The sequence below is a fragment of the Cupressus sempervirens genome, chromosome 10 (genome assembly GCF_028749045.1).
Source record: "Cupressus sempervirens isolate cs-2001-9-10 chromosome 10, ASM2874904v1, whole genome shotgun sequence".
Taxonomy (NCBI): Eukaryota; Viridiplantae; Streptophyta; class Pinopsida; order Cupressales; family Cupressaceae; genus Cupressus; species Cupressus sempervirens.
Genome location: NC_143127.1, coordinates 269,538,239 through 269,682,417, shown reverse-complemented (window position 1 = coordinate 269,682,417; position 144,179 = coordinate 269,538,239). Strand labels below are relative to the sequence as shown.

The following is a 144,179-nucleotide window of genomic DNA, read 5'->3' as shown; positions in this document are numbered from 1 at the left end:
ATCATAACTTTAATAATCATAATAATAATAATCATAGTAATAGATTTAACTCTAGGCCTTCTGTTAACAACAATAATATTCCCAATATAATTTGTAATAATAACCATCCTAATCAACATAACAATCCTAATGGAAAACCCCATTGTACTTATTGTGGGAAAGATGGTCATGTAACTAATAATTATTTTAAAAAAGAAATGGTAAGCAACAAATTAATAACAATAATCAGTATAATAAAAAACCTCATAGTTATCAATCTCATCGTGCTTTTATTGTTAGTTACAATATTTTTAAACGATTAGAATAGATCGTTGATAGTGGTGCTTCTCAACATGTTACGTCTCGTAGAGATTTTTTTTTGCTTCTTTGCAACTTGATCCTTTAAAATTACCAACTCAATTATCTTTTAGTCATAGCTGCAAAGTTGAAGGATTTGGTGATGTCAATGTTCCAAATGGAAAGTTACATGATGTTCTTTATGTTCCTGATTTGAAATCCAATCTGCTTTCATTTGCTAAGTTATGTCAAGATTATACGATTGAATTTCATAAGGACATGTGCTATGTTATTGGTCCTAACACTAATCAAGTTGTTTCTAATGCTAAGTTGGATCACGATAACTTTTTTAAATTGTATGAGTTTACCTCTTCAAGGTACTCTTTGCAAGAATATGTTGATTTTAATGTGTGGCATGAAAGACTTGGCCATTTGAATTCTAATTATATATCATTAATTCAAAAATTTAATATGGTTGAAGGATTGCCTCATATCATTCCATCTAAGATTGTATGCAGTGGGTGCATGAATGGAAAAATGCATAGGGAGCCATTTCCCCATGGTAGAAAGAGAAGGTCCAGGGGTCATGAATGAGTTACATATTTTTTTTAAAAACAATACACTAATAAATAAGCCTTAGATAGGGTGAAGAAAACTTAGTATAATGACTAATTATCTAGTCATTTATATAGTGGTTCATTTAATCACTTATGTTTAGGTAACTAATTATTAGTGAATAACTTTCTAGTCACATAACTGGTCATTTATTTGGTAGTTTATTTAGTCATTTATATTTGGTTGATCCTATGATATTACCCGCCGACCTGGTGACCAAATTAGTCACTTATTTAGTCACCTATACCTGTAAGTTGTAAAGAAATAGTGAGACATGATCAGTTTTGGCCACGTGACTAAAAATTTAAGTGGTGTGACTAAAAGTGTTAGTCACATAGTTACATATTTGCCAAAATGTACTAGTGACATCCCCCTCCTTGTATAGTGACATTGGCTTCTTCCATAATGAGGAATGAATATGTTTCAAATCCTATATGTCATCTCTAAATGCTCCTAATGCAAAGTTATCTCCTCTTTCACCTTCTTCCATGAAGCCACAATCTCTCTTTTATATTGGGTTTTATGTATCTTCCTCCACCAACATAGAAATAACACCAACCAAAATCTCATGACATCATCCTCATCCTCAAAAAACTCTCTTATATATGAGCCCCAATCTAGAACAACCCATTCCAAAACGGAATCTAAACCCACAACAACTCCTTGTTGAAAAATGCCTTGACAATCCTTCAAATTTTAGTTGAGATTTCCCCTATACTCTCATTTGAAATGTTATAAATATATTTTTAACATGCATAATATGTAAATAGACAATAAAACCTTTCATCTTATTTTATGTCCTTTATAACTAAAATATCTTTGAAAGCATATTTTTTATATCTTCTAATATGTATCTGATTTTATTCCAAATATAATTTAAAAAGGAAAATCATATACTAACCTTTAATTTTTTTGTTTCAAGATATCAAGTTGATCAAATATATTTTATGTTTTTGTAATAACATGCATTTTCTCATTGCTTACTATCCTTTATGCAATATTTGTTTAGTTTCAAAAAATTTATTCCTTATCATGCTTCCTAATGATATAAAAGCTATCAATAATTTTCAAGCAGCTTAGCAAGATGTCAAGAAAATTTCATTTATCATGGGTTTCCACTTGGTTGTGGAACTTTCATCCTTATCTTCCATGTAATATCCTCCTTTGTAAAGTGGAATTGAGTGTTCATTATTGGCTAAGGGATAGACTAGTCAATCGAATTAAAGACGATGGACCAAACAACAATCAAATTTACTTTTATAATTATGAGGTATACTTCAAACTCCATTACAAAACATGAGTGTAGATGAGCTTAAATGTGATGTTTCACCACCTACATATTGAGATTGTGAATTTATGTGGATGGTCATCTATCTTATACTACGAGATTCATGATCTTTATCTTGGAAGATGCATTTTTAAAACCACCATCAAGCCAATCATAAATATTAGGAAGCACACTCACTCTCATGAATTCATTCTAAAGTCTACAAAATTTCTTAAAGGAGAATCTAGAATTAGCTATCACAAGGGTCCACTCAAGGAATGGTTTTTTGCCAATTTTCTACTCTTGAGTTTGATCACACCATCATATTCACAATACATCAAGTAATTTCATTTTTCAGGTTGTTGCATGCATATTATAAGGTACCTACGTTATTTTTTGTGAAGTCTACTCTCTCAATTAAAGTTCAAAAAGTTATTCCTAGAAATGTAGAGTTATTACCATTGCTTCTATGGCTGAAAAAATGAATGTATCCTAGATAATATTTGATAATGTGTTTGGAAAATTATAATTGAATTTTTTTACTGTGCAAAATTTTGGAGTAACTATTAAGTAATACATTGTTAATCTATGTGACACATTATGTCAAAATTTATTTCAATTATTATTAAGTATTAAATTATTAGATGATATTCATCTTCACTGTTATTTCAATGTGTAGAAATTGTAACATTATAATAGATAAATTTTCTTTAATTATGTCAAGAGATATCCTTTTGATGAAGGATATTTTTTCTTTAATTTTTTAAATAATTTCTTTAATTTAGCATCACAACTATTACTAACTTATATATATATATATACCCTGGCACTCTCAATGCAATCCCAATGCTTTGATTTTTATGTGCAACAAATTTTAAACCCTCATGGCCACTATCGAGGAGGACCCATCCTCCCCTTTATTCCACTCAAGTCTGACCCCCTGGCTCTACTTCTCTGAGCATGATCACTCCTAATGGTGGGTCGAGCTCTACTTCTAAAATTTTCTCTTCAACACCCTCCCCCCCCCGCCCCCCACCAAGGCTAGCTGGAAAGATGCATTAGTGGGGGCCTCTCAAATTTAAATGGAATCCATCCTTGTAGATATTATATTTATAGAGGAAACAAAAGTAGCTATCCTAGACTTTGTTGTTGAGATAACCATGGTTGAATTACAACTTACTCTGATGGGAAGGTTTTTCAACTTTCTGTTGTTCACATTGCTTACTATCCTCTATGCAATATTTCTTTAGTTTCAAAAACTTTATTCCTTATCATGTTTCCTGATGGTATAAAAGCTATCAATAGTTTTCATTTAGCTTAGAAGTATGTTAAATACATTTTATTTATCATGGGTCTCCACTTGGTTGCGGTACTTTCACCCTTATCTTTTATGCAATATCCTCTTTTGTATAGAGGAATTGAGTGTCTATTATTTGCTAAGGGATAGAATGGTCAAACGAATTAAAGATAGTGGACCAATCAAAAATCAAATTTACTTTTGTTTATGTGGTATAATTCAACCTCCATTACGAAACACAAGTAATGCAAATGAGCTTAGATGTGATGCTTCACCGCCTACGTATTGAGATTGTAAATTTATGTAGATGGTCGTATGTTGTGTACTACGAGATTCATGATCTTTATCTTGAAAGATGCATTTTTATAACCACCATCAAGCCAATTGTAAATATTGTGAAACACACTCACTTTCATGAATTCATTCTAAATTTTATGAGTTTTTTTAAGGAGAATCTAAACTTAACTTTCACAAGGGTCCACTCAAGGAATAGTTGTTTGTAAATTTGATGCTCTTAAGTTTGATTACACCATCAAATTTACAATACATCAAATCATTTCATCTTTCAGGTTATTGCAGCATATTATAAGGTACCTACATTATTTTTTTATGAATCCTACTCTCTCAATTAAATTTCAAAATGTTATTTCTAGAAATATAGAGTTATTACCATTGCTTCTATGGTTGAAAAATTAAAGTATCCTACATATTATTTGATAATGTGTTTGCAAAATTATAATTGTGTCCAATTTTGGAGTGACCATTAAGTAACACATTGTTAAGTGATGTGACACATTATGTCAAAATTTATTTCAATTATTGTTAAGTGTTAAATTATTAGATGATATTCATATTCGCTATTATTCCAATGTGTAGAAATTGTTTGACATGATAATAAATATAATTTCTTTAATTAAGTGAAACTGATATCTTTCTTATAATTTTGATATTTTTTCTTTAATTTAGCATCGCAACTATCACTAACTTATATATATACCCTGATGCTCTCAATTACAACCCTGGAACTTTGGCTTTTATGCATACCAAATTTTAAACCCTCATGGCCATTGTTAGGGAGGACCCATCCTCCCCCCATTCCACTCGGGTCTAACCCCCTATCTCTCCTTCTTTGACCATGATCACTCTTGATGGTGAGTCAGGCTCTACCTCCAAAATGCTTTCTTCACCCCCCACAAGATTGTCCCTGTTAGTGGGCCTAATGTTGGCACTGAACTATCTTCACCCCCCAAGACTAGCTGGAAAGATGCATTAGTGGGGGCCTGTCAAAATTTAATGGAATCCATCCTTGTAGATATTGTATTTACAAAGAAGGGAACAAAAATGACTCTCCTAGACTCTATTGTTGACATAACCATGGCCGACTTACAACTTTCTCTGGTAGGAAGGTTTTTCAACTTTCTTTTGTTCTCATTTCTTACTATCCTTTATGCAATATTCTTTAGTTTCAAAAACATTATTCCTTATCATGTTCCTCGATGATATAAAAGCTATCAATAAATTTCATGTAGCTTGGCAAGATGTCAAATAAATTGTGTTTATTATGGGTTTCCCCTTGGTTGTGAGACTTTCACCCTTATCTTCCATGCAATATCCTCCCTTGTATAGAGGAATTGAGTGTTCGTTATTTGCTATGGGATAGAATGGTCAATCGAGTTAAAGACAATGGACCAAGCAACAATAAAAATTACTTTTGCTTATGTGGTATACTTCAACCTCCATTAAGAAACACAAGTGCGGATGAGCTTAGATGTGATGTTTCACCACATAAATATTGAGATTGTAAATTTATGTAGATGGTCATATGTTTTGCACTACACAATCATGATCTTTATCTTGAAAGATGAATTTTTTAAGCCACCATCAAGTCAAAACTAAATATCAAAAAGCACAGTTTCTCTCATGAATTCAGTTTAAAGTTTATGAAATTTCTTAAAGGAGAGTCTAAAATTAGCTATCACAAGGGTAAACTCAAGGAATTTTTGATTGCCAATTTGTTACTCTTAAGTTTGATTACACCATTACATTCACAATATAACAAATCATTTCATCTTTGAGGTTATTGCATGCATATTATGATGTACCTACATTGTTTTTCATGAAGTCCACTCTCCCAGTTGAAGTTTGAAAAGTTATTCCTTGAAATGTGGAGTTATTACAATTGCTTCTATGGCTGAAAAAATGAAAGTATCCTACATATTATTTGATAATGTGTTTGCAAAATTATAATTGTATTTTTTTATTATATCCAAATTTGGAGAGACTATTAAGTAATACATTGTTAATTGATGGGACACATTATGTCAAAGTTTGTTTCAATTATTATTAAGTATTAAATTATTAGATGATATTCAGAAATTATCTTCACTATTATTTCAATGTGTAGAACTTACTTGACAATATAATATAGATAAATTTTCTTTAATTAAGGTGAGAGATATCATTCATGATAATGTATCTCTTTTCTTTAATTTTTCTAATAATGTCTTTAATTTTGCATCATGATTATATATATATATATATATATATATATACTGGTGCTCTCAATTGCACTCTGCAACCCTGGTGCTTTGACTTTCCTGCACAACAAATTTTAAACCCTCATGGCCACTGTCAAGGAGGACCCATCCTCTCCCTTGTTCCACCTAGGTTTGACCTCCCTGGCTCTGCTTCTCTCAACATGATCACTCCTAATGGTGAGTTAGGCTCTATCTTTGAAATGATCTTTTCAACCCCACCAATACTGTTCATGTTGGAGGGCCTAGTGTTGGTGTTGAACTGTCTTCACCCCCCTAGGCTAACTGGAAAGAGGCATTAGTGAGGGTCTCTCAAAATTTGATGGAATCCGTCCTTGTAGATATTATATCTATAGAAGAGGGAACAAGTATATTTCTCCAATAATTGGTTGTTAACATAACCATCGCTAACTTACAACTTGCTTTGATGGGAAGGTTTTTTAACTTTAGGCCTTCTATCAACATGAAAAGGAAATGGGTCTTTATAAAGTGGAAGCTAAAAGATAGTGTTGCTACTTCAATAATGTCTAGTGGTCTTTTCCTCTTTCAATTGACTACATTAGAGGAACCTTATGTTGTTCTCTCAAGCTCGTGGATACATGGCAAGAACTTTCTCATGTTGGCTAAATGGAAACTAGGGTTTGACCCCTCTATGAAACTTAGTCAAATGACCCATGTTTAGGTCATGATACCATGCTTTCCCCTGGAGTTTTGGGATGAACAAACTATTTGATAGACAAGTGACTCATTTAAAACCTATTAAAAAGTGTACTTGGTTGCTATCTCTAAGTCTTGATTGGTTTTTGCTAGATTCTATGTATATGTTATCATCAACAAAACTCTACCCAACTTTGTGATTCTTATGTTTGAATTTAGAAAGTACACTCAATCCCTCACCTATGATTATGCTATAAACTACTGTTAAAGCTACAAGACTACATGGTACACCATTACAAAATTCGAAAAGAACCCCCTTTGGTGACAAAAAATAAAGAGAACTCCTCCCCTAGGATTGTCCAACCCACCACATAAGCATGCTCTAGTGGTATTATTATTCCAACGATGGCTACTAGTGCAACTGGTTCAAGGTCCCCCAAACCTATAATGCGCCTTGTTTGGAAGAGGGTGAAATCCCCCAACCCCTAATAATTCCCTTTATGTCTAACCCCTTGACCAAGCTTGGAACATCAACAAATGCCTCAACCAAAGAGGAGAACAAGGGGTCACTACTCAACATGGATAGGCTTAAGGAAGACAAATTGAGCATTGAAGACATTTTAAATAATTGACCCTTAATCCTTTGGAGGAGGGATCTCAAGCTTGGACCAATATGTGTTACAATGACTTTAGTTCGACCAAACTCAATAGGTCTTGTTGTCAATACACAAGACCCTGATGTTGGCGAAGGGGAATGAAAAATTGAGGAAAAAATTAAGAAACAAGAAGCATGATGTTGGTGTGAATGCACCAAGAGGTGACCTTCTAAAAGAATCTAGAGACAAGAGGACGTGGTAAGGGATATTGTTTTTGGATTGCAACTCACCTTGGACATCAACCAAAAAGGTAAGTAATGAATTTCCTCTCTTGAACATTAGGGGCCTTAACAACCCAAAGAAACAATATGTTATCGAACAATATATTTTTTAACACAAAGTTGATATCCTTTTACTTCAGGAAGTTAAAATGTCATATTCCATTTTTTCTTCTACTGTGAACAAATTATGATTAGGTTCCCACTTCTTATACTTAGAGGCTTCTGGGGTGGATTGGCACCTTTGGAACCCTCAGCACATGGTGGGAAGTGTTGTGTCCTCCCAAAATTCCATCATGGTCTCCTTCTCTAAAGAGCAAAATCATTGGCTCGTGTTTGACCTTTATGCCCGTAATACTAGAGATGGCAGAAAAGTTGGTGATTTTGACACCCATCTTTACCCCTCAAAGAAGTCAGGGGTTCCTATTGCTTATAGTGACATGGGCAATCCAGCTTCCTTTGTTAATGGTTATAATCTGGTTGATATTGACCTAGTTGGCAAACCTTTTCATCTAGGCCAACAATAGAAAGGGGTCACACTTAATTTAAGTCCATTTTGACAAATTTCTACTTCCCAAGTTTGGGGTACTGCAAGTTCCACCTCCTTAATTGCCTTACCAAGGATGACCTCTGACCATAATCCCCTACTTCTTAAATGGTTGGATTCCCCTAGCCATGGACCACCTCCCTTCAAATATGATATCATGTGGACCTATCATCCAACTTTCAGAGAGATGATCCAAAGGTGGTCTACTTAGAATTGGCTCAACCATGTATTTCCATGAAGTTGAACATCATCAAAGAAAAATTCAAGGGATGGAGAAAAATTAATTTTTGGGGACACTTTCACTGAGAAGAAAGATCTATTTTCTACCTTTGACAAGCTCCAAAAAAAGATGGCTAAGAGCAACTTATCTATTGATACTTAATGCAAAGAGGAAAACTATAGAAAGAAGTGGAAGCGATTCCTTGAGAATGAATAACTCTATTGGAACCAAATATATCATGTGCAATGGCTTAAGGAGGGGGACCATGACTCCTATATCTTCCATAGATGGGCTACTAATCATAGAAGAAGAAACATCATTGGTTCCCTAGTCAATATGGCAGGGGGGGTGACAATATAATAGATAAAAACCTCCTAAACCCCATTTCCACTAAGTTTTACAAGAACATTTACTCTATCAGTGGGGATGACAACTTGACCCTACAGGAGTCCTTGATCAACCACCTCCTTAATGTGATCATAAATGTAAATAATGCCAACCTCCTAGATTAGGTAACTGATGAGGAGGTGAGTAAGGTTGCATTCTCCATGGGAGCCTACAAGGTCTTAGGTTTAGACAAGTCCCCCCCCCCCCCCTTTTTCCATGAATTCTGGGACATTATCAGGACTGGTGTTACTAGGCTTCAAAAGATTTCATAAGAATGGGTAAGATTCTTGGACAACACAAAAAAACTTTCATTGTCCTCATCCCTAAGCATAATGACCCCACCACCATGGATGACTATAGGCTATCATCCTTTTGCAACACTTTTTACAAGATCATGTCCAAAGTCATGGTGAATAGGGTAAATCATTCCTAGAGAAAATCATAAGACATACCCAAAAAGGCTTTGTTTTGAGAAGACAAATCTCAACTTATGAAATCATACACTCCATGGATAGAAGCAAAAATGAAGGTATGGCTCTAAAAATTAATATTTCAAAGAATATGATAAAGTAAATTGGACCTTCTTGTATAAAGCCTTGACCAAATTGGGCTTTATTGGTAATTTCATCAAAATCATAAAAAAGTGCATTGAAATTGTCAAGTTTTTTTGTCATTATTAATGACTCTCCAAATGTTTTGATCCCCACAAGAAAAGGGACGAGGCAAGGAGACCCTTTATCACCCTATTTCTTCATTATTGTGGTTGAAGTGTTAGGTAGGAATATGAAAAGCCTCATTCACTAATGGATAATTAAAGGAATCAAACCTGCCTCAACCCTTTCGCCCTTGATCCTTCAATAATTTGTGGATGACACCTTCTTCTTTGATGAATCTTCAATGGTTGAAGCTAGATAGTAGAAACATCTTCTAGATGGATACATAGAAAGGTGACCAAAATCCTAGGTCGTCAATATACTACTCTTCCCTCCATGTACCTGTGCTTGTTGCTTACGGTAAAAGATGTGAAGATGGAATTCTGGAATACTATTTTAGAACACACCCAAAAGAGACTTATGGAGTAGAAGGGTAAAATCCTTAGTAATGTTGGAAAACTCCAAATCCTTAGTTCCTCCCTACAAGCATTCTTTAGTACTTCATCTCCCTATTTAAAATCTCTCGAGCCATGGCAAAGAGGTTGGAAAAGATACAATGCAATTTTCTATGAGTGGGCATAGAGGAAAAGAGGAAACTATCACTTGTAAATTGGGATATTGTATGCTCCCTAAAAAAAATTGGAGATCTTGACCTAAAAAACAAAAATCTATTGAATAAAGCTCTCATATACAAAATGGCTTGGAAACTCATCACGAGAAAGGAGGATTCATGCAATTAATTATGTGTGCCAAATACCTTAACTAGGAGCTTTTCAGTGAACTATTTATGGAAGAAAATCACCCTTGGGGCTTTAAAATTTGGAACAAAATCCTTAAATTCAAGACCATCCTTAGTAAAGGCGTGAAGTGGCAACTTGGTAATGGGGAAGGATTCAGATTTTGGAAGGACAATTGGCCTAACTTGTTGACTACTAAAGCACACAGATACCAACCCCTCCAAATTTGCTTCCCCCCACCCTTGGACATAAAGTGTCTGATTACATTAGTTAGGGGAGGTGGAGGAATCTCACCCCCTCCTACCTGATAACCCAATAGTCCACCTTTATTTGGAACTCGTAGAGAAATTCAAGCACACTAGAATCCCACTTTTTTCTTGAGAAGACATGATTCCATGGTCCCCCGCCCAAATTGGCAACTTTATAGTCAAGTCATCTTTTGATATGACCACCACTACTAATAGGGACACCACTTACTAGTCTACAATTTGGAACCCACGTCTCATCTATTGTTTAGTGTGGAGCTTGATCAGTCCCCAAGTGGGAGATTGTTAGATTATGGTGACTGATCATGAAAGTACTATACATACTTCATAAATAGTGGCCGACATATTATGGCTGACATATGGCCGACATGTTGTAACCCTAAAATGAATAAAATACTTGTATAAAAGGGTTTAGGGTTAGGTATTTTCATTATGTTGTGATGTGAAATTGGTTCTTGTGGCGGTATTGAGTTGTAAGGGATTACGGATTGTAATCAAGTTGTAATCACTGGATTGTAATAAGATCGGACTTGTTGTTTGGTGGATGTAGACCAGGGATTGGGTGAACCACGTTAAATCTTGGTGCCTTGTGTTCATTTCTGTGTGATCTATTATTTTCTGTTATTGGTTATATTTGCATGTAGTTTTTATTTATGTCCGTGGTTTATCCTAACATCATCCACAAAATCAATTTCTTTTGGTGGATGTTGATGCATGAATAAATCCTTATACACAACAACCTTTGCATGTGGGGTTTTAACCTTGCTAACAGGTTATTTTGTACAAGAAGGTAGAGGAAAACATCAACCACCTTTTTATTCATTGTGATTTTGCATCCTTCATTTGGTAATGCATCCTCAACAAATGCAACATCAATTGGGATCTTAATGATATGTCAAGAAATGTTTTTACTAGACATGCACCTCCAGCCACACCCTATTGCAAATTTTGTGGAATCTGGTCCCCACCCATATACGTAGGTGTATCTAGAAAGAAAGGAACAATATGATTTTTAGAGACACTAAAAATTCCCACATGTACTCTCCACATTGATTTGAAGCTAATCAAGGATAACATCACCACTTGCAATCGGAAACACCCTTATACCCCCAAGCTTTGTGGACATGTGCATTGCCAAAAATTGGAAGCTAAGCCTTAGGTTTAACAAGTATGTCAACTCTAGAATGGTGGCTAGAGCTATGACCATTTAGACCCCCCCAGTTGGTCTAAATTGAACTTCGATGGTGTTGTTACTGTTAAATCTCAGATTGGGGGTGGTATCCTAAGGAACAACCAAGGAATGCTAAAAGCTTCCTAGGTTGGTCCCCTTAAAGATCATAGACTCAACTAGGTTGAAGGCGTGACTCTTCTTTGGGGTCTTAATTTCCCCATCCTCTATGGGCATCACTCATTTGGAGATCGAAGGCAACTCTAGGATCAATGTGGAACCTATTAAGAATAAGACTAGTGTAGGTTGGTGGGTTTGCCCTATTCTTTTTAACATTTATAGTCTGCTCCTTCGCTTCCAAGCATTTAATATTGTCCACGTGTACTATGAAGTCAATGATATGGCTAACTCCTTGGCTACAATGGGTTTACAACATGATAGTTTGGTGAGTTGGTGTGATGGTGAATAACTACTAGATAATACTATGAACCTCCTTAGGTGCAAGGAACACATCTATGTGCTTGTTATTCATGCACGACATCACCTCTATATGCACCAATAGTACATGTTCCATGCTCCTAAAAGTTTGGTTGTATGATCATCACATCACTTTCAAGGATATGAGCCACATTGGGAGATCTTTGCTTACCATTTAGATTTTGGAGGTTATGTAGACCACATGGAGCCTAACAATGACGACATGGATTAAATCTCAAATTTTATATTAAGCTCATGTTTTTCCACAACCCCTTTGGTTTTCATATTAATAATAATCCTTTTAGCAACATTCCCAAGAAAAAATATTTAATTTTTTTGGGTGAGATTAACAAAAAAAGCTCAACTTTTTCATATGAGGCCTCACACATGTACGAACATACAAAGAGGGGTCTAGGATGGATTCATAATTATGCTTCTAATTATGAAGATTCAAGACATCACAATATAAATTTTATTAAGACTAGACACAATCAACTTCATAAACTTAATTGTTTCCTTGCTATTCTCTAGTTTACCATTGTTTTCCTTCTGTATAATTCCACCATGGGAGGGGCCAAAATCATAATCAAACCCAACAAAATTGAAGAAGGGTTCTTGAAAAATGATATGATTATGCATATCTGTGAGGAGGGGGGCATTTTGCCCTTCATGGAGAGAATGTCCAGAGGCCACAATGAAGCTATGTCATGCTAGTTTGTCTCTACCTGGAATGAGCAAAGAGTGATCATTAATGACATCAACTTTGAAATCAATGAGGACATCATTACCAAAGCCACTATTCTCTCCATAGAGGGTAAAAAATGGAAACAAATGAGCAAGACCTTTGACCATGATGGCCTCAACCAATTTTTTGGAGGACCCAAAGAGTAATTGGTGAAAAAATAGGGAGAATATAGTCGTAAGGATCTCCTAGGAGATTGGAAGCACCTATACTACATTATTATGAAGAATTTCACATTGGAGCATAAGTTTATGATCTTTTATTTCTACCCACTACCTGTTCTTGAACCACTTATGGAACAATGATCTCATTTCCTTTCTTTTCTTTCTCTTGCATTCTCTTGAGAAAAATATTGAGTTTGATAGGCAATCTAAGGAAGCTGATAAAGACTATGTATGTCCTTTTAGACCAAGGTTTAATTTACAAACTACAATTTCTACTATGTTTTGTGCCTCACATCAAGATTTCCATCCAACTTGTGCTCCAGATTGAGGCAGCCTCAACTGAGTCTACCTAGGATACCAACATTCCCCAGGTTGAGACCATCAAGAAAAAAAACCCTATAAACCCCTACATATGTGAGACCTTCCTTCTTGAATCCAAGGATAAGAAGAAAAAATGTACTAATAGCTCCCCAACTCTATCTATCACCCGGCCCTGCTTGCCAAAAAAAAAAAGGCAAATGATTCGTCTTTAATGTCAACTCTGACGATTACATAGAAACTCCTGGTGCACATATCTAACATGTTGGCCAAGAAAAGATGTAACTAGACCCTTAAAACTAGCAAATTTTATGGCTCTAAAGATTTTGAGGGTTACTCCATTAATGATTCCTCCTAGCGCTCTTCTTGGCCGGAAGAATGATCCCCCCTGTAGGTGGTTAAAGTGACTCCTCCCCCTCCTTACCTACCCCTGGCTCATGCGGTTATGCCTTCCCAAACCCTGACCCTAAGCCCTACTCCCATCCCCTCCACAAGTTACTAGCAAGGAGGCACCCATGATAGACACTATCGAGCTAAAGAATAGTGGGTTGGTGGGAAGTTTCAACAAACAACTGATGGAGCTAGACAATAATGTCCATGATATGAAAAATGGTGTTGTTGGGATACAACAATGTCAACGACAACATGAAGGATACTAGCAAGTTTGCCATCAAGGTGATGCACATGTGTTCAATGACCCATTGTTTTATGCATGAACTAATAATTGGTGGAAAGCCGAATAAGGATGATGGTTATAAGGAGCTCCTCTAGTTCCTAAAGGAAGAATGGACCACTACTCTCCTCTCTAAGAGGCTATGTGGGAATGAAAAAGTCTAGTTGCTATGGATTTTTCCTTGTTGTTTAAAGTCCCGTGTTGGCCCTTGGAGTCCTAAAAACTGCTTATTTTTTTATATTGGTTATGGTCTTGTCAGGCATGGTTATTATATGAAGAATTATATTAAGTATTCAAACTTTGTTATTTTTATGTTTTAAAATACTCTTGCTCTTATTATGTTTTTATAAGTGGAAATGAGTGGTTGCTTTACATTTCTTGACAATGTGCTACTTGCTATTAACACATATTTCTTACATTGTTAATACTCTATCTCCTTATGTTCCACGGACCATACCTTGTTGGTACTTTATATTTTCAAAAACTTATATATATTCTATTATAGAAAATAAATCTAAACACTCAAAATGATCTCTGTCCACTGATTATATATCTATAAAATTTATATATGCTCGATAAATACTACTCATATTGACAACATATAATTACGCCGAGAGGCGTTCTATACAATGGCAGCACAAATGCCCAGCACAGGAATATGCCAAGATTCCTTGTCAATAAAAAAGAATTGGGAGCGGTTACAAACTTTTATTTTAAATAAAAAACATTCTAGAAATAATAGGTGGCCAACATAAAAGACAATAAAAAATATTTCCGAAATAATAGCTGGCAAAGAGGAAGCCAAATGGAACCCGAAATAATAGGGTCCGAAAAAATAGGCTCCTATAAATTTTAATAAATTACATATATTCTTTTTTAAAATATGAAAAAAAAATATGAAATTAATTTTTTTTAAAGTGAAAAAAATTTAAAAATAAAAATAAAAAATAAAAAAAATTTAAATTTAAATTTAAAAAAAAAAAAATTTAAAAATTAAATTTTTTTTTTTTAATAAAAAATTAAAAAAAAAAAAAAACAAAAGGAACAAAACATTATATAAAAGGTGGCCGCAGCCTGCGACAGTAACAGTCGCAGCAGTTACTGTCACAGGCTGCGTAAGAATGGGGTGGCGGGGGTGGTGGCCCGTCACCTCATTTAAATTTTTTAAAATTTTATTTTTAAATGAAACGCATCGCATTATACATTTTTTTAAAAATTATTATCAACGACGATGTGTAGCGACGTGTACACATTTGATATGTGTATTTTTAAAAAATTTAATTTTTTAATGTTAATTTGAATTCTGAATTTGAGTGGAGTAGTGGAAATTGAAAGGTTTTTTTAGTGGAAATTGAAGAGTTTCTTAATGGGAGATGAAGAGCTTTTTCCGTGGGAGATGAAGAGTTCTCTGTCTCATTATAAAACACTCATCTCCTCTCATTTTTGCTCTTCATTTGTAGAAGAATACATTTGCAGAAGACAAGTTTTCAGTAAAGCTTCATTGTTTTTGTTGAGAGAAGAAAAGAGGGAGATAAATCATTTGGAAAAGCATTCTACATTTGAAGATCAACAAGTAGATCAAAAAGCTAAGTAAGTTATTTATTTATTTTTTTGTTTATATTAAGTTTTATTTTGCATTTTGATTATTATCCGCATTAAGAATTGTAGTTACACTATTTACATTTAGTTGTAATTTATTTTTAAAATTAAATTTCTTAGCTTTTACGTTGTTGTATTCAAATTTACATTTGCATGTTTCCTGCATTATTTATATATAGTTGCATGTTATATATTTAGATATGATTTGTGTAGATTATTATTTTTTTCATATTTTTCAATGTTTTTTATAGATTAATGTTGTATTTTGTTTTCTATAATATTTCATATGGATGGCAATGCTTCCATATCAATATTTTTTAAAAATAGTGATATATAAATTTAATGATTACTATTCTCATTTACAAAAGTAGTTTGATTTATAATAGTTTTTTAATTAAGATTAATATATTGATTTATATTAATATTTTGAGTTAGATTACTATTTCGATCAAAATAATTTTGTAATCAACATTTAGATTATAATTAATTCTTAGCTGTGTTTTATGGGTAGATTGTGTTAATTGTTACATATTATAATTAATATATTTACATTGTTGATTATAATTAATTGTTACATATTAATATTTGAAAAATGGATGGCAATGCCGCCACATTTCCAATATTTTATGAAAGTACCCATTTATTTATTTTTAAATATGAAAAATCAAATTTATACTTTTAATTTTGTTATTTGAAAATTAGAGTAACCATATGCTTATTTTAATTAATGATTATTTTTATATGCAATTTTAAAATAATAAATATTAACTTTTAGGCATCAATCTTTTAAAAGTGGAAGGCAATGCCACCATTTTTTAAAATATTATAATACTAAGCAATTTATTATAATATTAATTATATTTGAAAAAATATTTGTAATGTTTTCATTAAGATTAGTATATTGATTTAGAGTACTTGAATTAGATTACTATTTCAATTATAATAGTTTTGTAATTTACATTTAGATTAAATTTAATCTTTGTATATTAATATTTGAAAACTGGATGGCAATGCCGCCATTTTCCAAATATTTTATTAAAGTGCCAATTTATTCATTTTTAAATTAAAAAATCAAATTTACACTTTTAATTTAGTTGATTGAAAATTACAGTAGCCATATATTTATTTTAAGCTATGCTTATTTTTTATATGCAATTTTAAAAGAATAAATAGTAACTTTTACCCATCAATCTTTGAAAAGTGGAAGGCAATGCCGCCATTCTTTAAATATTATAATACTAAGCAATCTATTATAATGTTACCTATATCTAAAAATATTTGTAATGTTTCAAAAGTGGATGATAATGCTGCCATATATTTTCATTAAAATATCAATTTATTTGTTTGTAAATAAGAAAAAATAAATTTATACTTTCAATTTTGTTATTTGAAAATTAGAGTAACCATATATTCATTTAATTTATGCTTATTATTTATGTGCAATTTTAAAAGTATCAAAATTCATTTTTAGGCATCAATCTTTGAAAAGTGGAAGGCAATGCCGCCATTTTTTAAATATTATAATAGTAAGCAATTTATTATACTGTTAGTTGTAATTAAAAATATATGTAATTTTACAAAAGTGGATGGCAATGTCACCATATTTGAAACATTAGATTGCAAATATTTCGTAGAATAATAAATATTACTTTGTTTACATTTATGTGATCATATGCATTTTATTATGAATATTTTAGAAATATTTAACTTTGTGTTGAGGATTGATTTATATATTTATAATGAAATAATCAAATATTTTTTATTTATTGTGTTAATGCTAAAGGTATACATAAAACATGAACTTCAATTATGGGACAAAAGTTGAAGTTCGTTTTCCTCAGCATGTTGAACAATTATCAAAAGTCTTGCCACACACAATTGATCATTTACCAATCATCATTGTTTGAAGAAGGGATCAACGTGGTACATGATATAACTTTACTGTGAATAGGGATCATATTTATAGAGCATTGAAATACAAAGTTGAAAATGATAAATTTTATGCAGATGTTAGGATAGATGAAAGTGCTCTTAATGACTTGCCTTCAAATAGGGATGAGAATATTTTTCATAGATTAAAGACAGTGCACATGGAGTTTGATTCTGATGCAAATGAAGTTGTATTCCTAGGTCCTCTCATGGAGACAGATGGAGGTAATATAATTGAGCACACAAACTCTATGGCTTCAAGGCCACCTAATGCTTAAAGGGAAATGGAATTAATTCATGCTTGGGTTAATAATCCTAATGCAATTCCATCTGCTTTAATTGAGTGGCCATCTATAGGTGCATCACCTATCAATGAGTATGTCACATCTGGGTTGTTGGATATGGCTTTCCTAACATTGTTTCCAGATGGAAGTTGTGATTGGTTAGAGCCTAGAATGAAGCGGGTATACTTGCATGAATTTGTAAAGCATTTGATCAAATATAGGGATCATCGCTTTGGAAAACATCCAAGGTTTAGGTATTTTGTGCAGAACATGGTAATGAGACATCACGCACAAAGTTCAACATTTGTTTTTGCAAAAAGGAGCTTTCAGGAAATGCCAATAACTATTCATGAATTGCGTGAACATATGGAAAATATGCCTCGCAATAATCTCGCAGATAGGCTGATGCAATTTGGAACAAGTCTAAGAGGAACAAGATCATATTGGGCAAAATGTAAAGCAGAATTAACTGACTTGCTTGACCAGCTTGGCACACCTACAATTTTCTTCACATTAAGTGCAGCAGATATGCAATGGCCTGATTTACATGCACTAATGCCTGGTACAACACCTACTAATCCACAAGAGGCTCAAAGATGGAGAAGGCAGAATATCATCGACTATCCGCATATTGTCACTTATTACATGCACTTAAGGAATACAATGTTTAGTAAGGCAATACTTGAAAAAGGTATGAAAGTAAAGGACTTCTAGTGTAGATATGAGTGGCAACATCGTGGTTCACCTCATGTTCACGGCTTCTTATGGCTCGAAGGGGCACCAAATATGGACACTGTTATGAGAAAATGAAAAGTGGATAACAACTTTCAAAGAGAAAAGTAGAAGAATGTAGACTGAGAAGTCTTGAAAATCATTGATGTTTTGAAACATATTATTTAATAATAAAGATTTATTTGTTCTACTACATTATGTGATCATCATCATCAACTATTATGTTGTTATTCTTATTATGCACATTGATATTTCATATTCCACAGTTAATGAAAAGTATAATTTGATATGCTCAATCTCACATGATAACCTTTTTATTTGCACATTTTAATGCTTGTAAGTACCATTACGCTAAAATTTTATTATACTAATTCTCTAATTTCTAAATTTAACTATGATCATCAATTGGGTCCACAAATTAAGTTTATAATATTATTTCAAATTATAAAGGCATTCATCAATTCAAATAAATCATAATGTTTTTGCTTCATTACTTTCAACCAATACATTGCTACTCAATATTTGAAATCTATGTTTGTCTATTCTTCACTATGCATGAATGGTCATAATATTGCCATGTTTCAATACCCAAAGTTTCATTACAAATTTTAATACAATTTGGTTTTATATTCATTTTCTCCATAATTGATTGTACTAAGTGACCTGTTCTATTTTTTCAAGACCATTATTGATATAAAATATTTATCCCTCTCATTAAGTATACATTTGTTCTATTTTTTTAAATTGGTGATAATGCTTTCTAAATTGTTTTCCATGTTTTTTTTTAGGCATGGAAGCCTCTGATAGACAATCAAGCATTGTTGACATGAGCCCAACTTCTTCAGTAGACTCAAATCATTTTTATGAGACAGAGTTTCAGAAGTGTGCATGAATAATTAAACAGTGTTGTACAACTATGGTAAAAGCTCTTGATAATGCAGCTTTATCTATTGATCATGTACAAGAGATAGAGATAATGGAGATGGAAGATGTTGCAAAATATGTACACAACACATCTACAAAAGTAGATGCATTTCCATCCATGATGAAAGAGGTCTATGATGATCATATTACGAACAAAGGCCGTAATACAATTTTAATCTCTGAAGAATATGTGATATACTTACATCATTATGGAGAACTATATACATGGTCCATATGATGATTTCACAATTTTTAGTATTTCACTTATTACTTTATCTAGAGAATTGTACTAGGAGATGTTGTTCTGCTTTCATCTATGTATTGAAAAAATAAATAAACAATTTAACTTCTTAGCTCAAATTCTTCTCAACTATACTTGCAAATATTTCAAATCTTTTTCCTTGACCTTTGTGTTTGTATTATTAAATCTTTAACATGGGATATATCATTTATATGTTGATCATTAAATTATGTATAAAATTGATGTTTTATTTCTAACTATTAATCCACTCTAAAGTAGAATATTCATTTTATACTCATTTTAAGTGCAATCATTACCTCAATAACATTTAGTAGTCCTTCATTGTACACTATTCATGCTAAACATAATTAACATTAATCAATTGTCTATTTATAAATGCAACTATTAAAGTTATAAAACTACATAAGGAACATTGTAATCCTAAATTGCTCTATTATGGTAAGAGGGCATGTGTAAGGAGAACAAGCTACTCTCCTAAATGTAACTTTAAACATAACAGCAATCGTAATTCTAACCGTCGTCCTACTTTTCCCCTAACCCTAATTCTAATGCTTTTTCTACCCCTAACTCAAACTATAAGCCTAATTTCAACTTAGCATTTAACCCTAACTCATATTTTAACCCTAACCCTAACCCTTACCCTAACCCTAACGCTTTCTCTACCCATATGTTTAATTCTAACCCTAACCCTACCCCTACCTCTAACACTAATATTAATTGTACCTTTAACCATTGTCCTACTTTTTGCCTAGCCTAATCCTAACTCTAATTTTCACTCTAATGCTAACTCATACTCTAACCATAAACTGAAACCTAACCTTAACCTTAACCTTATCTATAACTCTAACCCTAACCCTAACCCTAACCCTAACCCTAACTCTAATACTAACACTAACCCTAACCCTACCCCTACCCCTAACTCTAACTCTAAATATAACTCTATCATAATTATAATATAGCCCTAACCCTAACCCTAACTTTATGCTGACTGAAATTGTAACCCTAACTCAAACCCATACCTTAACCTTAACCCTGATGTAACTCTATATATATCGCTAACTCAATATATAAACCTAACCCATAATCTAACCCTTTCTCTACCCCTTTGTCTAACTCCACCCATAATCATAACCGTAACCCTATTGCACCCCTAACTCTAACTATGAATCTAACTCTACCATAATTTTACTTTAATATTAACCCTACCTCTAACCCTAAATCTATCCTTAAACTTGACTTAAAACTCTAACCTTAACCCTAACTCTAACATTAATCCTAATTCAAACCCTACTTGTAATATTAAATCTATTTGTAACTCTAACCCTAACCCTGATTGTAATTCTAACCCAAACTATAACCCTAACTCAAACTATAACCCTAACTCTAACCCTAAGTCAAACTCATGCTCTAACCCTTAACGTGACCCTATCCTCGACCACAACCCTAACCCTAATACTAACCCTTTCTCTACCCCTATCTATAACCCTAACCCTAACCCTAACTCTAATCCTAACCTTAACCGTAACTCTAATCCTATCACTAACCTTAACCTTACTCCTACCCCTACCTCTAACTGTAAATCTAACTCTACCATATCTAGACTTTAACCCTAATCCTAACCCTAACTCTAACCTTGACCCTAACTCAAACCCTTACGCTAACTTTGACCCTAATGCTACCTCTATATATAACACTATCTCTATATAAACATAACCCTAACAATAACCTTATGCCTAACCCTTTCTCTATCTCTAACCCTAACCCTAACCCTGATTGTAACCCTACCCCTACCTCTAATTGCAACCTTGAATCTAACTCTACCATAATTGGACTTTAACCCTAACAATTATTTTAACTCCAACCCTAACCCTAACCATGACTGTAACCCTACCCCTACCTCTAATTGTAGGCCTAAATCTAACTCTAACATAAATGGACTTTAACTCTAACCCTAACAATTATTTTAACCCTAAAGCTAACCCTAACTCTAACCTTGTCTATACACCTATCTCTAACCCTGACCCTAACTCTAATTCTAACCCTAAACCTTACCCCAACCATACCCATAACTCTAACCCAAACTCTAACTCTAACTATAAATCTAACTCTACCATAATTAGACTCTAATCCTAACTGTATCCCTTAGTTTAATCTTGACTAAAACCCTAACAATAACTCTATCCTTAACCCCAACTCAGAACTCTAACCCTAACCTTAACCCTTACTTTAATCTTCACTAAAATCCTAACCCTAACTCTAATTCTAACCCTAACACTAACCCTAAACCTTACCCCAACCATACTCATAACTCTAACCCTAACTCTAACTCTAACTATAAATCTAATTTTACCATAATTAGACTCTAATCCTAACTGTATCCCTTAGTTTACTCTTGACTAAAACACTAACCCTAACTCTATCCTTAACCCCGACTCAAAACTCTAACCCTAACCTTAACCCTTACTTTAATCTTCACTAAAATCCTAACCCTAACTCTAACCTCAACCCCGATTCAAAACTCTAACCCAAACCTTAACCCTTACTTAAATCTTCACTAAAAACCTAACCCTTATTTTAACTCTAATTCTAACTCTACCTCAACCCTAACTCTAATTCTAACCCTAACCCTAACAATAATAGTAACCTAAACCCTAATTCTTACCATTGTCCTTACCCTAACCCTAACACTAACACACTCTAATTCTAAACCTAACCCTAACTCTAACCCTAAGAATAGTCGTAATCCTAAAATAGCCCTTGCCCTAGCCCTAACCCTAACCCTAACTCTAATTGTAACTCTAATCCTAATCTAACTCTACCTCTAATTGTAACCCTAACCCTAACTCTATTTAAAATCCTAACCCTAACCCTAACCCTATTTCTAACCCTAACCCTAACCCTAACTCTACTCTTCATTATAACAATTTACCTAACAATATCCTTAAAATAAAACTCGATTAAACTGATAAGAATTTAAAAAAAAATGTTCAATAATTTTATACTACTACTATTTTATAGTAAGTTTATACAACTATATTTAAAAAGAAATAAAAAAATCAATACTAACCTTATCAAAAATAGAAAAATTAAAAATTACTTTTTTGGTTGCGCCGCGACTGCCACTAGCTTATATATACCTCTGTATATATTACGTCGAGAGTAATCGTTCTTGAGGCGCCTATTTTTATTTTCATTAATTCCAACTTCAATTAAAATAACTTTGGGATTAAATAAAAATAGGCGCCTTAAAAACGATTACTCTTGGCGTAATATATATAGAAGTATATATAAGCTAGTTAAATACAAATGATATTGAGAACAAATAGTTTAATACTACTATATTCTAGAACTATTTTTAAAAATGATTTGAAAGGGCGGCAAACTTTTTAAAATATTACGAGAAAGGAGCGAATGGCGGTAAAATTGGGCCAGTTACAATGTTAATTTTTCGTCAGAAAATCCCATTAGAAATTTTGCTGTAACATGAGCAGAGCCCCGGTCAGTATATTTAATTGCAGCTTTCATCCCGCAAGTTGTATAAGAGTTCCTCATCTCCGCCGGAAAATATATTCGTTTAAAAGGTGCGAAAATTGTGTCTCGAGCTCGATAATCCAGTAGCTCTACATCCCCGATACTTTCACTTCTACTTTTAATTATCGTAAACAGATTGAATCGGCAGCTATAGGGAGGTTGACTTGGGTTCATCTCAGTTTAGAAAAATTCCGCTTTTGTAGGGTTTCGTACTCTGTTCCCGCAATCTCTGCGGCTGGTCCAGTTTTTCTCATCGGCATTGTTGACAGCACGGCGATCTGTGCAGAGCCTCGAGGGATGCGGTCGGTTTATGGTTTATTTCCTGTCATTCTGAAATTATTTTGTTGTTATCTGTTAAATGATAATTTTGTTTCCGTGGTTAATTAATGGCTGCTTTATCTATGGTATTACTATAATACTTAATGTTAGATCCCATTTGTTTCTTCATGCATAGACATTTTGAACTGTAAAATGAATTAACATTTGTATTTTGGTTTTAAATTCTATTTGCTTTGACTTCCTTGTTATTGAGGCAATTTTTGTGACAATTTCTTGACAGAATTATTCACAATTGAATTGATAGTAGCTACTAGTGATGTTGTAAACGCAATGGTTGCCATAATTATGATCACAGAGTTAATAGTAGAGATCGGATCACCTTCGTATGCAATACTTATTACATTCTTCTTACAAAACCTGTACATTGTACCGCATATTTCTTCATACTTCAGAGTCATTATGCTGGCTCCTGTACTTTGAACACCAGTCAGAAGACAAGGGATTGATGTGACAAAATCACTAATTTTATTAAAGATTGTTACAATAACTGACATTTGGTCTTCCAGTTGGGTACATACTCTAACTTGGTTACTTAGTTAGGATTTGGTGATAAATTTGGCCACCAACATTTATTACACTCTTTTTCTAAAACCATGTCTCCCAGCTACTGCAACAAAATCAAGCGTGCTACATTTGAGAGATCAGATTCATCTTCCCACAGACAAATAGAACTAGCATCTCTGCTTCTGCATCGTTTGCAACTATTCAACATCATTTTAAAAAGAAATTCTAGAAAGACTTGGGTTTGACAGGTCCATTCTTAAGTTATTTGGTTCGTGTAATTGCAATGACTTTTTTTCTATAAAATTGGTTCTAAGTCTTTTATATTCAAAAAAAATTGCCCATTCTGGTGTTCGTCTCTTGTGTCCACTAATTTTCCAGACTTCTTCTTTTACTGTTGGTTTTTTGCCATTGAAAGGCACACAAAGAGTCTCCTATGATTTTCTTTTAATGCACTCTTGGAATGTTTTAGCCACATTTCATTGCACTAGGTGGACTACATTGTTTTTTATCAATGTCATTGACCACAAGTAATGTGTGAGAGCCTTAGCCTCCTCAATCTTGTCTTGATTTATGAGATCCAATGGAGAAGTAATCAACTCAAAACTTTCCTCTTTAAGCATATGTTACTTTTTAGCATTTTATACTTTGGTACTTGTACAACTATTAAATGTCAAGTCTTAGGCCTCTATTCATTATGTAGTTGCTATTAATTATAAAACTTGTGTTTATACTTCTTGCGGAAAACATTAGTTGCATTATGAAAGAAATATTCCTATTAGACCATCTTCAATCCTTCCAAATAGGCTCCAAAACCTCTATTTGCAATTTAGAATGCTTTGGAGGAGTAACCTTGTAAACACTACAATAAATTAGTTTATATAGTCATATATGTTTGGATGTAATGGACCATTCTAAAATTTGAAAGCATTTTTATTTTCAACTCAACATTTTGGAAAAGAACCATAGTCTTAACAAATGTTTCCACTTTAGTTTGGTATGCTTACCCATTTGAACTCTAGATGTGGAAATTTGCCAAGACTAATGAGAACAATTAAAATTTGTAGTTGATGAACTTAGGAAGACAATATAATATCTTGAGTAGAAGTTTTATTTTCAAGTGTCAAATATCATTGGTTGCCTACATTGACTGCCAACCATAACATCTAAGTGGTGGGCAAGAGTTGGTTATACTAACCAACCTTTGGTAAACATCATAGATTGTAAGTTAGAGGGTGTTGGTTATGTGATGGTTCCTAGGCTTATATTCTAGAAATAATGATAAACCACAACATAATGCTCAAGTAGGTGGTGTTTTTGTAATACAACTAGTTAACCAATTTCACTTGTTTATAATAAGATTTAATTCACTTTTTTTAACCATATACTGATATGAAGGTTGGATAGAATATTATTCTACAATTGCTTTACTTTATTCTATATTTTTTAAGACTTATGCTTGCGATTCATGTTATCCTTGAAAGTGAATAAATGTTGGCATGCACAAGAATCTAGGAAAAATAAGGAACCATAATAGATTATTAGATTACAATTTAGAAAATCTTTTAAGCTGTTGATATCGATTTCAATTTTTCAATTAATTGTAAGTGTTATTTGGGTATTTTAAAGTTATTATGGTTTCCACCACTTACCAAAGCTAATATAACTTTGGTGGGATGCTTAAGGAGATTTTGATGTAGGAGCATCTAGGGTGTAACGAGAATCTCAAATCACCCAAAAATATAATTTAGCTGTTAATAAGGATTTTTTTTGGCAGGGTTATTATTCCTAGTAAGTAATCCTACATAGACCTCCTAACCACTAAAATTTAGCTAATGATGAAGGAATTATCCCAATATCTTGTGGCTTAATTTCTCCAATAAAAAATTGAAATGCATTTTTGAGGGCCTTAGAAGTCCTAGATTAGGACAAAAAATGTGTATCCAATAGATGTGACAAAAACATGATGTAGATCTCTTAGTGAGCTTTTGATGATGTATGACAATTGAAAATCCAACAATTGGATTAAAAGATATGACCTCCAAAAGTTGTACTAAAAATGAAAATTCTTGAAATACTCTAATGAGTGCGAAAACCCATTTCAGGCATATTCTCCACAAATTCTAATAGGGAAAATGTATATAAAAGTGGTAGGCCTGAAAAGAGGTAGTTACATGTTTTAGAACGTTCTAGGGTAGTTAAACTTTTCAATATAAAGATGACAAATGAGTGTTGCAAGGGAAAATTTAAGTGGTGTAGATTATAGCTCTTGCTTGTAGATTATTATAGTAAGAAGGCCTATGTGGTTGTAGCAAGTCATTTCCAAAATATTACAATGTGTTTCATTAAAATATAGATAGAAAGTGTTATTATTCTTTATTTTTTTGTTTATTTCCCTATTTAATTATACTATTAGGGCAAGTAAGGGATTACCCGATATCTCATGTGGGTAGAGCCGGTGATTGGTTTTATCATGATAAGGAAGAAGAAGAAAAGAATGATTTTATCTCATGACGGAAGAGATGATTGATGAAAAAGGAGGGGTGAAGAAGATAGAAGGAAATGGAGATGATGAGAATTCTTGTGTTTTCAAGTGCTTATATCATCATTGAGTTCATATGGTGAATTGATGACCTCATTTGATATGCATTGGATCCAAATGAATCAACATACCAATTGCGTGTATGAAAACACATTAGACAATCAAGGGATGCCCCAGTTCACGTGACCCATACGTCTTCTATGTTTTTAAATAATCATGTCTTAAGATGAGTAATCATATTACTAAGGAACAAATCCATAAGCAACAAACAAGTGGACATGCCCCATCCTTGCCTTTCTACTTAAAGACATCTTTACATAGAGACATTTTGAACAAGCTAAAAAGGCACATCACTAAAGATAAAATTAAAACAATCAAAGACCGAACAAATAAACAAACATTATGCTTCTTGACCAGAACAATCTTCTCACAATTGATATGTTTAATGTGATAGTTTGATAAGATGTTATGTCTACTTGATCTCAGTCTCATCACCTTACGATCTTGTTGAAGTCCAAAGTTGCATAGTTTGTCTAAAGTGTAATCCATCCATAAACTAAATGTCTTTATTGCAAGCAAAGGCAAAGTGATGCAGACGATGGTGCAAGTAAAACTTTATTATGGTTTGTGAGCAAAAAGATGGAGAAAGAGAAAATTCCTCCAACTATAAGATGCAAAATATCCAAACCCATAGCTAAGATTGAGGAGATGCTTCATAATAGATAGATTAACTTATTATGCATGGAGAAAGCGTGCGCTCGAGTATGCAAAAAAATCCACAAGCTATTATGGGGGTGGAGAGGTTATTATGGTATAATGGAAAGGAGGCAAATGAGATGATCTATTGAGTGTTAAAGGAGAGAGGAGCAAAGTCCCTACACACGGTGCCAATTGCCCAGTTTTCACCATAGCACTTGCATAAGCCGGTGCTACCGAAGTGGTTTTCACACATCATTTTTAAATTTTTTTTAGTGCTTTATTTTTGAGTTTTTTGTATTTTTTGATACTTTTTAAGACTTTTTGTATTTTTTAGGCCTTTTCTTGTATCTTTCAAGATTTGTAAAGAAATCCTTAGAAATGCTTAGCTATAAAATGTTCAAAGGTGAATGCTATTGATTGGATCTTCAAGCAATTTAATCTTTGAAGTAGCCAGTTGATATTATCTTGATCCATATACAACATCGGTAATATATGGACCTAGCTAGTTAGTTTCAAATTTACCCTTTCTTCTTTGTCTTGTTGATTCTTGAGGTTCTCTTTTAGAAGAAGATCATGGATGTCAAATACACACGGCTTAACTCTATAAATTGTAACTTTTGTACATAAACTATTGGTATCCTCTAAGGTGATCTAGTACAACACAGAAGGAGGGACCTCCAAAAGATCTATCCAATTGTGCAACAAGAGTCACCCAATGGAAGAAACAAAAAACAATTGAGAGAAAAGAAAGATCAACCCTGGCTTTATCAAAAAATAATTTAGAATTGATCTGCAACATACATTCTTATATTCCAGGCATACAAGCTTGATTACAGATAGAAATCCTTACAATCTCCTTTGCCTCAAGTTTGTGGAAGCTTATATTCTAAGCGCTACCTAAACAAAGAAAAATTGCCTCAATATATGTAGTTGCACAAGCATCAAGTCGTCTTGAAAAGATTACATTTTCCAATGAGAAGAAAACATATTACAATTAATGGTTACTACTCAAATCACAAGTATCTCCCTCAAGTAGATGAAACATGAATTCCGATCCCTCAAGTAGGTTGGCCACGAGTGTAGAAACATAGAGAAATGAGCTACAAAGCTTTGTTTATTAGGAATTTCCTTTGTGAAATCAAAAAACACAAATTGGCCATGTAACATGAAGAACATGTAGGACTCGCCAAGAATCCACAAGATCTTAAATATGAAGCAACCGATCGAGGTGTGAATGTATGTCTAAGATCAATATGATGTGAGGAACATGCCACAAGGTATACAATAGATAATGATCCGATGAAGGTGTGCTCAAAGAAACTTAGAGATTGTATAAATAGGAAAATAGAAAACAAATATACATATTTATTGGTTAATGCAAGATTGCTAAGACCCCATGATGCTCTTACAATAGACACCTAGGGCTATTGAGTAGTGAGTCTCTCACTTTGATGGGGCTAGAGGAAAACCAAGATGATCTTGTTTAGCTTGAGAAATCCATGAAGAATCTTCCACTGGTTTGTCCTTCTATTTGATAAGATATTCTATATACTATCTACCTTTTGTAATTCTACCAATTTTGCTATCTTAGATCTCTTCTATCTATTTGATTTGCTTGTTAGGATACTCCTTTGCACTCCTCTTGACTTCACGATTGATATCCCTTAATTTTGGTACTCCTCTAGGATTCATCTTTATGGATGTCGCGAAATACGTCTTCCTTGTACTCCTATTCATTGAATTGTTATATATGCAAACTCTGCTTAAGCCAAGATTGTATGCGAATATATATCATTAATTTAATTCAATAAGCAACAACCTCATATCATTGATTCTTGTCGCATCTTGCAATCAAGTGAGATCAAGTTCTCATATAGAAATCAATGATATTTGTTTTCCATATATTTGGTCATTGAATCCTTATCTCTTCCATGTAGGCTAATCTTTCTTGAAACTGATCGCAACCCACCAAAAGATGATTTCTTTATTTAGGTTTCAGAAATCATATCAAGAGCAATGCTAATCAAAGTATACAGTAAGTCCAAAAGTCATGACACGAAAATGAATTGAGAATTTTCGACAAAATTTCCATAATCCATCAAAAGCATACGATCTTTTAACTTTTCATAAAAGGAAGCCATAGTGTCTATCAAACATTACATATGCCTCATGCTTGGCATAAGTAGGCCAACTAATCTATATGATTGAATGGTTAGCACGACATGCAAATAGAGATAGCCTAAAAGACATTAACATAAGCACTAAAATAGACAATTGGACACAAATATTGCTACCGCTGCTAGAATAAATGCCTTGCTCATCATGTAGAGAAGCCCTGTCTCTGTGACATTCCAGAGCAAAACACAAGATGAAGGAGACAATAAGATTATTGTCATCAATGACTTGGGAAAAAATTGAGCTGTCGATAAAAGAGTCAAAGAGAGTGACCTTGAACAAGGACAATCCAAACCCACCTCCTATTACTAGAATTTAAAAGCTGACATATGGCTCTACACAGTGCACCACAACTAACTGGGAAGAACAAAACAAGTACAATAAACACCATAAATTACCCTAGGAAAACCCATCCAAAATGAAGGTAAAAATATAGCTACACAACAAATGATCACTTTATTGATAATAATATATTCAAGTGTACAATGCCCTTTGTTGGATGCGATATATATAACAAGAGGAGAGATTCCTCACATTACAATAGAAGGTCTCCCGAGTTTTCCAAAATATGACTCATTGTTTTCAATTACAACTTCTTGTATTTCCATGCCTCAAACGCATGTTGTATGACACAAATGTCTTTGTATTCAATATTACAATTTATCATAAATTTCTTTTTTCAATTGAAAATGACCATGGCAGTATTAACACCTAGAGATAAAGATCTCCATCACAGCTACAAACTCCAACACTATTTGTGGCTCTTGAATCAATACACATTCCCCACTCTTTATTGTTTTTTGATGCTCATATTGCAGGTATTGCACAAGGACTGAAAATTTCGTTGATCAAATCCTTCTTCAACAATTCTTGCACTTGCCTATCAATTCTTCATTCTTTGTAGGAGTCATTCGGTGTGTTGTCATTCAGTGCAAATTTCACCTTCTTATCTTCACTTGTATCCTCAAATTCAAAGTATTTTTCCATCTTCGTGATCTAATTAATTGACTAATATGGATCTAACATACCATCATAAGCAGGTGGATTGAAATGGGGTTTTATGTTCACTCTAGTTAGGGCTCTTAGGAGTCTTTCATCTTCTTGTTTAAGCACTGGTTCTTCTTCCTCTTCAACTTCCTCTTTGTCCTTACCCACACCATGAATGCGTCTACCTCTTCTATGAGCCATTTCAATCTAGTTGTTGTCTATCTCCAACATGTCCATTATGGCTGGATCTGCATCTCTCCTGCTATGAACCATCTTGCGCAAGTCCTTTGCAATTGTAGGAACAATCATCACTTTGTAATCCCATAACAAACCAATCTAGGACTTTCAAATTTTTGGAATAGAAATCAACTTCCTCAAGGAATGAAAACTTGCTCTGATACCTCTTGGTCTAGTCATGGAAGGAGGAACCTCCAAGAGATTTGTCCAACCATGAATTTAGAGTCACACAATGAAAACAACAAAGAATAAACGAGGTAAATACAAGAGTAGCCTTCACCATATTAGAAAATCATTTACAATTGACTTGCAACATGTTGTATTACATTTTAGGCATACAAGCCTGATTACAGATAGGCTTAGCTCTAGATAAGAGAAGAAGTTAGTGGTTGTGCATAGTGCTCTACAACTTAGTGATCATTAAACTGCATATTATCAATAGGCTCCACCTTTAAGGTGGGATATTAATCTTGAAGACAACACTTAGGTTGATCAGGACGACACAATGGAGTGATCAATTGACATTCCATTGGATGATGCAACCTTTGGGGCTCACACTAACAATGGTGATGACATTGATATGGATTAAGATAAGGACAGCAGCAGGCTATCTTTGTTTCACTTTGAGTTTTGACTTTGAGACTTTTAGTCTTGAGACTTTTGACATTATACAATACATTGATGCAATGATAATTGATACATGATATGATACTTTTCATTTTGTTGAAACTTGCAGCCTTTGGGCATTTTGATCATAAGGGTTCTATTAAATCATATACACGCATCAATAACTTTGTTATCTGAACACTATATAGAATGACTATACTTGAAAAATATAAATGTTATTGCAGTGCTTGATTGACATAACCATAAATATGTGTGCCTTTCAACAATTCAATAGCGTCTTTAGGTGCTGTTACTAGTCCATACCATTATTAGCTTTGATATTTCTCTATGACTTTTTTGGGCTTGTTCTTTGCTAAACTTCTTATACATTAGACAACTTAAAACTCTCTGTCTTCTTAATCTTGGAAGCCATTTCTAAGCATATATGGGCTCAGGTTTGCATTGGTTTGTGTGCTTATAAAGGACACAGTTATATGATATGTTTCAGGTTTTGCCAGATAGCCCACCAACAAGAATTTTTTTTTTACATTACTCTTCAAATAATTTTAGTAGGGTTTCACTTTTCTGAAGGTATGCAAAGACTATCCTTAGCTTGGGTTACGTATGTAGCCTCTTGAAAACGTTGCTATTATTAATTTTTGATTTATTAAGATGAAGGTTTAACTGATCTTTTCTGAACTGTGCATATGGAAATCTATTATAAAAGAAGATGATTTTCTCCCTTTCAAGAAATAAGAGGATTTGAATCTAATTCTTATGGTAAGTATATGCCATTATTGTTGTTTTTCCCTTGAAGATGTACGGCATTTGGTTTAAAAAAAAGTAACACCAAAAGAAAATTAGTTGCTGCCATCATATGGGTTGTGGGACTTCAAATTAGAAAGATTTTTTGTTTTTATTTCGGCATTTATTCTTTTTAATGACATCCCTTTTAATTTGGACTGCATGTTGTTCATAACATACAAAAGAGGAATAAACTAGAATTTTCTAGTGGGTTTCTTTTGGTTAAATTTTTTTAATAGTGTGGAAGACAAGAAGAAGTTTGCATTTGTGTTTGAAACCCTTGAAAATTGTTCAGTGTATATAGCTCTTATGTGATGCTTGTATCCCTTGAATTAATTTTGAAGAAGAGCTAGAATTAATTTTGACGGTTTCTATATGTTAGAATCCAGCAAGTGATTTTAGGTGGATTTTATTGTATCAGCTTAGTACTGTGAATGTCAGACAACATTGAACAATCTGATGTAATTTGAGTCTATGGTGATGGAAGCAGCAATATTCAATATTAAGCAGCCATAAATATGCTAAAATTAGACATAAAATATGACCAAATGGCGAGTTTACAAATCTAATGTTTGTCAAAGACTTAGGGCCCGTTTGATGACAAGCATAGGAATAGAAAATTAGAATAGGAAATAGGAATGGGAGTCAGAGTAGGGAATGGGAATGGAAAATGACAATCCCATTCCTGTTTGGTTGACTAAAATCTATTTGAGAATTTGTTTGGAAAAACAGAGGGGCTCTCTGTGGGTAAATCTGATTTTTTTGGTTGGAAACCCTAAATTTTTGTAGTTATAGCTGCTATAGAATGTTGTTTTGAGGTCCTTTAATGGCGTCGGTGAGAAACTTCACTAACACGGTGCTTCTGGGTGCTTTCATTACATCCGCGAGTGGAGTCAGCCATTTGCCATGAGATTATGCAGATCCTTTCCGATAGAAAAGTAGAAGCAAAAGCATTAAAAGGGATTGCTTTCACGTACGAGGAATTGAGGGACATGCAATACCTTCATGCTGTTGTATTCGAGTCCTTGCGCTTGTATCCTCCAGTGCCATTTGATTCCAAAGCAGTGGTGGAAGATGATGTTTTATCGGACGGTAGTTATGTGGGGAAAGGGAAATTCCTGGAAGATCAGGAAATCCTGTAGACTGCGGTGGTGCAATTGGTTGAGCTCTCAGGTGGAGCACCGACCTTTCATTCCTGAAGAAGATGCCGCCATTATCAGAGCTCACGCGTTGCACAGCAACAAATCAGAGCCATATCCTATTCTCCATTCCAATAACTGATATTTTTGGGAATGGACTTATGCTCATTTTGGGCTAAAATGGGAATACGTATTCCTATTCCCCATTCCCATTCCGCGCACCAAACAAAGAATTCAAAAATATATTCTAATTCTCACTGACTATTCCCATCATATTCCAGCAACCAAACGGGCCCTTACCGTGTTTGATATAAATTCTATGAACTTTATTAATATTGAGAAAGCCATTGTATATTTATTTGCTGACTAGAATGTGAGTGCGGGGAGGAGCTTGAGGCAGTTATCAAATATAGATTAACACTCAAACCCTTCAAAATCTTATTGAGCATCAAATTAGTGCGACCAATTTGATACAAATGTATTTAGAAACACACTTTTACAATGCTAAAAGGTTTTGACTTGCTAAATTGACAAAACTAGATCATGAATGGTCTGATAATTAAGCCAGACCATAGTGTTGTTAGAAACGATAGTCCACCAAGATAACTGAGAGGGGTGGGGGGTGAATCAGTTATCCAATAATTAAAACATTTATCAACCTTAAACAATCTTATCCATTCAACCAAAGTAAACAACAACCATAACAAGATGCACATAGACAATTACAACAGATATGTTAACTAGGGAAACCCTTGATCAGAGGGAAAACCGTGGTGGGAATGATGCCCACAAGATGATTTACTAATATAAATATTCCTTGTTAGAGGATGGACCTTGTTAGGAGTCTATTACAACATTTAGTACATAGAGTCCCTGTTAGGAGACTTTGAATCCTTGTTAGAAGATTCCAACCCTGTTAGCAGTTGTAGAAGACAGAAGGACCCATTGTCCAAACAACTTTTGGGGCAAGACCACTAAACTCACTGTCTAAATGATCTCTCAACTATTCCTTGCAGAATAATTGTGTATACTGAACTTTATCTTCTTTCCTCTGTCCTGTCAACCGGACCAATCATCGTCAGACCTTGTAGACCAGGTCAGAACCTCGGATCCAAATATCAAACCTCGAATCACACAATAAAACCTCGGCAATGAAGTTTCCTTCACTTCCACTTTGCTCTGCTTCGCATTCCACTCGTTGTGCTGCTTACAATCACTTCTCTCTTCTCATTCATGATAAGGAAAATGCCCTTCCTTTATATCAAATCCATAAAACAAATCTTTGAGTCAGCTATTACACCTTCTCAATTAATTATTAGGACCACATTAAGAACAGGTTACACTTAGCGATAATATTAATCTTTTGCCTTGCAATTTGAATAACTTTCCGTACGTGCAATATTATGATGGGTGAGCTTAGCCATGTCATCACCAACATGTCTTCTTCACATCCTAAACCTCAATTCTCAGAATAACAATTCTGCTGAGAGATATAACAAGTTTACCAAAACATGCCTCTGTAAACTCTATCTCAGAACAGACATCACCAAAACTTACACAACTTCTTCCAACTTAATATCCCTTCACTCACGTTAATTGCATCTACTAGATACTCAAAAGTATCTCCCATAACCTCGTTTAATGAAAATGCTCAACTATCCATCCGTACCAACTTGATCTTTTTGTTGTTCTTCTATCAGATACCATAGAAGACTGCTATGTTGACATCAATGAAAAACACAGTCATAAATGTAACATATCATCATCTACAATATTCCCCCATAGGGATACCATCAACATTCATGCTTCCAACAAGTGTCCCTAGAAAGTGGCTGCTTTGAAGCTAAATTTTGCATATAATGTCAGTCAGAGGCAACATAGAAGATGAATACAACCCTGAGGTCACTAGCAAGATGATGAGATAGTAATGATGCACTAAGAAGGCTTATAATTGGCAATACAACTGCAAAACAGTGTTGTTTAAATGTACTACCAGCAGAGAACTGACTACAGACAATTTTTTTTGATTCCTAATGACCTCTAGCACACATAGAAATAGACCCAGGAGAAATGACAGGATTAGCTACAAAACTCATGAATATACATGTGTCTAAAAGCCATGCATGTGCAGATATGTATGTTCTAGAGATGTCAGTGGCCCTTCATTCCAGTTCCCTTGAGTATTCACCTCTATTTCCAGAAGGTGGAACAGAACTACAACTTTATAGAAGGGATTGCCTGGATTGTTTACATCTAAAAAGGGATTATATTAAAATTGCACCCATGTATTTATCCTTAAAATTCCTTTCCAAGGCTTTGGTAATGGTAATGACTCAGTTATGACTTTCAGAAGAAAGATTGCTCTATTGACTGCCAGATGGATTGGACCTGATTGGGTACTGAGGGGAAATGACAAAATGGGCAAATACATCGAGTTAGCTGATGTTTAGACAAGGTGAAAATGCCATTGGTGGGCATGCATTAACAATTAAGACTAATATATCAACCGAAGATTGAGAGAAATTTAAATTTGATTGTGTGCCTGATGGAGCTCCAAGATCATCAATAAACATGAATATGGCACCATAGAGTGCAGTCTTTTGGATACATACACTACCTTCCAAAAATTTCCAAAATCTTCATCAATTTTAGCTACATCTGAAGATTATATTCCTTTTGATGTATTTGGAGTTTGTTATAATTTTTTGTTTTTTTCATTTGCCACATGCTACGGCTCTGCATGTTGAATGTGGCTGGACAAGTACCAGCACTCTTTCAATTACATCTGTTATGTTGAGCCTGGTCTAAATATTTTTTCATTGTCAGGTAGAATTTGGAGTTTGAAAGAAAATTTAAATATATCTAAAACAAAAGAAACACATAAAATGAAGACAAGCATCCAATGCTAGACAAAATATTGGGGAAAGCAAGTTGAAGAGGGATAGACTGCAGTTTTTCTTGGAGTTAAATAAAGTCTGAAGTCACCACTGGGAGGGGCATTGTAGCTGCCACATCATGCTGCTTTTTTAATGGTGTAGTGAGTGCTACCATTCTATCCACCTCGGCATTCCTTTCAAATGTTTGCCTTATAATTTAGGGTTTGAAACAATTTCATACTAATTCATATGAATATACCATGGAATTTGAATTCATGTGGATGCAAATGAAAGGACAGTCAATAATAATAATGAGTATAATCTTTCTTCTCCCTTTTAGAATGTCTTAAGATTAGCTAGTGTAAGTGTTTGGTATAGGTGTTGGGTCAAACAATATTAAAGGTAAAAAATAGTTTGGTTTATAAACTTTTGAATTCTTTTATTTAATTCATTTTACTAACTTGTGGTTCTATCCTATGAGGAGGTGCTCTAGATTAGCCGGCATAAGTTACAAAAAATATGGATTGGTTTTGGTTGACTGCTCAGTCTTTTATGCCCAAACTCAATGCTAAATAAAATGGAATCACCAAGGAGTATCAAATGGCATGTCCTAGAATTGACTAAGACACATTTTGATTGGTGAGACCTAGTTTAAGGCTATGTGAATAGGTCAACACACTAATGCCTCAATTTACTTTAAAATCTGCTGATGGCACTGTGACCTTGTGACACCCCGCTCTTTAATGATGCTCTCCAACTGATCAGGGATAATGTACCTTCCAAAACTGCTCAATAAATGAACGAATTGGACACATCATATAATTGATTATTGTGACTGCCCATAAACTATCATCTGTACAAAGGGCCATCAATATATTAAATTATAACACATATAGTCCAAGCATTCAATCAAAACATCCATTTATCCTAATTATTCATATGTTTTAAAGGATACTAATTGCATGTTTGGCTGTATAATTTGGAAGCATTTGAAGACTGTTCAATGTTCATCTTGGGAATCAATACGACTGTAGAATGATCCTAATGTATTCAAGTAACTGGTAATGTTCTGTGCTTGTTTCTTGCAATTCTTCAGTGGATGTGTAGCTATGTTGGTCTCCAAATTGAGGCAAATGCACTGTACGTGAAGTTTATAGTTTATACAAGGAATGCATTATGTGCTTTTTCAGTGTAGGGATTCCAATCTTAAAAATGCATATTTTTAATCAAGCTTTGATTTGTCTCCATTAATTTATATTTTCCTAATTTGAACTTCATTTTGACAGGAAAAATCAAAATTTGAATGCCAAAAGTAAAGAGCATTCTTAATTTAAGAGCAAAACTTCTAAATTTCTCAAAGTGCCACTGCTTGAGCAATTTCTACAATTATGGCAGATTATTTTGACATTGACCATATTCTTATGGAGGAGGAGGTGAGGATGGGTTGTCTGCGTCAATATCATTTGGTGTACTTAAGTGCATAATTTTAATATGAACATTGGGTTTGCTTTAAAATATGTAGGCAGTATCTGTAGTGTTTCGAGTGGGAGCAAATGGAGTTGGTCTCTTGGATCCTGGATCTGAAAACAATAATGTGAGTATGTTTTTGTACTAGTCATCCATACCTCATCTTGTATCTTGAGTGGAATAACAAACACAATGGAAATGATTACAGGTAGAAGCAGGTGCAAAAGTAGAGTTGCCATTTTGGTTGGCTCAAGATCTATGCCTCAGACGTGCAGTTACTATCAACATCCCAACCTTCTTCAACCAAAGGTGTTGTGTCGTTTCAATAATTGTGATTCAAAAATAATATTCATAAAATTCACACTGCTATTTTGCAAACTCATTATTGTTAACTTGAACTACTAGATTCAAACTAGACAGTTGATTTTCTTGTCGTTTTCCACTTTATCATCAGTTTTTTTATAATTGATGTTCCGCATTAATGATTTTAGGTTCTACAAAATTATTTCCTTGCAATACACTTGGAGATATAGGGCGTGTCTAAAATGAACATTACCAATACCCGTTGGTAATCCGTGAAACCTGTTAAGTCAGACCAAATTCAAATTTACCAAAATCCAATTTTATTGTTTTCCTTCAGGCATTGAAAATCTGTTTTACTTATTTCATGGTTTGCATCTTAATTTACTTTATTTAGAATATAAAAGAGTATAAATTGTGAATATTTATACCTCACAAATTTCAGGATTTTCCTAATGATTTTCTAAAGGATTCTGAAATCTGAAGATTAGGTCTATAATATTTAAGATGCTAGCAAATTCTATTTAGTTATCTCCAACCCATGCCATTGGCTGAGAAATAATGCTCACATGCAAACTGTAAGTACTGAAACATGATGGCCACCTCTTTATAACAAACAATTTATGATATGATTGATCACTGGACCAATAATAAAAAATATTTGCAGTCGTCAATTAAGCACAAAGAATGTCACCATGAATGACAAAAGTTGAGCAGCTTAGGGGCTTCTCATGATGCAAGTCAAAGATGTATGCTTGGGTTACTTGAAGCATATGCCTTAGAAATCATATAAATTATGATTGTGTGCCACATGGACAAAACTTGAGTAGTTACTTTTGTAGGAAGCTGGTTGCAGTAAACATGCGTGTTAGTTATATTGTTTCTAGGATAAGAATAGTGCAGATGAAATATGGTTTCTACTCTTCAATACTGTTTGCTGCAACAAGGTCTCTCATTATATCAATAACAAACAATTAATAGATACCCTTCTGGGCCAGCATGATAAGATTAACTGAATCAGGGAAAAGATATTGTGTCATGTAAATGGGTGTCCAAGTGTCACAACAGCCGGTTTTTGGTTGGGGGAAAGCAGTGAATTAGATGAAGGAATTAATTACATTATGCTAATTAAGTTTTCAAGGGGAAAAAAAAAAAGTCTTTTTCATACAACATAATGCATGTAATCATCTTCCTTTTTGAAAAGGGAGAGATTTGGCAAATGTAAGCATGGAGCAGGTTTGATTGAAATTGGGAAACTATTGAAAGAACTTGGGTTTGGAAAAGCTTCGCAATTTTTCTTTTTCTTTTTTGGCATTCTCATCTCTCTTCGTTGTAACTTTTAGTGAATATTTTTAGTGTTTAATATGATTCAAGGTGCATGACATACAAACCATGATTACGTGAGGGTAATGAATTTTATCAACCACACATTACCTCTCATTTTCAATCCATATGCAGGTATGTCAGTTCTGATTTTGAAGTCATATGAATGAAAACTGTAAGAGCCTTGCTGGCTTCTCAAGAACTGTGCTGTATGGATGTTTTGTTTTTTTGAATGTATACCTTTTTTTGTATTTTCAGAGTGAATAGAAATGCTTATACAATGATATGAAATTCAACTATGAATGCCAGCATAATGTTTCAATTACAATATTGATGTATGCAATTATTGCAATCATAAATATATTGACAAAGCAACTAATTAAAAGAACTTGTAATGTATTTGGTGTTGGAAATTGCAGCATAGTAGATGAGTCTCCATGCCAACTAGTATACTCAATGCCCACCAAAAAACTCTGTGTTTGCAGCTGTAGGATGAAACGCTGCTAGCAAGGAGATGAAATGCAGCTTATAGACAAACCAGGCCTCCCAAATTCAGTAACCCTTAATGCTGCTGTGGCAGAAAGAATTGCAGCCAAGATGGATGCCTCCCAGTGGCATTAATAACAAATATTTTTGCTGAAGTCTGTGAATGCCCAGCAGTTTAATTTCCTCAATACAAATGACAGTAATCAGATGGAAATGTTCAATATACCACAGCACCAAACTAGACATTTAAAATTTCAGACCAGAGACTCAGAATAAGGCACAATTCACTGGTAAAGAGACCAGCTCAAGTGCAATGGAGGAATTTCAGTTTTTCCTCAAATCTACACCCAAACCCTTGGACAGCAATTCAATTAATAATAAAATGCATACATGGAATGAATCGATTTGTCTCATGAAGTCCTTTTTATAATATTTGCAACGCTAAATCTTCCTCAAGACACTAGATGCCATTTGGCTTCTTCGTTATAGTTTCCACTCATGAGTCTTCAACTTCATACCATCAAATTAGAATGAAGACTTATAAGTTATTCATTAAACATAACATAATAAAATAACTTACAATATGCTATTCAACAATGAAGCCCAATCAAAAACTGAAGAAGCCAAGTCCCAAGGTGCCACAACTGCACTGCTAAATATGGAAACTCTGCATAATCGACTTTTATAAACAACAAGCTGCTCCATTGAGACCCTCGAAACATACTGTCAGCTTGCGAGGGTTGTGATGATGAACTGACATTGCCAAGTTATTGGAACTTGCTAAATTGGGACTGTTGATGTCAGTTTTGTACCACTACATAACATATAGCCATTGAATAATTGATATGGAATATCAAACACTCAATCCCTCTCTTGAAAAGTAAATACTCATGAAGAATATGAGAAAAACTCCAAGGTTCCTTACATGTGTGGATACTAACTCATTTATATTAATGTGATTTGCTGGTTAATCATGTAGGCGGGCTTATGTTATTCATTCAAGGATGTTGGACTTTTGCTGTGATGATGATGATCTAACTTTGCAATGTATCCTAGTGCCAAGTGATGTTAATGGTGATGATGGAGGGAATATCTACCAATAATGCTTTGATTTCTAACTTTCTTCTTGATTGAACTCCAACTACTAAACTACTTGCTGCTTTACCTCTATTCCTATGAATGGAAAGATTAACGAATGGACAGGGATCAAATTTGATGAAAGCTTACTAGGGGGCTCTACCTCCATAGATGCAATGATTCAAGGGAAAAAGATTAGATTACCACGTAAGGCTTCGTAACTAGCTGCTAGGATGTTAGTGGCCTAGTTTATAGATCCCTATAAAACATTCACTAATATCACCATCCAACTATCCATCTACTCTTACTCTTACTTAACAACTTCTTGAAATAAAATTTACTTTAACAACTTCAATAAAATTTAACTCTAACTATTGGAAGTAGAAACCATGCAATAACACCAAGTGTCCCTAATCACCATGCAAGTCACAACAATGATAAGAGAAATAATTTTGGTATTATCTTAAGCAACAATTTTCTTCAACCCTTTAACTTTAACTATTGGAAGTAGAAACCATGCAATAACACCAAGTGTTCTTAATTACCATGGAAGTCACAACAATGATAGAGAAGCAATTTGGTATTATCTTAAGCAACAATTTTCTTCAACCCTTTACAAATGAGAGCAAATGGCCTTATATAGGGGCCAAAATTACAACCAACGGTAGAGGTTAAGAGGAAAAATCAACGATCCATATTAGATCCCAAAAACCCTAATTAGGGTTGCCACCTCATCAATGGACCAATGAATAAAAAGGAAAAGTGGCGACCAATGAGAAGGCACCAAAATGGTAGCCAATCAAAATCAGACACCTATCCTACCCAAGAAGAAGGAGAAATTGCCACTTGGGCTTACATCAAATGATCTTCTAATATAATTCTACCCTTTTCTTTCATCTTTTTAGCCAAGACAATGAAATTGGCTATCCTGTCATTGACTTCCTTCATGGGAGGGCAAAGCGTATGCTTCATCTTGAGCTCAGCTGAATTCATCATGTTGCTTGCTGCTTGCATTGTCTTCTCATGATCCTTCTCATACTCTTTCGCATATCCAATAAAGGCATTGAGGGAGGCAAGGGTGCCCAAATGTTTCTTCTTGATGGCAACCTTCCTCAACTCATCCAATCTTGATCCAAATTCTATCTCATTGACATTCTCCTCTTTGATATCTTCAAAATCAAGTGCAACCCCAACATCGCTCATCATGGTTGAAATGGAAGTGTCACCGCCTGGGTTGTGTTGTGTAATCTCATTCTGTATCTCTTCAAGTATCCTCAATCTAATGGTCAAGGCAACATATCAATACTCCACCATACTCATTCCTCCTTCATCCACCAACTTGGTTCTTTACATATATCTGTCTGGTAGCCCAATAAATGCTCGTAGCTTGGGAATGGCTAAGTCCTTGATTGGAAGGAAATCCTTCCATTCCCCTTCAAATGTTCTGAATTTATCTCTAATAGCCACCAATGACCTTAATGTCGAGATGAAAGAAGGCAAGAAATTTCACCTATCTTGAATTATATCATTGATCAAATCTTTGATTTCGTGCAAATAAGCCGATATCTCTTCTATGTTGCTCCCGTTGTCTTGCGGAAGGGTTGCTTGATGCAATTGTTAGATAGGCTGGCAATCTTTCCAATACTTGTTTTCAGCCTCCAACTTTATAATCCTCTTGTTTGTCTTCCTCAATCTTTCTCTAATTGAAACCATGCCTTTCTGGATCTCCTCACATTCTATGTCATTCGTGATTCTTCCCAAGTTATGCTACTATCTCATACTCCTGGGCTACAATCTCATTCATTGCCTTGCTAACCTTTGGTATAACAATTTGAACTTTTTGGTGACCCTCATCATCGCTCCTAATTACCTTTGCCACTGGTTTTGCAATTTGTTTCTATTTCTCACTATCTTCCTTTTCCACTAACCCTTGAATATCTTCAACTGTTCGGACAGTCACCACCTCACCTCTTGGCATAAGCATTTGCCTTAACCATAGTGGTGCAATGCATCTCCCCAAATTTGGATTCGGTTGGACTAGTAAAACATCACCAATGGCCTCAGGCGCCTAACTTACTTCCTCAATATCAATTGGCCTATCATTTTCTTCACTAGTGACCGCCATATCATCTCCATGTTGGTTCTTTGAGAGAGGAGAGTATTCGGTACTGTCACTCTAACCACTTGTTTTCGAATTAGAGCTCATTTCTACTGTGACCCCTTGTCCACTCGTATTAACCTCTTGGCTCCTAGCCTCAATTATGCACTCCCTTGACGGTGTTGCATTCTGTCTCTTTGTTGGAGGCTCCTGATGTTCTTTACTTTTCTCAACCTCCAAATTTCTTTTCTTGCTCTTAATTGCTCTTTGTTGTCGGCTATTGCCTTCACCTTTCTGTCTGACTGACTTCGTTGGACCTTCTTCCTTTGGTTTCATCTTCTCATAAGTAAGGTGTACCTTTTGACTTTGTAATTGCCTTAACCTCTTATTGTACCATGACTCGGTGTGTAGATCAACTGTCCTTATAATTGCCTCTAAGGAAGGATCTTGATGATTATCCCAATCCATTGGACCCAATTCCATTCCATCCATTGTATCATAATGTTCTCTTCGTACATTTTCATCATCTTCCAGTTGATCGGGAATAATCGAGGTCTCTCCATCTGATTGCCCTCATCATGCCCACTGACAATCTTGAGAAAGCTAGCTTCCTCACATGAAAGTCATCCTGTGCATTGGCCCTAAAGTCTTCTATAGTAGGAATATGTGAATATTGGGGTTTGGAGCTTGAGTTGTAGGTTCGAACCATTCTTCTCAATGGAGAAGGGAAATTCTTCAATGGTTTGCAATTTTGAGGTTTTGAAAGACCAACTGAACTATTGCAGAGTTTGTGGGCTTCATCTAGGAATCCAATTTGTGCTAATAGGTGGAATATTTCATTTAGGGTTTCAAGGATTGCAAGGTATATCTACAACAGACCTGGAGATTCATATTGGCTGACCTTATACATGATGAAATCAAGCATATAATTGATCACTTGTATACAGCTACAGCAGTGACGTATTAAATTGACAGATTATATATATTGTAGAGTGGAGACCATCATTTGCAGCAGACACTTACATGCCGGGCTCTCTAATTTTTCTGTCATAGTTCTAGGAATTACATGTTATATTTTTATAATTATTTGGTGTGAGAATTGTCAATAGAATACTTAATTGTTCTACTACCACATAATTTCTAGTTTGCATGCTAAGTGTTTGCTAAAATACCAATGATGATATAGATGCATATTCATCATCAATTCATTAAAATCCCAATGAGTTTGAATGTCATGAGCTCTCTCTATCATATTTAGTTTTCATGCCAACTATTTGAATAAATGTTTAGTTGCTGTTGGTGCATATTTACATTATGTGTGATCTATATGCATTTGAAAAGGTAATCAAAAATGCTTTTGCATTATGTTTAATTGCCTAGACATCTTAGTAATCTTTTGAAAGCATCTAAATCACAATTGAGTTCATTTCAAGCAGTCATTATCAAACTGAAACATTGAAACAAGTAAAGAGTTTGTATCCAAGGTGTTTGATGATATTCCTTGAGCCTCTAATTAGCATATTGAGTTAAGAATAGGTAAGGGATATTATGGATCCAATCTTTGTTGCCATCTTCACCAGTCATGACCTATAGACTTCCTTGCCCATAAGAATGACTTTCCTAGCTAGACAATGCCCTACTAGTTCGAGTGGGTGACGGTTACTACAACATTGCATAGTACCACCTTGGCCAAGGTTCTATTAATGCAAGCACTATGCTTCATGTTGTCGGTATCACCACCATACTCATATATTGAGCTCTTAAGACTCATTTGGTCATAATGGTGTCACCGCCATATTAGTATATTGAACTGTTAAGATTCATTAACATACACAGAACATAAAGGGTTCTGAATGGCTCAAGACCAAGGAAAATTCCCTTTTCATCAGATTCTCAACTGTTATAATTCTTCAAGTATGATTAACATTAATTTTATCTTCCCGAAATATGAGATGGAAACCTTCCCAATTTCCACTGCTTTCATATCTTATTTTAGAAGCTTATCTTGTTGGGTGCCATTCCTTCTGTTCAAACCACGTTCCAACATTCCAAAGGCGACATTTTGTCATATTCATAAAATGACTTAGTTTGATTCAATCTAGGGAAATATTTGGCAGTTATAGTTATTACAGTATTATTGAACTGTGAAGTTTATCATTGCAGATTAAGTAAATGATTAAGCACCTCTCAACTGATGACACAACTCTTCACACAAATATAGATTAAGCTCAATGACAGAAGATTAGTGTTTTTTTGACCACCATGCATTCATAATTGATATGCCAATTCATATCTGATAGATAGATTCATAAATGATACGCACATTCACAATTGATATATGGATTCATGTCATAAAAAAGTTTTGTTGAGAGCCATGCATTCATATCTGAATTACAGAGTTCCCGATAATGTATGGATTCATATTTGAAACACAGATTCATTATAGTTATGCCTGATAAGGGTTATCATTCTCCTATCAACATAGAGTACATCTGCTAAAGCAGATTGGGTTTGATATACATGTAATGTTTTTGGATTGTCTCCATTCTCATATTTAAGACATGGTATGCCATTATTGATGCAGATCTTCATTGACTGATGAATTATACAGGGAGCCAGGCCTGGCCCTACAATAGTAGACGTAGAAAGGAGCATTTAATATTAATTTCATAACGTTACACCATAGTACTTATAGTAGGCTTGATTATCATTGATAGTTGTTAGACAATAGGGACCCCTAGAGCCAATTCAGACTTTCTGATTATTTGAAAGATTGTTGTAAGAGTTACAAGTTTTCCCTGATCTGATTTAATCATATTATTTACTAACTGATTTAATATTTTTAATATTCAGAGCTTCGTCAATCTGTTTTCTCATGAACGTTTCAGACTATGTGTAACATACCAATTTTCCTAGTCTTAACTGACAACCAACATAATTGTTACTTTCCATATTCACATGCAAGAAAGACAGTTATAACAGATAATTCATTTGAAAGATGGCTAACAGTCATAACAGTGTAACTGAATTACTATAATATCTTAACTAACAATGGAAAAAGAGCATTCATCCAGCAATGCAATTTATAACTGTCACCATAACTAATCATCACTTAATGGAAAAGAGAGATCATTTTCTACTGAGTTCAACTGATCAATGCTATTCAAATTTGAAGAAAATATTTATAATAGTCATATGATAATTTCATAATTAATTGAACTTGAATAACATATAAAAGAAAAATACCTGATAATCGTGAAGGCTTAAGAAGACAGATCTCAACTAGAATAGCCCTACCCAGTGTGGGATTAGGCATGGGACACCACTTTGTTCTGCCACCTAAGCATCTTGGTGTTAGAGTGCCAACTATACAACGTGCTAGATTGTGGAGTCCTTCCCAACAATCTATCCATCCATCTGCAAGCTATCCTGACCTCTAGTGATCACAACAAGAAGTTTGCCACCAACCTACCATGGCTAAGGATTTACATGGGCACTCTATACTGATCACCCACCACTCGACTTGACAAACAAGACTATACCCTTTGCTCACCATGAGTTGACTCGGTCTAGTAGGCTTGTTATGTTTCATTTAATGTTTTGTTTTGTACTAATTTCCACATTTTAACTTGTAGGTATTTTCCACAATCATGTGATATCAATCTACACTTTTCATCTCAACCTTATTGGTCGTCACGGGTGTGGTTGCAATAATTCTTGGATTAATCTGTTGATCACAGTCATAATATGTCTGCCCAACTTGGGCCTCAAGTGGTTATTAAAGGTTTCATGATTCACGATAATAATTTCATTAACACTCTATGAAAGTACCTCATCTTATCTCAGAGGCATATTGCTTATACCCCTATATAAGAGTAGATGATTTAAAATCCTTTTTTTCAATTTATTGGAGTTTTGAAAATCAAGAAAGAAAAATAGACAATAGTTAAGTGAACTCTTGATAGACCTATTACATGCATCACTTAAATTGATTGGCTTTGACTATAAATTCATTCAAATTGAAAACTTAAACATATCAAGAACATACATTCATGGATAAAAACTAATTGGTACAATTTAGAAACTCTCTAGATTTTTAGGATTTGAATTTGGTGAAGTCGCCAAGGCTTGGTTAATAGAAATGGAACAATATTTTGAGATTAGAAGTTTCTCTGAATCCTCTATGGTAGTTTGGGACATAGATGGAAAACTCGCCGAGTTTCAAACACTCGCCGAGTTTTTCAGCTCGGCGAGTTTTTGGCCACTTAACTCGCCAAATCAAAAACTCGGCTGGAAGGTATTTACTCGTAGATTAATCGCCGATTACTCGGCTAAAACTCGACGAGTTTTAACTAAAAACTCGCGATTTCTTGGCCCGCGGACTGTGACGGCTAAAAAGGGCACAAAGTTATTTTTTTGCTCATTGTTTGTTGTATTTGCATTGTCTAGAGCCTTGAGGCATGGAGAGAAGAAGGTTTGGAGGCATTCTTAGCTGATTGCAAGTGATTCAAGACGGATTTGAGTGGATTTTAGAGGATTCTAACCGGTTTTCGAAGACAAATTTCTTTCCAGGTATGTTCATTTTATCATAGTTTGAAATTTTTTTATAGTTTTATAACAAATGTTCTTTTGTTTTTGTTGTTGTTTGTAAATGATTTCAAATAATTTCAAATCATTTTAAGTTTAACTCTATGTTTGACCTTTGAATCATTTGAAACCCTAGCTTCTAAGTTTTAACTTTGTTTATTCATTTTTCTATAAATTTATGTGTAGGGCAGCGGTCAAGCATTAAAAAAATGACAAACCCGCAAGAAGAGTGGCCACAAACACCATGCCCATCTGGATATATAGGCACTCGGCCTAAAAATGCAAGAGATAAGGCATGGCGGTATGCCTATGAAGCTCCAAATCCAAATGATATTGGGAAGGTGATATGCATTCCCTGTGAGAGAATTATTTCTGGAGGCATAAACCGCCTCAAATACCACCTTGCAGGCATAAAGAAACATGACTCAAATGCTTGTCTCAAGGTAACTGATGAAGAAAAAAGATTCATCCATGCCCTACTTGCAGCTGCTGAAGAGAAAAAATTGAATAGGGAGAGGGCAAAATTAGCTATGAGGGCAGCCATAGCTGAATCAGAAGGAGCTCCTTTTGATATGCAAGAGGAAGAAGAAGCACTTGAGAACATACCAGGATCTCTTCGTGGCCCACGGATCCGCAAACAAAATTTCTCATTTATCGGTTCCACTTCTTATACATCTCCTACTTCTTCATCATCACCATCCGGATCCCCATCAGGGATAGGTGATTATTTTGTGCCCAGGAACACACCTGGAGCACAACCATCATTAGAGGGCACTGCATGGTTTAAGGAGGTGCATGAGCAAACTGATATTGCAGCAGCTGATTTTTGATTTTTCAACAATATCTCAATGAATGCCGCTGATAGTCCCTATTGGGTCAATATGGTGAATGCAATGACAATATCACGCAAAGGGTACAAGCCGCCTAATCGCAAGGATATGAGTGGAAGGTTAGTATTTTACTATTTAGTAATTGTAAATAATTGTGATTCACTTTAGTTCATTGTTATATTTTAAATCTTAATTGTTATAACTTTTTTCCTAATTTTTTACTAACACTTACACTTTATTTAATATTACACCTAAATTTTGTAGGTTGCTTGACAAAGCGGTTGGTAGGGCAACATTGTTGATAGAAGACCAAAAGAAAGAGTGGAAGAAGTATGGCTGCACCATTTTATCTGATGGGTGGACAGATGGAAGAAGTAGAACCATTATTAACTTCTTGATTGCTTGCAAAGATGATGTGGTGTTTTGGAAATCTGTTGATGCCTCCAACAAAGTGAAAAATGTAGCCACATTGGCTTTAATGTTGGAGAATGTTGTCATGGAGGTGGGAATAGAGAATGTGGTGCAAATAATCACAGATAATGCAGTAGCATATGTGGCAGCAGGTAGATTTGATTTTTTATATTTGAATCAATATGAATTATGAATGCAATGCTATGGAATCTGGAGAATGGTATTATTCAATTTAGATTTGATGTAATTTGTAAATACTAAATATGGAAAGTTTGTTATTGATTATTGATTTTTTGCTAATCTTTTAGGTAGAATCCTCCAAGAGAGGCATCCCACACTTTTTTGGTCACCTTGTGCAGCACACGTCCTTGACCTTCTTTTGGAGGACATAGGAAAACTTGATTGGGTGAGTCCAATTGTGGAAGATGCTAGGCGAGTCACGAAATATATCTATAATCACCCATGGGTTCTCAGTTTGATGAGAAAAGCCACTAAAGGCAAAGATTTGATGAGACCTGCTATGACAAGGTTTGCAACGGTCTTCTTGACATTGCAAAGTATTCTTGACCACATATTGGCTTTGAAGCAAATGTTTGTGTGTGCTGATTGGGTTGCTTCACCTTACGCAAAGAAGCCCGAAGGAGAGGCTGTGGCACGAATAGTGTTTGATGATAGCTTTTTTGCAAAGGCTAAGGAGATTGTGGAGGTAACTTCATTATGTTTTTAGTGTATTCAAGTTTCATTATCAATTCATAACTTACTATGTTATTAACTAATTTGTATTTTTCAAATTTCAAATTTCAAATGTAGATGTCTCTGCCCCTGGTTCTAGTCTTGCGCACATGTGATGGGCAACAATCCCAAATGGGAGGTCTTTATGAGGTCATGGATAGGGCGAAAGAGGCTGTTAGAAGTTACTATCACGGGGATAGTCTCAAATTTGACCCCATTTGGGAAATAATTGATAGGAGGTGGAACAATATGCTCCACCAACCTATTCATGCAGCAGGCTACTTCCTCAATCCCAAATTCAGGTACTATGATAATTGATTGTCCTTGAAGTTGGGATTTTAATAAGTCTTTATTTTACTTTACTTTTTAAGGTTGTGTAGTAAGATTTGATATCATTTTCTATTTGTTTTAGGGCTGATGATTCCTACTCAGATCCTAATGGAGAGGTCATGGAAGGTCTCTCTAAATGCATTGAGAGAATGATATCAAGTGAAGAGGAGAGAGACCTTATTGTGACCGAACAACAAATCTATGTGGAATCAAGGGGTCCTTTGTTCTCTTCTATGCTAGCAAAGAGAGCAAGATCTACTCAAGCACCAGGTAAAGCGTCAAACTTTAAAATTTTTGCTAATTGATAAGTTGTGCTTCTGATTTTTTTTTTATTGCTTTATAACTTTTTTAATTTTGTTTTGCAGATGCTTGGTGGGCAAGTTGGGGTGGCAATACCCCCAATTTAAGGAAATTTGCTCTCAGAGTCCTATCCCAACCTTGTAGCTCATCCCATTGTGAGCGCAATTGGAGCTTATTTGAGTCCATCCATACAAAGAAAAGAAACAGATTGACTCAAAAACGGCTTAATGACCTTGTTTATGTGCACTATAATCTTAAGTTGCGCATAAAAAAGGCACAGCTCTTAGAACTACTTGGTCCGCTTGATCTAGATGAGATAGATCCTTATTCTGATTGAATAGCACAGGAGCCAAGTCCATTGTTTACACCAAATGAGATCGCTGATTTGGAGAGGCAGGCCATGGAGGGGGAGGCTAACGCTGATTTTCAGTTCACTATGGATGACATTGAGGATGAGGACGAGGATGATGATGATTCAGGCGAGGATCAGGCATTACCATTAGGAGGAGATGCATCCTCTTCTAGGATGCCGAGCCAGTCAGTAGGGACGTCGAGCGAGGGGGCACAGCCACAGAGTTCACAGTCACGCAGCTCACGCCCTATCCCAGTGCGGGGCACTTCTTCTAGGACTAGACCCCTTCGCTTTCCTGCTAGTGCAAGTGGAAAGAGGAAGATGTGATTGACATTGTCAAATTGTATTGATGTATTTAGACTTTTAGTATTTACTTCTAGTTTGACAGATTGAAACTATTTAGTAATTTACTATTTTGCTTCCTACCATGAGCATTTTGCATGAGAATGCAATTTTGTACGCATTATACATTTATATATATCTAAACTTTGTTTCTTTCTTTTGTATTGTCTTTAATTAACTTATTAGATGCATCTTCTCATTAAATTTTGCAAAATAAATGTATTTTTAATTAAATTTCAGCGGTTTTTTAGGTTCCCGAGTTTTTTTTTTAAATCGCCGAGTTTTTCCCGATTAAACTTTTGGGGGGCTTGGCGAGTTTTTGCATTTGGCGAGTTTTCCAACTATGGTTTGGGAAATCTACCACCTTTTTGGGGAAGCAACTACTTGGTGGGGAAACACCAAAATTGAACTAAACATTAAGACTACTGATATCACCTGGGATAGGTTTGTCAGTATTTTCAAGTACCGATGGCTACGCAAACTTTTTATGATCAGAAGTTGCTAGACTTCCAAAACCTCAAGCAAGGGAACTTAGCAGTGCATGGATACTGGGAAAAATTCACTTGACTACCTATCGGCATGATAGGAGCCTCATGGTTAGGAAATTTGTCATTTAGCTAAATAATAGAATTGGGGGAGCAGTAGATGTGATGGCTCCATGAACCATAGAAGAAGCCCTTGAAAGGGTAATTCGTCAGGAACACATGGTTAGGAAGGATGATTCCATCAAGGACAACAAAAGAAAGGCTGATTGGAGCGTTACCAATTTTGAATCAGGGGCTCACAAAAAGAGCTTTAAAAGCCTCAAGTCCAACAAACCTGATATCAAGGGAAGTAATAGTAAAGATTCAAAAGGAAATTCCAATAGTAATAATGGCAACAAGGGAAATGAAAGGAGGGGACCAACCAAGGGCTGTTTCACATGTGGCGAAGACCACTACACCAACCAATTTCCTAATAAAGGCACCCTCCAACCAATAATCACTACCTCCCTACCTCCTTAGTAGGTCATTTTCTAGCAGCAGATCCATGCAACCTTGGATAACTGCTAGGCCAAGTAACAGTTGGGCCCCATAGAAACCCCAAGTAAGATTTATAGAAACCCATCTCTATATTAATTGATATTGGAGCCACATAATGTTTTATATCCCCAAAATAATTGAGTAGATTTCCAAAACGAACTGGATTTATGGCAAAACCTTGGATTGTTGAGTATGCAAACTAGTCAAATGCTCGGGCAGACCATATATTTGGTACCTGGGAGCAGAGCCTATATCAAGAGTGCCATACAGGATGATCACTAGCGAACTAATGTAACTTCAAGTGTAGTTACAAGAATTACTAGATAAGAAACATATTCGGTCAAGTGTTTCGCCTTGGGGAGTCCAAATACTATTTGACAAGAAAAGAATGGAACTATGATTCTATGCATAGACTATAGAATGCTCAACAAGGTCACCATCTAGAACAAATATTTACTTCTAAGGATTGATGACTTGTTTGATCAAATGAGAGGAGCAACGATGTTTTCCAAAATTGATCGTAGACTGGGTTAACACTAGCTTCGGATTAAAGGAGTAGATATTCACAAGACTGTCTTTAGAACCCAATATGGACATTATAAGTTTACAGTTCTTCCATTCGGACTAATTAATGCCCCTGTGTTGATGTCAGTTTTGTACCACTACATAACATATAAGAATTGAATACTTGATATAAAATATCAAACACTCAACCCTCTCTTGAAAAGTAAATACTCATGAAGAACATGAGAAAAACTCCAAGGTTCTTTACACTTGTGAATAATAACTCAGTTATATTAATGTGATTTGTTGGTTAATCACGTAGGTAGCCTTATGTTGTTCTTTCTTGGATGTTGAACTTTTGTTGTGACGATGATGAGATCTAGCTTTGCAATGCATATGAGTCCCAAATAATGTTGATGGTGATGATGAAGGGTATGTCTGCCAATGATGCTTCTCCTTTTCTAACTTTCTTCTTGAATGAACTCCAACTACTGAACTACTTGTTGTTTTACCTCTACTCCTATGAATGGAAAGATTAGCAAATAGACGGGGATCAAATCTGATGAAGGCTTACCAGCGGTCCTACCTCCATAGATGCAATGATTCAAGGGAAAAAAAGACTAGATTACCACGCAAGGCTTCCTAACCAGCCGCTAGGATGCTAGTGGCCTAGTTTATAGATCCCTATCAAACATCTACTAATACACCATACAACTTTCCATCTACTCTTACTCTTGCTTAACAACTTTCTTGAAATGAAATTTAACTCTAACTATAGGAAGTAGAAACCATGCAATAATACCAAGTGTCCCTAATCACCATGCAAGTCACAACAATGATAAGAGAAGCAATTTTGGTATTATCTTAAGCAACAATTTTCTTCAACCCTATAACTTTAACTATTGGAAGTAGAAACCATGTAATAACACCAAGTGTTCTTAGTCACCATGCAAGTCACATCAATGATAGAGAAGCAATTATGGTATTATCGTAAGCAACAATTTTCTTCAACCCTTTACAAATGAGAGCAAATGACTTTATATAGGGGCCAAAATTACAACCAATGATAAAGATTAAGAGACAAAATCAACAATCCAGATCAAATCCCAGAAACCTTAATTAGGGTTGCCACCCTATCGGCCAATGAGAAGACGCCACCTCATCAATGGACCAAATAAAAAGGAAAAGTGGCAACCAATGAGAAGGCACCAAAATGGTAGCCAATTAGAATCAGACACCTATCCTACCCAAAAAGAAAGGAGAAATTGCCACTTGGGCTTACATCAAATGATCTTCTAATATAATTTTACCCTTTTCTTTCATCTTTTTAGCCAAGGCAATGAACTTGGCTAGCCTTTCATTGACTTCCTTCATGGGAGGGCAAAGCGTATGCTTCATCTTGAGTTGAGTTGAATTCATCATGTTGCTTGCTGCTTGCAGTGTCTTCTCATGATCCTTCTCATACTCTTTTGCATATCTGATAAAGGCATTGAGGGAGGCAAGGGTGCTCAAATGCTTCTTTTTTTATGGCAACCTTCCCCAACTCATCCAATCTCATTCCAAACTCTATCTCATTGATGTTCTCCTCTTTGATATCTTCATAATCAAGTACAACCCCAACGTTGCTCAACATGGTTGAAATGGAAGTATCAATGCTTGGGCTATGCTGTGTAATCTCATTCCGAATCTCTTCAAGTATCCTCAATCTGATGGTCATGGCAACATACCAAAACTCCACCGTACTCATTCCTCCTTCGTCCACCAACTTGGTTCTCTCCATATATCTCTCCGGTAGCCCAATAAATGCCCATAGCTTGGGAATGGCTAAGTCCTTGACTGGAAGGAAATCCTTCCACTCCCCTTCAAAGTTCAATATTTTTTCTAATAGCCACCAATGATCTGAATGTTGAGATAAAGGAAGGCAAGAGATTTTGCCCATCTTGAATTATATCATTGATCCAATATTTGATTTCGTACAATTGAGCTGATATTTCTTCCATGTTGCTCTTGCTGTCTTGTAGAAGGGCTGCCTGATGCAACTGTTGGATAGGTTGGCAATCTCTCCAATACTTGTTTTCGGCCTCCTACTTTACAATCCTCTCATTTGCTTTCTCAACCTTTCTCTAATTGCAACCATGCATTCCTGGATTTCCTCACACTTCATGTCATCCATGATTCTTCCCAAGTTATGCTCTACTATTTCATACTCCTGGACTACAATCTCATCCACTGCCTTGCTAACCTTTGGTATATCAATCTTAACTTTTCGGTGATCCTCATCATCGCTCTAGATTACCTTTGCCATTGTTTTTGCAATTTGTTTTTGTTTCTCACTATCTTCCTTTTCCACTAACCCTTGAATATCTTCTACTATTCGGACAATCACCACTTTGCCTCTTGGATAAGCATTTGCCTTAATCATAGTGGTGCAGTGCATCTCTCCAAATTTGGATTCGGTTTGACTAGCAAAGCATCACCAATGGCCTCAAGGCTTGGCTTATTTCCTCAATATCAATTGGCCTATCCTATTCTTCACTAGTCACTGTCACATCATCTCCATGTTGGTTCTCAGAGAGAGGAGAGTACTTGGTATTGTTGCTGTAATCGCTTGTTTCCAAATTAATGCTCACCTCTATCGCGACCCCTCGTCCACATGTATTTACCTCTTGGCTCCTAGCCTCAATTATGCTCTCCCTTGACAGTGTTGCATTTTGTCTCTTTGTTGGAGGCTCCTGATGTTCTTTACTTTTCTCAACTTCCAAATTTCTCTTCTTTTTCATAATTGCTCTTTGTTGCTGGCTATTGCCCCCACCTTTTTGTCTGATTGACTCTGTTGGACCTTCTTCCTTCGGTTTCATCTTCTCATAAGTAAGGCGTACCTTCCGACTTTATAATTGCCTTAACTTCTCATTGTACCATGACTCAGTGTGTAGATCAACTGTCCTTGTAACTGCCTCTAAGGAAGGATCTTGATGATCATCCCAATCCATTGGACCCTATTCCATTCCATCCACTATATTATAATCTTCTCTTAGCACGTTTTCATCATCTTCTAGTTGATCGGGAATATCAAGGCCTCTCTATCTGATTGCCCTCATCATGCTTACTAACAATCTTGAGAAAGCTAGCTTCCTCACATGAAAGTCATCCTATGTATTGGCCCAAACATCTTCTATAGTAGGAATATGTTTGAATGTGTTTTCGTGAGATGCCTTGATAAGACCATTAGGATTGAATCCTTGTCTTGCTCTATACTATCCTAGATGAGACCACTCTAACTCCTCCGAGCTGTAAAGGCGACAGGATTAGGGCAAGTATCATTGCCTATTCCAAATGAGAAGGTAATCCCTGTCTCACCTTTAAGTTTCATCATCTTGTCATAATGCTCAAGTTACCTAGCCAGCTCCATCAAAGCTATCTTGTCGGGTGGGTACCTTGGAAGTTTTCTTGGGACAAACTGTTCTTCCTGCCACTTTTATATATATGAATTGTAGAAATTGGATGAACCAACTCCCATACTTCTTAACTTTTGCTTCCGCTTCCGATCAAAGCCTCTTAGCAGGTGCCCCTTGTAATATCCTTACCGTCTCCATGGCAAAGGCGTCATAAAACATTTTATAATCTTTGGTGTTGTGCAAATGAAGCTATGGATAGCACTAATGCACCAAACATTGCCCCGACCCATTGCCAATCACTCCTAAGGCCTTAAGTCTAGGATTTTCATATAGTCTCGCAATCAGATAGAAAAGATAGGATCCCATATAGAATTTCTTTTGATTTTGTACTATCCTAAGTTGCAACTCTAAATTTTCACTTATGATTCTAGCCCAATAAAATTTTCTCTTTCCATTTTCAATCTCATCAATAAAGTAGTACATCCAGTTCTCAAATTGCATACCTTGAGCCAAGCCCATGATTTGGTTGAGAAGCACAATAAGGTTGCCATATTTTGATTTAAAATCTGACCTGGTGAGCTTTGATGACTTGGTAACTCCCTTCTTGCCTTCGTGTAACCAATTCTGTATTAGATAAATGAAGTAGGCCTTCAGGTTACCTTGAAAGAACTTGGTTGTTTGATCCATCGTTACCATTGTCAGGCCTCTATGTTGGGGAATATTAAATACTTCTTCGACCACTTGTCTGCTAATGTTAGCCTACACTCTCTTCCCTTCATCAAAAATGATGGACTTGGTTGCAATATTAAATTGGGATGTACGCTCCATCACCAATTCCGAACGAGGCAAGATAGGAGGGAAAGTCGGTGCATGTACAATTTTGCTCTTGTAGATCTTTTTCGCCAAGGGGAATTGTCCTTTTTTCAATCTATCCTTCAACTGTACCATGTTCATCATGCCAATATTGGTGTCACTTATTCGCCTCACTTTCGAGAAGAAGGTGGTCTTAGCTATCATGTCTTCCTTGTCTTTTTTGGTATTTGTTCCCTTTGGGTTCTTGCTTGCACTAATGTCTACCATCCTAAACACTTATTTCTGCTCTTTCGTTCTAAATGATATGGACTACACTTATCAATCTCCAACTTTCTTTCTATCGATGGAATCTAGCTTATTTTTGCCTCTTCGAGTCCTATCTTTACACTTATCAATCTCCAAACTTCAATCCCAGGGGTGGGACTACCACTTATTTCCGCCTCTTCGTTACCTTAGGACGGACTACACTTATCAATCTCCAAACTTCAATCCTAGGGTGTTCTACTTTATTTCTGCCTCTTCAAATATCCTATCATGAAATCTACACTTATATCCTATCATGAAAGCTACACTTATATCTCCCAACTTCAACCTAGCAATGGAAATGATGAAGTGGTGGATGATGAGTGCAAGAAGAAAATAAGAGAAACGAACCAAGCAAGAACAAGGAATAGAATCTGCCTTTAAAACCGATCTTCACCTCTAAAAAAATGAATGGGAATTTTACCTTAAATCTACCTTTACCAATAATCGGGCCCTCTTCAAGTTCAGATCTGATTGTGAAAAATTCAATCCTCCTTCCAAATAATGATGCCCTAGAAAATGAATTGCTTGCAAAATCTGCCCTCATCACTGAATCTTGACCTCCATGCCAAAATTGCCTAATTTGAAGAAAATTGCCGCCCTAGGGCAAAGAAAAAATCTGCCCTAAATCAGAATTTTGGTTCTCCAAATTCGCCCAAAATTGCCAAAATTCAGACCTTAAATTGGCTTGCCTCTCCATCAAATAAAATTGCGATAAATGGAGGAAAAAATCGCTGTCCTAGGAGGAAAATCAAACCTCCAAAAATCGCCCAATCTTGTAAAAAATTGGACCTCTTCACCACAAATTCGACCTATGGTAGAAATTGCTCAACCAAGGAAGAAAAAATCACTGCCAAAGAAGGCAAAATCAAGCCCCAAAAATCGCCTTAGCTAGAAATTCGCTTCTTTAGAAGAAAATCTCTCAATCTTGCAAGAGGAGGTGGAAAGAATGAATGAGGAAATAAGAGGGGAAAAACCCCTCTTATACCAAACCTTTTGCCTCTCCAAGTGGGCTGACTTGTTTGGAGGAAAAATTAAGTTAATCCCTCAATTAATGTCCTAGATTTAAATGCAACATTAAAATTACTTAGCCCAATAGTGAAAGTAGCCCATTTGATTGCTGGTTTGATCCGAATTTGCAAAATAGAAACAAGGCAACCCTAGGAGATGTCAAAATTTTTATTTAACAATGCTTTGGTAATTAAAATATTATTAAAATCAAATCTAGCAAGCCAAAATCGATTTTCATTTCCAAATTATCAATTTCCTTTAACATTTCTAAAATTCTCTAGGCAAAATTTCAACCAAATTAATGTGATTTTGCAATTTAGTCCAAATTCGATTTTGCAATGCAATTCCAAATTTTCAACAAAAATAAATCCTTTTCCTAGTAATTGAGATTCAAACTTCAAAAAATTCAATTTCACTATCAAAAATTTCTTTTCACCAAAAAATTTCAAGATTTTTCAAAACAACTAAATCTAACAAATTCATTTTGAAAATGCTCAAGCTTATACAATTATATCAGATTTTCAAAAAAAATCCGTCTAAGTCCAAATTTTGCAATTTTATCCTACCAGATATCGTCTTAACTATCGAGAAAATGTTGTTAAATTCCGTTTGGCCTAAGGATAAAATTACACATTCTGGAAAATCAGGTTTAGCACAGGTGAAAATAAACCGAATTCCTCCTAGATTTCAAGACGTCCAAGGTGTAAAAATTATCAGTTCAAAAACTGTTGGACCATTCCAAATCTTGTTAAGGCAACCGAAAAATTTTCAACATTGTGAAAATTGTGAAGGCTTGCCCGAAAAAGGGGGTCCTCAAAAAAATTTGGCGCAATGGTGTGAAAACCTCACCACACCTTGCAGCTTTCATGAATCTCATGAATAGTATATTCTAGGATTGCTTAGACAAAATTGTGTTAGTTTTTATCAATGATATTCTCATCTATTTCTAGAATGAGGAGCATCAAAAACATCTTGAGATAGTTTTGTAAAGACTATGCTAGCATATTGTTGATGCAAGTTTTGTATCACTTACATAACATATTAGTAATTGGATATCTGATATGTAGTATCAAACATACAATTCCTCTTTTGAAAAGTTATTGCTCATGGGATATGAGAATAACTCCAATGTTCCTTACTCTTGTGGATACTCGCTCAGTTTTATCAATGTGATTTGTTGGTAATCACGTAGGCGGCCTTACACTATTCATTCAAGGATGACTTGGGCTTTGGTGGAATGATGGTGATGGTGATGGGTTTGTGAAATATGCGGGTGGCAGATAATGTTGATGGTAGTGATGATGGAGGATGTGTCTGCCAATGGTGGTGTTGATGGGAAAGCGATGGTGGTGGAGGGTGAATGGGTGTGTTCTGATACTTGATTTACTCCTCTAACTTCCTTCTCTCTAAACTTCGACTACCCAACTGCTCACTATTTTACTCCTACTCCTATGAATGGAAGGTTAGCAAATGGATGGGGATCGAACCTAATGAGAGCTGACCAGTGGCCTCACTTTCACAGATGCAATGATTCAAAGGAATAATAAACTAGCTTACCACACAAAGCTTCCCAACCAGCCGCTAGGATGCTAGTGGTCTAGTATTGATCCCTATCAAACATTTACCAACGCTACCATACAACTATCCATCTACTTCAACCTCACTTAAACAACTTAAAAAACTTGAAAAGAAATCTAACTATGTGGAAATAGAAAACATGTAATAATACCCAATGTTCTTAATCAACTTTTAAATCGCATCAATGAAGAAGAGAGCAATTTTGGTATTATCTTAGCAACAATTTCTCCAACACTTTACAAATGAGAGCAAATCGCCTTTTATAGGGGCCAAAAATACAATAGACAGTGGAGATCAAAACAAGATCAACGATCCAGATTGGATCCTCAAAACTCTAATTAGGGTTGCCACCCCATTGGCCAATGAGAAGCTGTCACCTCATCAATGGACTAATGAAAAAAGTGCAAAGAGTGGCAACCAATGAGAAGGCACCAAAATGGTGGCCAATCAGAAATAGACACTTGTCCTATTCTAGAATAACGGGAAATTGCCACTTGGGCTTACATCAAATGATCTTCTAATATAAATCTTCCCTTTTCTTTCATTTTCTTAGCTAAGACAATGAACTTAGCTAACCTTTCGTTAACTTCTTCCATAGGAGGACAAGGTGTGTGCTTCGCCTTGAGTTCCGTTGACTTCGCCACGTTGCTCGTTGTTTGTAGTATCCTTTCGTGATCCTTCTCATATTCCTTCGCAAATCCAATAAAAGCACTGAGAGAGGAAAGGGTGCCCAACTGCTTTTTCTTGATAGCAACCTTTCCCAACTCATCCAACCTCGATCCAAAACTTGTCTCATTGATATCCTCTTTGCCAAGGGGGATTGTCCTTCCTTCATCCGTATCATGTCCACTGTACCAATATTGGTGTCGGTTATTCTCTTCATTTTCGAGAATAAGGGTGTTTTGGGCATCATATCCTCTTTGTCTTTCTTAGTCTTGTCCGCCTGGGATTCTTATTTGCACTAACATCCTCCATGCTCATCGCCCCATTTCGAGATGGTCGAGTGGTGGACCAGAAGACAAGTAGAACCAAGGGAAGCAATCTTAAGACTAGAACGAAAGAAGGATGTCAGCTTAAGGACCCCTTGTTAGAGTAATTATTTGTTTGCACTTATTAATTAAATCACTTTGATTTAATTAATTAAGTTGCCTATTACTCTAGTTTGCTTAAGCTATCTTGTAGGTGCATATAATTAATATTTTATTAATTATATTGTGCAACCTAGCTTTTTTAGGCTTTAGGTTACCCTTTTCGGGTTTCTATCTCTTTTATAAGGATTGATCTCTTTGTATTTTTTCATTATGAAGATCTGTTGAATAGTATTTTTTTCGTCTGAGTTTCTCAGATCAAACCCTTACCTCTTTTTGTCTTTTTCTTCTTTGTGACAAGTTTTTTGCATGCAGGTTTTCTTAGGTTTTGTGGATTTGTTGTGCAGTTTTGCTCAAATGCTTCATGGTATCAGAGCCAGATTTGCTGTAGCTTGTTCGGTGTTTCAAAGAAAAGAGAGAAAAAGGGTTTGGCGGATCAGATTTGACATTTTTTCAAGTTTTTTTGAGAAAACAAGGGGGTCACCAATTTTTAGAGCAGTTTGAGGCCAAACGAACAACACAGATGGATTCAGAAGGCGCCAAAACCCTTATTTTGATATAAAATTTGTTCGATTTGGATAACGTTGATATGGGAGGCAAAATTCTTTTGCTCGCTGGATCGTAAGGCCCTTGGCATGCAGTTCGAGGCGAAAAAAATTTAAAAAATTGCAAAAAAAAAGGTCTACGGCTTTTTAATCCACCGACGATTAGTTAACCATTGCGGTTACTGCTTAGCGGCTCCGTCGCAGCAGCACCTCCCGCCCACCATCGCCACCAGTGGCTCGGCCGCCCTCTTCCGCTTCGCCTCTGCTCCTTGGGTGGCGCATTTTTTTTTAAAGTTTTTTTTTTAAAAATTATTTTTTTATTAAAAAAAATGTTTTTCATGCATTTTCAGAGGCCCTATCGGTTTTTCTTCCGTAACTTGAGCATACGGACATATTTTTTCGATTCGAAAAATGTGTCGGAAAGCTGGTTCTGAGACGGAGATGATGGTACAGGTGTTTTTGGGTTTTGATGCAGTTTGGTTGCTTGTTTTGGCAGTCAAAGCCGGATGTTCTGTTGTGCACTCCGGGAGGCGTATCTTGAGCATCCGATCTCCGATTGTGGACTTCTTTATGTTGCTGGAAAGCTCTTTTTGTGCTCTTTCCAGTGATGCTAGTTGTTGTTCCAAATTTTGTTCCAGGCACATCCTATTCAGTCTTTTGCGTTTTAGCATTTTGGTGGATATCCTGTTTGTTTCAGGTCCGGGGATCGATTTTGTTGCTTCAGATACTTCGTTTTGGGCTCTACCTTTTGTTGTTTCAGCCTTATGTTTTTTCAGATCATTGTTGATATTCATTGTAAGCATCTTTATGCAACACATTGAGATAAAGTGCCACTCTTGCGTTTTGGGATCCTTTTCATCATTGTGATTTGTTGTACTCGCACTATTTTATAAAGTGCCATGGGGGGATAGTTGTTTGCCACTTATAAGCCCTCTTTCTCTTTTGCCTCATGCAGTGTCGATGATACGTGCCTTTATTGGTGTCTATACCTCACTCTCAATGTGTTTGGTTCTTGTGTTATAGGAGATTTTTGGCCCATCTTTTCAGTTGCTTGTCACCTCACCTCGTTTGCATTAAGGGGGGGTTATATTGTTGTTCTATTCTTCCTTGGTTCGATGGTTCGTTGGTGTGAGCTATGTATTTAGTACCTGATCCTACATACTAGGCGATTGTAGTGGTTGGTTACCTATGCATTTCAGTGAGATGGATCATCTACCATATAGACACGCTCAGTTCATGCCTTTTATTTCCATGCAGGTTCTACAGATCAACATTTTCGACAGAGTTTTGCGGCTTTTCATGTTTCAGTGATTCTCTTCTGATCTCTTTGTTCCTTTTTATGGAACATTCTTTGCTATCTCTTTTTGGAGTAGGGTTTTTCCCATGTGGTTTTCTCTATTTCTCCTCTTTATAGAGATTTTATTGTGATTGGGTCCTTGATCAGGCCTTGTTGCCGGGACCCAATTTTCTGCTTTCATAGCTGTGCTAGGTTAGCTTACCTCCTGAGCTTCACTTAAGGGGGGGTGTTAGAGTAATTTTTTTTGCACTTATTAATTAAAGTACTTTGATTTAATTAATTAAGTTGCCTATTACTCTAGTTTTCTTAAGCTATCTTGTAGGTGCATATAATTAATATTTTATTAATTATATTGTGCAACTTAGCTTTTTTAGGCTTTAGGTTATCTTTTTCGAGTTTCGATCTCCTTTATAAGGTTTGATCTCTTTGTATTTTTTCATTATGAAGATCCGTTGAATAATATTTTCTTCGTTTGAGTTTTCCAGATCAAACTCTTGCCTCTTCTTGTTTTTTCTTCTCCGTGACAGGTTTTTTGCATGCAGGTTTTCTTGGGCTTCATGGATTTGTTGTGCGCTTTTGATCAAATCCTACACCCCTTGCAACTCTAGATGATGAAAATTTGCCTTAACTAATAATCTCACAGCGACTTTTCAGAATTAGGACTTGATCTTAAGAACTTCAAATCCCTTGCAAATCAGAAATTTATCATGCAATTGACCTCCAAATAAAATTACCCAACTTAGGGCAAAAATTGCAGCCTCTTGCCAAAAATCAGAATTTTATCTCCCACAAATTTGGCCCTCCACAAATTCGCCAAGCAATAAGAGTGCAGATTTGCTCTTGCAAAATCACCAACGCTTTGAGAAGGAGAAGTGAGGAAGAAATGGGAGAGAGGCCTCCTCTTATACCCAACTTTCTTAGTTCCCCCCAAGCTAGCCGACTTGGACCTTGGGAGCAAGAAAAAACAATAATTAATGCAAAAATTATGGCCCACAATTAAATACTTAGCTAAATATTAATTTTGCTAAAATGAAAATTGCCTTTTAAAATTGCCAATTAGTTCTAAATTGCAAAAGGAAATTAAATGGTGCCTTGGAGATGTTAAATATTTCCATTTAATGAAGATTTAGTAATTAATACGTCATTAAAATTGGATTTTGGGTAACCAAAAGTCATTTTTCAATATTAAATTACCAATTTCATTAAAGGCAAAAAGTTTTCAAGGCAATTTTAATCTATTAAAGCCAATTTTTTGCAATTTTCACCCAAATCGATTTTGCTATGCCAATTAATTTTTTTTGACAAAAATAAAATAAAGTTTCTTCTAGAGCCAAAAATTGATTTTTGCAATTTTATTTCACCATCACAAAAATTAAATTTTCTTCACCAAAAGAATAAAAATTTTCCAAAAGACCAAATTTAACAAAATTTTAATTTTTTTTGAAAATTATCTAAATTTATACAATTATATCCAAATTTTCAAAAGAAAATGTCTAAGTACAAAATTCACAATTTTATCCTGCCAAATATTGCTCTTTAAAATCGTTCAGCCCAAAGATGAAATTGGTGGATTTGGAAAATCAAGTGAAGTCGGGTGAAAATAAGCTAAGTCTCTCCCACTAACCTTGAAGGTGTCCAAGGCGTGAAATCTTCAAATTTGAAACCTCTAGACTGAAAAATTGCTAAGGCAATAAAAAAAAAGGGGGTCCCCAAAATTTTGGGGCGATGGTGTGAAAACCTCACAACACATATGTTGTATGGGAAGTTATCTAAGTGTTATTTTTATCAAAATGAAATCCAATATTTAGGGCATATTATTTCAGCTAAGGGAATAGCAGTAAACTTTGCCAAGATCAAGGAAATCAAAGAGTGGCCAATCCCTAGAAACATGTTAGAGGTTAGAAGCTTCATGAGTTTTGCAGGTTTTTACAAAAAAATTGTTAGAGACTTGTCTAGGATACTACATCCCATCACTACACTACAAAGGAAGTGAAAAATGTTTATCTGGTTCGAAAACATGCTAAACAACATTTGAATACTTGAGGGGGAAGCTAACCATTGTGTGTATACTAAGAGTGCTAGACCCCGAGGGTCACTTTGTGGTCATAACAGATGCATTGGGAGAAGGATTGGGGGGTGTCTTGATGCAAGAAAACCAAGCCATTACTTATGAATCCAGGAAGATGATGAGATTTTTGCTCCTACAAGAAAGATGAGTACCATTCGGCTTGTCCTTGCCTTAGTAAGCCAATTTGGTTGAAAAGTTCATTAGATGGATGTTAAGAGTGCTTTTCCCAATGGCAAGTTGAAGGAATAAATCTATATGACTCAATCCCCATGGTTTAATGTTGCTGATCAAGAACACAAGGTGTGGAAACTAGTAAAAGCACTTTATGGCCTAAAACAAGCTCCTCGAGCTTGGTACATGAAGATTGATAAGTACCTCATGGATCATGGCTATTAGAGATGTCCATTCGATCTAATTTGTATGTCAAACAGGTTGGTAACGAGATTCAACTGGTTGTTGTCTATGTTGATAACTTGATCATTATTGACAACTCAGAATTGTTGATTGTTGAGCTGAATAGAGTTTGTGCAGCTCATTTGACATGATAGATTTAGGACCTCTCCATTATTGTTTAGGAGTTGAGGTTTGGCAGACAGAGAACAATATCTTCACCTCCCAGTCCAAGTATGCTCGAAGTCTTTTGGATAAGTTCTGCATGCACGATTACAAACTTGCCTCCACACCCATGGAAAAAGGGCTTAAGTTGTCAACTCTATCCAATTCACCTGTAGTAGATGAATCTTTGTTTAGGCAACTAGTGGGTAATCTCATTTATCTTATTGCCAGTAGACTTGACCTCAATTTTGCAATGAGTTGTATTTCACGCTTCATGATAGTTACCAAGGCTGATCATTAGGTAGTAGCAAAGCGTGTGCTGCATTATGTGAAGGGCACTTCTGATTTTGGACTCTTGTACACTCGGAGTCAAGATCCTAGACTTCTTGGTTACACAGATTCAGATTGGGTAGGTTCAATTTATGACAAAAAATCAACATTTGGGTATGTGTTCAGTTTGGGATCTGGTGTAGTCACATGGACTAGTAAGAAGCAACAAGTTGTGGGTGTCTCTTCAATAGAAGTAGAGTACCCTGGAGCTATTAGGGTAGTTTGCTACAATAGATGCTTGTAAATATGCAAATATCTCAAGCACGTTACCTTTTGTTTTGCGATAATCATGGAGTTCTCAAACTTACCAAGAATCCAGTCTTCCATGAAAGAACCAAGCGTGTGGACACTCATTGTCACTTCATTTTGCAGCTTGTTGAAGACGAATCCATTCGATTGTTTTATGTTCCAAAAACGGATCAAACAACATCTATCCTCACCAAACCCCTCAGTCCAAATAAGTTTGTAAAATTTAGGGGCTCTATTGGTCTTGTTAATAGATTGAGCATTTATGGGACCGTATTAAAATAATGTTTTATTATTTATTTATGTCATGTCCCCTCTTTAGCTTTGTCTAACAATGACACGAGAGTTAGCTTATTATGGAGTCTCGTAGGTCGGCAATGGTGATCAGGGACTTAGTTAGGGTTGTTAGTGTCCGGATTTGGTATTTTAGGTAGTAGTAGTTCGATTGAGAGTAGTTCCTTGATTTTAGGAGGAGATTCCTACTTTTAGGAGGTTGTAATGTTTTCCAGAGTTGAGGTTCCATGAGATCACTCTTGATCTCAATTTCAGGAGATTTGGATGTGTTCTCTATTTTTTTGGAGTATCCCTAGATTTGAGGGTGAGATTGCCAATTGGCTCAGGTTGTCCAGCATCATAGGTAGGTGACAAACTTAGTTTCATGTTTTGGAGGTGTTTGGGTTTTTCCTTGGCTACTTGGGAAATATTTTAATATATTTAAATATTCTCCTAAGTTAGCATTTTAATAATTTAAATAAGGCTAAGTGTTTAGCCATTTTGGAGTAATAAGGAGTTTTCTAGCTCCATTTGGATTGATTTGCCTATGTGTGATAGCTTGTTGGAAAGAGCTCAGTCTCTATTATTTAATTATCACTTGTTGAGACTTATTTGATACTTGGAGCTATTTGTCATTAATAAAGTAACGATTTCTCTCTATTTGGATGCCTTTATTGGAGAAATAATGTTATATTATAAAGTTCAAATGAAATCCACTTTAGGGTTCTTTTAGGGTTCGATTTGTCTTGGAGAGGGGATATAAGGAGATGGTAACCTAAAGGTGAGTATCTTTTATCATTTTGTCGACCTATTTTGGATGCCATTGTTCTGGAAGAGCATTCCTCACTTAGGATGCAAACCCTACTGCTGAGAGCAGATTTGTTGGGACGTAGCCCTCAACAAGATCAGATTTGAATTTCTTATGCATACAGTTTGATCAAGGTAGGGGATTGATTTCTAGCATTGTAGTCATACTTTGTAGGTAGTGGATTTTTAGGGAAGGCGGCCACTTTGGTTCACCCTAGTGTTTCTTTATAGCAACTTACGTGAGGAATTTTGGAGTGTTTATTTGCAGCAGACTGAAGTTGTTTTATTGCAGCAGCTTGGGCTTTATTATTTGAATTTGTTTGGTTGTAGCTGGATTCCATTTTCAGTTGGCGTCAACTTTTTTTGAAGCACATCTATATTGGTACTATTATGAAATAAATCAGACTCTGATGTTATGGTTTTAGAATCATTTCCAGATTAGTATGTTTTGCTGCATATGAGTTTGATCACTTCTATTTTTTCAGTTATTGACATTGTTATTTATTCATTGTAATACCTATATTTTGAAAAATACAAAAAGAAACACCATTCTTCTGCAACTTCTGTCTAGCTCTATAAGATCAAAGAAAAATCTACAGGAAAATATAATTTATATAATTAAACATTATAGCAGCAGCAGAGAAAATATCCATTTGGGATATTTCAATTTATTACTGAATAATGTTCTTTGTAATTATAGGTGATAAGATTGTCTCTGATCTTATCTACTTGTTTCTTTTTATAAATTTCCTCAATGAAAACAGAATCTTCAACTCCTGAAAGCAGAAGCAAAGAGAATGAGGACAGGTTGGAGACATAATCTGTTCAGCATTGTTGATACTTTATATATTATTCTAAATTATAGGATTACTTCCAACCTTTAAACCTTCATGAAAACAAACTATGAATGTTTTTTGGGTTAGGAGTCAATCCAATAGTTCATATATTAAAAATTGCAAAACTTACTTTGAGTAATTTGAAATTGGCATCCAATAAACTGAAAAAAGAAGAAATTAATAGTTACAGCTCTAATATTATTTCCTTAATATTTTCAAGTACAAAGAGAATGAGGAGAGATTGATGCCATAATTAGCTAGGTTTGTTAATAATTTATATATTGATCTGGTTTAGACTATGTTACCAGATTCATTACTGCGACCCTCCAAGTCAGGTTTGATTTGGTGCAGAGTTTGGTCCTTGTCAAATTTGGCTGCAGAGCCCCATATTCGGCCCAAGTCTTTCAGATAAAGCTGGACAGACTTCGGGAAATATTTGGTGTGAATTTGGTGCCCAATGATAACCCAGTCTGAGTTTGGGTTCAAAACAATATTTATTTGACTTTAGAAAGTGTTTTTTTGCCCAATTTGGTCTATTTGACCCTCCAATCCTAAAAGTGACTCCTAAAAAGGCCAAAAAGGTTGTTTGATGTCACTTTGCATTTGTTTTACGTCATTTGTCAACTTGACTAAAATGTTAATATATGGTGTTGTATTTTGGTATATATGTATGTATGTATGTGTGTGTGTGTGTGTATGTGTGTGTATATATGTGTGTGTGTGTGTATATGTGTGTGTGTGTATATGTGTGTGTGTGTGTGTGTAATGGAGACACACACACATACATTCGTACGATCAAACTCGAGATGAATTGAAACCTACCCCCAATTTTTTTGGAACGAATTTGAAACTTGAACCCGAGCTGGCAACTTAGGGTTTAGAGGACTACTGCCAACCTCTTGCTATGAAATGGCTTCAGGAAAACAAACAAAAAGCGTCTGGCAAGAGATAAAGTGTAGCTTGCATTGGTGACATGATAAGTAGATTTGAGAATTGGCATTGATTGTCTAATTGGAATGTCTTCCTAGGGTTCATTCCCACTCCCTTAGAATGGGTTGAAATAATTATTAAAACTATGGATCTGTAATGTTTAACTAAAATTGCTGCTTTTTAAATTCACCAAGCCATAATTAAAATGTCCTGCATTGTTTCCAGTCCAGTAATTGATGCAAAACAACACAAATCACTATATTCCAGGAGTATTCAAAAGAGATGTTTCTTGCATAATGATCACTATAGTCTATGCTGCTAAAGTATCCGGTCTGAACATCATATGTACACCAAATAATGGGAAATATAATTTACTTTAGAGGAAACAACGTAACATAAATGATGAGCACTGTGTAGGAGTGATGAACACTTTATAGGAGGTACAATTAACTGAAAGTATTAGTTTCTGCTATGTGGTAATAGCTCTGACTGAAAGCAATTCAACCCAACTCTTGCCCATAGATGGCTGCTTAAAACAAAATGTAAGTGTCAAGCTATGTTACCCCAGGTTTCTAGGATGTATTTTTTTCCCCTGGGAACAGGGAACGACAGTGGGGACAGCTATATAAATATAGATAAGTTTTAAATATCATATCAAAACATGCGTAATACATGTTTATATGCATTTTATAATCTTAAAATATAACATTTGTGTTAGCCAATTTAAATTGAAAGTTTTTATGAGAGTTGAAGTCAAATAAATTATCAAAATTCAAACATTAATTTATGAGACAGCTAGGGGACAGGTTTCCGAAAGTTTGTAAGTCTTCGGGACGTCCCTATTTCTGGGACGGATCAAATTATTTGGAAATGCATCTCTGGTTAACACTTTTAAGTCGATCAATACAATAACTGTATCTATGATAACATTCAAAACATTAATTTGAAATTGGTTTATGCTAAGCAAAGGTTCAACAAAAGGAGATGAAACACTTGAATTGTGCAATCTTGCAATTTAGAAAAACTTCATAATGATTTTATTGTCACTGCATCCAACAACTTTCTGAAATTGATAATGAATTTACTGCACCATTTGATACCATCCCTGTATCTGTAGTTACTGGAACAACTGTGACAACTTTGATGAGCTTAGTATGTCAATGCCATTAAATCACTTGCTTTAATTACCTTTCGGAAATGGTACTTGCCATGTGTCATATTCATTTAGGTTTGAAATGGTATATTTGCAATTTATGACTTGGTTTCTTTTTTAGTATATGGTTTTAGGCTAAGTTACCGATGTGGCAACCTGGAGCCTGGAGGCGGATGTGCATGCGGATGGATGCAGGATGCGTTTGGAAGCACGTTGGATGCCACCAGGATGCGTTTGTTATGTGCTAACTTCTGTAATATATATATATATATATATATATATAGAGAGAGAGAGAGAGAGAGAGAGAGAGAGAGAGAGAGAGTTATTGCTGTCTAGAACTTTACCAACCAAATCACTGCCTGGAACTCTGTGACAGACACAGTTGCTGCCCAGAACTCAGCTTTAGGCCTGGTATGGGCCTTGATCAGCTTGTATGACACCCTTAGTGGAGTACTTCAAACTTATATGGAACTTCTGTAGCAGTCCCTAACATAGACAGCTTCTTCTGTGGCAGTACAACCCTCTAGCAGTTATGAATATAGCAAGGAAGCCTTCGAATGGCTCTCACAAAACCTTGGATGGCTCTCACAAAACTCCCAACATTGCCCAGATTGGTATGGCCAGGTGATAGACAATTTGTAACAGCAGTTAGCACTCAATAAACTCCCAGCAGATAGGCAATTATATTGCCTTGTGAGAGCAATGTCGGACATTTTGTGAGAGCCAGTAGATAGACAATTATATATATAATGTCTGGCAATATTATATATATAATAATATTTAGCAATATTATATTATATGGATAATATATATATACAAATGTATCCATACGCACCCGCATCCCTCCCATAAAAAAAATCACGCTTCCTGCATCTGTTTCCAAGTCTGCATCAGAATTGGTAACTTAGGTTTTAGGCACTACTTTCCATGTGATAGCAAAGGTGCATGGAGCCCTCATGCCTAAAGAGTGGCCCTAGGCACAGTCATGTTTTCAATTCTGAAGCCATAGGGCAAGCAAACACAGAAATGCCTGTAATTTAGACGCTAGAGCTTGTTGAGGATAGAAACTGTGGTCTGCAAGGCATAAATCATGATTGAAGCTTAAAAAATAAGTAAAATATTTTTGAGAATATTGCTTCACCGAGACCAATCAAAGAAAATAGCTGCTGAGTGTGTCCAGAATTCACCATCAAGAGACAGAAATCCTGTGCCATATACCTTGAAAATCATGAACCATAATTAGCGGAAGCGTGGGGGCATGGGTGCTGATATAGTGACAACTCCATTGAAAGTATATACTATAGATTGCATATAAATAGTATTAGGGGAAAATAACCTATGAAGAATCTGAAGCTAAATTTGGATGGTCTTTATATATTGCCTGTAACCTTAGTTTACAGGAACATGATTCTTGATCTAGTTCGTAAAAATATGCAGCTCATTTATGTGATCTAAGATGAATGCCTTCAAATATGCCAGAGAGGCAATATGATTAAAATGCTAGTAATTTATTTTAAAGCAAATGCTTTCTTTTGATCTAATTTCTACCCATATGCTATCCATTTAATTGTATTACCTTTAAAAAATCATTTCCTAATGTTTTTGTTCTGTGGAGCAGGATTAAGAAGGAAATAAAAGCTGATCCTGCTTGTGTCAACCTGAGAAGTCGATGCCCCTATTTTTATGAGTTAGGGTGCAAAATCGCACCTTTGTAAGTTCTCTGACATTAAATTATCAACTTATTATGTCTGGGATGTCATTGATATTTTTCATTTTGTGCCAATCTGTCTCCTTAGTAGTGTAATTATTGCTTCAAAATGTTTTTATTTCTTGTTCAAATTTGCTGAAAGGGAAGTTAAAAAACCTTGCTTCCAGGGAATGATGACAATTCCTAACATTCAGCAGAATTTCTTGAACAGTTTTTTCTCTTCATTGGGACAAAGGTTCTTTTTAATTCAAATTTTCAAATTGAACATTGTAATCTTCGTACTAAAATGAATTGCCAGTGTGAAACTTCATTGGAAGCAATAATCAAACATCAATACAAGGGTTAGAAAAACAGTTTTCTTGTTGTATGTTTGCTTTGTTTGTTATGTGATTTGTTTCATTTATTTTAAATTATATATCGTTTTGGTGCTGGCTGCTCATGTTCTTATGCCCTCCAATCTTATTTGCATGCTTTTGAAATTGTAGAGTTTCAGATAGAGGTGTTGGACCCTTCCTTCTTGACACGTTTCGAGGGCGTTACCAAGATATTCTTTGCAAAGCTCATAGAGAAGCCTTTTCATGGACTTCAAAGTCGCAGAAACTTCTTACGAGGGAGGAAAGCCAATGTACGTAAAGTACAAATGTTTGATATCTTGTTTTCATTAAAAGATCAATTTATTATATAACATTAGTAATCAGTATAATTGCATTGGAAAGAAACAACTTACGTATTTGATGTCTTCGTACTCTGTCCTGGGCGAGCCTGACCAACATTTATGTTCTAGCACAGCACAAAACTCAAGAGAGTGCGTACTTTTTTGTAGACCTTAATTTAATCTAGAATTTGCTCCAAATTTTGTTCTCAATGGTGTTAACTTACAGGGGTAAAAGGTTTAAAGTTTGCCTTCTACTTTCGTTTTCAAATAAATGTGCTATATTTAACTGGAAATAGTCCATATTTCTACAATCCTTCCTGCTTAAAATGTTTTAAAAAATAGCTGGAGTTGTAGGTTACAGTGACTCAGATTGTCTTCTGATGAACACTGGCCACGAACACCTAATATTGGTGGCTATGGGGTTTTTTTGTTGTCCTATGCGCTTGGGGCATCACTCATCGTAATGACCGAGAATGTCCTCTGATGAATGCGAGCTACAAACACCTTGTATTAGCTGTTATATTTAAGCTTTTTTTGGCGCTTGGGTTACTCATCTTATAAATCAGAAGATAGTGGATCTCAGCATCAACAGTGACCTATGGAAGAGTGTTGTTTTAACAATTTTGTTAAGCAGATATCTATTTCTAGTTTATGTTTGACCTTCCTGGTGATTATGTTCTCTTCATTACTGTTTATGGCAGGATCTTTGTTATGGGTACCATTTTTATGAGACTAGGAGATATTTGTATTGCTATTGGTGTCAGTTATTTATTTATTTATTTTTGTTTTCTTGAGCAGTGTTTGAAGCAGCACGTGATTCAATGAAAGCTTTTAAGAAGTGGCGACTCCAGGGCCCAAGGTTGGAGAAGGCATCTGTTTTGGGTCGTAAAAGAAAACAAAATGATTCTTTGCATGCCAGCTGATATACTGTTCTTAAAATATTTTATTCTGCCTGCGAAGCGAAAAAAGGTTGTTCCTAACTAAAAACTGTGCAAACTGCATATATAGGGTAACCCGCACACATCCGTCTCAATAAATATGAACTTGAATATTGTGCAGGGGAAAGTGGATGACCCCTGCTTATGAATATTAATAAGTAATTACTCTTTTGATTAACATTTTTCCCACTCAATTTGAAATGTGCTTATTGTTTACAGACATAGTTTTTTTTTTTTTTTTTTTTTTGATGAATAGTTCTTTTCAATTAATAAAATTTACTAAGATTACAATTCACAAAAAAAGGTCGGGGGATACAAGATCACCCCGCGAATGAGTTCAATCGGCTGAAGTCGGAGCAAATAACATGGCCACAACCAGCAACTATAAACTATTCATAAAAAAAAAAACATTTAAAACAACTTCATGCTGCCAAGGCAGTACCAGTAGAGGGAGGAGGATAATCTTTATTAGGAAATCCCCACGCATCAGTGGAATTGTGAGGCGGACTAGGAACAGTCTAGCCGTCAGCAACATTTGTAGGATTTGGGGTCGTTGCAGTCTCCGCATCTTTTTTGTCTGGCCGTTGAGGAGAAATTGCCAAGGCCAGTCGGGGAAACTTGCTCGAGTGCGCCCGTCCAGGGGGAGGAGCTGGAGACCAGCCATAAGCCTGCCCAGGGGGGGGAGCCGGGGACCAGCCAAAACTACGACGTGGTGGGGAAGCGGAGCGGCGCCTCCAACCGCCATGACCACCGCTGGGAGAGCGGTGGCGGGGACCTCGGGAGTGCGACGTGTGCGAATGGCGACCAGAGGACTGGCGTTTGGAACGGCGACCGCGAGATGAGGAGGCATCAACTGAGGCATTCGAAGGCACTCTGACAATGGTACAAGGAGCATTGCCCCAGTGGTTTAACAATTCTTGTAAGTGGGCAACCTCCAGGGCAACTTTATTAGCTTGCACCTGTATCTGCATAATGACATTGTTACAAATGCATGCCTTAGTGTACATTGCAATGTTAACATCCAAAAAATTGTGAGTGAATAAAATTGCATTCCTATCTTTCCATGGAGAAAACAAAATTTCCATCTTAAAAGTATGCCAAATCTGGGAAAACTTCCGAGGAAATCTGGGGGAATCACCCAGCAGGATCATGTGCCATGAAAAAGGTTCGGGCCTGAAAGGCTTGAGAAAATCATGGATCCAGTGCCAATAATTCTGAGCACGTTTGCAAAACCAAAAAATATGCAAAAGGGACTCAGGTTGGCCACAGAAGGGGCATCTGGGATCAGGAACCCCAATGTGTTTGAGCCGAGGCCCCAGGGGAAGACCTTGGAAAGCAAGGCACCAAGCAAAGTGAGCAATCTTAGGTTCTGTAATGGCACTCCAAATGGTGTCGAACCGTTTTCTCCATTGAGAAAGCGAAGAATGCAAATGCCACCGTTGATTAAGCGTGTCCACCATCGGAAGGTGGGGCAAAAGCCATCTGTATCCCATAGTGGGCTTATAATTGGTAAATGGAGTGGCAGGAAACCACTTCCAATCATACCACCAAGGTCGAACAGACTGAATCCCCACTTTATGAAGTAAGTGGATGGAAGACAACAGAAGCTCATAAGTCTGGCGATCGGCACGTACAAGGCGGTATTGAACTTGCATGTCCTCCCAAGACTTGAAATTCATGGTGACTCTTGAAAAAATGTCCTTAGTAGTGTGAATGCCACGTTTATAGAAACGCAGAGCACTGACATCTCGAGTCTTGGCAAGAGGAATACCCTGGAAGGCAAACAAGGGAGACCACCAAATGTTCTGTTGATTTAAGGACAACCCATTGCGAAACTCATTACCAGCCCAACGAAGCCAAGGTTTAATAGCTTTCCAGGCTTTCTAGATGCTCTTTATAACAAAAGAGCCTTGTATGACCACTAGTTCACGCATAGTGAGAAGGGTCTGAAAACTAATCCCCTTCCACGTCAGTCTGTTAGCAGGGAAGCTTGAAGAGATGCAATGCCTGACAAGAATTTTCCAGGCTTCATTTCCAGAAATAGCTCTGATAATCCATTTAGCACAGAGGGCAAGGCTCTGCTTTCGAGTGGAAAGCAGGCCGAGACCCCCAGATTCCCTTGGGAGACAATAGAAATCCCAAGCAACTCTGTGAAAACCATGATGGTCAGACCCAGAGGCCCAAAGAAAATCTCTGAGCAAACGTTCTAATTTGAGATAGGAAGCTTTGGAGGGAGCCCAACAAGAAGAATAAAACACATGGGTGGCAGCCAAAATCTTAGAACAAGTCTGGAATTTACCAGCAAGAGAAAGCGGTTTAGTGATCCAATAATCAAGCTTTTTGGTAATCTTAGTAAGCACAACATTCCAAAGTTTCACAGGGGAAGCTTGGAAAGCAAAGGGAATGCCAAGAAAGCGAAAAATTTCTCCATGAGTAACCCATTTCTATTGGAATTGGCTGAGCCAAGGTGGAGCTGGCAAAACAAATTGTCGGTAAGAGAGCGTTTTATGCCATTGAATGGCAGAGCCAGAGGCTTGACAAAAAGTGTCAAGACAATTTAAAGCATTTTTGATGTTTTCTTCATCTTCAAGAAGAGTAAGAAAAGAATCATCAGCAAAATGACCATTGACTAACTGAGAGGAAGATCAGGCAAGGAAATGCCACGGACCAGCCCTGAAGACACAGAGTGAGCAAGTAAATAACCAAAACCTTCGGCAGCAAGGACATAAAGCGTTGGAGCTAACGGACAACCTTGTCTGATGGAATGAAAAAGTCCAAAAGCTTCAGATTGCGAATTATTGATGGTGATGCAAGCATTAGCGTCACCAAAGGGCATCTCCACGGACTGAAGGAAATTGGGACCAAAACCCAGAGCCTGAAGCATAGCCAAAATGAAAGGCCATTCAATGCGATCATAGGCTTTAGCAAAATCTATTTTTAAAAAGATAGCCTCCTGCTTGGACTTACGGGCCCATTCCATACCTTCCCAGACAACAATGATGTTGTCAAGAATATACCTGGATTTGATGAAGCCAGTTTGTTTAGGGCGCACAATTAGAGGAAGCATATGGCGGATTTTGAGAGAGAGCGCCTTAGCAATGATCTTATAAGACACATTTAGGAGGGTGATGGGCCTCCAGTTCCAGATGTCCTCAGGATCACCAGCTTTAGGTATGAATTTAATATTGCCTTTATTTATGATCACTCCTAAGTTTTTAGAATGGTATGCTTCAAGATAGACTTTGTGCAGATCAGGACCAATTTGCTCCCAAAGATGTTTGTAAAATTCACAGGGAAATCCATCACACCCAGGGGATTTGTCATCCGCCATGGAGTAAGCTGCCTCTTTAAAGTCTCGGAGGGAAAGAAGTTGCTCACAGAAAGCGCATTGCTCAACCGCAAGGCGGTTTGGAGTAACAGTAATACACTTTCTGAGAGCCTCCTCCTGAGCAACAGAATGGCCCTGCGAAGCAAAAACGTTCTCATAGTGAAGAACAAAAGCTTGCAGGATGTCTGACAGATTGGAAAGAACATCAATTCCCTGTTTTATCTTTTGAATCCCAATGTTGGTATGACGGGCTCAGAGAGCTTGGAAGAACTCCTTCGAGGCTTTGTCGCCAACCTCCAACTAGTGGAGACTGGCTTTGATTTGAGCTCCTCGGGTAGCATAGTTATCAGCAATTTGCTTTTCATGGCAAAGCTTGGCAAGCTGAAGTTGCAGATCCACATCAAAGGGGTTGAATGTGAGCACTTCAGAGGCTTTTTTGAGGGCAAGGGAGTTGGCTTCATAAGAACGTTTTCTGAAAATTGCCAGCTGACGCTTGTAGATGTGCAAAAAATGAGCCGTTTTGGTAATGGCATCATTCCATCATTGAATCCAACCTCGATGGGAATGTGGACGTGGTTCCAAATTCCAGACACGTATGTGGGAGATGGTGGAGGCATGCAATAGCACAGACGTGTTGAGGAAGAATTGAGACTTAACCACTTTGGGGACAGTTGTTTGCCAAGAAATGCCAAAATAAATGGGATAGTGGTCTGACAACGTCACATCTATCAAGGGAATGACAGGTAGATCACAATCTTCAAAAAAATAAAAAAAGATTGCGTTGAGATCATAGCACGATCAAGACGTTTCAATATGCGGTCAGGATCGGCTCGAAAATTGGACCAAGTGTGCCAAGCCCCATTATCATGACGGCGGCTAGTATTGGGATCAAAGAGGCCTAATTTATGACGCATGTAAAACCAGGCTTCTCTTTCCCTGGCTGTCCAACGGAAAGGCAGAATGCCATCTTTGTCAGAGGCCACTTCAACCATATTGAAGTCCCCACACAGGACCCAAGTGGTTGGTGGCAGGTTGTCAGCAAGCCAAACCCACATTTGCGCCCTTTCCACAGATCATTGGAGGCATAAACATTAATGACTCCAAAAGAATGATTGTTGATGGAAAGCAAAAGCCAAATAATATGGTGTGTGGGGTCAGAACCGTGCAAAATAATAGCAGAATGAAGGTGAGGTGACAGGAGAGTAACTACACCACCTTGGCCAGCTTCATGTTGAGAAGAAAACATGACGCTATCCTGCCAAATGACGCGGCATGCAGCAGAAAGCATGAAACCAGAAATCTTAACTTCTTACAGGCAAAGAAAATCTAAATTCCCAAGTCTATGACGAGTATCCCGGACATAGAATTTTCTAGGGAGGTCTATAAAACCTCGAACATTCCAAGAGAGGAAGTTCATGAAAACTCTTCCATATCATCCTCGTCCTCGAGAGAGGAGTAACTATTCTGCAAAAAGGTAGAAATCGTGTGAAAGTCAAACGGGAAATCCTTTGGACTTACAGCCTGCCGTTTGAGCCTTGATATCTCTGCACGTCCAGGAGGACTGCGAGAATGCCTTGTTGCTGGTGGTACTATGGAAGAGATTGCAAGAAGAGAACGAGCCCCAGCCAAGGACGAGGTCCTGGCGGCTGCCTTAATCCCCTACGAGCCAACAGAGTTTGAAACCTGCGAAACCGAAACCGATGCAACAGAAACCGCTGGCGTCTCCACGCTAGTAGGCGCTGACACTTCGATGGAAGCAGGAGGAATCGCGGTTATGACCGCATAGGATGGCTTGGGGGCCAAAGGATTCAAGGCAAGCTTGCCTTTGCGCCCAACAGTAACCCATTCTTCTTTTTTTCTTTCAACCAGCTTGATAGGCGTCGCTTTAGGCTGGGGTTTGACCTTAGGCATGGCCAAAGGGCAGTCCTTGATCTTGTGTTCCGCAGATTGGCACCTATAACAGGTGTTAGGTAGGTTCAAGTAAAGCACCTTCTGTGCGAAGGTTTGAGCACCAATTTGGATTTCCACCGAATCCTTGAGATCTTTAGAAAGATCAACTTCAATGCAAACACGTCGTTGAGGGCGAGCATTAAAAAATTTCTTTGGCTCCTTGGTAACAACTTTGCCAAGGGCTTGGGCAATAGACTCAATAAAAGGCCAGTAGGGCAAGGGTAGACCTGGAAATTCAACCCAAACAGGAACCCTAAGCTTTTTATCGTCCGAGACAGAGAAGTCTCGGGACCATTTTTGAAAAACAAGCAAAGAGGAACGCACAGACCAAGGGCCGTTAGTAAAAACTGCGTCAGCTTGCGACGGGTTAGCGAAGCGAAATTAAAAAAAACCTTTGGTAAGGTTTTGCACAGCGTCAAGGCGGACGCCATGAGGAGTTCAGCTTTTGTTAACCCATTCTCTGAGCATAGCTTCAGGGGGGGTCCTACCAACAAAATACCTTATCAAGGTATGTTGTTCTAACCAGTCACATGCAGCATCAAATTCTTACAAAGGAAGGATAATATCAGGATTACTTCGTGGAAAACCTTCGGGACAAACTTGCGCGGGCGTTTGTTCGGTGGCGGCGCCATGGCAGTCCGAAGCAGCAGCGTGAACACCAGAAACAATTGGTTCACTGCTGGCCGGAGCCATTATATCCTAACCTAAAGCTCCCGCAGTAAATGCAGTATGACAAGTGCCGATAGAAGGGGAATGCAAGCGAAAGGCCGTACGCAAAAAAAACTGCAAGTTCGCATGAAGCAAGAAAACCCTAGCAGAGCCAAAACCCAAATTTTCGAGCGAGCTCAAAATTCTGAAACAAGTTTTCACAGACATAGTTTTAAGAAATACATAGCTTACATCAATCAGCTAACTGAGTATTGGTCTTGTTGGTTAATACATTTGTTGGTATGGATAGTTTGTAGAATGGTCTCTTGGGCTGGCCATGACATCATGTGTGAACAATGATTTGTACTTTATTTCAACTGCTCTCCATGGTCTATTTTTTTAATTACTGATTATTAAATGTTTAAGCTCTTAACTTTTCACACAATAATAACCTAAGTTACCTTGAGTTTCCAAGACATTCTTTTGTGAAGAAGGGGAGGATAGAGAGTGACTATATATAATATAGGGGAAACTTAATATATAGGGAAATCAAAATTTTCAAATATATTCATATAATATTAGCGTTGATAAATCTTAAATTATTCATTATAAAACACACCAATTGAGTTGAAACTTGAATAAGAGTTCAAATTTCAATTGCACACTTAGATATCAATTATCATTGCATCAATGTATTGTATAATGTCAAAAGTCTCAAGACTCAAAGTCTCGAAGTCAAAACTCAATAATGAAACAAAGATAGTTTGCTGCCATCCTTAATCTTGATCCATATCAATGTCATTGTCATTGTTAGTGTGAGACTCAAAGGTTGCATAATCCAATGGGGTGTTGATCATTCGAGTGTGTTATCCTTATCAACCTAGGTGTAGTATTCAAGATTAACATCTTGCCTTAAAAATGGAACCTATTCATAATATGGAGTTTAATGATCCTTAAGTTGTAGATCACTGTGCACAACCATTAACTTCTTCACTTATCTAGAGATAAGCCTACTCCTCTTGATCGAGTTGATAAAGCCATATGTAGACTAATTCCTCTTTGCAACAAAGCAACTATTAACTTGTGAGAAGAGACAAATGCCAAGTGTCTTCAACTTTGGCGCATTTGAAACATTCCATTCCCACCATCCAATAGGGCTTTTCTATGCCATTAATTCTCTATCCATTTTGCCTTTGTTTTGCTCAAGTTTGGACCTTCTTGTTTTGAGAAGGCAATGCATTACTTAAGAATACTAGATTGCTTAGGTGGATATTTCTTTTGAAGGGCCTTCATCGACCAAAATCTCAGGGACCTTCTAGGCTTGCACTCATACCATTTTAGATTTATTGCAGATTTATTGCAAATGCTGACATATGAAGTGGAGCATTCGTAGTGATCCACTTGTATGACGATGAACTTAATATACTTGTATACATCTAATTGATTGTCCCTAGCCAAAATTATCTCCATCTTTTGAATCATGCTATCAAAAGTCACAAACACACAATGAGCTTAATATACTTGTATACATCTAATTGATTGTCCCTAGCCAAAATTATGTCCATCTTTTGAATCATGCTATCAAAAGTCACACACACGCACACACACACAGACACACACACGCACATGCACAGGGACGCACACACGTGCACATGCACGCACATGCACACGCACACACGTGCACATGCACACACATGCACACACACACACACACACGTACACATGCACGCACATGCACACGCACACACATGCACACACACACACGCACGCACACGCACATGTGCATGCATGCACACACACACACACGCACACACACACACGCGCGCGCACACACACACACACGCACACATGCACACACGGGCGCGCACACACACACTCACACTACTCACACATGCACACAGACAAGATTGGTTGAGTTTGTATTATCATATCTAATGACATCTATAGCATGAGTGATAATGAAGCAAACATGCCTGCAATAAGAAAAATATGCAAGAATCTTTTTGTTTAAATCGAAAAATCAATTATGTTTTACCTCACAAATTGTCATCAAGGATATTTTGTTTGATGCTTTTTAAAGGATTATTTATATTAGGCCATTTATCCCACTTTAAATGTATTGCCAAACTTTTAGACCATCATGAACCTCAACTGACAAATTGAGGTAATTGACATATCTTGTCTTTACAAGTTTAAAAAAATCCTTTGTTGAAAACATCTTGAAGAGAGCAAGTGAGGTTTGGTGGTTGCAAATGAAAACTTGAACATTTCTACTATGTGCCACCACTTAATTCAGTTTCCATATGTCTAGTGCATTGTTAAATTCATGAACACAACATAAAATTTAAAAGATGCGTTTGTAAGTTGGTCCAAGAGCGCCTAAGAGCATCCCAAGTCATTTGGAGGCACAAGATGTGGAAAGGGACCTTATGCATCACCTCTCCATTGCTCCTAATGTTAAACATGTTAAAAAAAAATTAAGAAAGATGCATCCTCATGTCGTTTTGTTAGTCAAAGATGAGTTAGAAAAATTGCTAAGTTCATCAGAGCTATTGACTATGTAGAATGGATATCCAATATAGTGTCTATTTCTTAACATAACAAGTCAATTCGCATCTGCACAAATTTTGTTAGAGTTGGTAAAGAACAACTTTCCAGGAGCTGGGTTGATAATCTAAAAGCAAGAATACAAGCTATAAGGAAGAATGAAGCAATGAACACAACATTATGCTCTCAAATATGATAAATAATATTAAGAGAAAATATGCATAATAATGTTACATTTTGAAGTGTTACAAATTACAAGGTTTGAACATCCTTATAAAGGATTTCAACCTTTCACCAAGGGGCCAGGTCGAAGAGCCAACCTTGTCATCCACCCACAAAGGAGGATAGGAAGATAGGATTATGACACATCCACCCACAAGGAAGATAGGAAGATAGGGTCATGACACATCTACCCCCAAGGAGGATAGGATGATAAGAAAGCCTTGCCATCCACCACTTGGAATAATATTTAAAGAAATAAATGTTATTATGCAAAATAAAGAAAAATCTTAAGAGGATAATAGTAAAGTTAACATCTTTACTATTTAAGAGTAAAGGTTAACAAACCTTAACTCTAACAAATTTTAGGGGTTTAAACAAGGCATGCCCAAAGGATGATTTTCCACTACCAAATTTCGATATGATAGTAGACAAGACTGTGGGATATGAAATGTATTCCCTAAAGCATGGCTTCTCAGGGTATAATTAGATCAAGATAGCTTCCAAAGATCAGGATAAAACAACTTTGACTTGCAAATGGGGTACATTCTATTGGAATGCCATGGCCTTCGGGCTCAAAAATGTAAGTGCTACATGCCAAAGAGCCATGACTATAATCTCTCATGACGCGATGCATGAAAACATGGAGGATTATGTTGATGATACCCTCACAAAGTCTAGAAAACGAAGCATTCAATTACTGACCTGAGTTTGATACTAGACCTTATCGAACGGTTTCAACTTATGCTTAATCACAAAAAGTGTGCTTTTGGTGTCACATCTAGAAAATTGTTAGGGTATATAATATCAGATAAAGGCATAGAGGTCAATCTAGAAAAAAGTGCAAGCTATTATGGAAATGCCACCTCCTAAAAACATTAGTCAACTAAGGAGTCTGCAAGGATGCCTTCAGTCCATTAGGAGGTTCATATCTCAACTAGCTGATAGATCACAATCATTCAATAAAAACCTAGACAAAGTGTCTACATGCATATATAATGAAGAGTGTGAGAAGTGCTTGGCTCAAATCAAATTATATCTAGAAGAGCCACCTATCCTCATGCCTGCAATTCAAGGGAAGCCTTTGATTCTTTACATCTCAGCTACTGTGAATTCTCTTGGAGCTCTATTAGCACAACATGATGAGAATGGGAAAGAAAGATCTATATATTATATTAGTCATACATTGGTTTCCTATGGGCTCAATTACAACAATATTGAGAAAGCTTGTCTAGTTGTAGTGTTTTCGTCACAAAAACTTCACCACTACATGCTTGCACATACCATGCAACTTATTGCTAAAATTGATCCTTTGAAATATCTCTTGAGTAAGGTGACGCTTACAAGTAGACTAGCGAAATGGATGATGATTCTTTCAAAATTTGACATTCAATTCGTTGAACACAAGGCTATCAAAGGACAAGATATTGTTGATCAACTTGTTGAGTTCCCAGTCACAAATAGTTCTCCTATGCATATTGACTTCCTTGATGCATCTATCATGTATGTTACAAAAAGGACTTGGAATATGTTCCTTGATGAGTCATTTACTCAAAATGGAGCTGGTGCTAGAATTCTATTTGTTACAGCTCATGGCTATACTATTCCAAAATTTTACAAGCTATTATTATCATGAACCAATAATATAGCTGAATATGACGCCCTCTCTAACAGAATTAAGCTTGCTCTAGAGTGGAGAATAATAGAACTACACATCTACAGAGATTCCCAACTTGTCATCAATCAAGTTAACAATGAGTACCAAACTAAGGATGATAAGCTAATACCTTATAAGAAATTGGTTAATGCCTTAAGGAATTACTTCACATTTTTTACCTTCCAACAAATTCCTAAGGCAGAGAACAAGTCTGCATATGGTATGGTAACTTTGGCAACAATCCTGCAACTAAAAGAGCATAAATCTTGCTTCAAGTTCTTGGTGGAAGAACTACACCATCCTGCTTATGATTCCCCTGATGACCAAGTCATTTGCACTATTTTCAATCATGATTCCTCCCGCTACTTGACCATCTTCTCTTATCTATGAGACCAAATCATTCATAAGAACCTTAAATGCAATGAAAAGCGTTAGCTTATTCGCAACGCTTCCCATTACACGCTCGTCTTTGGTGACCTATATAGAAAGAGCTTGGACATAACACTTCTTAGGTGTTTAGAGATAGACGATTCCAAAAAGGCATTAGTCAAAGTCCATGATGACATTTGTAAGTCACATTTAAATGGCCTTGCACTTGCTCATAAATTGCTTAGGGTAGGATTCTATTGGCCAACTATGCAAGTTGTTGTCGTTTGATATGCTAAATCCTAAAAGTGCCAACTGCACAACAACTTGATTCACGCTCCTGGGCATGAGCTCATCCCTTCTATTACACATTGAACTTTTTAACAATGGGCCTTTGACTTGGTTGACAAGATTTATTCAAGTTCATCTAGCAAACACAAGTTTATTATCACAACAACTGAATATTTCACTAAGTGGGCCAAAGTTGTTCAGCCTTCTGCTGCAACAAGAAAACACATTACCTTGTTTATACCGAATCACGTCATTTGTCGCTATGGCATTCTGTCTTCCATAGTCACTAATAATGAGGGACAATTTAAGAATAATCACCTTAGATAACTTTGCAAGGAGTTTTAAATCAAGTAACATTGGTCCTCCATTTACTAGACCTAAGGGAATGGCCAAGCTGAGGCCTCAAATAGAACATTGTTGAAAATATTACATAGGGATGTTCATCAGGAAGGAATTAGCACCTACATATTAATCCAACATTATGGGCCTATAGAACCATTATACACACTCCCACTGGGGTTACACCCTTTGCACTGGTCTATGGTTTTGAGGTTGTCCTCCCATTAGAAGTTGAGATTCCCTCTTCGTGAGTCTCTTTACATGGATTGATCATTGATGAGGACTACAGGGCTATGAGGATTCATGAACTTGAGACTATAGATGAGTGTCGAAAGACTTTTTTTTTTTATCACATGCGAGCTTACCAAAAGAGGATGTCTACCAGTTACAACACGAAAGTTCATCCTTGTGAATTCCAAGTGGGTCATCTTGTTCTTAGAGAAAACCCAATGAATCAACGAAACAAAGGGCAAATGGGTAAGTTCGAGCCTAACTGGTTGGGTCCTTACATTGTCACTATCGCATTCGGGTTGTGCGCTTATCATCTTTCTGCACTTGAGGGAGAACAACTCCCTAAGCCTATCAATATTCTCCGTCTAAAGAAGTTCTATGCTTAAGGCTCCTACTGCTCAATTATTTTTACATATTCTATGATCTTGAAAAAATCCAAAAAATCATATATGATGCTAAAAAAACCCTAAAAATAAGGAAATTTCCTAAAAAATGATCATCTTAGTGAAATACAAAAAAAAAAAAACAATAGGCGCTTTGATGTATCACCAAAAAAAATACAAAAAAAAATCATAAAGAGTCCTAAAAAAATTAATTTAACTGGTGAGAACCTAGAAACAAACACTACTTGAGACCCTTACACCCATGTCTATCAGTATTTTTTCATGCTCATTCACTTCACTTTGCCTTGCCTAGCTTGGAATTGACTCTTGTCTAGGTCTAGGGGGCACAAATTGCTTATCGTATCAAGGTCTCTTTGAGTGTTGGTGTTTCTTTGGAAACTTGTCCAACAGTGACAACCTTAGCTATAGTCTAAGATATTGTGATATTTCATATTGCTAGATTCGAGTCCTAAAGAAATGGTCATATGAATTACACACACACTTGAACATTAAACTTGCTCAAACTTGATTGACTTTATTTTCTTTGTGTGTTGTCTATGATGATTTCTTATTTGAGTGTTTCCTCCCTAATAGTCTCTCAAGGATGTCATGGACTAGAAGACTAGGGGCATGAGGCATATTTTACTTGTTTTTTGCTTCTGGGTATACTTTGTTGATCTAGAAGTGTCATAAGAATTCATGAATTCATTCTTGTTCCACTTGACATTTTGGATCTACAACATATCATCCTTGTTTATTTTCCAAGACCACACTCGGGGGTTATCCTAGTGCTTATGCCTTGAGATAGGTGTAATATTGTTATACTAAACTTAAGGAACCGAACTACATCAGTCATCTTGACCTATATGTCTTTGATGCTTAGGTTGCATTCGCACACACCTATGTGATATGGATCATATTCATATCCTCATAGTTATACTAGTGATGATTGTTTGATCTTTCGATGTCCCTAATAAAGCTCAATGATGAAAATTAGAGTCTATTTATGTGCCCCTTGTAATTGTACCTTTGCATACTAGTTTGCATTTTAGGGTCCATTCTTTTTTAGCTTTTGTATCTTGCATGTTGAGAGAGCTCTCTCTTTATCTTTCACAGACATGACAACTAACTGTATTCACCTTTTTCTCGGTTCCCCTCGATCATGTATTTCATTTCTTATTGGTCATATCAACTTAATGCTTCTATTATTGTCATCATAAGAGGTTAATCTCATCATCACAAGGGCTAAATTTTCAAATCACAAGTCTACATCATAACATGATATCTAAAGCATCTATGAGAGAGATACATCCCTGAGCATAAACATAAGATGGGCATAAACATGAGCATACATATCAACATCACATGGAAACAAAAAGACAAGTGTTGAAATACACATGAATATCCATCGCATGAGCCAGAAAAGGAGACAAGTACACAAAGCCATAAATCAAATCCAATATCTCATATATAATGATCAATTAAGTACACGTACAATATGGGATCCAAAATTTGGATAACTGTCTCAAAATCTACACCAAATTGCCACAAGGGCATAAAAAACCTAGACCTAATCCTAGACTTATGACTAACTTCCTCCCTCATGTGTGGGAGGAGGCTATGGTAGTGGCACCTGAGTCCTGTCTAGTAGTTGTACTGCTCTCTTTGATCTCCCAACTCTCTTAGAGTAGTCGAGTAACCCCTGTTCTAGAGGTACTATGCCTCTAAAGGCCACATAATAATAGGTTGTCCTTACTCTTTGTCACTCAAACTCTCATCTAGCTATGTCTCGCGCTTGCCTTAGCTCCTCACTCCATGCCCTTTCATCTATGAGGAGTTGATCTCAAACCACTATAGCAATATGTGTTTGTTGTAGCTCTGACTCCATTGCCTTGATCCGTTGGTCCCTCATATCATCCTCTCCTCCAACTGGGTAGCTAGTGCCTCCCTCTCCTCCTATCTCGGTTGCTTCCTCTCCACCTGAGGCTATCTCACTAGTCTCTCGTGTCTCTCCTCCTCCTCCTCCTCTACCTCCATCTCAATGTGGCTCTATGAGAATGTCTAGCTACTAGATGCACCTCCCAAACCACTCCCCCACTCTCTTCATCCACCTCCTCCATCCCCTCCATCCTCTTCATCGTTACCAACATCATCTCCTCCTGCTCTGACATCTTTTGCTGGTGAATTAGGAATAGTAAACTTTGGGCATGGATGCCTCATCATGCTCTGGGCATAATCTAGTGACACTCCCCCATCTACGACCCTTGGGAGATAGTCCCACATCTCCCATCGTAGATCCTATGTCTCTTGTACGCGCATGACATAGTCCAATATTGATAGCCACCTCAAATCCTCCTCTCTGTAGAACCTAGCATATTTGGTGGTCTCTATCGGGACCCTCTGTTGTCGACCAAATTGCCTCCACACTTATGCGATGACAAATGCATTAGGATTAACCATGAACATAAATAATAATTACATGAAAATATAACCAATATCAAAATAATAATAAATAACACCGAAGATAACACAAGACACAAAGATTTAATGGGGTTCACCTAATCCCTAGGCTACCATCCACCAACAAGTCCACTATTACTATCATCTAGTGATTACAATTTGCAATCACTTATAGCTCAATATTGTCACAAGAAGCTACAATATCATCATACATTATGAAATCCCTAACCCTAAGCCATTTTATACAAGCTTTTTGTCACTTAAAAAATTAGGGCTAGAAGAAGTCATTAGATAGAAAAATAACAGTCGATGGCTTTTACAATGATAGAGCCCTAGGACCCCACAAGGGGCACTGCCCCTTGACCCCATCTTGGGGGTGCTTCCCCCAAACCCTTGTAGAAATAATCTTGGGGGAAACTGCACTGAATAAACCTCCAAGTCTGATTAGGCTCCACATCACAACAAAATTGCTCCACTATCCTAGCATGGTGGCTTACCAATGACCAACTCCTAAACATGTATATAGTGCCTGCCCCTAGTTCGCATGACCAACTCTTTTAGGCTAGTTTTATGCTTATGATTAGTGGCATTGTTTTAAGATTATCAAATATTGTTTTAGATTCAATTGATTATATGATGAGATTACTTGGTACTCTATACTTCATGTATGCATGATGATTATTATAGTGTTTTTCAGTTATTGATGATGATTAGTTAGATGGATTATTATGTGTTTTCTTAGGGATACTTACCCCATACTGCATGTGTATGATGTGTGTGTTTGTTTTCTTTATGTATGACATTTCTAATGTGGTTAAGGAAGGGAGTCGTAGTCACCTGCTAGTTGGGATCTACATGATGCACCAATTCTTGCCATTGCCTATTTAGTTTAGAATATTGTGTTTGTGCATGCATGGATTTATGCAGGTTGTAGGTACCAAGTATCGACTTCCCTAAAATGCCAGGATGAGCGTACCCTATCGCATTATCTCAATGGTAAGAGAGGGGAGATAAATTTTTAAGTCCAAATCCTAAACCTTTAAGCCATTTGTCCTAGAAAATTAGGACAAGTATCTAAGTTGTGTACCCTCTAAATGCGTCAGATGACGTTAATTCGTGATTATTAACCCTTTAGTTTGATTTGTGTGTGTTTTTCTATTATGGGTTTTCGTATGTTGTTTTGTCAATCTTTGGTAAATTTTCTATTAATTAAGTCTAATCAAAATATTAAATTAATGATTTAATTTAATGGAGAATTATTATAATATTATAATATTTAATTAATTGAAAAATTAATTAAATAAAAAGAATTAAATTTGAAGATAAAAAAGTTATAAGTATAAATTTGGAACGTGATAATATTAATTTAATTTAATAATAATATATATTTAGAGTCCATTTTAAAATAAATGCTAAATAATATTATTGTTTAAGTTAATAAATAGTTATCAAAATTAATGTTCGAAAATAAATTTAGAAGTGGAAAAGAAATTAATTTATTAAAAATTTCATGATCGCATGATGTGTGCATGAGATTAAATTTATTAAATTAGTTTTAAAAGAGTCAAGTGAAAATTAAATAAAGTAATTTAATTAATTAATGAATGTGCATGGAAAAGATAAAAGAAAGGTAAATAAAAGTTAATAAAGAGTTAAGGATTGTGAGCAAGGAGTCCTCTCGGGTGAATGCACAATTAGTGCCCCGATTTTAGGGAGAGAACTCTTTATCGCAACTTGGGGGTTCATTTTCGAATCATTGTGAGTTTGGAGAAGGAAGAAATTTTCAGAAAGGAGAAGGTTCTAAGAGGATGAATTTTCTCTACAGTTTTCTGGGGTGTAGCAATCAGCATCAGTGTTCAGGTAGACGCTTGTGATTTTCACATATTTTAATACGCTCTTTCTTTCCTATCTTCATCGTGTCTATTTAATGGATGCTTGGATAATTCTTGTGACGAAATTTATCATATTATGATTCTCTGGTGCGTGTGTTAAATCTTCTGTGTATGGGAAGTTTTAAATGTTCAATATAATAATATTTCTTTTCATAGATCTTGAATTTGGAAAAAAGAACAAGGTAGGGTTGTGCAATAAAATTGAAGATTTCATTCAAAATTTGACCGATTGGTCGTAGTATCTCTATCAAATCTAGGCTGAAATTTTGTTTTAAAAAAAAGGATTATTAAACAAATTCTATTTATAAAATTTGTGTTATAAAATCCATAACATTATATATATATATATAATGCAAATATAATAAAATGTTATTGAATAATTTATTTTAAAAAATGGAAGGAGAGGGAATTACCTCGTAACCCCCCTCGTCACTACTTTGCGACCAGTACGCCTGCCGTCACAGGTACTGCGATGACAAGGTACTCTGAACCTGTTGTCGTAGGCCCTGTGACACAGTGCAAAGGCTATAGGCCTTATCATTAGCCAACGGGCTTAAAATTGCATTTAAATATATTTTTTAAAAAAGTTTTTTAAAAATGTTATTAATATTGTTTATTAAAAGACTTTAAATATTAATTATTATAAATTATTTAATATTATTTTTATTGAATAAAATTTATTAAAAATTGTTAATTTATAATAATTAATTAATGATATTTAAATAGTTATTAATTCATTTAAAATAAATTTAATAATTAAATGTTATATAAATATATATTAGTTTATTTTAAAAGAAATTTTAATTTAATTTATTATGAGTATTAGATAAATAGGAGACTTTTCTAAATTTGTTGAAGATTATTCAAATTCCGACTTTAGTAGAATCACAATTATTTTGTTGAAATGCAATATGAATTTATCTTAGCAAGTTTAAACAAACATATAATATACCCTTAGTAAATTTTAGAAAATTGATTTTAAAATATGGGGGTAAATCCTTATTTTATTTAAACAAATTCATGGGTTAACTATAGGGTAAATGGGGAATCCTTTTTAACTTGAAACATACACTGGAACAAAAATGGAAACCTTGTATTTAACCCAACCATGTGATTCAAAAACGAACCAAAACATGTACTTGCATCTTGTTTCTATATGCTGCTTGTATTTTGGGTTTGGGATTGACTAGATTGTTGACCAATTCTATGACGTCTACTAGAGGCTTGGGAGTTTTGTGAGTGTGGTATCATGCTGACTCGATCTTGATTACTTTTACTTAACCATGGTATGTGATGGTATGCTCTATGTTGAGTGTGTTTATATTGTTGATTACTATTTTTAGTGCCTTTGTGGGATGGCAAGATTTATGTTATGAGATATTTGACTTATCTATTTTTGAGTCATTGATCAGTATTATTGGGATACTTTTCGGTTGCTCGTTGAGAATCGATTGAGATTGTGATTTATCATTGATGCTTTCCAGTAGCTTGTATAGGACTAAGGTGAATTTTACTATGATTATGTGATTTGTGATTTCATGAGCCTAGGGTAGGAAATCTTAATGTAATGTCAGGAAGTGGCTTGCAGTGGGGGTCGGGGCCCTAAGTGGCTGCCAGGGCAACTCATTGTAAGTTGTTTAATAAGTGAAAACATTACACTAAATGAGAGTAAAATGAACCTAATAAGAGTCTTTGTATGTTCTTGCCCATGCCTCAAGTGCTAATACAGACTAGGATGGGAGTAGAGAGAACGCTTGGTTGCGACCTTGCATCCGTAGTATGCCTTGTCAGTACGAGAGGATACTAGTGGCCGCATAGGGATCACTAGGGGGCCGAGGCCCTGAGAGACTACCAAGGTGACTCTAGCATGATTCGTGTGATGACACTTGCCCACTTACGTAGTAGATTTCCTACGTGTCTTGTGTGCCTCTGGGTATAGATGTTGACCTATCTTGGAACCCTTTGAGTTAGATTACTTTTAGGATTTCCTAGACTTAGAGAGTATTTTGATATTTGGTTTGATATCCTATTTGGGACTTGAGACTATCTCCTCAGCACGGTGGGAGTTGGCCATTTAAGTTTCATGTGGTTGGGTGGTAGTGCTTTTTCACTCTTATCATTGAGATCCGTCCTTAGTCACTGTGGCTGGAGTTTCCTTGTCTGCATTTCCTTTCATTCTATCTATGTATCATGATGGTGGATGGTTACATTTTATGATGGACGTTTATATCTTTTTTGATGGGTAGATGTATCATGTATGGTGGATTGTTTCATTTATTTTATTGTACTTTGTATCATGGTCTAAGGATGATGATGTAGTTCTATTTATATATATGTATATTCTGTTAGCTTTTCATACCTTGTGACATGTACAGTGGATGATTGAGCATTCCAAATTTAATTTGCCAAGAGGCATTCAGAGCAAATGTATATTATTTAAATGGACATTGGACTTTTCATTATTCTTTCATATGGATGTGGTATTGATGGACTTAGTATTAGTTTAAATTTATATGTGATTCAACGTCATGGGATCCTTAAGGAATGTAACCTATTACGTATGCTTTTAGTTGATTGTATGCCATTGCTTCCGCTATTGTGTGTTTGATGTTGAATGATTTATCTTTCTTGTTTTTTTTGTAAAAATGCTACCAAACTTAGTAAAACTTTAGGTTATTTCTTTTGGATCCCTTGGTGTGGTGTTACAATGTATCTCAACTCATCCACTACCTCTCACTAGCCCTCATATCCCTTGTAGGGTCACCACTCAAACATCGATAGTACGTCACGTCTTGGTGTGTGGCTGAGAGACAAAGTCCTAAAACCTATAGATAAATGGGCATGGCTTCTCTTGAGGCTGCACTTGTAGCTAGATGACAACTATACGATCCCATACCCATATATGTGCCACTATTGCACCATATGTCCATGGCTTCCCCTCTCGGTAGACAATATCATGCAATTCGTCATGCATATCGACAAGAATGGTTCATTACCTAGGCCATCCATCATGACCTTCCTATCAAGTCCATAACTAATCTCTCTCACTTGCACAGGAATCCCTTCTAGCTTCTATTTGTGACTAGTGCTTGGACAACCAAGGAGCACACGGTGCATATCACTACATAATGTTGCTCGTACTCTATTATAAATCCCTCCCATGTTAGATGTTTATCAAGGATGGTCACATACTCAAAGAATGTTTGTAACGTTTCCCTACCCTTAGTTGGGGCTAGATCATAGTACATTTATGATACACAAAGGTTCATGTTAGCTCTCATGATCAAAAGATGATACAAAGAAAACATAGACATTGCAATTACACTTGTCGGGTCCCCATGACAAGGTACTCACAGGATGTGATATACATCCTTAAGCATGATCGTCGTCTCTCTAGTGGGAAAATGAAAGGTGTTATGCTCATTGTGCCACCTCTTTGTTAGCGTAGTAATGAGGCTATGGCTTGCCCAGATATGGGAGAAATGTAATCGCTGCTCTAATCCCATGGTCCTCAAAGTCCTCTGATCCTCATCTAGTTGGAATACTAATCTCAGTCCCACTACCTCAGGGGTCCTAATATGCAACATTAGAAACACCATCTACAAAATTGAGTCGATTTGTTAGTATATGTCATGATGAAAACCAAAATATGACTAAAAACATCTATACTATGTTGTCCAAGTGCGAAACTGACATTCAAACCTAGCTCATATATGTAAAATTAGCTAACCAAGTATCGTACAATACTTTCTCCAATAGGTGTGTGATACTATCTCTTCATGTTATACTTCACATGGTATTGTACGACTATTGGGTAGGTCTCGTATGATACCATATTCAATAATTGTGTGGTATTTTCCGAAACTCAGAAGTATCATACGATAGTTAATAGAACTACTATGTGATACTTTCTAAAGTATCACATGAAATTTTTCAAAACCCCTATGAAACCCTATGAAAATTGTGAAAATGCTCAACAAAATGACCTAAAATGCTCAAAATTTTGAAAACTTACTTGGCACCGTACTATGGAGGTTGGTTATGCAACTAGCTGCACTTGAAACAGTGAGATGCAATTGCAATACTCCCATGTGCCATTGACTCTCTCTCAAAATTCTCAAAGCTCTCAAAATCACAAGAAGACAAAATGAATTGAAAATGACCCCTTGAGCCACTTTTATATCTTTTGACCCAATTTTTGAACTTCTCATAATTGTGCAAAAATTGTACCTCTAGCTAATTTTGACATCCTGGATCCATTTTTGGGATCGAAATCAAAATTCGAGTTCATCTTGATGGTCAAAATCATCTTTTAAAAGTTCTTCATTCTTCTATGTAGTTGGCTGATATTTTGAGGCTTAATCTTCAAATCTTGTTGGGGCAATCATCATTTCTTTGTTCCTTCATTATTTCCACTCTTGTCCATGCTTCTTGCTCATTTCATATCACTTTTATTTCATCTTTTTCCTTGATTTGACCTAATAATTTTAATGCTTTATCTTCGTTGGTCAAATTTAGCCAAACTGGGACATATTATCACTTCTTAATGGTCACTCTTGGGTTTTAATTGCTTATTGGTTATCTTGGACTTGATTTTATCTCAATTTGATCATATTTCTCTCATTTCTGCATCTCCTCTACCTCATTTCAATTTCAATCTAGAGGGGGCAAGAATGTTCTATCATCACTACAAAATTGTTTGCTTTCTATGGTTATCTATTTCTCAGGAGCATATGTTTGACCTTTCCATTTTCTCTTGATCTATCTACTTTTCTTGACATATTAGTCCTCATCTCGAGTTTTGATGCCATCTCTCTCTCTCTCTCTCTCTCTCTCTCTCTCTCTCTCTCTCTCTCTCTCTCTCTCTCTCTCTCTCTCTCTCTCTCTCTCTCTCTATATATATATATATATATATATATATATATATATATATATATATATATCCCTCCCTCCCTCCCTCCCTCCCCTAGTGTCTAGTACTGTCACTACCAGATTGTGCATTCAAGATTTTCTATTTCACTCTACACTTCATTCTTCGAAGTTAGACCACTTCAGTACTTGCTTGGCTTCTTCATTCTTTGACATAATGTGTTCCCATATGGATCACACATTAGTCAAAGAAAGGAAAATGTAATCACCCAAAAATGGTCATCTAGACTATTAGCCCCCTTCTCAACATTTTTTCTACAATTATTAAATAATTCATCTTGATCAAATACTCAAAAGTTAATTTATTTAAATTTATCCTATAATTTGAACGTTATATCCTAATTTCTTATTTAATTAAAAGGAACATGTCCCCCTTTAATTAAATAAAAGACCCCTTTCATCTCTTATCCTAAGTTGCATACATGAAGGCATTTTCCCATTCTAGAAATAAAAGAAAAGTCTTTTGTCTCACATGGAGATACAAAAGTCAACTCTTTGTGATTGGTGGAAATGATTGTGCACATGGATCATGCAAAAGTAAACTCCCCACCCTTGATTAGATTCTCATCCCCTATGATCTCCACCATCTCTAATTTTTAAAAAGGGAGAGCTCTCTCCTTATCTAAGGATTCACTCTTTTTGCACTATTGTTGTGTTGTAGGTTTTTTTATAGGCACTCTTTGAGCTTTAGAAGATCTTGTGGCTTTGCTCTCATACTTGCATAACATTATATCTTAATGGAATATTACATTCATATATTCTCTTTTATTGTATTATAGTAACACATCTAGTTTAATTAGAAGGATTGTAACACTCTCGTCTTGCTAGTTAACTTGCGTTTCTTGCATTTCATGTAGCTTAGTTGCATTTTACATAGCATCTCACATTTCGTGGTGTACTTGTAAGGGGCTACATTTTTATGCTCATTTGAGAGCCATTTTATTTTTATTTGCATCCCTTTGCACCTCATGACTAGGGAGCTCTAGGTCGACATTTGAGTTTCTCAATCCATGAGATACCTTGAATAAAAGGACTTGGAGAAGTTCACAGTTCAATTGTACAACATTAATCTTATATCCATTTTCACTTACTCCACTTTCCCAGTGTCAGGGTCCATCAACAACTCAATGTCTAAAATATTTCTTAGGAACCTCTAGAATTGTACATAAGTTTGAACAAGCTGTAAACTATAAAATCTCTAACTCAAAGGGGAAAAAACTAACATCAATCTTATATCTTTCTTCATTTACCGTTAAATTTTCATAAAGACACAACCCTTCAGTGCCTTAACACCTAAATGATTTCTCAACAACTTATTTCTAGAACCTTTGGAAGTACAAAATGATTTGAACAAGGTGTAAAATGTAAAATTTTAGCTCCTAATAAATTTCTATCAAATAAAATATGGTGTATTATGAGCCATTTTACAATTGGGGACAAAAATATCTGTAATTTGGTTAAGATAGTGGTCGTGTACTAGTTTTAAGTGTGAAGGCAAATTAGGGACTTGGCATTATTGTTCAATAGTTGTGGGGGGAAACTAAGGCTAGCCTAAGGAACATTAATGTTTTCAGTGATATGGACCCTTGAATTAAAAAAAAAGTGAGTCAATATTGACTAATGCATGAGTGTTAATCTACAACTTCTTGCATTGGTCAAAAAATTATAGGCAAAATTAAGACCAAGAAATATTCAAACCATGTATGTGTTAGTGACAGCTAAACTATGCTTAAGAAAATTTGTTCAACCAATAGGTGATGAATAAACTAACTATGGAAAAAATAATGCGTGAAAATGAGGTATTTCAACATGTTGGAAGCTACAATTAGAATAATTGTTGTGTTGTCATTGATGTCAAATCTTATTGTTGAGATAGTTTGTACCTGAGAAGAGTGCCATATCAAGATGATTGATGAAGAGGATTTGAGAAGAAGTGATAACAAGAAGATCTAGTAGAAAGGTTGAGTTATGTGGAATTACAATGGGCACTTGATTGGTTGGACTTTGACACTTGATAATGTGTTGTTTAATTATTACACTAAATGGAGAAGATAGTTGAGTGAAGCCTAGAAGAGGTAATCAATGGAAGACCAAATACATAGGCTAAGTCAAGCTACAAAGTAGAAGATTAGGAAACTTATATAGTTGAAGTTGAGTTATGCTTGTGTGGAGCCAATGATAGTTACGACCGAGCAGAATATAGTGTCAATCGAGTATCAATGAAAGTCTAAGCGAATACAATATAAGTTGAATAAAAAAGTTTAGAGATGATTGAGGCAAAGGAACAAAATATTGATTGAGTCTCAACATTTGATAGTTTGTAAGGGGATTCAGATTCCTGGCTGGCACAGTTGAATTTTTGGATTAGTAAAAGTGTGTGAAGGATAAATATTGATGAGATGGAGGATTTAACTCATGATAAACCATGTTTGAGTGTTCCTAGGTGTAAATTCAAAGAGAAGTTTTGAGAAGTATCTAGAAGGAGGAGGAGGAAACAAAATGATGGAAGGATTCAATGAATCTAACCTAACCCTAAGATCAATAGTGATTTTTAAGCGGCAAAAGATCAAAGCTACCTATTTAAGGAGGCATAAGGATTAACCTAAAGAGGCTAGCAGTTGTTGATTTTATTGATTGTTTAACTTGAGCAAAAGGTTGTGAAGGAGTAGAGCATAGGTGAAGAGTGATTGCTGGAAGGATTTTCCAAGCAAATAAGCAATTGATAATGAAGACATGAATGGAGTCTAGTCAATGAATTAACAAATGAGCTACATTGTGATTTGTACTTTCAAAGTGAGTTGTACTTATCAAATCAACCTATTGCTACTATCTAACGATTGAATTAGTTAAAATCCTTTAATCAAGGTTGACCTAACAATCATTTGTAAATTCTTTAAGCAATGCAATATTCTAATAGAATGTTCTTAAGTCCTCTAATAAGGCCACTCCTAATAGGGTGATTAAATTCTTTACTAGGGTCACACCTAACAGTGTGTATTATAACCTTTAACAGGGTTGGCTCTTAACTGAGCTTACTTCAGAAGAGTGAAAATTTGGTAGCATATTACTGGTGGTTTTTCCCAAATTGGGTTTCCTCGTTAAATCTTGGTGTCATACCTGTGTGAATCTTGTTTGAGATGTTTTACTATTTAATGTTTTACATTCTACAAGTTGGCTACTACTGGGACAGTAAACTACATGTTACTATATGTTAAGTTGCTATATAGAGACTGAGCAATTTAAAGATTAAAATCTAAGTTGTTTGAAGTATTCAAAAGTTGAATTTGTACATCCGGACCTGAAGATAATTGATTCACCCCCTCCCCTCACAATTATTCTAAAACCATTCTAACAATTGGTGCATTAATATTCTAGGTGTTGAAGGTGAACCAAAACATGCTAATTAGAAAAGGAGAATAGGTGGAGGTGGATTCAAAGGTAATTATTTCAAATGTGGTAAAGAAGGGCATAGATCTTTTGAATGTTTGATTCGTAGGACAAGTGTTGTTGTGAATGAGATTGTAGTTCAAGATAGTCAACCTGAGCAAGGAGAAAGTTTGTTGGCTCGATGAGTACTGGTTGGTGAGAGGACATTGGATCCTTGTCAGAGGACTAGTTTGTTCAAGACTTGTTGTAAGTCTGGTGGTAAAGTCTGCAAGGTGATTGTGGATGGTGGTAGTATTGATAACCTTGTTGTTGAGGAAATGGTTTAGAAAATTGGTTTGAAGAGAGTAAGACATCCTTACCCTTATAGGATTGGCTGGTTGCAAGGTGAACATGCTTTGGAACTAAGGGAGCAATGCCTTGTTGATTTCCAGATTGGGCAGTATAAGAATCAAGTGTTGTGTGATATTGTGGACATGAATAGTTTTAATGTGTTACTGGGTCGACCTTGGCAGTATGATTGTAGGGTTGTGCATGATTGTGTCAAGAATGTATTTACTATTAAGAAAGATGGTAGGAAGTTTTTCCTGATTCCTTTGTAGAATGAAGAGCTTGGTAGGAGAAAACTGAGTATTGGCAGTCGAGTTGGTAGATTTTGGAGAGATTGGAGATCAGTGTGGAAATCAAACCTATAACACACCTAAGATGGATGTGAAGAACCAAAAGAAGAACAAGGGAAAGAGTGTACATGTTGAAGACTTGGAGGATATGTATGTGAAAAACCAATTTGGGATTTATGCGTTGAATCTCAGAAGATTTTCTTCTAGTTACTAGAACATCTTTTTGAACCTGTGGTGTCTAATGCAAGAGCATCTTGGGTTTGCTTGCAATCCTGTATGTTTGGTGGGATTTTGGCTTAAAGTTGTGGAGCTCAGCATGGTCTAGGAGCTTGGCATAGTCTGGGAGCTTGACATGGTCTGGGAACTCAACATGGTCTGGGAACTCGACATAGTCTGGAAGCTCAGCATGGTTTGGGAGCTCGGCATGGTCTCTGGAACTCAACACAATCTTTGGAACTCAGCATGGTCTTTGGTTGCTTGACATGGTCTCTAGAGCTCAACAATGCTTGGGAATTTATTGGTGCTCGACTTGGTTTTGCTAATACTTGGCTTGGTCTCAATTTTTGTTGGTGCTGAGTTCTTTGTGAGCTGACTTTTGACATTTAATTCATGTATTGGTATTTAATTTAGTATTGTAGCCAACTTGTGGCTTAACCTATATTTAATGTAAGGGATTTAATTTAGTTTGTATTGAATTGGGCCAACTTGTGGCTTAGTTGGGTATAAGTAAGGGGTTTTTTGGAGTCTTTAGAGGAGAGGTTGTTATTAATTCCAGCTTGGAGAGGGGGATGAAGTATAGATGCAAATTTTGAAGAGTTAGGGCTATGACTTGAGAACCTAAGGATTGCTTGGTGGACCTGAGGGTACAAGTGTGGATTCTTCTTGGTGTTCTTATGCAGTTGTGGATCTGGACTAGTTGGGAATCAAGTTTGTAAGTGGATCTTGTTGGATGTTGCAAAACTGATTTTGTAATTGATGTTTATATTTGGCCCTAACCTGAAAGGCCTTATAGTCGGGCATATTGCATGTAATTATTTACATCTATGAATAAAGAATTGTGATTTGGTATCAAATCTTGCATTATTGTTATATTATTGTTTTGTTCTACTGTGTGGTTGTTTGTTGGGGTTTGGACATCTCCTTGGGGGATTCTCCTACCTTGCATTGCGTCACAACCAGAAGTAGAAGCTAGGATACAAGAAGTGAACCTATAAGATGAACTTGAAGAAGAAGTTAGAAGACCCGAGTCTACACACAAAAAATATGTAGGATGAAATTTTACACCAGATCAAATAATTAGAGACAAAGATTCTTGAGTCACAACAAGGAACAAGTTGAGAAACCAAACATGCCTACTATGTGAATTTGAGCCTAAATTGGTAAAGGATGCCTTGGAAAATGAATGCTAGAACTTGGACAATGGTACCTAGACCAAAGGAGAAGAGTGTTAGTGGAACCAAGTGGGTATTCAAAAAAAAGCTAAACGAGAAAGGTGAAGTCACAAGAAACAATGCAAGTCTATTTTCAAAGGGATATGCACAAGAAGAAGGTATTGACCATGGGGAGACATTTGTCACTATTGCAAGATTCGAAGGAGTGAGAACTCTACTTGCATATGCTTCTTATAAAGGATTCAAATTGTACTAGATGGATGTCAAGTCTACATTTTTAAATGGGATTCTGGAAGAGGAAGTCTATGTTAAACAACTTGAAGGATTTTTGACCCAAACAAAAGTGATATGGTATGGAAATTTCACAAAGCATTGTATGGATTGAAACAAGTTCCTAGAGCATGGTATGAAAGGCTGAACACATATTCAGTGAAGATTGGTTTTGAAAGGACAAATGATAATGGTAATCTATCCTTGAAGACTAAATATGTAAAAAGGATATTGAGATATCTAAAAGGAACAGAGGATTATGGATTGTATTATAAAAAGAATGACAAGTTTGAACTAAGAGTGTATATTAATGCAAATTGGATAGGAAATGTTGATGACAAAAGATGTAGATTAGGCAAGAAATGTTGATGATAGAAAGAGTACGAGTGATGGAGATTTATTTCTAGGAAAGAGATTAGTTTCATGGAAATGAAAGAAACATAATTGCATTTCCCAACCTACACCAAAAGTTGAATATGTAGTTGCAGTAGTTAATTATTCTAATATAATGTTGATCAAGCAATTGTTGAAAGGAATAAAGGAAGAGATCATTGAACTAGTTGTATACACTATGATAACACAAGTGCTATAAACATATATAAACATCCTGTGATGCACACCAAGACAGGGGACATTGCTATCAAGTATCATTATTTGAGAGAGTTGGTAAAAGACAAAGAAGTAAGACTAGAGTATGTAAATACAAAGGAATATATAACTAATATTTTCACAAAAGCTTTACCTAAGGATGCTCATGAATATCTATGAGGTAAGTTGGGAGTTGTTCCCTTAGTTGAAGCTACCTAAGATAAGATGGAGTTTTGCATCAAATATTTTTCAATTAGACTATCTTACAAGTTGATGCAAAAGGTCACACTTTGGCACTAGCCTAAAGATTGTGAGGAGTTTGAATTGCAAAAGTTATCTACATGTTGAAGATGTACGAAACAAAGTGAAGTGTCTTTGGCATTTTTGTCAACGAGGGAGATAAGTGAAGGAGTTATCATCAAAGAGGGAGAAAAAGTTATGCAATTATAGTAAAGTAGTTCCCATCTATAATGTGATAGAGGGAGTGTATATGCATAGAGGGAGCTATTACAATTGTTTCTACAATTGGTATCTAGAGGTATTGTCTATCAAAGCTACATAAATGAGAATCATAATGAAACTAAAAGATGAGATTGGAGAGATTGTTGGACATTGAGATGAGAATCATAATGAAAGTAAGGATATTAATGAAAATTTGTTACTAAACATAGTGGGAGTTGAAAGAAGCAACTTGAAAGAAGCAAAACAAGTGGATATTGGAATACAAGTGGGGGTTGTATGGTAACTTGAGGTGTTGCCATCAATGCCAAAGAGGGAGATTGTTGGAAGCTACAATTGGAACAATTGTTGTGTTGTCATTGATGTCAAACCTTATTGGTGAGACAATTTCTACTTGAGTAGGGTGCGATATCACGATGATTGACGAAGAGGATTTGAGAAGAAGTGATAACAAGAATACTTAGTAGAAATGCTAAGTTATGTGGAATTACAATGGGCACTTGAGTAGTTGGACTTTGACAAGATAATGTGTTGTTTAATCATTACACTAAGTAGAAAAGATAGTTGAGTTGAAGCCTAGAAGAGATAATCAATGGAAGACCAAATATATAGAATAAGCTGAGCTATAGAGCAAAAGATTAAGGAACTTATAGTTGAAGCTGAGTTATGCTTGTGTTGATCGAGTGGCAGTTATGGTGGAGAAAAATACAATGTCGACTAAGTATTAGTAAAAGTATGAGCAAATACAAGATAAGTTGAGCAAGAAAGTTTAGAGATGATCGAGTTGTCTAGTTATGATTGAGGTCAAGGAACACAATATTGGTGGAGTGTCAACATTTGATAGTTTGTGAAGGAATTCAGATTCCTAACTAACACAATTGAATTTTTTATTAGTCAAAGCACATGAAGGATAAGTATTAATGAGCTGGAGCATTTAATGCATGATAAATCGTGTTTGAGTGTTACTAGGAATGAATTCAAAGATAAATTTTTTGAAGTATCTAGAAGGATAAGGAGGAAAATGAAATGATGGAAGGATTCAATGAATCTAACCTAATCCTAAGATCAACGGAGATGTTTAAGTGACAAAAGATCAAAGCTACCTATTTAAGGAGGCATAAGGTTTAACCTAGAGTGTTTAGTAGTTGTTGATTTTATTGATTGGTGAACTTGAGCAGAAGGCTATGGAGAAGGAACAAAGAAGAGGTGAAGAGTGATTTCTTGAAGGATTTTTCAAGTAGATAAGTAATTGATGACGAAGACATGGATGGAGTCTAGTCAATGAATTAACAAATGAGCTACATTGTGATGTGTATTTGCAAAGTGAGTTGTACTTATTTGATCAACCTATTGTTACTTTCTAACCATTGTATTAGTTAAAATCCTTTAATCAAGGTTGACCTAACAATCATTTGTAAATTCTTTAATCAATGTAATATTCTAATGGAATGTTCTTAAGTCTTCTAACAAGGCCACTCCTAATAGCGTGATTAAATGATCCTTTAATAGGGTCTCACCTAACAGTGTGTATTGTAACCTTTAACAAGATTGGCTCTTAACCAAGTCCACTTTAGAAGTGTGAAAAGTTCGTAGCATGTTACTAGTTTTTTTTCCCCAAATTAGGTTTCCATGTTAATCCTAGTGTCATACTTGTGTCAATATTGTTTGAGACATTTTACTATTTAATGTTTTACATTCTACAAATTGGTTACTATCGAGACAGTAAACTGCATGTTACTATATGTTAGGTTGCTATATAGAGACCAAGCTATTTAAATATTAAAATCTCATTTGTTTGAAGTATTCAGAAGTTGAATTGGCCCATCTGGACTTGAGGATAACTGATTCACTCCCCCTCTCAGTTATTCTAAAACCATTCTAAGACCAACCACCTCTCATAATTATGGTATTCATCAATTTATTGACACTATAGGCCCCCACAAATTACCAATTGGCAAAAAACCCTCAAATTACTCTTGTCGACCTAGTTGTGGGAATAAGCCTACCTATTTGACCTAGTAATATAGTTTACTTGTAGTTTTTGGTTTTTGTTTATGACATTAGAATTAGTCTATCTTCTTTCTATTAGCATGTGCAAAAAAAGTCATTCTTTTCCTTCATTAACTCTTAGATCTTATATCTTCCCATCAATTTTCCCATTTTCCACATCCATTTAGTGAAGGACCATTGCACCCATTCAACACTTCAGCCATCTCAAGCCCTATGTGTCATCCTCCATCCAATGTAATATAAGAAATAGGTCCGAGTTCACTAATTTTCCCATTTGATCTAGTGATCCCTATTTATTATCTTACACTTGTTATAATAAACATGCATTCAACTTGTTGAGATAATAAATTTGTTGTGTGAACTCAAAGTCAAGGCATAAAAGGTTGATGAATTATAAGAGTGATTGAGCTGGTCCATTTATACATATACCCAAGGATGCACTTTTAAGCTAGCCCATTTTTAAGTGTAAGGCTTACACTATATAATCCTTCCTTGTTGAGTTGCCATGTCCTTAAAATATGGTTGGAATGTTGGGTTCACGAGAGAAAGTTCCACTCACATTAGGTACTTGGATCCTTAAAGACTCTTTTGGGTGGAAATCCATGTCCCAAGACTCAAGGTAACATGTGTGTGTATAGATAATTCTAAATCCATAGTGGAGGGCTATTATAGTGTGATTTGGGTTTGCAAACATACAAGCTAGGTACCACATTTTTCTAATTATGAAATATTCCATTAACCATCCCATTTTCTCTAAGCTCACACAAGCTCATTTGAAATGGTCTTGTACAGTTAGAATGCCTTTTAGAAAAAAGAAAAAAACAACATTTGATTTGAATTTGAAATTATCAAATACATCTACAATCTCACATGGGAACTTTGAGGAAATAATTTTACCTCCAATTGTGTTAGAAGATTGAGAGGAATGACCATCAATTACATTTGTTTTCATGGTGTTTCTTGTTGATTTTTGGGCGGATTGGGTTTTTTAGTTTGGGGTTCAATTGAAAGGTATTTGTGTCACTTCACAGAATTGCTAAATAGAAGAGAGAATGAAATTTACGAGAGTTTCATTTTTCAGGTGTTAGATTCATCCTCCAACATTCCAATTTGCATTTTTTTTCATCGTCATTACATGTCTAGGGTTAGTTGTGACATAGACTTGATTTATGTAGGTCTTGGGGGCTTGTTCCTTGCCTTTTGCAATAATTACTTGTAGGTAATTTGGAGTATGACCCAACTTTTCTTTGCATATTAGAGTTTTTAGTTGTTTGGACATAGAAGTCTTAACATTCACAATTCACATTCTCTATCTTTAAAAAGGAAAATGATTACATTAGGAACAAGATATGATATTTAAAGAACGAGAAAAGATAAAAGAAGAGGGGGTAGAATATAAGAAAGATCACACATAGTTGAGACAAGACAAAATAGAACAAAATAATATTTAAAAAACTATAAGAAAAATAATATTAAAAAAGTAGAAGATACACAAATGTGAAAAAACAAAATAACCCTAATTTGCTAAAAATCATAAAATAATATTTTACTATTCTAAATTTTTTAAATAAGATTTTCCTTTTAATATTTTTTAAATTGTTAATTAGTCGATAGGCTATTATAAGAGGGGACTTCAATAGAAACCTATCCATTCCTAGAAACCAGATATTAGATACCATTGACGTTTTTTGTTTTTGTTGAAAACTGGAATATGAGAAATCAAGGTATTTGAGCACTCAATGTGAATATTGAATGAATCTTTCAACGTCGACCATATTTAATGTAGATTTTATATATCTGTATATATTTGTCATGATCCGTAAAATCTGTGCATTGAATCCTTAATGATTTATGAGATCTGTTATTGATTTCTTTCATGCTGATATTTACTGCAATTATTTCTCAATAGATATTTTTGATCGCCTCCACCTTGTATAAATAACATATGTGAACAGTATAAACAATATTATCCATGAACGGCGTACAAAATATCCATTTGCGATCGAAGGTAGAAGCTTGAATATCGGGGCGGATTTGCAAGTGGTCCTTATCAATTAGGTAATAATAGCCTTTAGTTATTTAGGTATTTTATGCACCTTCGTTGTGAATTTCAAATAACTATTAGAAATGCAGAGCCTTGTTCACTATGAATATATACTCTCCTTAACCTTTCAATGCATTCCCTACAACACCCAATTTGCGTCTATTATGATAGTGTATTCACAATTTCATCTATATGAACAAAGCCCAACGTTTCTTAGGATTCAAGTGCATGCCTTGCAATAGAAAAGCTTCTGATTCCCTCCAATACCCAATTAAACCTTGAAACAACAGGAACATAAAGTGATTGGTATTACAGGTTGGGTTTAGTTTTGAGTAGGATTGAGAAAGTGGGCATGTAGGAAAATGGGTCGAAAAACATTAGTTGTACAAATGATGAGCTGGGCATCTTGTAGCATGAGCGGCAAAAATTACCATTGCCGGTTGTGACATTTCCCACCCTCCAAATGGGGTCAATAATGCTTAAATAGGGGATTAAAACTAGGCCCTTGATAGTGACTTTGTTCTTTAATTTATTTATTGGTTTGATATTGTTGTTTATTTACCTCAGCTGCTGATATCAACAATATAGATAGAAACCACTCAAGTTTAGGCAAGTTGATCGAACATAATAGATGTTGGTTTTGCATGATTTTAGACGGTTTTGAAATTTTTTGGCTCTTAAACATGTTTGTTCTCAACGTGTTGTGCTTGTTTGAATGATTTGGAAGTTGAATTCATTTTAAGAAATTGTTGAATATGCAAAGTACAAAGGTTGGAATGAAATCAGTTATTTAAGCTTTGTTCTGTGTGGCCTGCATAGTTGCACTTGTTAAAATTTGGCGGAGGAGAGATTTTATCTAAATTTTAGTTCCCTCAAAATTACTGTAGACGAGTCCCAAAATTAAGAATAAGGTATTTTGAATGATATGGAAAAAAAAACATGGTTCTAGATATGAACCAACCGTTTTATAATGTTCAGGTTTCACAATTATGATCTACCTACTTTATAACCTAGGGTTTCAAATCTCTTTAGGTTTAGTTCTCTTTTATAATCTTTGGGTTTCAAATTAGGAATGATCCTACTATTTGTTGTTTTATAATATGTAGTGTTTTATAATAAGTAGAGATCAGCCTTGTTCTATACATTTGAATGAAATCATGTATTCTTCTTCGTGTTTGATGTGTTCTTCTTTGTGTTTGGATTGTGAAAGGAGATTATAATTGTACACTTTGTTATTCAATTCTATAATTTTTTGAGTAACTCATCGATCCCATGGGAACAATACTAGAGCCCACATATTGGAACAGTGGAAAGCTCAGCCAAATAATCAAATTTTGCAGGGCTCAATCCTTTTAAGATTATTTAAAAATTACAAGTTAAAGAAAGCAAAGGAACATTTCAAGGTCAAGTTACATTCCACAATTCATGTTACATGTGAAGCTTAGGGTGAGGTACAATGAAGCCAACTATTTCTTCAAATGAATATTAACAGTAGATATGTGATAGATTATATCATTATTCAAATAAAACACTATATTGTGGACATAATTAAACTCCACAAAAATATTTAATATTTTTCATTCATGAAAAGCTTTTGAATAAACAAAACTCAATTCCTTATCATTAGTTCAATTTAGCTGAAATGTATTCCTGAGTTAACCAGGTGACTAGTAAACTAATAAATTATTTTCTTTTTTTCCATGCTCCATACTAGTGTACAAAGTTAGCCAGCAAAGCTTCAAAATAGAATCCAGTACTTAGCATTAACTTGGACATAAATTAGTGTTTTTCATTCAAAAATAGATTTTGAATAAATAAAACAAAGTTCCATATCATTAGCTCAACTTAGCCAAAATTAATTCATGTGTTTGATCATGTGATTAAGTAGCTAAAATAATATTCTTTTTCACACGCTCTATGCCAATGTACAGAGCTGGCCAACAAGTTTCAAAATAGAATCCAGTGGATCCTCATAAACTCAATTGAAGAATGATCGCTCACTGCCAATGCATATTTATATTAGAGCAGTGGTTATATGTTTTCGACTCTTTTTCATTGAGTGTGTCTATGATCCATATCCTCCAAAATAAAATAGTGGTTTTGGCAAATCACACTTTTAAATGGTTGCTTCTTCTTTTATGCCTCATTAAAATATCAACAGTTAGTTACTTGTAACAATAGTTTGAATGCTTTGAAAAATGTCCACTATTTCATAAATCTAATTTTTTAACAAGCATTTTTTATAGCATCAATTTATGGAGAAGATTGTGTAAGAGTTTTTGAGTCAACGTTTCGGATCACGCTCTGTGATCCATCATCAGGACATAAGAGAGCAAAAGGATGAGTAAAATAGATTAGTTTTTTCTTTTCCTTATTCATTTGTTATAAACTGCTCATTCCTCATTGCCCTTTCTGAGATTTAAATATTTAATTGACTATTTTCAGTTAGATATGGAAAAAACATCAAATTCTATGGATGTTATTGCAATAAGCAGTGGCAATGCACCCCTTGTGTTGCCAAATGAGTCACCACCATCGATTAATTCGACCAATTTTCCAACGAACAGTATTCCAGAGTTTTCAACTGGAGTTGCACTCAGTTGCATTAAAATACTAGAGGATGCAAAGGCCACATGCTCAGCAATCCACGATGTGCACAATAGAGATGTCATGGTGATGGAGGCCAGAGTACTGGAATTCCACGTAGTTTGTGATATGCTAAGTAGTTACTGCAACTTCCTACGTGACATGCATGTTGATGAGTATTATGCCCTCGATTGTGCTCCTAGTATCAAAGTTGCATTTTAGAGTTACCTCAATAATCTGTAGTGCATACAATCTATACTCATAAATATATTGTGATCGGTATCGCAAACTAGTGAACTTGATCAAGTGTACATCTTTTTTGTGTTTTTTTTTGAAGAATTGGCCATTAACACCTACTTTTTGTCAAATAAATCTTGTTGAAGTGGGCCTTATTCTATGTACAACTAAGTAACTATGATAAGGTGTACACCATTTTTTGTGGTTTTAATGCACTGGCCTTCTACAGATATATAAAGGAGTCTTAGTTTTAAGGCAATATTGGGACTATGTTATTACGATGTATATCAAAAAGTTGTACATGTTGTATATTGTTTTATACATATGTCACTAAATCATGTGTTGTGTACTATGCTTTGGGTGTCTGAATGTTTATGTCAGTACAAATAACTGTTAAATGTTTCCAAATCTTTTTATGGACTAGTAAATATATTGGTATCAATGAGTGAGTATACAGTTCTTCTAGAGTTGAATATTATTGTGACAACCATTTGTTCCTTGCTGAAATGATTGGTTCCCTTGCAGCTTGATGTAGGTCTACATTGCAATTGAAATTAATTTAAGGCTTCACTTCACAAAGTTTAATTTATTATGCTCCTCAAATCTATCAAATTTTTGTTCTTAATGTACTTTTCTAATTAATTCAAAATTTTAAAACTATGGTTTTTAATTTTATACTCCCCTTACATCAAAGGATATCACTAACTTTCATCCATGTTAAACAACAATCAAGGGACAACAAAGGAAGCTAACCAGACTTATCTTTCTTAGCTATATGATTCTTTTGCTCCTAGACCTTCAATTGCTAATGTTTAGCTTGGCAATTTCTTCCCAAATTTTATTCTGAATTTTAGCATTGCTCATTACAGCAAGAGATTACAATTTTATTGGTAGGCTCATCACTTCTAAGTATTTTCATGTTTAAATTTTTCGTGTGAGAAGTTTTCTAGAATTGTATGGCTCTTGTCACCTCACTTAATGGCTAATGAAGTCCATTAACATTGCATTACTGAGGAGGTTGCTTTACAACACAATGTCAACATATTATCCATATCTCAGTTTTTGGAATTGTTTTGTGTATATGAAAACTTAGCAAAGCATTAACTATTAACTCCTTTTAATTTCATGAGGAATCTAGAGTACTGTTTACTTCTGTGGAGGTTCTGATTGATTTTTCTTTAATAAAACCTGCAAGCTACTTAACATTTTTGGAATTGAGAGAAATTGTCTTTAATCTTTCATTGCTAATCCATGTCTGTTTGAGGTTCCTTCAACTTTTAGGTTACTAATTCCTACTCAATCGCCTTGTAATAGTTTCGAAGAACTGCAATTTTTTGGCTTGCAATATTGTTTTGTAATTACGTTGAAACCCTTTTACTAGCTAACATGCATAACTCCCTTCGTCTCACAAGATTGTTCCTTTACATGCTTTAAACTAACATGCATAATTAACTTCGGTGCATGGGTTCATCAGATACTTATCACCATCAACATGTATTGTTCAATTTTTTGCAGCCTCCTTTTATAATTGTATGCCAATTTATAGCATTTTAAGTCTCATTATACATTAATTCTGAACATGAATTGGCTCATTTTACCAACCATGCAACTCTTGTCACATAAGACTTTTTCATTTTGTCCTAGCTAAACTTGCTTAAGCTATTTGCCATCTCAGATGATTGAGTTCCTTATTTTTCATATTCCTTTCAACACAGTTAATTACTAAAGTTGAAGCCCTTTCTATTTCTACCATATTATTGCTCTAATTCCATATTTTAATGCTTGGGATTATGTTTTCTGGAGGTTCAATTTTTTTGGATCCATCCTAGTTTTGACTGGTACATTTGAGTATCTTTGCTTGAAATACTCTGCTTCACAGTGGCACACATTGATCAGAAAAATAGTGGTTACCTTTCATTTGTAGTTGACCTAGATTTTGGGAGGTGTTGATTATAATCATTAGTTGAGCCAGATTGTGGAGACGGGGGATATAATCATGCTCATCATTTTTTTTTAGATGTCTACAAAGGTAACTGACATGGATATACCTGATTTAAATAACTATGTACAGTCATTATAGTGGCAAAGTAACTTCCAATCTGCATTATAGGTTTTCAACCTATTAGTAGTAATTCCCTGCTTTGGCAGATGGATGAATCTAACTGTTAAAGGGTATTGTTCATAGCTATCATTTTTTTTGGCAGATGTTTTAGTGTTTTCTTGGCATTCATAATGAGATATTAACATGTATATGTAGAGTGCATTTATGAACACAATGATAAATATAGTATCATCTATAGTATTTTCATGGTATGGTAGAAAGTAATATCATACATTTGCAAGGAGAAAACTTTAATGCATGTTTTTTGTCATATATAGAGCTAAATTACCTCCTACGACTAAACATGTCTCACTTAACTGAATCTACAATTATAATGATTAATGATGGGAACCTACATTTGCAACCACACCTCCAAGTGGTAGACATTGTTAAGTTGGGTCCAAATTGCAATGCAACACCTCAATACAAAATGGACCTCTCTGATGGAGTTTTCAAACAAAGAGAAACCATTCCAAAGAAGTATAATGATTGTGTTGGCTTTGGTGAAATTGTAAAGGGTTCTATAGTGTTACTTAAAGGGTACAATTACCCTGCTATTTGTAAATCTAGGTATGCAATTCTAAAAAGTTATCCAATAATTTCTAGCTATGAATACAAAGACATTTGTACATCCAACCTCATTTTTTAATCCAATCTTTTCTTGGTATGTTACAATTTATAATTTACTTGGACTTAATCACTAATACATTAGGGGTCAATTTGTGATGGCAAGCAAATGTAATGCGTTTTTGGCTTCTTTTTTTCAATTATAGCTCGACAACGTCGCAATTGCGACGCCAACGGGATATAAGAGAAAAAAAAGAAGGAAACATTGCTCATTTGTTTGAGGGCAATGTCCACAGATGCAAGCAAGGGAAAGTTTGAGGGCAAGCCTGTACGAGATGGTCGCACGGGAATTGGGGCAAAGGAGCATAGAAGAAGACTAGCCATTGGTATGAGTGTAGACAGCTTATTTGGATGGGGTATCTAAGGGTGGGGTGCGAACAACTGGCAGAGGATAGAGAGAAGCAAACGTAGGTTCGCCCTACTATTTTAAGGCCATCCCATCATCTAGTCCATCAATATCCATAACGTCAGTAGCAGTTCTCACCATAGTAGGGAAACTATATAGCTAGAGCCATTGAAAGGAAACTCATTGCCCTCTAGTCTAGCCACCTATTCGACATATCGAATAACAAATGGAGGTGCAATAGCAAGTTGTGTTTGATCAGGAAGGTGAGCCATCATTTTAAAACCTTGACGGTCTGCCCCGTTAGAGGTAATCTCTGATTGCAAAGGAGAATTAGATTCCTGCAAATACAATAGTAGTAGTCAATGTAGTATAAGTCTTCGATTTTTTCTGTGATTTAATAGACACCATCACAAGATTTATCTTCTGGTTTAGTTTTGTTCCTACTCAAGATTGCAATAACAATATGGTGGAAGCCTTTGCAATTGAAAAAGCACTTTGAAGCCCAAGGAATCACGAGTCCTCCATACAAACTATTCCATGGGAATACCACAGATATATCTAGGCTCATCGATGAGCAGAGAGCAAAACCCATGCCTGCACTCTCACATGATATAGTCCCTCACGTTCTTCCCCATATTTACCAATGGACCAAGACCTATAGTACACTTACTATTCTCCATTGAATAAAGAACATAATGCTGGCATTACACATGAATACATAAACTAATATGCACTTTTAAGCATTCTTTCAATACAAATTACCACATTGATTTAGAAGAAACCAAGTTTCTCCATAAGGAAGAATATTATTGCAAGTGGAAATTAAGAGGTATTGTTGAAATTAATAGGCATTTGCATATGAGGTTTAAGTTAATCCTAGAAACCTATTGTAAATGCTCACAAATAAAGTTGTACACATTCATTGGTTTCTTCTTCCTCCCAATTTATTGCAATCTCTTGGCTTTTTTTATGTTATTTTTTTGTACATATTAATGCACCTGACCTTAAAAACACTGTATCACACATTTGTTTTTTCTTGCAATGAACTCTGGCATTAGCAATGTTAAAGATTTTAGTTGTGATAGAAATCTTTATCTCTGATTTTTCTCTATGTATTGAAATTGAGATAATACCTATGGATTCTGTTTATAGTTGGATATTTGAGATATCATTATATGAAGTGACATGTGTATATTTCTAATTAAAGATAGCAGGCTTCCACAATCCACATTGAATTCTATAGTATGTTTCTGGAATTTGATTGTGTAACATTATTTTTATAATTAACATTTCAAATCATACACCATGATCCAATTTTTGGTTCATTGAACTCTTTCATCCTGATGATGGATCATGGAGTATGATTCAGATGGTAGAAAGCATGTTTCGGAGCTAAAGGCCTCTATCTCAGCAGTATGAGTAGCAAACCAGCTAGGAGCCAGAAAACTTCATGTTGAGGGTGATTCACAAATCATTGTAAATGCAATAATAAAAGGGACATGGCGGCTTAGCACTTGTAGAACTACATAGATCAAATTAATGCAGAATTAGCTTCTCTAGATGACTCCAAATTATCACATTTGAGAAGACAAGGCAATAAAGAGGCCCACTGACTCTTTAAACATATATGATCCACTCTAACTCATGGCAACTTCTGATCCATCTATTCCTTCTAATTGAATACACACGTTCCCTTGTGAAAATAATGGCTCCCTTGACTTCTTACAACACTAACTTGACTTCTGATTAGACTCATTTCATGGGCACTTTCCATTCCTTCACAAGACCTTACAAAATCTATAACTCTTCCAATACTCTGAACCGTTGGATTGACTGTGACTGCCCCATCATACACTTTTGAAATTGACACCTTATATTTATCCTTACAAATTGGATTTCAATTTCTCACCCACACAAAGGACATTCCTATATCACTTGATTCATTAGCTTTCATAACCTTCAACAAACTAGCCAATCCAATCCTTTGATCCCACTCGAAACACGTAACATCAATTCACTGTCAAACTGTGATAGGCATGCATTATTCCATTGAGACAGTCACAAAGTGGTTCAGAGACCCTCTGATTCCCAACCATTAGGATACAATTAAGATTCATCCTTGCATGCGCTTATAGCCATTATACCTTCAATAAATTCCCTATGTGAGCAAAATCATGACTGATTTATCATATCTCTGTTTTATGCAATCTGAGATAGCTTTTCATGGTTTTGTTTGATCAAATACACATGGATTCTTGTCCATGGGTTCCTGTAAAGAAGAGGGAGTATAATACACCTTTTTCCCCACCATCTATTTGAATTTGGGGTCTTGGTCCATATTTTATATTACTGATTTATTTGTACAAATTTACAGATTACCCTAGTAAGGGTTTGGACAACTTACACAAAAATTTGAATATCTTTTCATCCACATAATGAAATTGAGTGCTTCACAAACCAAAATAAAGTAGATTTGACCCTCTATAATCTACAACAAATGGATCATCAGATGGGTACCAATATTGCCAAAAAAGGACACATAAATCAAACTTCTTTTTTACTGATCAAAGTAAGGATTATGCAGGAAACCTTGTTTGCATTGATTGCCAAACTTCATGTATCAATTTGGGTCCCTTTGTTTGCTCATTACAATATTATTTAAATTTTGGCTTTAAAATATTGTTTTCCATTACATCATTGGTCTAAATTATCGATGTAATTTATTGTACTTATTATGCCCTGCTAGGAACTTAATTAGTTTTGGCCTTTAATCTAAGCTTGAGGTGTTCTTGCATGATACTTCTGAAGAGAAGAAGTCTAAAGTCCTCTTAGAGAAAAATTGATCCAAATCAATACATTTCTTCCTAATTTCTTCCTCTAGCATCCATGTGGCTTCCAAGTTTTATAGTCTGATCCATTATCAATTATTTTTTCCCATTATACCTTGTGCCTTCTCATTTTGGATTCTCTAGTATCCACAATAGCTTTAATCTATGTTTCCTTTGTCAATGGTAATTCAGACACCTAGTCTTCGTCATTTAGAGTTGAATATGTTTGTTTCACACCTTCATCCATAAAATCTTTGAACATGGTCAAATCTTAGATATTGAATATAGGAGAAAGACCTATATAAGGTGGTTACAACTTGTAAAAAATTTCTCCATACTTTCCCAAGATTCTGTAGTGACTAGTATTTTCCATTATAATCTTACCCTAACTATCTTTGGAAATTCTCTCCCTATTCAAGTGTATCATTGTTGTATATCTTTTCTCCTAACATTTTGGTCGGTTGTAAACACTTCCATAAGTTAGCTCTCACCTTTTCATGAACCTCTCTGATTGCTTCTACCATATCTTCAACATGAGAACTCCTCTTATCCATACTCTTCATATCCCTCAATTTAAAATATCCTCTATCTTTTTTGATATACTATCTTAAAAGGACTAATACCATTTCTCCTATTTTTCCATTCATTATAGGCATATTGTTCCTATGGTATTAATGCATCCCCTTCTTTCCCATGATCCTTTGTTGGACACCTTGACATGTTTTTGTTAAATAACTAAGGAGGGAGGGGGGCTCAATTTTCCTCGGCTATCGAATAGGGCCTTAAAAAACTCTCAGCATCTTACAAACTTAAACTTTTCCTATATCAAATTGGTAACTATATTAAAACTTCATAATAATATCTAATTCATCCTTCACTAGTAAATTGTTAGCTTTCACTAAGTATCAGAGTAATAAACTTTTAACTATATACTTCATGTACTGAGTTACATCAACAAGAAGTATACAAAAAATAAGAATAAAATAACATGTAACACAATAATCCACACATTTAAACACAATAATTTTTAACATGAAAACCCTATTAAGAGAAAAATCACCTATGACTGATCACATCAAATTTGTAGTATCAGATCTTGACTTCCTTTCCTTTTGTAATCGGCACCCTAGTTATAACTTCTTGAAAGACTTTGCAAGAAAGCTCTGATACCACTGTAATGGACACCCAGGAATACCCAAAAGCTGAACCAACTACTGAAATTATATTAATTCTAAAAATGCTGCAATCAAGTACAAAGAGATGTATTCCAAAGGCCAAACCCTAAGGGAATGACGTCTAGAACGTTACAACAGAGAATGAACGTCCCCTATTGCCAAAAAGAGTGTGATTCACACATCCAAGCTGTTATCAAATGCAAGTCATAATCATTCGATACAATAATCCCATGCTAAACAATGAGACTCTCACCCCTATTTATCCTATTCCTTCACCCTTCTAGAAAGAACTAAAACATTAATTAATTGCAAGTGCTAGAAGCTTCCCCCTTCCAATAATTAATGCACTCTCTAGAAACTCCTCTCTTGCAATAATTAATTGTGCTTCTAGAGGCTTCCACCTTTCCAATAATTAATACACACTCTAGACACATCTCCTTTGTAATACAATAATTAATTAAATTAATTAAATATAAAGCCGCCTTTTAATTTTAATTTATTTAATGACTTTATAAGAAATTAATTTAATTTTTTCTTATCCTCCACTTAGACTTTGGAGAACGTGAAGGCCAAAAGATGGGATCATTACAAATTCGCCCTCCTTGAAATTGCTTGTCCTCAAGCAATCCAACAATACAATGAACTCCAACCTCCACCCGGATCCCAATTGAAGTAGTATGCGACATCCTTGTGGACATTAAACCAACTAGAAATCAGCATCATTAGGACCAACCACATGTCATGCAACCTAGCACCCAATACTTGTGTTGATGGTGAAGAAGTTAGAATGTCACCAAAAGGTAACTCTGTATAAGATCTATGAAATCTCTTCTTCCCAACTGCTGCAACACAAAACTGAATATTTGTAGATGGTGAAAATAAAGCCCAACTCCACTTCGGAGAGTGATCAATAGTATAATATGACTCTGTCACTATATCAATCACCTCATTAGCAATAATAGGTGTACTATCATCAAAGCACACATCTACAACTACATGCATACTGCTAAACTCCTTGTTGGATGGTTCAACGGACACAGAAGTGGCTGCTGATATGACAGTATCCTCGCATTCTCCTAATCCCATTATTGTTGCATCGCCATTCGCTGACAAAGCTTCATATGTGGACTCTTTACTATCGCCAATAGCATAGCCTCGTGGTGTCTCGATCCCATCTGACGAGTCAACTACCTTCTGCTTTGGAGCAACATACAAATCGTCAATGTTGATGCCCATCTTTCTAGCCATAAGTTGTAACATCATATCCATTCGCCTATTTTGTTCCTGTTGCATACGACGCCCCTTCTCTAATGTACCCAGTAATCTAAATATTACATTTTCTTGATCTGGACTGATATACATTTTGTCAAACACTTTTCCTTTTATCTGGCTATCTATATGATCTCCATAGGATGGCAGGATTTATAGCTCTGATACCACTGTAATGGGCACCCTAGTTATAACTTCGTGAAAGACTTTGCAAGAAAGCTCTGATACCATTGTAATGGACACCCAGGAATGCCCAAAAGCTGAACCAACTGCTAAAATTATATTAATTCTAAAAATGCTGCAATCAAGTACAAAGAGATGTATTCCAAAGGCCAAACCCTAAGGGAATGACGTCTAGAATGTTACAACAGAGAATGAACGTCCCCTATTGCCAAAAAGAGTGTGATTCACACATCCAAGCTGTTATCAAACGCAAGTCATAATCATTCGATACAATAATCCCATGCTAAATAATGAGACTCTCACCCCTATTTATCCTATTCCTTCACCCTTCTAGAAAGAACTAAAACATTAATTAATTGCAAGTGCTAGAAGCTTCCCCCTTCCAATAATTAATGCACTCTCTAGAAACTCCTCTCTTGCAATAATTAATTGTGCTTCTAGAGGCTTCCACCTTTCCAATAATTAATACACACTCTAGACGCATCTCCTTTGTAATACAATAATTAATTAAATTAATTAAATATAAAGCCACCTTTTAATTTTAATTTATTTAATGACTTTATAAGAAATTAATTTAATTTTTTCTTATCCTCCACTTAGACTTTGGAGAACGTGAAGGCCAAAAGATGGGATCATTACACCTTTACTGATTATTTTCTCCTTGTTATATATTCATTCATTTCTATCCCTTGTCAACAATGCATATGTATATTTTAGCTCTTCCTTAGCTCGTGTTCAGATGTTCTCTTATACCACGATCTTCCTTCCTTCCATACCTACATATTTCATGTTTAGATCTTCTCTCCCTTTGAAAAAAATGCCAAAAAAAAACCAAAAACTTTAATATAATGGTAGTTGTACCTTGTACCTTACATGTGCTAATACATTTTTGTTTTAATAAATCTTTTCTTTCTTTCTTTCATCTTCTTCACATATTTAGGACTACATAATGAGTGAACTCCTTCTTCAACTCCAAATAGATATTCCCAGGGTATATTGGTTGGTAGTGTTTCTTTATTAATTTTTGGCTCTAGTTTTAACAGTCCTAGCTATCTTTTTGTGTACTATTTTCTCTATTTGGTGTGTATGGTTAGCTCTATGCCATGAATCTCGAACCATGAAACCCTAGTCTACCATAGAAAGCCTGCACTGCATCCCTAGTTTCACCAATAAAAAACACTGTAGGTTTGCAATAAACCTGATGAACAGCTTCACAGTTTCTGAAGCCAGATGACAATGCAGATTTTGAGCCACCAGATGAACAGCTTCACCGTTTCTTGGATTTAAGCAAAAATCATATATATGCATGTTCTTGTGTCTAATATCATATGTTGCATAGTAATTAATATCTCTTGTATAGATTACACTGATGTTGGTATATATTATACTCTCTTCTGTATTAGAACATTCTAACCTTTTATTTATGGATATGGTGCTTGATTTGGTCACACTATAATCTGTATCTGGTGTCTCATTTGTAATAGCTAGTTTAGTAACTACATAGATAAGCTTAATGTGATTTTTATAAAAATATTGTTATGTAATGGTGTTTCATGTGTTGGCCAAGGTTGGTTTGAAGGCCACCCACTTCAATACCATGCTAGCATTTATAGATACAGAGTTCTATAATATCATGAAAAACAATCAATATAAAAAAGATCATTCTCTTTGTAACATTTTTGGCTTTCATTTTAATTTCATCTTTTCTTCTATTGTGACAGGCAAGCTGGAGAGAAGTGCTATATTGAAGGCCAATGTGCAGGATTTAAAGAAACTACCGAACCTCTAATTTGTTTGACTGTAGGTAGATTCCTAATTCTTTGCCTTAGAACACTATCATCTTCAAAATCTTATATGAAATCTATATGACCATTTCATTTCTTCAATATGCCCTATGGATGTCCCTATCTAACTATATATCTTTTAATTGCATATAATAACTAATTTATGTGCTTTTTCATGACTATGTTTGACTCATATAATTGTGATCTCTCTAGCACTATGATGTCGTTTAATATGTCTTGCTAAAGCTTGTAAATTTTGTTCCTTTTTCCATGTCATGTAATATGTCTTGCCTTGTAGCTTATATCTTTTGAAATTGTTGTTAGGCCTTGTAGCTTGTATAATTTGATTGCTGGAGAGCTTCTACAGCTAAGCAAGAAGGCCATTGCACAAGTTATAGTCGCGTGCTCGGGTATGAAAATTCTATATTTTTTAATCTAATGTATATTTTAACTAGACTTTTAGCTTATATCTTTTGAAATTTCTTTTAGTGGCTCAATGTTGTAAGGTCACTTGAAATAAGACCTTCAGGCAGTTGGTCAAAGTTTTACAAATAATCTTATCCACAAATTTGCCTAGAGCAATTGACTGAATGTTATAAAAAGTGATTGGGTTAAATTTCTTAGGAATAAAGTCAAAGAAAGTATTTTTAAAATATTAAAGTATTTAGCTAGGTCTAAGAATATTTGTGTACTTTTGACAGTTTTGCTTAGTTTGTAAAAGTTGTAGATCGAAGTTTTCATAGCCGATTTTTGCTTCCTGCGAAGAACGATCATGTCAGATAATATAAGTGAAGAACAAAATAGGGAGACAATCACTAGATTGTGGTCTAACTTGAAAAGAAAAGGTGATGGAAAATGTTATTGTCCTTGCAAAATTTGTAAGGGCTTAAACCGTAGAAGACTGCTAATTAAAACAATTAAGAGACATTGTAGGGAGAATGGTCACATTGAAGGGGGGCATGACTATCATCCACTAGTAAGTTGTTCATTATATCATTTTAACAATTTATATACATATGAAATCACTTGATGATGAGTTGATTATCATGGTTTATTTATGTTAATCAATTTTATATAAGTTGATCTCCCTAGGGAAGTACATGATATGAACCACAACAATTCGAAGAATATGGTTTTTGAAGTGGAGGAACATGGAGGTGCGAATATCCGAGGTGAAGATAATGATCCCATGGAAGATGACAATCATGCGCCAGAAAATACAATTGAAGATGATGGTATAAATACATTGATCCATGACACATTTAGTCCAAGCATATCTGATCATGATGATGATGATAGCCTCGATGTACCTCTACTTGAGAAGGCATACGAGCCCCTATACAAAGACTCCCAAACAACTCTTCTCTCTGTTGTATTGTTGTTGTTGAACTTGAAGGTTATGAATGCTTTATCCAACATAACAATGTCACGTATGTTAAGGTATGTCATATGTCTTTATAGTTAACAAAGGGTGAATAATGTACCACTAATATTGTTTATATTAACAACTTATATTTTTTGCTGTAGATTGATAGGCGAGTTTCTGTTACCACCATCAAATATTCTACCTTGCTCATATCAAGAATTATCTGCTGTTATGAATGATATTGGAATGGAGTATGAAGCAATACATGCTTGTCCCAATTATCATATTATATATTATAAAGAACATGAATTTGCAACACAATGCCCTGTATGTCATACGAGTAGATATCACATAGATCAACTAACAAAAAAGGTGCCTCAAAAGGTTCTTCATTACATCCCTGTTATTCCATGGATGCGACGATTATTCAGGTGTAGTAGCTTGGCTCAACTTATGGATTATCATGCACACAATAGAAGTCGAGATGACATTATTCGAATCCCTGTGGATGGTTTGACATTTATGCACATAGAGGAAAAGTGGCAACACTTCAAAGAAGAACCTCGTAATCTCAGGCTTTCATTGGTAGTAGACGGTGTCAATCCATTTGGAGAGATGAGATCTGTTTACTCGGTGTGGCCTGTTTTTGTTATTAACAATAACATTCCTCCGTGGATGTCAATAAAGAGGGACCACATTATGTTGGCAATGATTGTTCCAGGTATCTTATAATTTGATAGTCATTAATTTACATGTACTTACAAATCTTGCAGTAAAATGGTCACAATAATTATGTAATGTTACTGTTCATTCAAGTAGGTAAATATCAAGTAAAAGATATGAATGTATATATTGAGCCTCTTATCGACGAGTTGGTGGAGTTATGGAACGGTGTCACTATGTATGACGTGTCTAGACCAATAGGACAAAGACAATTTCAATTCCATGCAATACTTGCATAGAAAATACATGATGCCCCAGGGCTAACACATTTTTGTGGTATGTTATAGTGAAGTCAAGTTGCGCACGATAATTCTAATTAAAAAATCAACATATTTAATAATCCAATTATATCATTGTCTTGTAGGTCTTCAAATAAAAGGAAAATTTGCATGTCCAGTTTGTGGTCCAAAGATGAAATCTCGTCATTCAAAAAGTTTAGGAAAGCAGGTGTTTGATGAGTGTAGACACTTCCTCCACAGGAATCATAAGTATCGAAGTACAAAAAATTAGCTTTTCAATGGGAAAGAAGAGACTACATCAAAGCCACAAAGAATGGCACCTCGCCTATGGAAGTTGGAATATAATAGAATTAATTGTCGGGGTAATGTCATTCCACCTAATGGTTTATGTTTGTAATTTATATATTTCTATTGTGATGTTTGTTTACTAATTGTGTAATTGATGATTGTGAAGGTCGTCAAGGCAGAACTGACAACCTTCCAAAAGGACTAAAAAGCTATCCTAGACAATTTAGTAGGTTGCCCTACTACGAGCAGTTACAAATTGTGCATTTGTTTGATACTATGCATATTGGAAAGAATATAACAGAGACATTGTGAAAAATATTGGATGGAAGGCGTGACAAAGAAAAAATTGTCAAAATTTGTAATGACATTCATGAATCCAATCATGCATTGAAGAATTTCATTCACTCAAATAGCAACAGAGATCAGATTAATATAAGTGCCCTTCCTTGGTTATTAACGGAGTGGCAAAGTGATGCCATAAAAGAAGTCATACAAAAAATTTGATTTCCCACAGGATTTGCGGCAAACATAAACAATCTCATATAAAAAAGAAGTGAATTTGGGCCAGGGCTCAAAACGCATGATTGGCATACTTTCATCAAGCTAAGTTATGTTCTTCTGTATTTACAATATATTCATAAACTACGTGTACTGTTTGTTATGTTATGTTAGAAAACAATGAAATGATTGGTTTATAATTACTGCAATACGTGCTTCCTCTATCTCTCCCAGAGCACTTCAACAATAACATCAAACAAGTGATATACGATCTTGGAAAATACATGAGGTAAGCAGTAATATCCATTCAATTTGTTGTATATATTTATTATATTCGCGATTTGTTTTTCTTGCTATGTAATCTATTGTATATTATTTTGTAAAGTCTCGTATCTATATTTTTTTGTGACTTGATTCTCTTAATATAGGTGGTTTTCATCTAAAGAAATCCATAAAAAAGATATAAACTATTAAAAGAGAAGAATTCCTCATTTACTGTGTGAAATGCAAAAGTGTCTACCTCCAACTTTTTTCAATGCACAGGAACACTACCTCATACACCTAGTTGAGGAGATTGAATTGTGTGGACCTGTACACACTAGGTCAATGTGGATGGTTGAGAGGCACTTGAAATCTTTGAAGGCTTTGGTTCGACAAAGAGCACATCCTGAGGGTTCTATGATAGAGGGATATATGGTATACCAGACTATTGTGTACATTACTGAATATCTTCCTAAGTTTGCATCAAATATCCATGTAGATCGCATTTGGGATCTCGAGCCTTTTAAAAAATTAGAAGGGGAGTACTTGATGGGGAAAGGTACATTGCGGAAAGTGAGAGGTAATAAATTATAAGATGTTATTGTAATAAATTATTTCTTAATCTTCAAAATAAATCGGTTGTAAGTTGTCTATTTTTTTTTGTACAGGTGCTCGAGAGTGGGATGCACTACATTTGTATATTGCAAACAATCTTGACTGGATGATGGTATGGATTGAACAATGTCAACATTCTGGTCGCACATTAACATGGGAAGGTGTATCTTCATTGGTTAAAGAAGCTCATCGTAATGGAGATTCCAATGTTACGCAAAGGGAAATAGATTTAGCACATGGTTCAAGAGATTTCCAAGTACGTACAAATTTATTAATCACCCGTATGTTTATCGATTCATGAGACAATAATTTTGACATGTTTCACATATTATTGCAGGTTAAACACCACAAGGCTATGTTCTGTAATGGTCAGAAATTTTGCATCAAAGTGTTGGATGACACGAAGAAAGCTTGTGATTCAGGAATAACTGCAGTCTTTCAAGTGACTAATATTTCATCAAAAATGACTTACATCCTCAAGAGTCTGAAAATTGATACTATGGCATTTTGGATGATATACTTGAGTGTGACTTTAGTTCCTTCAAATTAGTACTCTTCATTGTCAAATGGTACAAGCTACGACTTAATCCAAATGATCTTGATAGAACTGTTATTGAACAAGATAATGGATTTACAATGGTTAATACAAGGTCGTTTAGGCCAGTTGGGGATAAGCCCTATGTTCTTCCAAGCCAATCTGAGCAGGTATTTTACTCAAAGGTTCCACATAAACTGGGTTGGTCATTTTTTGTTAGACATGAACTGAGAGGAAGGCCAATAAAGTATAATGCGGTGGAAGGAGAAGATACTGAAGAAGTAGAAGATGATGTAGATGGTGATCACGATTGATAGTTATTGGATGATGTTCCTGACACAAATTTTCATGAAGAAGAAGAAGATGATGACAATGATGCTGCTATTGATGATGATGATGAAGATGATGTTGGTGTTGATGATGATGATGTTGATGATGACAACGACGATGACAATGATGACGACGACGATGGCGAGGATGATGATGATGATGACGATGACGATGACGATGAGGAGGATGATGATGATGATGATGATGATGATGATGACAACGAGGATGATGATGATGAAATTTAGAGGTATGCCATCAATCCTTAATCTATTTAATATTCATTTCTTGATAGAAATATATTTGTCTTTTATGGTAACATAGTTTATTCATTATCTATTTAAAAGCTACAAGTTTCAACTACAAATAGAATACTGCTAATCTAAATTAACTATTAATCTAAATTAATTAAATAAAACTATTTAAAACACATATTGATGCATAAATGTATTCAGCCTTATTTTCTTTCAGGTCAAAAGCATTTGTAAGTGTTTAGTTTAGAAAAGGGAATTCATTAAATATCTATAAATGGGAGTTGTACCTGAATAAAATTCATAGGGAAAACATAATATAAGTTCTTACCCAATTTGTTGGTTAATAGTTCTGCCTTTGTAGGTGATGTAGAGACCCTAGGTGGACTTGTAATCATTCATAACAAGAGGGACTTCCATAGTGTTCTCACAACACCAACCAAGCATCTTCATAAGATCCCTCTCCTTGATCCAAGCCAACTCCATAACCTATCATAGTGCACACCAAATCCTTATGCCACCTTAGGTTCTACATCTTTGGAATAATCCCATGAATGTCCCTCAATACATCCAATGGATTCATCCAAGCAATCTAATAAACAAACTATCGAATGCTCACAATGTCTCAATAGGCGCCAAACTTGACTTCACCTTAACTAGGTGTTTCCTCCACCTCCACACACATCAAACAACTTCAAATAGCATGTCCCCAAGGTGACTAAGCCCTCAACTCATCAGCTGATACAAAAACCCAGTTTTAGCCCTTCACCAGGCCTACTTCCCTAGTAGGCTTATAATGTGAGCCTGATTTAAGTGTTATATTGTGTACCTTTTAATGTTTTTAATTTTTATGTGATGCTTATGATGGATGTGATTATGATTATGATGTGATTATGCTCATGATAATTGAATTACATTTGCAGGAAACTGAACCCCTTTCAAGAGCATCTCGCACAATCTCATGGATCGACAGGTATAAGTCAATACTCCTTATAGATAGTCTATTTAATACACTTATCAATAGTAAGATTGATGTCTTCTAAGATCTCTCCCATTTGCAGGTACCAGCGAATAGGTATTTGTCAGAAGTGTCTTCCTGGAGTGAGGGAAAGATAGGAATAGAAGAGGAAAGTGAGACATGCAGTTTATCTAGAACAGGGAGATTAACTAGAGGTCAAAGGACTAGAAGGAAATTCAATAAACGCATGAAATTTTTCCTTGCTCAAGGGGGGTCATGTTCTTATGATGATGAGATGGAAGGCGACATCGAGGTGCCCTTAAGGTACCAAAATCTACAGAAACATTGGGTACCCAAGGAACTTCCTCCAATAAACACTGATTTTTCTGTTAATGAGAGGATATATCGCATAACACCATCATCATTACATGGTTTGGGCCTATTTTCTATGAATGGCATAAAGGTGTCTTACAAAAAAGTTTCTCAATTGATGGAGTATGTTGGACCATGTTATGATTACAAAAGTTGGATGCATATTGTTCAATATAAAAAAACTATGCGTAGGTATGCCCTCTTGGAAAATTATATACAATAGCAGGACAATAATCAAAGTAAAAGTGTGGCTATATACATTGATTGAAGGCCAAAAGAAAGAGGGAATATCGTGGGTTTTATAAATAGTACACGACCTGGGTCAGCTATAAAGCAACCCAATTGCATATTTGAGGCGTATGAGGGAAATCGTGTATTCATCTATGCGATAAAATCAATCCGTGCAGGGGAAGAGCTTCTTATTGATTACAATTTGAACTGCATAGATACAAACGAGGCTACTATCATGGGGGTGGTACATACTCTTAAACCAACTTCTAATCAATGACTCCAATATACCATTTAGTCAATAAATTTTTGGCTAACATTTTTATACTTGATCTTTGACACAGGGGCACAATATGGAGCAACCACTCAGAGGGGATGCTGGCAATGTTCCCGGCTCATCTACACATGAGCAGGTAAAACTCATTGTAATTGTGCAAACTAGATAGAAGCAAAATGTTATTTTTTTAATGTTGTTTTCTTCATTTTTTTGAAGTAATTTTGATAATACTAATACTATTGTTGTCACAGAGGGCCAATGGTTGGAGGGAGGGAAAGGAATCTGCAGTCCCTGATCAGCAGCCCCCCCCTGAGGAGGACCCTTTCTATATTGATTTAGCAGAGACCGATGACCCAATCAATTTGATTAAAAAGTTGCTAAATAAATTGGCAAAGAAATTATACGTTTGGAAACCATAAAGCCTACTACTCAAGAAATAAAAGATAGGGGATCTGAATTGTCGCACACCTCTGAAACCTTAAAAGTAAGTATTAATGAAATTTTTAATTATAACAAGAGTTAAATAATGGTTTTTATGTTATGCTCTTTTATGGCATTAATTAAAATATGGATGCGTAGTCTTTACAGAGTTTTTTGCGTGATTTCAAGCCCCGTTCCCATGATGAGGGTGCTGCAAGTGGTTCAATCCATTCCCCACTTGTGTTTTCCACTGAATATATATAGGAATGATCATAATCATTGACAATACATGCTCAAACAATCCTTTTTTTTTATGCTCTAACAATCTTGTCCATGCTAGTCCACACGTTCTATATTTATGCATGCTCTAACAATTTTATTCTTCAGCTTCAAATCAATTGAATCCTATGATGACGCCGCCTCCATCCAGGACAACCACAAATCTCTTTTCGACTGCTGAGTCGACAACACGCAACTTACAGGCATCGACTATTGCACCATCTACTGGTACACAAATCCCTCTTTTTCTCTCTTATGACAGCAACAAACAGTTTTTTTTTACAACTTTTTAACATCAATTATCATTTGTTCTTTTATACTTCGTGACAAAGACTTATGAAACTTATGAAACTTTTTTCAATAGGAGCTGCAACATCATTTCTTGGATGTTTGTATGTTCCTAGTACGGGAACGGTGAAGGTTGTCATATTGATCGTCAGCGAGGATGAAGGCATTCCATTAAAAGTACCCAAAGTTCTAGGTACTTTAAAGTTATTATTATTCTATAGTGATATTATAGTAATTTAGTTTTTTATCACTCTTCATCGACTAATGATCCCATGATTGTTTTGTAGGGAATGCTGTTTTTTGGAGAAAACTTGGTGATGAGTGTTTACGAATATTCGGGCCCACCCTGCATACCTGGTGGAACATCATATCCTAACTAAAACCCTAAACCACTATTTTGATTTCATATCATTGCTAGAATAGTTTTCCTTTTCATCCATTTCTTGAACTATATTAAAGGTAGCTTCACTTCATTTATGAGTCTAACATGTTTTTTTTACTTAAAAGGTGGAATAACCAAGACAAACCGTTGAAGGATGATCTTATAGAGAGCATGACCCAACTCTTTGGACCTTGTGCATTCGAGAGAAACAAGCTCCTTGAAAAAGCTGGTTTATGTTTGAAGTATATTAGGGACCAGTACAAAAAAATTTATGGGATAAACCCAAGTACGAGCGTCCGCCCTATGTTCTTGAGGCTGAGTGGTAGGCTCTAATTTTGGATGTAAAGTATAAAGCTGCCAAGAAAAATAATATTACACTAGTGGAGAGTACAGCAAGGTATTTGATACTATTGAGAATCTAATTATGTACTAATTAACCTCTATATTTATACTATCTAACATATTTCAAACTTTTCATAGATTGCCTAACACATCAAAGGCAACAAAGGCAAGACTAGAAAAGCACGAGACACACAAGCTTGGCTCTGGTGGTTTTTCAAAACTTCAAGCAAGAGTTGTAAGTATTAGTAAATGAAAAATTGTATCAAATTTTTTATATAATGTGATGGGAAATGCTAGGATAGACTAGCTGGTCTATGCTCCTGATCCTCAACTTGGATCTCAGTGTTCCTCCACACCAATATATAATGCAAAGTAACATGCTTTGGAAGCACCAAAAAACTCCTAGCACCTTGGAACAACTAAGCAATTCAAGTTATCACCCCAATCCTTTGTTCTCCACAAGAACATTCAAGGCTTGATTCACCTTCAAACAAGGAACTAATCTGCTGTTACAACTGCTCCTTTAATTCATGGACCGAACTCATCACATAAGGCTGCATACTAGTTACTTCTCCCTTGTACCATACAAGGCCTCATACACCCAACCTTGACACCAAGTGTTTTGGACAACTCCAACCCTCTAACATAAATGGAAACCAAAACAAACATCAACACAACCCAAAACAAATCAGGTCTAAGGAAAACTTGTTGTTACCAGCCATAGGGCAGATTACAACACTTGACCTTTATTCTACACACCCAACCAAAAGTGCAATTGGATCCTCTAGGACTCCCAAACACCAAAGATAGTTTAGAACAACTCTAACATGACCAAAATAAGGTGTAACAAGGATTGGAAACCCTGCTAACTATTTACCATTTCCTTTTGATATTTTAACTACCCTCCATTGGTTGATGAAACAATGCAAGTAAAATTCACCATACCACGCAAAAATGTAGGGCTTAGAGTTTAAGAGATGCCTCACAGAAGAGGATAAGAGAATTGGCTTCCAACAAGGCTATAGAGCCATGGCTGAACGACTACGAGCTGAAATCAGTGTGGAAGGTTCTAATAATGATGCATCTGAGCCATAGGTAAATAAGCTAAATGATATTTATTTCAAATTGAATACTTTACGAATTAGTCTATTTGATGTTAAGTTCTAATATAAAGTGAGTATATCTGTTTTAAGCAAGCAATGATAACAATGCGTAGGATGTTGGAATGCAGCCTGACAATCCTTCTAAGCAATCTGTGGATGCTGAAGGTTCGCATGATGTGCATCCTAGTGGTGGAGGTATACATTTGCTATTAAAAATTTTATATGTAATTGCAATTGGTGTTTGGATTAACGTAACATTTTGTATAGCAGCTGTAGAGGATCGAGGGGTCGATGTTCATGAGCGTGTTGATGTTGAGTCCAGACAAAATGATGTGGTCAGATTAGGTAAAGAGCGCCATAGTTATGTTATTTAAAATAATTAAATACTTGTAACAATTATAATAAATTATTTTTAATTTAACTCTTTTATTTGTTATTGCAGAGGACCCCCCTTTGCAACAGCATAGGAATTTGAGATCATCAAGAAAAGAGAACAGAACAAATGATGAGGGGGGAATTGATGATGCCACTGATGCTCTTCTTAGAGCTTACATAGAAAAAAGAAATAGAAAGAAAAAAAGAAATGATTGTCATCTGCATACCTTAATTGATAATGACTAAATTTTATGTCTCAATGAATTTAATTATGTGCTAATGAATGTCCATGAATTATGTGTTAATGTAGAATATTGATGAATGTTGCATGTTAACGAATCTAATGTGTTAATGAATGTTATCATGTGATATTGATTGAATGTGTCATTTTATTAATGGTTAAAAGAATGAATGAATGTTAGATGTTAACTGGGAATGTAGAGTGATGTTAGGGGGAGGGGGGTGGGGCCAAATGAGCTTCCACCTTCACGTGGTTGGCCCTGTTTAGTAGAGAATATTAAACCATTCTCGAAACAAAGTGAAGCTCAATAAGATACTAACAATGACAGGGGTCTTGATGTGAAAAACATTTTGGCTTTGCCAATTTACAATATTCTTCAAGGTATGGGAGTTCTAGTTTTTTTTGATTCAAGAGAGATGGACTTGGGAGACTTGTTTCCTTCTACCCTTCAAAATGCTATTAGCTCTGCTTCAGTTCAAATTGCCATATTCTCCAAAGGTTATGCAAATTCTCCTTGGTGTTTGGATGAGCTTTCTCTCATGTCACAAACTAAGTCTCTGATTATACCAGTGTTTTATGATGTTGCTCTTGCTGATCTCCGTCAACTTCCCTCTCCTTGGGAACACTCCTAATTCACCCTTCATGCAATCAAGTCTTGATTTCTGTATTCAAGGATTCTTCTGATCCTTCTAAGGCTTCAAAAATCTTCAAATATCATAACAAAGGAGTTCCAACCCCTACCAAGCATCAACTCTATCTCAATCTTCATAACTGCCTTTTCTAGGACTACCCAATTAGCTCTGTCCAGACAGTAAATTGCACTTTTCTCTAAAACTCCTCAAACAACCTAATGACTTAGTCACCTTTTCAAGTACCCTTTATGGAGTTCTTCAAACTCTGCAAATGTCAATTCCCCAGTCTGTGACTGATGAACACTTCCATGACTGTCTCTTCACGCAATTAGGCCTAATTAGCCCTCCACTTCCAAAGCAAATACTATTTGCATTCATATCCAACACTCCAAACCTTTGCATAGTCTTAAGGCATCTAACAATAGTAGGATTCCTCAATTTGTTTGCATCTCCAAGCATTACTAGATAATTTTCATCAAACCCTCCCTTTAAGGGTTTCTAACCTAGGGCTTCCTAGAAAAGTCCCTTAACAGACATTCAAAACCATTTTGATGGTTTAGACACTTCAAGATACACGTGTTCAATCATTTCCAACACTTACCTGTCCACTCCAACCCTCAGATTCTTCTATCCACCATATGGTGCCTTTCAAATGCACCTTCACTATACTGTCCACCAGTCACACTGCTTCTTTCAGTTTATTCTTTGTCTTTTTATAAACTTGCACTCATTTCACATTAAAAATACATATCAAATATACTAGACTCCTTTTCCACAAGTTACAGTGACAAACAGAGAGTAGGAGAGGCTTTATTCCATTTGTTTACAAAATAGCAAGGTGACTGTCACGTGCTTATGATAGACAGTAATTTATTCAACATTGTTCCAATAAACTTTTACAATATATTTGACTCCACTGTTAAAGAGACTTTTAAGAAATCATTGATATTCTTCAATAAACCTTAAATCTTACAAAACACCAACTTTACATGCCAAGAAACTTGTAAATACTTTGAAATCAAACAATAATGGACAACACTGTTATGACAGTCAGAAAAAATACTAAAATGATAGAGATTTTATTTATTCTTTCTTTCAAACTGCTTCCTCCTCGACCACCACCGTCTCTTATTTCAAAATGCATTGTTTTTAAAATCCTCTTGCCCTCTAACTACCCTCAAACTGACTCCTATCGACCAAACTCCCACTATCACATGCCAATAAACAAGCATTTTTGATAACTTTTAAATGATAGTCATTACTTATTTGGTTTCCCTTTGCCACTTTCTTGGCTTAAGATCTTGGGAACATTTATTATTGTACCTAAATGACTTTATAACACCTAAATGACCCTTTATGACTCTTGACTCTTTATTTATGCTAATTTCCCCATTCTTGGCAAGGCATTACATTTTGACAACTTTATGATATTTCTTACATTTCATGGCTTCAATAGCCATGATTCCTCATCAATTGACTTGATATGTCTTCATTAGGCATTGATTTCCCTTGGTACCTTCATGGTCTCCTTCATAGCTCCTAGTGTACCTTGTAGTTTCCTCTTGTGTCCTAAAACTCTTGTGTCCTCTTGTGTCCTAAAACTCTTCAAGACTGTCCTTTCCTTCTTCATATGTTGATCCATGTGTTGATCCTCCTTGTCAAACATGTAATTCATCTGCTCCCACATCCATTTGTGAGCTGTAACATGTCCATTCTTCCTGCCCCTTCTCTTCTTATTTTTGGGCTTAATAGTCATCAACCCAATAAGTAGAAACAAGAAGCAATAACAAGCTCCTTGTAGAACATAACTCTTACCAATTATTGCTATCTTCCCCACACTAGGAATATCCATCATATTCTCATATGCCTGCAAAAAAATTAGAATAACAAACAAAAAATAACTCATATTTTCATACTTCTCCATGCTTGGAATATAATCACCTTGTTTAGCCTTCCCTTGGCTCTTCATCTCCATTGTCTTCTCATCCTTAGTCTCTTTGCACCTTGAGACCTCTACTGTTGTCTGCAACATGTCTTTACACCCTTGCCATTTGCCTTGGTATACCAACTCCTGGTTGGTGGCTGTTCTATCCGATTCAGTCATCATTGTCTTTGTGAATTTTCTTTGTCCAACTTTCAATGGACACCATATAGAACCAATCAATATCATATCTGCTTCTCCAAGCCTTGTTTCTTTGCTATTTACATCAGCATTTTTAGTTTTCATCTTTGTTCCAATCATCTCCTTTCCCTCAAGCCCTTCAAGACCTGATCTTTTTCTATCTTCATCAACATCCTTTCTCTTTACCTCTGTTACAACCTTTTAAACCTTTTTGGTGTTAGGTTCTCCTTGCTCTTCAACACTTGACTGCTGCTCATTTGTTATTTGTCCTCCAAATGGACAACTTGTCTTCCTATCATCCTTTTCTAGTTTCTTTTCCTCAACCTCATTCTCATTAGTTGTTTGCTTCAAAGCATCATCCTTCTTGATCAAAACATCTTCCATTGCTTCACCATGTTCCTCTTTTCTTAGGAACCTTTCCCTCTCAAAGATGCCATTGCTCACTGACACCTTCCAAGTTGTCTTGTGCTCCTCCAATGGTGTTAATATCATCTTCTCTCCATTATTTGTGAAAGTGTAGGTGTTCTTTCTGCCATCATGTAGGGGTCTCTTCTCAACCTGCCAAGCCCTTCCTAAAATTATATGACAACCACTCAAAGGTACAATGTCACACAGTACAACATCATTATATTATCCAATGGTGAAGGGAATATAAGTTTGCTCCTTCACATCAACACAACATCCAACATCCAATCCTTGTGCTTTGTAAGGCCTAACATGTGCTATTCTTGGTAGATTCAATTTTTTAACCATCTCAAATGAAACAAGATTTGTAAATGAACCACTTGAAACAATAACCTTACAAATTTTACCTTTACATCTGCATGGTGTCTTGAACATTTGGTACCCCTGATTGTGCTTTGTATCCTCATCCATGATGACCACCATACCTGCTATCAATTCTTCTTCATACAACAACCTCAGAAACCACCTTCAATCCAAGATCTATACGACTTGGAATCACCACTTTGGAACACTCAAGGAGGATAATTCAACTCCAAGGCCTCAACAAAGGATTCCTTGTCTTCAAAACCTCAGATCTTCATCCCAAACCATCAACAACCAGATCTTCAAGCTCTCCCAAAGGATTCTACATAGTTTTTAATCTATTATATGATTTTATTAGTTCCCAGAGGTTATGCCAAAATTTTCCCATTTTAAAACCAAGTAACTACATTCTAATTACATGTTTTCTACATCGTGTCAATGTGTGCAAATGGAATGGCTATGGTCTTTGTAGTTAAGATTGTATTTTGTCGTAGTGTCTTGTAGTCTTTTTGTTCTCTTGAGTTATTTTTGTGCATACTCTTTGTTTTTTTGCATTTGCAGCTATTTATTTACTTTTCTCATGGTTTTTTAAGATGCCTCTTTGTTCATAGAATCTTGATTGATCATTCAGTACATAATATAATTCATTGTTTTAATATTTTTCTTCATAAGGAGTTCAGCCTTGTATGGTGAGAAATGTTTCATTCTTCTCAATGTATACATTGTTATTCTAGATGTCACATGCAGGCCTATTTGACAATCTAGATTATGTGGTTTACAATTGAAGTTGCACTGCCTCCTATGGTTCTTTCACATTTATTTATTATTATTCTTAGCGAGAATGCCATATGTAATACTTTTAACAGTTGCGTTACATAGCGTACTTTATTCTATTGTTGTTTGGCTTTTGTCTTTCACCAGTATGAGTATATTTATCTATATTGTTTAATTGAATCACCTATTGCTTATGAGAAGAGTCTAGTACATAAAATATTTGGTGGCCGACTCGTAAGTCAGGTTGTGATTTTTAGTTGTTTATATTTTCAAAATTTTTCGTACTTTGTTAACAAAGATGAGTGAATGTAAGAAGATATCAGAAGAAGTTATTCATATCTAAACATCATCTTTTTTAATATTAGCGACGGAATAGAGAGGGGCTTATAGACACCTTCAGGATTTACTGTTCATTTCATAAATGCGATTTTTTGAGTCACTTAAACCTTTCAAAATTATTTTTATGTTGTGAACTCTAGGTTATAGTCTTAAAAAAGTATTTTATTCATTAACAATTGCTTCAACATGGCTTGTAGGTGAAGTGCACACAATGTTCTTATTGCTCAAATAAATTTGATCCTTTCTTAGATTTGAGCCTAGAGATCATTCGAGCAAATTCCTTGTTGAAAGCATTATCTCATTACACGACAGTGGAGTAGTTAGATGGGGGTGTGAAAAGATATCAATGTGAACGATGCAAAGTAAAAGTGAAGGCTCTAAAACAACTCAAAATTGATAAAGCACCACATGTTCTTGCAATTCATCTCAAACGCTTCAGTGTAGTTGGATCTGGAGGAAAAATTGACAAAAAAGTAGACTTTGGTTATACGTTGGATCTCAAACCATTTGTTAGAAGTTCACATGTAAGTAGCCCTTACAATATTATTTGCCAATGGATCACATTTTCAGTGGAATCTAATAATATAGTTTTTGTAATATCTATTGGTTTTTTAATAAATTTTGCACATTTGAATGATATTCTAGTTTCTCTGTCTATTGATCAATCATAGGAGGGCAATTTTAAGTACACTCTTTATGGTGTTCTTGTTCATGATGGCTGGAGCACACATTCTTGTCATTATTTTTGCTTTATTCGTTCATCCACAGGCATCTGGCATGCTTTAGATGATAATCAGGTATACATTTTCTACAGTTGTGAAGACATGTTTAATTTTGTGGAGCAAGCTCATTATAATTTGTGTATAACAGAATACACAAAAGAACTAAAATTTTATGTAGAATCTTTTCTTTATGCGGTAATACTAATTATACTGAAGTTGCTTAGACTGATTGAAGTTATTCTTATGACATTTTGTACTCTAGTTCTATTCAGTCAGTGAGAAAAGTGTGCTTTCCCAGAAAGCTTACATGCTATTCTATATACAAGATAAGAAAACTAGCATTCAAACATCAGGTGGGTCTAAATCTTAGTATAATGGCTCTAAACTAAAGAAGAGGGTGTCATTGAACATTGGACATCCAAAGGAAAACCACTTACAAGATTCATATGCCCTCCAGGTGACAGAAAACATGCATTCTTTCCAAACGACAACAATCTCTTTTAGTGTTGCAGGTGTAAGCAAGATACCCCAACAGGTAGAAAATTTGTCAAATGTCAATTTCATTTCAGAAAGTCTAGAAAAGAACACAAGTTCTGGCCAGTCATGCAGTAAATCCAGATCATCAGCAGATCATGATGCTACGTTACAGATGGTGCCTCCAAGAACCAATGGTATTCAAACAAATAATGTCTTCTCAAGTCATACCATAAATAATGGATGCACATCAAATGGGTCTAGTAATAATGTTAAGAAGCACGAATCTGAAATAAAGGGAACTGATTTTGTGGGTAATTTTAATGATATGGTTGTTAGACATTCTTGGGACTGTGATGTGAGCAATGATAATGAGAACTATATTGGTAGAAATTCTAAAGCTTATTCAAAATTAATGGTAACAGTCATGAGAATGTCAAACATTGTACAAATGGTTTGACAGGTATTATTACTCGGCATCATGCTACTAAACTTCCAAAAAATGATTCAAATGGTAAACTTGTAGCTAGTGAGCATCTAGAGAATGGTAGTGTGGTCCATAATTCTATAGATAATGAGAGTGAGGTTGCTAAGCTCCTATCCCTGGAAGATGGTTCCTTATTTCAGGTGCTTTCTTTTGGTATTAATGCTGCAGTGTATATGTTTGTTTTTGAGAAAATTACTTTTAGTCCTAATGAATCTTTATATGTTCCTTTTGGCAGGGAGGCAAAAATGGTACTTTTCTCTATAAGGCAAGCGAAATGAATGGGTCATGTGTAAAAGCTATGCATCCACATAGGTTGCAGAAATATAGTCAAGAAACTAAATGTATTTCCAGCCAAAAGTACCAAAAGCACCATGAGGACAACCACTACCTCGTTAGTAGAAACAGATTGAAGCTTATGAAGCATCTTCCATGTCTTCAATTTTTACAAGCATTGTCTTTCAGGATGCATTTTCTTTTAAGAGCAATGCATATTTTGAGGAAGAAATGATCCAATAAAAGGAAGAAATGCACGAAGTTACAGCTTAAGAAGGATGACATTTTTCTTAAGCAGAAACGCTCTGCAAAAATGCCTTCTGGAAAAGAGTATCTAGCTGCAATTTTTTTTGCATGTTTAGTCGCTTCTAAGTATCCACAACAATCCCGTGGAAAGGGTCTATCAAACAAAATAAATGGTTGTGTTTCTGTGCAGCAAACCAAGACATCTGAAATTACAGCTGGTGTGGTTCAGAATGGGTGTAACATTGCTAAATTTTGTGATACTCCGATGCCTCTTGTAAATAGGCAACTTTCTAGTGGAAATGGTATTAAGCTAAAGAAACAAAGAGAAGTTCCTGGTAGACTTGGTTTAAGTAAAGCTAGACAATATTCTGATGTTGAGCAAGACTCTAACATTAGCATAGAGAAAAACTTGTCTGCTCTCTATGTTTCTGTGCAGCAAACTGAGACATTAGAAATTGGTGTGGTTCAGAATGGGTGTAACATTGCTAAATTTTGTGATACTCTGATGCCCCTTGTAAACATGCAACTTTCTAGTGGAAATGGTACTAATAAGCTAAAGAAACAAAGAGAAGTTCCTGGTAGACTTGGTTTAAGTAAAGCTAGACAATATTCTGATGTTGAGCAAGACTCTAAAATTAGCACAGAGAAAAACTTGTTTGCTCCTCGTCAGTCAAATAATAGCTTTACAGATAGAGGAGAAACATGCCAATAAGATGGGGCTCTATCTATAAAATATTTTGAACCATCTTTTCTAAAGGCTAGATTAGATGGTCCAGCAGGTATAGTCACAATTTTATTTTATTCTATGCAATGTAGCTCAATCAAGCTCAATGTTCATCCTTTGTTTATGTGTTGGGTATTTAATCTTTTTTGACGATGGTTTACTGTGGCTATTGTGCAGTTCCATGTTGGGATAATATTGATGATGGCTTGGTAAAAAGTAGCAGAACTACAGACAAACATGCAAACCATGTTGGTTATGTCTTAGATGAATGGTAGGTTATCTTTGTACAAATACAATTGCATCATGGGACTTGACATAGCAGTCTATTCATGCATAAAGTGTTTCTATGGACAATAATCAATTATCTATGTCTATGATGTTGTGTTTCCATAATCTTGTGTGGTTTATGCAGGGATGAAGAATATGACCATGGCAGAAGGAAAAAGGTTAAACAAGTACATGATGAAGATGGTATAGACGACTCTTATGGAAAATATTCCAATCGACAAAGCAGTCCTTTTCAATCACTTTCAAATAGAAAAGCCAAGATTGTTGGTAAAGGGAATTCATTCGTGACAACAAATCAAGAGAAACTGCAGCACAATGCACGATAGAGTTTTTTGTCAAGCTCAATGCCAAACCAATGTTGGGGCAAAACCTATAAAACAGAGGGAAAATCACATTGCTGGCAACCATTCAAAAAACATGGCAAACATTGCAGAAAGTTGATAATGAAGTCAAAATATCATGAAAAGATGCATTACTTCAAACTTTTTCAATGATTCAGCATTAGATCCCTGCAGCCAATATTTCCATATACTTTCGAAATTCATCAAATAAATGTGAGAAATGGAGATATATTTCTACTTGTCAAACTTGCAAATATGTTTGTGGCTGAAGCAACAGGCTGAATGCAGAACTGTCAAACAACAAAATGTGGTCCACAGGTTACATATTGTCTGGAGTTTTTTTGGGTCAATTTGTTCAGTTAACTGTTCCAAGTTTGACTTTCAGTATTTTTCATTTGAAAGATCGAAGAAAATTATATGAACAAATAGATAGTAATTGTGGCATGTATAACACTTCATATATGTATAGCGACCCAAGCTTGCCAAATCTATTACCAGTTGGACCATATAGAGGTTAAAATCATCATCTGAAACATTAGGCTCTATACCTGGTTTTCACGATGAACTGGCATTGCGACGGGGTCGCTGTGGTGGCGACGCCAACTACCGTCGGTATTTGCGATGATAGTTGGCGTCGCCGCCACAGTGGCCCCGTTGCCATGCATGTGGCAGACGTCGCAATTGCGACCTCCGCAATGAGCATGGCGATGGTAGTTGGCGTCATCGTCATAGTAGCCTCGTCGCCATGCATGTGGCAGATGTCGCAATTGCGATGTCCGTAACAAGCATGGCGATGACAGTTTGCGTCGTCGCTACAGCGACCCCGTCGCCATGCTTGTGGCGAACGTCGCAATTGCGACAGTCGCCACAAGCATGCGACGACAGTTGGCGTCATCGACGCAGCGACCCCGTCGCAATGCTTGTGGTGGATGTCACAATTGTGATGTCTGGCACAAGCATTGCAATGAGGTTGATGTCAAAATTAAGTGGTTGCATAGCGACGGATAGGGGTCGTAATTGCGGCGGCATAGGATAGACGGCGTAATTTACGACTAAAAAACAACGACGTCTATTACTGTCGCAGTGGCAACACATTGTTGTCGTAATTGCGACACATAGCCATTGCAAATCGATGCCAAATGTATTAGTGAATGTGCTCGTGCAGGTGGATTTTTGTTTCTAAAATAGACATCACTTGTTTGAATCATGATATTATTGGTGAACCCATCTACATATGCCAGGAACAAGGCCTGGAATTACATGCACGAGACTTGGGTTCTGCATCAACAGGTGTACTTGAAAAAAATGATGTTTCACAACTACCTTCCCAAAAATTGGTGCTTGGGGTATCATCTCCATTAAAGAATAAAGAAATCAACCCTATTATTACTCCAATTAAAAACTTGAACTCATATCAAACAAGGTGGCTAATAAAGAATCGTGTTACATCCAAAAAAGAGATTCACCCATTTAAGACCCAAAATGGAAAAGGTAAAGTCTTCTCCTTTGATATTATAGATTGTGAGAAAATTGAGGTACGTATCACTTGCTTCAACAAAATTGTAGATCTTCATTACGTAAATATCAAAGTAGGATCTACATATACAATAGAAAGAGGTACTGTCAAGATAGCAAATAAGTTGTACAATAAACTTAATAGCCAACTTGAAATTTGTTTGGAAGACAACTTGAGGGTTTCACTCTTAGATGATGACCTATCAATTCCAAAACATCAATTTTCATTCACCCCTCTTGATCAAATTTTGCATGTGACCAATGATTGCCTTGTTGATGTTATCGGCATAGTTGTTTGTGTGGATCCACACACCATAATAAGGAGGTTCAATGAGATAGAACTTCTTAGGAGAAGTGTCCAATTGATGGATATTTCTTCGTGTACTATAAATGTAACTTTATGTGGACCAACCACTCAAAAAGAGGGGACACGCCTACAAGAAATGTACCTTTTACATGATGTAGTTGTTCTTGCAATTAAAACTGGAAAAACCACGGAATACAATGGAAAGGTCATAAGCACTTTGGCTAGTACTCAACTCTTCATAAACCTAGACATAGAGGAGGCAAAAAAAATCAAGTTATGTTTTGTTGATAATGGGAAGGATATGTTACCATCATCAACACAAGCTATAGATGTGCCCCTACAAATTCCAAGGAAAACAATTATTGAGGTCAAGGGAGAAACTATGAATGTCTCCCAACCTTTTCTTTACATTGTAAAGGCAACAATTCAATTCACTAAAACTAATTCAATTTACTATCCATCTTGCCCCCTTCACTTGAATGGAAAACAATGTTAGGAAAAAATTATTAGAAATGTTGATGAAACATGGACTTGTGCAAAATGTAAAGACACATTCGTAGATTGTATTTATAGGTACATACTTCAATTAAAGCTAGTAGATCATACAGGCACACTCTGGGTTGTTGCTTTTGATGAACCTGCGACCTACCTTCTGGGTATGTCAGCTCATGAACTATACATGCTCCAATTTAGTCAAGATGAAAATATTGATGTAGATACAATAATCCAACAAAGATGCTTGAAACAATTCTTCTTCACTATCTCAGTTCTATATGACTCAAGTTTTGGTCAAGGTCGTTTGAAGTCGACAACCACCAAAGTTGACTCTCTAAATCTTGAAGAACAAAACACTTCCTTGATAGATAAAATTGATGTTATGGAAGGCAAGAGTGTTTAAATATATTTGTATTGTTTCTTCTCAGTTCCTCTTCACTATCTTAGTTCTATGTGAGTCAAGTGATGCTCAAGTTCGTTTGAAGACTACAATCACCAAAGTTGACACTCTAAATCTTGCAGAAGAAAATGTGAGGCCTCGCCCGACCCATTGTAGCATAGTGATACATTATTATTTTGATACTAATGACTCGATATGTTGAGACACTATTGGATACACTGAGCATATTATATTATTTCATGTTGTGTGATGTTTTACTTTCAGATGTTTGAATTCGTCATTTAATGCTTTATGAACATGTATACTGATGAAGTAAGTGAATGTAGAATTAACACTTTGATTATGCAATTTTAATGTTTGAGAATATGAGTAGAATGAGATAAACAACTGATTATTTGAAAAATGGATGTTTTAATTTATGTGATTTCCCTAATACATTATATACATATATGCATGTGATTTTCTTGAGCTATTGATGTGTGCAATGAGCGTGCAGGATATGTTAGCCAAGAAACCAAACGGAAAAACAAAACTGAACTCTATGTACCATTTGTGGAAACTATGTTGTTTGTATTTTATTTGTATCATGAGATGTATGAATGTATCATTCTATAATCAGTAAATGTTAATGTTACGTAATAGTGTTTTTATAGTGTTGCTTGACACTCGTGAATTGTATATGCATTCCAACATGATAGTTAGGGTTAACCAAATAACCTAAAAATCTAAGTCGGACTAAGTTAGTGACCTTTTTGCTATTCAGCTTATAATCGAGATTAATTACCCCTAATCTGGATTAGTGTTTAATCTGCATTTTGAAGGTTGTTAGATAGTCCTAAAATTTTCCTAGCATTTGTTAGGTCCCTAATTTATCCTATAGGCCTAAAAACATGGAATCTAAGTACCCAAGGTGTATGGGTATGGGTTGGGGGCATTTTCCACCCTCCTAGCCCCTTTTGTTGACTTTTATGGTCACTCAAAAATCCAATTTTTGCTTTATTGCGAAAATTGATTGATTCCATCATGAGTTGGATGACCTTAACTCCACCTTGAGGTTAGCCTTAGGTCTAGTTGTGCTAGAAGCCTCTAGAACTTTTGGGCAAGTGGGGGGAGTTATTGCTTCTAGAGGTGGTTGAGTATAGGATCTTATTTAGAGGCAATTTTGAGAGGGTTTTGGGTGTTCACCCAACCTCTAGTTTTATAGGGGATTTCAGAATTAAAGGAGAAGGAGAGGAAAGCAAGCTCATCTCAAACTTGTTCATTTTCCAAAACCTAATTTTTGAAGGTTGGAATACTTCATCTCATTTTGTTCATGTTGTGCTTCATGTTTCAATTTTATTGCTTATGTATGTTTGTGTGTGTTGAGTACGTTGGGAGGGATTGAAACAAGTTTTCTAAAATGTCTTTCCTTTGTGTTTTGCTTGAATTTCGAAGGGATTTTTATGGGTGTATTGGCATTACTCACCCTTGGATAGGGCAGAAGTGGCCATGTACGGGGGAAGGGCTTTAGTTGGACTCTGATAGTGTAGAGTCTCTTCTTAGGATGAGAAGAGGGAGAGAGGGTAGGGTGTTATGGGCCCTACACGTCAGCACAAACCACGTATGAGTTTTGGAATGTAAGAATGAAAAACAGAAGTTCTTGAGTTATAGCCTCGAAAGGGCACCTACTTTTGGTGTTGTGTCTGACGTCTCCTATCGAAAAAATCCACCTTCTCCCTAGTCTGGTTCTATGTTGAACCTGTTGTGTAAACTCGGGATGGGAGTGAATGTCTGATTTTGTATTCATGTTATGATTGGTTGTCTCCTGGTTAGTTTTCGTTCTCTCCTTGATCAACATGATGTATTGTAGAATTTGTAATGGATTCCTTGTTAAGGGCCATAAATGAAATTCATAATTGTATTGAATTTCAGTTATGTTGGGAGTATTTCTCCTTGAGATTGAAATCCTGTGTAAAATGTATTTAAACTTATTGTTGAAGTGGCAACAATGTCAAGTTTTCTTACTAGTTCTTTCCTGACGGAACCTTTGAATTAGGTGGTTTAATAGAAAAAGAGATTGAGTAATATTCTTGCATTTGAGTTCTTATTGTAATTCAATGATATACATGTTGTATTGAAAGAAAATAGATAAAATAGTGTTATACAATTATGCAAATTTTAAGTTCAACATGTTAAGAAAAAAAAATGGTTATGGTTGAAATTTCAATTCAATTTTGTGCTTATTAGAAAAAAATAAAAAATAAAAATAAATCTTGCATTATTGTGAAACAAACTATTGAACTCTAAGTTATAACCTCTTTTTTCAAAAAAAAAAATACCCCTTGTTATAAAAAAATTAAATTGTATGGAAATTCTATACTTAGACAAAATAACACTTAGAAAACAAAAAGATGGCATCCTAGGAGTAAAAACTCTCTGGATTTTGTATGAGAGAAAAAAAATAATCCCCCCTTGAAACAGAGAATATGCTCTAAAAATTCTCTATTAAAAAAATCATATGCATTGTATAAAAATCCTTTAAACTATTAATTAATTCAATAGAAAAAAAATAAAACAAAAAAAATAAAATTATATATATATATATATATATGTTAAAACAAATATCTTAATTCTTACCAATTTAACTTTATGCTATAACTACCCCCCTCCACTTTCCTAGGCATCAATTTTTTGAATAGGGGTAGATTGGAGTTACAAACAAGTCAAAATATATAATTATGGCAAACCCCATATATAATTATGGCAAACCCCATAAACTCCCAATAAATAGTGCAACCAGACTTGACCCACGTGAAGTACTAGGAAAGTGGCATGTCTGTGGTGGCATTAAAGCCAATAATGATGAACTTGTTTTTTTAAAACTTTGTCTCCACCTTTTACTAGCACTTAGTTTTGGGTATTGATGCCAAGTCAATGATTTAAGTGTGGGGCAACTTTAAATGTGTACTAACTGTTTAGAGATTCCAACCACCTTATGCTATGCCCTTCTCCTAGGCCAATCAACTTCTCCCACTCATGAAGCTTTGTCAGCAAATTCAAAACCTTGGTCTTCACACCCTCTTTCCCATGAAACCCCTTTTGGTTGTGTTTTTTTCCTTGAAGTTGGTCTGCATGGGGCAATTTTGGGTTTTGGACCCAAGTGGGATGAGAGGTCTAGTCGTAGGGAAAAGAGGGAAGTAGGGAGTAGAGGGGAGTAGGTAGGATTAGAGGTGTAGGTTAGTTTAAAATTTAATTAAGTTAGAATGTTAGTTTAGTTTAAATGTTTGTTAGTTTGTATTAAAATTTAGTTTAGTGTATGTTTCAGTTAATTTAGATGTGGTTAGTATTAGTTTCATTTTTGTTATGTAGTTTAGTTTTAGTTTTTAAATATTAATTAGTTTCCAATATGTTAGTGTTTTATTATTTTAATAAGTTAGTATTATTTTGTTTAAGTATTTTTTAAAAAATTAGTATTATTTTAGTGTTAATTTTTTTAAAGCTTAGCTTAAGTTTTGGGATTATGAGTTGTCAATTATAGTAGGGTATTATATATGTTAAGGGTGTCAAATATCTTATTTATTTATTTAGTCTTTATTTAATTTTAGTTCTATTATTATTTTTATTAGAAATGTTCTATTTTAAATAAATTATAGTTTTAAATAAAATGGTAATTAGTATAAATTTTAAATGAAGTTTTATTATGGATGTAATGTTGTATTAATTAGAAGTTCTTTTTGTGTTTCAAATGTTTCGAAATAATTAGATCGATAATTATTCAAATTGTTATCCGTATGTTTTAAATATTTTAAAATTAAATAAAAGTGATAATGAGCTAGATCATTTAAATAATTTAATTTGGATTGTTAAATTAATAAATTGATTAAATAATGAAAGTTTAAAATTAATGATCTTTTCCTACTCATGATTGTGAACCCTAATGGAATGTCAAGGTATTAATTTAGGAACCTATTTCTGCCTACATTTTACCTACCATTTTAACTTATGGAAACAAACATATCGAACTTAGTGAATTTAATTATTTCACTTTAAAAAAAAATCGTGTGTTTTTGCCCCTTGTATTTTGGGCATGATAGAAAATGTTTTCTTGATCGATACAATCAATGTTGTTGAAGGAAAACATGCTTAAATATATTTGTATTGCTTCTTCTCTCATAATACACATACATAAGTGTACCTCCAACGTCAATGTTATGTGTCAAAAAATTAAATTTACAATCTATTTGGTGAATTAAAATGTTTATGGATTTATTTAGTACTCCCAACATTCATTTATGCTTTTGTTTTTATCTCAGTGACTAAATGCTAATGAATGGTTACCTAGGCAATAATATTTTTCAAAGTTAGCAAGTTTTTTGTGTTCTTAGCCAATGAAAATATTTGGTGGTCGATTTTGAATGTTTATGATTGTATCTAGTTGAATCTAATAAGGATCTTTAGCACCAAGTAAATTATTTATGATATACTTTTCATGAATTAAATATTTGGTGTTTGAATCTAAAAATGGTGCTTCTAGTACTTTGTGAAATCCATTGTTTAAACTACATATTTGAATATGCAAGTATTTTTTTGTTTAACAATAATATTATGTGCATCTTATTTCACGCATCATTTTGAATATGATATTTATTGTGAAGTGTGTAATGTTGTTTGCAGAAGATGAACTCTTCCTCTGGAAATTGTGAAACACTGCTATCACCAGATGAAAATAAGAAGTATCAACGTCGCAAAAGGGATTGCAAGTACTATGCTCGCCACAAAGAAGAAATTAGTATTCGTCGTCATATACAACACAAACAAAAAAGGAAAACATGCGACATAGATACAGGGACGAGTACTCAGATACTAACTATTAATTCAAGCAATCTCATACCCCAAAGTGATGTAGACTTTGCAATAGCTTCTAAAAACTTCCGCACTAGGATAGATGCATTGGCAAAAACACAAAAATGTGGATTGTGCAATGAATGTTACCTGGCATGCACACCTCTTCAACAATTTATGTTGTAATTTGCAATAGATGTTCTCGTGAAAAGG

General features: G+C 35.5%; 3 protein-coding genes across 4 annotated transcripts; all 3 read left to right on the top strand.

Moving 5' to 3' along the window:
* Positions 1–23,043: 23,043 nt before the first annotated feature.
* On the top strand, positions 23,044–72,906 carry LOC149533677 (DNA replication complex GINS protein PSF3-like). 2 transcript variants are annotated; one of them, XM_089806495.1, is made up of 8 exons: positions 23,044–23,183; positions 23,337–23,435; positions 37,325–37,471; positions 37,561–37,632; positions 37,714–37,814; positions 71,046–71,138; positions 71,621–71,760; positions 72,589–72,906. In XM_089806495.1, the coding sequence occupies exons 3-8, from the start codon at positions 37,427–37,429 to the stop codon at positions 72,711–72,713; spliced, it is 576 nt and encodes a 191-aa protein (XP_089662621.1). In that variant the 5' UTR covers positions 23,044–23,183; positions 23,337–23,435; positions 37,325–37,426; the 3' UTR covers positions 72,714–72,906. The 2 variants fall into 2 exon arrangements, with proteins under 2 accessions (XP_089662621.1, XP_089662622.1); XM_089806496.1 differs by having other exon boundaries at positions 23,337–23,446.
* LOC149533679 (uncharacterized) lies at positions 48,225–49,528 on the top strand. Its single transcript, XM_089803302.1, has 5 exons — positions 48,225–48,325; positions 48,471–48,769; positions 48,926–49,323; positions 49,428–49,468; positions 49,519–49,528. The coding sequence occupies exons 1-5, from the start codon at positions 48,225–48,227 to the stop codon at positions 49,526–49,528; spliced, it is 849 nt and encodes a 282-aa protein (XP_089659428.1).
* Positions 49,511–50,759, top strand: LOC149533678 (uncharacterized). The gene is made up of 3 exons (XM_089804994.1): positions 49,511–49,651; positions 49,762–49,949; positions 50,045–50,759. The coding sequence occupies exons 1-3, from the start codon at positions 49,599–49,601 to the stop codon at positions 50,314–50,316; spliced, it is 513 nt and encodes a 170-aa protein (XP_089661120.1). The 5' UTR covers positions 49,511–49,598; the 3' UTR covers positions 50,317–50,759.
* Positions 72,907–144,179: the final 71,273 nt, after the last annotated feature.

Coding starts and splice junctions, on each gene's coding strand:
- LOC149533677 (XM_089806495.1), top strand. CDS start 37,427: ATGGCAGATTATTTTGACATTGACCATATTCTTATGGAGGAGGAG. Junction 37,633..37,713: donor CTGGATCTGAAAACAATAAT/GTGAGTATGTTT, acceptor AAATGATTACAG/GTAGAAGCAGGTGCAAAAGT. Junction 71,139..71,620: donor GGGTGCAAAATCGCACCTTT/GTAAGTTCTCTG, acceptor TTGAAATTGTAG/AGTTTCAGATAGAGGTGTTG.
- LOC149533679 (XM_089803302.1), top strand. CDS start 48,225: ATGAATGCCGCTGATAGTCCCTATTGGGTCAATATGGTGAATGCAATG. Junction 48,326..48,470: donor CGCAAGGATATGAGTGGAAG/GTTAGTATTTTA, acceptor TAAATTTTGTAG/GTTGCTTGACAAAGCGGTTG. Junction 48,770..48,925: donor AGTAGCATATGTGGCAGCAG/GTAGATTTGATT, acceptor CTAATCTTTTAG/GTAGAATCCTCCAAGAGAGG.
- LOC149533678 (XM_089804994.1), top strand. CDS start 49,599: ATGCTCCACCAACCTATTCATGCAGCAGGCTACTTCCTCAATCCCAAA. Junction 49,652..49,761: donor TTCCTCAATCCCAAATTCAG/GTACTATGATAA, acceptor TATTTGTTTTAG/GGCTGATGATTCCTACTCAG. Junction 49,950..50,044: donor AAGATCTACTCAAGCACCAG/GTAAAGCGTCAA, acceptor TTTGTTTTGCAG/ATGCTTGGTGGGCAAGTTGG.